Source organism: Andrographis paniculata, unplaced genomic scaffold, assembly GCF_009805555.1.
Source record: "Andrographis paniculata isolate CXL003 unplaced genomic scaffold, ASM980555v1 Contig52END, whole genome shotgun sequence".
NCBI lineage: Eukaryota > Viridiplantae > Streptophyta > Magnoliopsida > Lamiales > Acanthaceae > Andrographis > Andrographis paniculata.
The window spans coordinates 5,190,655-5,301,239 of record NW_026137587.1 but is presented as its reverse complement, the minus strand read 5'-3'; the positions used below and the strand labels follow the sequence as shown (position 1 = coordinate 5,301,239).

At 33.6% G+C, this 110,585-nt stretch overlaps 21 protein-coding genes and 1 long non-coding RNA gene across 27 annotated transcripts; 8 read left to right on the top strand and 14 right to left on the bottom strand.

Annotated features, from left to right (window-relative positions):
- Nucleotides 1–9,782: 9,782 nt before the first annotated feature.
- On the bottom strand, nucleotides 9,783–12,704 carry LOC127254329 (protein BIG GRAIN 1-like A). The gene has a single exon (XM_051279390.1). The coding sequence runs from the start codon at nucleotides 11,205–11,207 to the stop codon at nucleotides 10,011–10,013; it is 1,197 nt and encodes a 398-aa protein (XP_051135347.1). The 5' UTR covers nucleotides 11,208–12,704; the 3' UTR covers nucleotides 9,783–10,010.
- A 121-nt stretch (nucleotides 12,705–12,825) lies between these two features.
- LOC127254322 (uncharacterized) lies at nucleotides 12,826–19,468 on the bottom strand. The gene is made up of 10 exons (XM_051279379.1): nucleotides 19,056–19,468; nucleotides 18,465–18,508; nucleotides 17,915–18,179; nucleotides 17,328–17,454; nucleotides 16,488–17,080; nucleotides 15,752–16,082; nucleotides 14,906–15,173; nucleotides 14,665–14,751; nucleotides 13,774–14,250; nucleotides 12,826–13,280 (listed from the first exon to the last, which is right to left on the bottom strand). Exons 1-10 carry the CDS (start codon nucleotides 19,231–19,233, stop codon nucleotides 12,945–12,947), a joined length of 2,706 nt encoding a protein of 901 aa, XP_051135336.1. The 5' UTR covers nucleotides 19,234–19,468; the 3' UTR covers nucleotides 12,826–12,944.
- Nucleotides 19,469–20,746: 1,278 nt separating this feature from the next.
- Nucleotides 20,747–23,695, bottom strand: LOC127254993 (protein Brevis radix-like 2). The gene is made up of 5 exons (XM_051280393.1): nucleotides 23,562–23,695; nucleotides 22,995–23,359; nucleotides 21,689–21,827; nucleotides 21,209–21,606; nucleotides 20,747–21,117 (listed from the first exon to the last, which is right to left on the bottom strand). The coding sequence occupies exons 1-5, from the start codon at nucleotides 23,691–23,693 to the stop codon at nucleotides 21,039–21,041; spliced, it is 1,113 nt and encodes a 370-aa protein (XP_051136350.1). The 5' UTR covers nucleotides 23,694–23,695; the 3' UTR covers nucleotides 20,747–21,038.
- On the top strand, nucleotides 23,157–23,803 carry LOC127254994 (uncharacterized). The gene is made up of 2 exons (XR_007839536.1): nucleotides 23,157–23,273; nucleotides 23,404–23,803. It is a non-coding gene; the product is annotated as an uncharacterized LOC127254994 (long non-coding RNA).
- Nucleotides 23,804–30,678: 6,875 nt separating this feature from the next.
- On the bottom strand, nucleotides 30,679–30,993 carry LOC127254417 (putative lipid-transfer protein DIR1). Its single transcript, XM_051279509.1, has 2 exons — nucleotides 30,907–30,993; nucleotides 30,679–30,858 (listed from the first exon to the last, which is right to left on the bottom strand). Exons 1-2 carry the CDS (start codon nucleotides 30,991–30,993, stop codon nucleotides 30,679–30,681), a joined length of 267 nt encoding a protein of 88 aa, XP_051135466.1.
- Nucleotides 30,817–42,385, bottom strand: LOC127254886 (uncharacterized). Of its 3 annotated transcripts, none has more exons than XM_051280218.1 (2): nucleotides 40,635–42,385; nucleotides 30,817–30,858 (listed from the first exon to the last, which is right to left on the bottom strand). In XM_051280218.1, the coding sequence occupies exon 1, from the start codon at nucleotides 41,743–41,745 to the stop codon at nucleotides 40,636–40,638; it is 1,110 nt and encodes a 369-aa protein (XP_051136175.1). In that variant the 5' UTR covers nucleotides 41,746–42,385; the 3' UTR covers nucleotides 30,817–30,858; nucleotide 40,635. The 3 variants fall into 3 exon arrangements, with proteins under 3 accessions (XP_051136175.1, XP_051136174.1, XP_051136177.1); XM_051280217.1 differs by lacking the exon at nucleotides 30,817–30,858 and adding an exon at nucleotides 38,898–39,031; XM_051280220.1 differs by lacking the exon at nucleotides 30,817–30,858 and adding an exon at nucleotides 39,549–39,857.
- On the top strand, nucleotides 36,040–37,051 carry LOC127254416 (F-box protein At5g41720). Its single transcript, XM_051279508.1, has 2 exons — nucleotides 36,040–36,125; nucleotides 36,633–37,051. Exons 1-2 carry the CDS (start codon nucleotides 36,053–36,055, stop codon nucleotides 37,049–37,051), a joined length of 492 nt encoding a protein of 163 aa, XP_051135465.1. The 5' UTR covers nucleotides 36,040–36,052.
- On the bottom strand, nucleotides 38,852–39,166 carry LOC127254415 (putative lipid-transfer protein DIR1). The gene is made up of 2 exons (XM_051279507.1): nucleotides 39,080–39,166; nucleotides 38,852–39,031 (listed from the first exon to the last, which is right to left on the bottom strand). Exons 1-2 carry the CDS (start codon nucleotides 39,164–39,166, stop codon nucleotides 38,852–38,854), a joined length of 267 nt encoding a protein of 88 aa, XP_051135464.1.
- A 761-nt stretch (nucleotides 42,386–43,146) lies between the features above and the next one.
- On the top strand, nucleotides 43,147–44,995 carry LOC127254707 (threonine synthase, chloroplastic-like). Its single transcript, XM_051279956.1, has one exon. It carries the CDS (start codon nucleotides 43,224–43,226, stop codon nucleotides 44,790–44,792), a length of 1,569 nt encoding a protein of 522 aa, XP_051135913.1. The 5' UTR covers nucleotides 43,147–43,223; the 3' UTR covers nucleotides 44,793–44,995.
- Nucleotides 44,996–47,500: 2,505 nt separating this feature from the next.
- On the top strand, nucleotides 47,501–48,220 carry LOC127254747 (putative lipid-transfer protein DIR1). The gene has a single exon (XM_051280008.1). The coding sequence runs from the start codon at nucleotides 47,660–47,662 to the stop codon at nucleotides 47,960–47,962; it is 303 nt and encodes a 100-aa protein (XP_051135965.1). The 5' UTR covers nucleotides 47,501–47,659; the 3' UTR covers nucleotides 47,963–48,220.
- Nucleotides 48,221–53,139: 4,919 nt separating this feature from the next.
- LOC127254578 (putative lipid-transfer protein DIR1) lies at nucleotides 53,140–53,545 on the top strand. The gene has a single exon (XM_051279758.1). The coding sequence runs from the start codon at nucleotides 53,231–53,233 to the stop codon at nucleotides 53,543–53,545; it is 315 nt and encodes a 104-aa protein (XP_051135715.1). The 5' UTR covers nucleotides 53,140–53,230.
- Nucleotides 53,466–57,039, bottom strand: LOC127254577 (uncharacterized). 2 transcript variants are annotated; one of them, XR_007839462.1, is made up of 3 exons: nucleotides 55,173–57,039; nucleotides 54,967–55,058; nucleotides 53,466–53,572 (listed from the first exon to the last, which is right to left on the bottom strand). XR_007839462.1 is itself a non-coding variant. In XM_051279756.1 (1 exon), exon 1 carries the CDS (start codon nucleotides 56,957–56,959, stop codon nucleotides 55,256–55,258), a length of 1,704 nt encoding a protein of 567 aa, XP_051135713.1. In that variant the 5' UTR covers nucleotides 56,960–57,039; the 3' UTR covers nucleotides 55,114–55,255. The 2 variants fall into 2 exon arrangements, 1 of the variants encoding a protein (XP_051135713.1); XM_051279756.1 differs by lacking the exons at nucleotides 53,466–53,572; nucleotides 54,967–55,058 and having other exon boundaries at nucleotides 55,114–57,039.
- A 3,169-nt stretch (nucleotides 57,040–60,208) lies between these two features.
- Nucleotides 60,209–65,827, bottom strand: LOC127254787 (uncharacterized). 2 transcript variants are annotated; one of them, XM_051280063.1, is made up of 9 exons: nucleotides 65,486–65,827; nucleotides 64,059–64,766; nucleotides 63,517–63,956; nucleotides 61,652–63,376; nucleotides 61,457–61,571; nucleotides 61,255–61,344; nucleotides 60,843–60,908; nucleotides 60,668–60,763; nucleotides 60,209–60,544 (listed from the first exon to the last, which is right to left on the bottom strand). In XM_051280063.1, the coding sequence occupies exons 1-9, from the start codon at nucleotides 65,486–65,488 to the stop codon at nucleotides 60,419–60,421; spliced, it is 3,369 nt and encodes a 1,122-aa protein (XP_051136020.1). In that variant the 5' UTR covers nucleotides 65,489–65,827; the 3' UTR covers nucleotides 60,209–60,418. The 2 variants fall into 2 exon arrangements, with proteins under 2 accessions (XP_051136020.1, XP_051136021.1); XM_051280064.1 differs by having other exon boundaries at nucleotides 65,701–65,827.
- Nucleotides 65,828–66,461: 634 nt separating this feature from the next.
- On the top strand, nucleotides 66,462–69,115 carry LOC127253994 (uncharacterized). The gene is made up of 4 exons (XM_051278828.1): nucleotides 66,462–67,170; nucleotides 67,348–67,497; nucleotides 67,719–68,039; nucleotides 68,472–69,115. Exons 1-4 carry the CDS (start codon nucleotides 66,763–66,765, stop codon nucleotides 68,880–68,882), a joined length of 1,290 nt encoding a protein of 429 aa, XP_051134785.1. The 5' UTR covers nucleotides 66,462–66,762; the 3' UTR covers nucleotides 68,883–69,115.
- A 590-nt stretch (nucleotides 69,116–69,705) lies between these two features.
- On the bottom strand, nucleotides 69,706–74,949 carry LOC127253992 (dihydrolipoyllysine-residue acetyltransferase component 3 of pyruvate dehydrogenase complex, mitochondrial-like). The gene is made up of 19 exons (XM_051278825.1): nucleotides 74,726–74,949; nucleotides 73,993–74,083; nucleotides 73,189–73,301; nucleotides 72,992–73,077; nucleotides 72,865–72,905; nucleotides 72,607–72,662; nucleotides 72,441–72,515; nucleotides 72,268–72,360; nucleotides 71,860–72,108; nucleotides 71,700–71,772; nucleotides 71,431–71,522; nucleotides 71,226–71,311; nucleotides 71,065–71,140; nucleotides 70,882–70,949; nucleotides 70,737–70,803; nucleotides 70,562–70,657; nucleotides 70,377–70,479; nucleotides 70,181–70,276; nucleotides 69,706–70,084 (listed from the first exon to the last, which is right to left on the bottom strand). Exons 1-19 carry the CDS (start codon nucleotides 74,762–74,764, stop codon nucleotides 70,014–70,016), a joined length of 1,671 nt encoding a protein of 556 aa, XP_051134782.1. The 5' UTR covers nucleotides 74,765–74,949; the 3' UTR covers nucleotides 69,706–70,013.
- A 1,212-nt stretch (nucleotides 74,950–76,161) lies between these two features.
- Nucleotides 76,162–80,043, top strand: LOC127253995 (single myb histone 4-like). Its single transcript, XM_051278829.1, has 6 exons — nucleotides 76,162–76,434; nucleotides 78,033–78,211; nucleotides 78,438–78,522; nucleotides 78,747–78,830; nucleotides 79,193–79,760; nucleotides 79,845–80,043. Exons 1-6 carry the CDS (start codon nucleotides 76,285–76,287, stop codon nucleotides 79,874–79,876), a joined length of 1,098 nt encoding a protein of 365 aa, XP_051134786.1. The 5' UTR covers nucleotides 76,162–76,284; the 3' UTR covers nucleotides 79,877–80,043.
- A 63-nt stretch (nucleotides 80,044–80,106) lies between these two features.
- Nucleotides 80,107–82,448, bottom strand: LOC127253993 (glycylpeptide N-tetradecanoyltransferase 1). The gene is made up of 2 exons (XM_051278826.1): nucleotides 82,262–82,448; nucleotides 80,107–81,650 (listed from the first exon to the last, which is right to left on the bottom strand). Exon 2 carries the CDS (start codon nucleotides 81,632–81,634, stop codon nucleotides 80,342–80,344), a length of 1,293 nt encoding a protein of 430 aa, XP_051134783.1. The 5' UTR covers nucleotides 81,635–81,650; nucleotides 82,262–82,448; the 3' UTR covers nucleotides 80,107–80,341.
- A 204-nt stretch (nucleotides 82,449–82,652) lies between these two features.
- LOC127254746 (eukaryotic initiation factor 4A-8-like) lies at nucleotides 82,653–85,449 on the top strand. The gene is made up of 5 exons (XM_051280007.1): nucleotides 82,653–82,849; nucleotides 83,675–83,746; nucleotides 83,858–83,967; nucleotides 84,093–84,523; nucleotides 84,603–85,449. The coding sequence occupies exons 2-5, from the start codon at nucleotides 83,679–83,681 to the stop codon at nucleotides 85,236–85,238; spliced, it is 1,245 nt and encodes a 414-aa protein (XP_051135964.1). The 5' UTR covers nucleotides 82,653–82,849; nucleotides 83,675–83,678; the 3' UTR covers nucleotides 85,239–85,449.
- Nucleotides 85,450–86,120: 671 nt separating this feature from the next.
- LOC127254669 (casein kinase 1-like protein 2) lies at nucleotides 86,121–90,007 on the bottom strand. Its single transcript, XM_051279897.1, has 14 exons — nucleotides 89,689–90,007; nucleotides 89,551–89,591; nucleotides 89,050–89,119; nucleotides 88,760–88,908; nucleotides 88,576–88,671; nucleotides 88,411–88,481; nucleotides 88,197–88,258; nucleotides 88,033–88,096; nucleotides 87,851–87,935; nucleotides 87,635–87,761; nucleotides 87,472–87,551; nucleotides 87,337–87,391; nucleotides 86,923–87,047; nucleotides 86,121–86,710 (listed from the first exon to the last, which is right to left on the bottom strand). Exons 1-14 carry the CDS (start codon nucleotides 89,762–89,764, stop codon nucleotides 86,456–86,458), a joined length of 1,356 nt encoding a protein of 451 aa, XP_051135854.1. The 5' UTR covers nucleotides 89,765–90,007; the 3' UTR covers nucleotides 86,121–86,455.
- Nucleotides 90,008–90,837: 830 nt separating this feature from the next.
- Nucleotides 90,838–97,457, bottom strand: LOC127254730 (probable phospholipid-transporting ATPase 4). Of its 2 annotated transcripts, none has more exons than XM_051279983.1 (11): nucleotides 97,240–97,457; nucleotides 94,718–96,649; nucleotides 94,513–94,623; nucleotides 94,060–94,336; nucleotides 93,881–93,969; nucleotides 93,272–93,356; nucleotides 92,977–93,186; nucleotides 92,733–92,858; nucleotides 92,176–92,274; nucleotides 91,864–92,055; nucleotides 90,838–91,783 (listed from the first exon to the last, which is right to left on the bottom strand). In XM_051279983.1, the coding sequence occupies exons 2-11, from the start codon at nucleotides 96,484–96,486 to the stop codon at nucleotides 91,106–91,108; spliced, it is 3,636 nt and encodes a 1,211-aa protein (XP_051135940.1). In that variant the 5' UTR covers nucleotides 96,487–96,649; nucleotides 97,240–97,457; the 3' UTR covers nucleotides 90,838–91,105. The 2 variants fall into 2 exon arrangements, with proteins under 2 accessions (XP_051135940.1, XP_051135941.1); XM_051279984.1 differs by lacking the exon at nucleotides 97,240–97,457 and adding an exon at nucleotides 96,993–97,112.
- Nucleotides 97,458–103,371: 5,914 nt separating this feature from the next.
- On the bottom strand, nucleotides 103,372–105,563 carry LOC127253976 (coatomer subunit zeta-1-like). The gene is made up of 6 exons (XM_051278809.1): nucleotides 105,444–105,563; nucleotides 104,899–105,058; nucleotides 104,587–104,734; nucleotides 104,417–104,494; nucleotides 103,973–104,057; nucleotides 103,372–103,596 (listed from the first exon to the last, which is right to left on the bottom strand). The coding sequence occupies exons 1-6, from the start codon at nucleotides 105,462–105,464 to the stop codon at nucleotides 103,537–103,539; spliced, it is 552 nt and encodes a 183-aa protein (XP_051134766.1). The 5' UTR covers nucleotides 105,465–105,563; the 3' UTR covers nucleotides 103,372–103,536.
- Nucleotides 105,564–105,870: 307 nt separating this feature from the next.
- LOC127254877 (EPIDERMAL PATTERNING FACTOR-like protein 6) lies at nucleotides 105,871–106,576 on the bottom strand. The gene is made up of 3 exons (XM_051280207.1): nucleotides 106,357–106,576; nucleotides 106,224–106,282; nucleotides 105,871–106,134 (listed from the first exon to the last, which is right to left on the bottom strand). The coding sequence occupies exons 1-3, from the start codon at nucleotides 106,475–106,477 to the stop codon at nucleotides 105,934–105,936; spliced, it is 381 nt and encodes a 126-aa protein (XP_051136164.1). The 5' UTR covers nucleotides 106,478–106,576; the 3' UTR covers nucleotides 105,871–105,933.
- Nucleotides 106,577–110,585: the final 4,009 nt, after the last annotated feature.

Genomic DNA, 110,585 nt, shown 5'->3' with positions numbered 1-110,585 from the left:
AAGAATCTCATGCTGGAATTATTTTCCAGCTAACATTTGGAAACATTTTTTTATTGTTTACATTAATCAAATAGACATTTTTCAAACCTAAGTCAAAGCTAATATAAAAGTTATCTTTCAATTTTATTTTTTTTCTATATACTAAATTATAAATATCACATTACTATTTTATATATATATATATATACAAAAATTATATTGAGTAACTATTTAATTTAAAATCGAAGTTATTGATTTTGGGCTTTGATACGTGGCTAATTCTAATTGGCTAAAGCGATAGGTGCGAGTCGGTTATTATCAAACCCCTTTATTATTTTTTATTTACTTTTAAATCGTTCTGTAGATGCTGGACCAAACTATCTTCTTAGTATTGAGTGTGTTTTGTGTTTTATATACGGAGTAATATTTTGCATTATACTCTATTCATTATTAAATTCTATATTTAAGTATTAGGGTATATTTTAATAAAAATAGATGAAATTTGATATATTTTTTTAAATTTCTATAATAAAAAAATATAAGAGATAATATAACTTTATACTAAAAAAATATTCCTTTCGTCTTATAACTGGGTTGTGTTTGACATGAGATTTAAGAAATATTGATATTATATTGATAGTCGGTAAAAAGTATAGGTAAAAAAATTTTTTGCCCTTGTGAATATATTAGTGTAAAAAATAGTAACAAATGTGTAATAATAATAAAAAAGGTAAGAGGTAATTTTACAGTTATGTAGTTATTTATGGGAATAAGACTATTATTCTGAAACGGACAAAAATGATAAACAATATTATTGTCGAGACGGAGAAAGTAAGTAAAATAACTTTTATGACAAAAAATATTCCATATATTTGCAAAAGTGAAAAAAAATATAACCTATAAGATAACATGTTAGGTAGGTTTTTATTTAATATATATCAAATATCCCATACACGCTTTGCTATCGTGTTTATTCAATCAAATAAGATGCTGATTTAATTCAATCAATATATATTTATAAAATATATATATAATATATAACATACATTTTGAAAACAGGTAAAATATAATTTTAATAGTATGATATATTATTATTTTATTATAATATAAAATATTAATTGCTTCGAGTAACTATATGTCAACTTAATCAAATTATCAAGATGATAAATCAACCTCTAACTGCACAATTTCAAGCACATAGTAAATGACTATAAATAATTTTAAAGTCCAATGTTTTAGAGAATTTTTCATTTTACTATTCAGGTTTATAATTTTCAATCAAAGTATATTATTTAATTTTATAAAATCTTATATTAAATAATTACATAAATAAAAATTCAAGCACAAATTTCAAAATTAAACACAAGATATAGAATCTGTGTTTTTATATGATGTTTATTATTTAGACTTTATGTCTTTTTTAATTTTTTTATATAAAATATTGTATCAAATATTTATATTAGTATTTAATTTCCTATAATACTACAAGGTCTTTTTAGAAAGTTAAAAAATAAATTTGTGCAAATTCAAATTCTACTGTAAAATAAAAAAGATATTGTGGGTATATTTTATTTTTTTTTAAAAAAGAAAAGTACATACATATTTTTTAAAAATATTAATATATAATAAATATTTATTATTGGTATAATTTATGTATTTACATATAAATTTTTTAAAAAGAATTATCTTACAAACAAATACATTCATATGATCTACCTGATTAAAAAATATAATATGGGGTTTGTATCTCCACATCTAAACATTCTTGCATTCTTTTTTTCTGAAGATATTTTTCGTTTCACCACAATAATGGATACTATTTTTTATTTTTTTTGTTTCATAACAATTGACATATTTCTATTTTTAGTAAAAATTATTAAATTAAAATATATTTAACAAATATAAATCAACTTAATTAAATTACATAATATATAAAATCATAAGTGAAATAGAACTACTCAAAACCCCTTTGGTTCTATCTCATTTTATAAAATTAATTTATGTTAATTATAAATAAACAAAAATATTTTTTATTTACTAGAAAATTTTATTTTCTATATAATTTTTAAATATTTAAACATATATTTTATTTTAAAAAAATTATATATATTAAATTTACTTTTAAAATTATAATATTATTAATTATACTAAATTATATAATAATATCATAACTAATACAACGCGTCTCTAATCAAATAGTTCAATTCGATGGGATAGAGAGATTATTAGATTTGCAATTACTAATCAAATTAAAAATCAAATTTTAAAATAAAATCAAACCCTAAATAATACATCAACTGTTTGAGTTGTTTAATTTTGGTTCAAAATATATACTATTTTTTTTTTTAAATTTAAATGATATTTTGACTGCGTAATAGTCCTCTATTCCAATACTACTTATTTTTGTCTATTTTAAAACAATAATCTCATTTCCATAAATAATCAATGTAAAACTACCATTATTTTTTTTATTATTATTACAGAATTAATACACTCGTAAAAGTAAAAAAGTCTTTTACTTATATTTTTTTATCTACTATATAATAATATTAATGTTTTTTAAATCTCATCCCAAACACAACCCAAACTATAGTTTTGGACGGAGACAACCTATTTTGTTAGAGAGATTAAAACCAAACAACTCATTTCATTAAAAAAAAAAAAAATCCCATAATTTACTCATTACTTTAAACCTATTGAAGATTTATCTGATTATGGGCCACTTTTGAGCCCAACAATGCCGATCATCTCCACATATCAATGATGCTCCGATCGCATCAAAACCCTAACTTTGCTAATATGGAGATATATATATATTCCGTCGGATGATGCCGCATTTGAGCTTGGTCGCCGATCTCAATCTTCATTTTTGTAGCTGAGCTACGCACTTTATGTATGTTCAATCGAGGCAATTGATTCAATTTTCTGTGTTTTAATCTTTTGCTAATAAATTTGATCTACATATCTGTACGCATATGAATATTCGCTACGTTTTACCTTCTTGAATATATCTGATTTTTATCTGGATTGCGGGATCTCAGGCTGGTTCGACACTAATTCATTTTTAGGTTTTGATTTTCAAGTTAAAGTTCAATTTTTATTTTTTTTATTTTTATTTTCTGAATTCATTTTTTATTGTAATCCTTGAAACTAAATTCAGATTCATTGAAACTACTTGTTGGTTGAGCATTGATTTACTCTCTTTTTTCCGCATATGGATTGAAAGAGATTCTCATCAATGCTTATAGTGAAAAATTGGAGTTAGTCTGGCTCATTGAACTGTTATCATGTTTTTAGAGTTTAGAAAATTACTCCATACAAGTTGTTTGGCATCAATTTGGTTTGTTTAGTTTATTCATATTTGGCTGCATATTTGCCCTTCATCATCGATCTTGTGGTCAAATACATTGGATTGGGCATTGGATGTTCTAAGTGAAATTCTTAATTGAGGTGAAAGTGCAAATTTTTGGGGGTTTTGAGAATAACTTAACACAATCTTGCTGTTAATTGCATCTTCAATTGGCTATTGGAAAGTATTTGGATGTCACTTTAGTAATTTAGGTATCGGAAAGAACTGTGCTCTTGCTAAAGCATCTTTCTATTATTTTCGTATGTCTAATTTCTTTGGTACTCTGCTTAAAACTACATTAGCACTGCTTGCATTAATCACTCTATTTTGATGGAGTTTGGAACATCTCCTACAGAACCCGGGTACGATCTTTTCAGTTTAATTTATTCGATTCACCTATAACAATTTGTTCTTGCATGTTCATTGTTCCATTTGTATTGTATTAGTTTTTCTGATTACTGTCCCGTGACTTGTGTTGGACATTTGGGCTAACAATATAGTGTGCAGTTTCTGTAATCTACAATGTATGTAATTGCATTGTGCACATGTTTTATGTATTTACAATGTATGCAATTGCGAAGATTATGCATTTGCACATAGTGAGTTATGGCAATGGTGGATTGAGATCATGTTCGACTCGGAATTAAAACAGAAAGCAGTGGATCTATGGATCGATTGAAAACATGACTTCATCTTCACTGAAATCTTGCAACCAATTCAATTCAGGCTTTAATGGGTCGATGAGAAGGGTATTCAAGTACATTAAGTTGTGTTGTAGCTCTAGCCAGTGGATCATAGTAAATATCTTTATAGTATTTGTTTTTTGCTGATAATCCTTGAGGACAGGTACTGTAAATTAAGGGATGGATTATGGTGCTGACCACTATGTTGATTAACCTTAGTATATGTGTTTGTTACGTTTATATTAATATAAATTGTGTGTTGTTTATAAGTAGGATGTGATACTTTACTTGCAGCCTTAAATTAAATTATAAATCTATTTGAGGTTTTATTTTTATTTTGTGTGGAACAATTTTTTCATGAGTTACTCTTGTGATCTTTCTTTAAATAAAATGGCTGTTATCTTTTATTAGCTTTTATAGGAGTTAGCCTTTTTGTGTTTTTAAAGATATGTTTTACTTTCTTATTTTGTAATAATAAAATCAAATCCAACCGTTATAAATCAAACATATCCTTAATTTTTTTAGTTATTCTTGATAGTCGATTTGTAGGAAAATAATTCAATGGTCAAAAAGTGTTTGTTTTTTTTTTTTTTTCAATGTAAAATATTACTCTTGCTCTCTCTCCCAAACATTCTGCAATATTTTTTTTTTTTTTGTTTGTCTCAAACTTACTGCAACATTTTTAAATTTAGAAATAATTAATACTTTCTCCGTTCACTTACAATGTTTACATTTACTTTTGGAGCGGTGTTTAAGAAATAATAATATTTTAATTATAGTGAGTAGTTGAAAGTAGTGTAACGACACTTTACTTTTTTGTGTAAAAGTAACGATGTGATGTAAAGGAAGGGTATTCGAAGAAAAAAAAAAATAAGGATATTTAATAAAATATTTACTTTGTAATTGGACGTTACAAAATAAAAATATATAAGCATTGTAAGTGGACAGAGGGAGTAATATTTATATACATATATTAATATGTACTTCACTTTATCTTATCACATCACTCAAATAAAAAAATAAATAATTATTTCTTTCTCCAATCATATAACTTGATATCCAAATTATCTCAAATTATTATACTTGCACGGTGTTTAAGACAGAGGGAGTACTAAATCAAGTCTCTATATGTTATATTTAAGAAAAAACTAAAAAAATTAGGTTTCTTTATATGCTATTTTTTAACAAAAGAAGATATCATATTTCAAATTTTATTTAATTTTTATGTAAAATACTTGAATATATACTGAGTTTTTACACCCTTTAGGTTTGGTAACCAACACTGATTAATTAAATATAAGCATTATTCACGTGTGCTTTATTGGTATTTTAACCCACAAAAAAATTCACATTCTTGCATATCTTCTTTTAACATAAAGGAAATGAAAGAACTAAAAAATATATATAATAAAGTGGAGTTTTTCTTTTTTATTTCAAAAATAATAATAAAAAAAATGATCTTATCATCTTGGGATCGCCAAAACAAGATTTTATACCTCACTGCTTTATTTAGGTGCAACTTGTTGCACGTTGAAGTAGCAGATGAAGTTTAATTTTGCTGTGTAACGACATATTATTTTATTATATAAACTAAATAAATTTTATATATTTTAAAATATTTTATGTATGAATATTAGTTGTATAGAAGCAATATTTTTTAAAAAATATGTATAAAAATTCAAGAAGAACTCAAACTCGAGTATTACTAGCCTAGTTTTTTTTCAAATTTTAGGATTTTTTTTTTTTTTCTTTTTAGGTTTTTTATTTAAATTTGATATTAGTTTATGATATTTTAGATAAAATTGATACTATATATTTACTGAAAATGATGATATTTGTTTACTTTTAATTTAAATTTTTTATTTAAATAATATTTTATAAAAAAATTAGTTATTTTATCACAAACCATGTAAATTGAATATTATTGATTTTAATTTTTAATCAAAGTCAAACACAATTTGAAATTTAATAATAAAAATAATTAATATGAAATCCATACCAAATAAATAGCGTGTATAAATAAATCTACGCAATTTATTATCTGACAACTTATTTATTTCGAAAATTCAAAATTTTGAAGTTGGTTTTTATTTAGTTAAGAAAAATATAATAAAACAAAATAATTTATTAAAGTGAAGTAGATGGAGAGCAGATGAGCGCACGTGTGAGTGGCCGACATGCAGTGGGGCGACCTGGCAGTGGAACGCACGTGCAGGACAGGGCTGGGACAATATGGGCCAGCCCATCACGTGCTCCTCGCATGTCAGTTGGGCTTGTAGATAAGCGCTATTGGTTTCGGTTAGGGTACAAAATAACCTCATTCTGGGCCCCACCTCCCTAATCAGAGTATTTTGTATTTTTAATTTAAAAAAAAAAATCTTGAATATAGAAAAATATATTGATAATATAAAAATTAATATGATATTTTAAAGTATTAATTTTTTTTTTGACAAATAGAGTATTATATTATATATTATATATGAATATATAATTAAATATTGTATTTTTTAAAATACTTATAGGAGAAGCATGTCGAATATTTATTTTATTTATATTTAAAATCAAAATTTCAATCACAAATAAAAGTTTAACAAACCCATAAATTACGAAATAAACTCTTTTTTTTTTAATTTTTTTTTAATTCTCTTTTACTTCTTTTTCAGTAGTGGGCTATTTATATAAAAAATATTTGAAGTTTTAAGGTTTTTGGTAGTTTTGAAAATCACAAAAAGTTGAATATTTGATATGGTTTAATAAATATGAAATGAATTTATTTTGTGTATTAAATTATTTTTAATATAATATTGTAAATAAAAATACATATAAATGTTTTTTTTTTTTTTTAAAAAAAGTTATTGTCAATAAATAATAATATTATTATTATATGTATATATGTATGTATGTATGTAAATTGAGTCTTGATCACTTGTAAGAATTTGAAGTCAACATGTAGAATAAAGTAGTGAAAATATGTAAAAAAACAATAAATGAATTAGTAAAGTAAATGGATGCAATATTGAATAAATAAAAAAGGAAAACTACCAATGATGTAAAAGAAATTTAATAAAAAGTTGAAAATTTAAGCATAAGTAACACAACAAACTTTTAACTTTGGTGGCAAAAAAAAATCTCCAAATTAACATCAATTTGCACCATCAAACAATTCTTGTTTCTTCATTTTTGTTTCTATCTCTCTTTTTATATTGTACACTTTATAATCAAAAAAATATTTTTCTATCTAATATATATATATATATATATGTATATAATTAATTAATTCAAAACAACCAAAAATATCATCAAAAGCAATCCAAAATATATACATGTCAACAAACAATTCAAATAAACAAAAGGCCATTTCAAGACATTGGTGTGTTTTTTTTCTATTTTATAATTTTATTTATTTATTATTTATTTTATAATTTTAATATGCATCAAATAATTGATTCCCAAGAGACACACACACAAAGACACAAAACAAAGGTATAAATGCTGAAGAAGATTTGAAGGAGATTTTATTTGAAAGACAGAAAACAAAGTATCAATGAATTGTTGTCCCTTTTGCACCCTTTCACATAGACACCATTGTTTCAATTATTGCACAACACCAATCTCCATTTAATTTAATTTATTTTCTTTGAAAAAAGAAACAAAACAATTTATGTGAGATCAAAATGGGATTATAATTTAAAATTCTTTATAAATATAAAATTGGACATTATAAAATATTTTTGAACTATATTATTATATTGAATGAACAGTATGATCATGGCATTTCTAATTTATAGGCAGATACTACTAATAAAAAATTTAAAGTATTTTAAATATAATAATAATAAGTGATTGTAACAAGTGGTTTCTTGATACAAACATTTAATTAATTTATGATAGTTGTATCTCATAAATAGCTCATCCAAGCCTTCGGACAATTTAATTTATTGCATGTAGGGTTGGTTTTAATTTCTTTCGATATATATCTACATATATAATACTATTAAATTATTAATGTCTTGTCCTGTTATGTCTATAAATATATATATATATTTAAAGTTACAAATATGGGGTTCTGCTTTTGACTTATGTGATAATATATACAACTAATTAGTTAAAACTAGCATTTCTATATATTATTATTATATGAAGAATATGTATATAACAATCAGTACTAATCAACGAATCACTGCCAAAATCTGTTTTATAGCCTCACATATTCTATTTCCGATGCTACTTTCTATCATCAAATTCAATATTTTCAATTATTAATTATATGTGGTTTCTTCATGCTTGTTAAATTGTTTTTTTAATTCCTAGCTAAGTTTTGCATGTCTATATACAATATATATATATAATTCTTTTTATAAAGTATAATGTATATTATTTATGCATGAAATTCTAATAGAATAGTGATTTTCAATGATTTTTGAAGAAAAAAAAATGTTCGAGGAAAATAAAACTAAGTGTGAAAAATACTATAAATTTCTTCTAAGTATAGCTAAAAAGGGATCTTCGAAATATATAAAGACATGCACACATTAGAATGATTGAGAATTAAGTTTGTGACTAATTAAAGATTAGGCATACAAAAAGATTCATCGTCAGTGTATTCAATAATCAATGGTGTGCTTATTTATGATTTCAATTTAATTTTGTATTATTTATACAATAAAATAAAATAAAGCTATATTTACACAAATATTTTTGAATTTTTTTATACTATTCATCAATATATATTTATTTTTCATAAAATGTTCATTAACTTCAACGTAACATCAATATATATTTATATAGTACTATGAGTGTATTTGTTTGGAAGATTTATAAGTATTTTAACTATTTATCTCATTTTTTTTCTCTCAAAAATATCAAATCAAGTTTTGTAAGAGATGACCTGGGAATGAGGTTGGACATGTGACCATGAGGTTATGGGTTCAAACCCCCGACAATCTCAGCTCATCTGCCACACTATTGATGTATGTATATTGTTGTTTTTGTTTAAAATTTATTATTTTGAAAATAATACTACAATTAAAATAACAAAACACTTTTAAATGGAAGAAGAAGGCACAATGTGAACATACGAATGGGTTTAGCGAGCGACGGACCCACGTGTAACTTTTGATGATTAAAGTTTAGCACAAAAAAAGAATTACCAACTTTGCGTGGGGCCTAAATGTAATTTCAATATTGCAAGTCAGTCAGTCAGTCTGAGTCAGGTCTGGTCAGTCACCAGGCTCATCAGCCACACTTGAATTGCATGCGTTAGAAAATATACATATATATTTTAAATAAGATTTGAAGTGTAATAAAATAAAATAAAATAGAAATCTAATGTACTAATAATTAGTGTAGTAAATGGGGTGGGGGGTTTTAAATAATATAAACATCGTACTTTGACAGCTACTTCCATCCAAGAAAATGGTCACCATTGAAGCTTATATATATAGACATACACACATAGCCTACTTTGATGATTATAATGAATCAATCGTGCCTAGACTAGAATAGCCTTTTAGGCTTTCCTTTTTCTCGAAGCCTTCCATTCTACTACTTACTTTTATCATTAATTAACGACTTAATTATTCCCTCCTTAGTCCACACAAGTCAATCATCTACTGATTTATGCATGTGCTTCTCTACGAAGTACCTAATTAATTAACAGATATTTTACTAATTACTACTCAATAACAGACAGCTTAAATGTAATCAAACACGGGATATATATTAAGATAATACAAAAAAATAACACATGCTAATTAACTCTAGTTACCTAACTAACCATTCCAGAATATTCTGTTGAATTGTATAATTATTTGATTCACAGCACATGAAAATAAGTCATTTAAGATATTTAGACTAAAATTTGAAGATAAAATGAGCACCACAAATACTAGCTAGCTAATTTAGAACAAAATGTAAAACCCCAAGCCAATCATTTTCATAACGAAAGCATGAAATTACACATAAGTTATTGTGATATTTAATTAATTATATTTTAAGGATTAGGAGATGAAGCCATTAGCAATGGCTTGATTCGTACCAACGTGAGTCGTCTCGTAAACTGGCAATTCCTCCATTCCAACGCCTGAAAGATTATCTAACTCGAATAAATCTGAACTTGCATAGCTTGCTGCGTCATCTTCGTCCTCGGAATTGTGATTTTTTACGTCGGAATTTACCAGATGATCGATCGGAAAGTCACGGTGACACTCCGCTTGATTTTTCCGGTGGTAGTTTTGAACCAAATCTCTGACGATTTCCTCCACTCGACGATTTTTGTCCATTGCTTGAGCCGTAAAATTCTCTTTGAGAACACTTCGGATCATGTTGTCATTTAGCTCAAAACTGGATGATTGTGTTTTGTTCGGGCGGTAATCGTCGTCTACGAACACGCTTACGGGAGAAAACCTGACGGATCTCTTCGCGCCGGTGGAGGATTTTCCCCGAGATGACGGCGTTTTGCTGAGGCATGACCGCGAAAACGAGGAGGCGGATGAACAAGTGGACGATTTCATAGATGGAGAGTAGCTATCTGAGATTTTAGGTTTCTTCGAATTTCCGCCGGCGAACAGAGAGTTCAGAAGGCCGGCGAGCTTGCCGCCGGGAGATATCGGCTGCTTCACTTTCTTCAAATCAGAGTATAATTTCATCGCTCGGGATTTCGCCTTAAGTATTCCGCCTTCACGCCTCGGCTCCTGCTCTACTTCGCTGCCGGCGCCGAAACCACCTCTATCGCAGCGGTGGAACTCAAAATTTTCACCGACTTTCTTCGGACCTCCAGTCCGAACAGGCTTTGGCCTTCTCATCTGAAACGATTCAGCTTCGGAGGAAGAGAAGAAACCTCCAACGCCACTGGAATCCGACGAACTCCAGCTGAAATCATCCTGATCTTTCCGCGACATCCTCGCCGGCGACTCAGGTACAGATTTCCTCCGAACGACGACCTTCTCGCTCACCTTCTCCTCCATCCATTTCTCGAACATGCGAGCGCGCCGGAAATCCATCATTTCTTCCTCACACTTGAGCGCAACAGAATTCGAACAATAACTCTTCTCCTTCCTCATAGATTCTCTGTAAATCACCAACTCCTCTTCTCCATGATCAATGGAGCGGTAAATCGCATCAAGTAGCGTCGAAGAGAAGGAGGCACTGTTACCGGAGTGCGAAGCTCGAGGATACCGTGAAGTAACATCCACCATGTCCTTCGATAGAAGAAACTAGAAAGAAACCAAATAACGGAAAGAAAGAAAGAGAGAGGCCTTGTGTATTTCGTTCTGGCTGTGGCGCTGTGGGTGGGCAGTGGGCTGCCTTTTATACTAAAGATCACAACACTCCAGGTCCGGGACCTCAAGTCCCCGAACTCCAGTGCATATCCTCTCATTGCATTTAATAGCTACTATTAATAAAAACAATTTTCGTAAAATTTAAATTTTTGAACATACAGTCATTTCATTTTCAACTACATAAAATAAATACAATGCCTTGAAAGATGGCAGAGGGCAAAATAATAGAGAGAGCTGCATGCATGCATGCATTTATGTGTAACCCACATTTCAAATTTGTATTCACAACAATTGATTTTGCCACGTGGACTCACACGTCATCAGCCATTTTTTAATCTTAAAATCCACGTAAGAAATTAAAAATAAAGATCATGTAGTATAACTTTTGCATATAAACAAGCATGCAAAGAAAAGAATAGAGAGGAGTCATTTTCTGTGCAGAAAGCAGGAAGATCAGAACAGGACACATTTGCTAATGGACTCATATTTCCATGGATAACAAGCAAGCTCTGGGCTCTGTAAAATGGCTATCTTTTTTCATTCATTCATACTATTCTACAGTCTAATAAAGCAGACAGCAAACGAGGCACAAAGATGACTGAAGATACAAACACAACACAAAAGGGGAAGGCACCTTCAAGATAGACTTATCATTAAACATCGAAAATAACCTGTGGGGTCGTCCTCATCGTCACCATCCTCTCACAGATTACAGATACAGTGGTTGCTGCTGCTTTAGCTGAAGGTAAAGAAGAATGTGGGGATGGATGCAAAGAGGAATTTATGTGCAATTACAAGAAAAAGCGATATGGACATCTTCAGCAATCCCAAGAACATCGAATACAAAATGCAGAATGCAGAAAAACACCTATCACTTTAGCCATACCCCCAACATATTTTCATGCATCTAACAATCGAAGAGTAGCCTGTTATTACAACTAGTGTGCTTTGTCAGGTCGAACAAAAGCGACAAAATAATAACCAAATGACAGGATAAAGCATCGAGGGCAAATATGAACAAGTTCTTTACAGCACAAGTAATTCAATTAACGAGATCAATGAAAGCTACAATAGAAGAGGTTAATTTCGAAAATGAAACAAACCAGGTGGGAGTGATCCGAGGAGCAACATTTTGCAGGTTCTCTTTTGCTAAAGCATGAGAAAAGCAATGTCTACCTTTGCTATTTTCAACTAATCAGTCCCACTTGGTCTACAACGTCATCTTTTTCTTTACCCTTCACTATCCAGAAAGCCGTGCTGTCAAACGGGCTATGCTTCACAATATATATATTTATCTAAAGAACTTTATATGGATGGTGAGAGATCTTAGGGAACATCACAAGATGAAGAGCTTGACCTGTTACATTAAGAGGCAATCTCATATATATATCCATTCAAATATACGTTCCGCTACTACTTGTGCTAACATAATTGCATCTCAAAGCACACTGAGGCCGTCAGCAAGAAGCTGAGGACACCACCGCCAAGGTCAGTTTGTTAGATGAAATAAATGATAAATGACGATGACAACACATGATGCAATGTATTGATTAAAATTAAAAAGTATTTTTTTCACAAGGTAGTAACGACAAAATTAGAAATACCTATAGCTAATGCCGGATCCTCAGGTTCTGAGGCTCCTACAAACACCATTTAGAAGTTCCCTGTCCAATTAAAATGTCCCAGTTGAGTTTGCTGATAGGCTCCCACTTGTGCTCCGGGAGCTGGAGGCGCCACACCGACACCAACATTATTTCCAAGGGTGGGGCCCAGGTGGTGAGGACTTGCGATTGGAGCAGGTTGTGGGGGAGGATGGTACATGCCCGGGAACTGCATGTGAGAGGATTGAGCAGCTGCATTGAAGGAAGCATGACTGCCATGTGACGTCAAATAAGCAGGATGTGGCGTTGGTGCCGGCATGTTGTAATATGAAGCTGACTGCAGACCCGGATGTTCCCTGGGGCTCATCCAGACTTCCGATGTTTCAGCCTGTTTAACAAAAGAAAAGCCTCTTCTGTGTTAATTTCCAAGAGAATGAAATCAATTCATGTTTTGCAAACTGGTCAATTGATACAACTTCCTTAATAGTAAGAAATAAAAGAATTAGAACATCATTTACAAACGAGAGGTTTCACATCTAGAAGCTTGAAAACCCAATAAGCTTGGAAACAACTAGCATGCAGTGTGCTTACAGAGAACCCTCCAATATAGATGCAAATGAAGTAATTACTCACACAACGCTAACATGTAAGTAATTCTAGCCTTCAGACGACACCATTAGGCGCACAAACTACAGTTGGTACTTTTTCTTGGTATTAAGCTACTTCTTCTGACAAATGTGTTAGCATAAGACAAAATGCCACGATTCTCCACATAAGATTATCCACAAACATTGTGTGTCAACTATGTGGTGTTTTTGCATCATGTATAGAACTTGAGTAGGTTGTTGCACAACAAAGATGAGCTAAAAATGTATATGTACCTGAGGGTTTGGGACATAAAGAGTATCTTTATACTTGAGTCGAGATGAATCATCATGTCCCACTGCACCACCAACAACGCCAGGTGTATTGACTGCATAGCCGGTTGGAGTGGTGTAATTTGCAAACCCAGTCTGACTGCCAGCAGGCACAGGCTTGTATTGCTGGATGCCATACTTCATCCCACTTGGTGTTAGATGGGAGCTGTTTCCAGGCATCAACACGTAACTGCTACCATTGGTAGGATGAGGGTAGGCAGGGTTGTTAGAGTAACCAGGCACAGGCATTGGTGGAACATAGACAGGAGATATAAACTGGCGATATGGCATGAGATTTGTGAAATGTGAAACATGAAGTTGGGGGTACATCTGGGCCAATTGCTGCTGCTGCTGCTGTTGATGATGCTGTTGTTGTTGCTGCTGTTGTACCATTCCAACTGCTGTCGAAGTAATAACGTTTGTTGTGTGCGAATTCAGGATCTGTCAGTAGAAACAAATCACCAAGACTTTAGTAAAACCTTAAATAGAGATTATCAATCAAATCAAAAGCAGACATTTATGTTCATGCTTCATTCTATCACAGCCTTTGAGGAAAATAGTAGCAAAATGATTACATTCACCTCCCTTGAGAAATAAACTGGATAAGAAAGATCATAATGACCCTGAATCCACTCTCTCGCTATACAGCATCAAGCTTACAAATGCTTTATTGAATCATTGTAGGGACTCCAATACTTATGTGGATGGAGGTTTTGCATGTGCACAAGTATATATGTGAGCTTGCATGTGTTGGAGCATATATGTACGAGTGTGAATATTAGTTTATGAAGGAGACATGGTGTGTGAAAAAAGAGTTACCATTAGCTAATGACAATACAAAGGTTTGATTCTAACCTCTTGAGATGATGGAAGACCCGAAACCGTTTCTTCAATACTCGGGCGGAAGTATGACACTTCATAACCTACCTGATGGCCATAGTCCTGGATGCAGTAAAAGAAAAATGTAAGATATAACATGCTTGGGCAGGTTGTTTAAGCTAAGAAATATTACTAGATCTACTTTTCAAAATCCTCTAAGAACATGTGAATAAACCAGAAACCGGGTCAGTTAATGAGTGATAGAATTGGAGCTCACTGTTAAGGTAGGTATCGCAGAATGATTCTGATGTTGAAGAGATTCTGGTTTGTATGATTGGGTATTCTCTTGCACCAACCCAACATCTGCATAATTGTCAGAATTCTGCTGACTCAAAGACTGATTCTTCTCAATCGGTTTATTCTCATGTTCTGCACCTGAGGAAGGAGAATCAGATCCTGAAATTCGGACAGGGTCTTCCGCCATCTCTAACAGATTGCCCCCAGCAGGTTCATTTCCGGAAAATTCGGGGACTGAGACTGAAACACTACCAATTTACGAAAGTCTGTCACTTCTTCTAGGAGTTTAACACAACAAAAGGCTACACCACTTAACATATAAGCTCATTCCTATGTATAAATTATCCCATCCCAGTTAGAAGGCAAGTATTACTAAATCCAGTCTAGTAAGAGGAAAGACTAATAAACACTTTTTGATTAAGTATCCTAATAGGCGAGTAAGCTCTCCAAGGTATATACCTTGAAATGATGATCGAGTACCAGCAAAATATATTCTCACTTTACAAATTTGCTCTAGCAGCTGAGCCTACTTTTATAAAAATTTCAATTTTAGCAATAATAACAATAATAAGTCTACTTTGACTTTATACAGTTTGCTACAGCTAGAATCAGCATCACAAAAAAATTGAATGAACCATTGGAATTACCTTGATATTTGAAAATATTAATTTTATTAAAAAGGTATTATGTTTCACATAATAGATTGGTAAAGATTCACAATTCTCAAACCAGTGATGAAGGTGCAAGCACAATCTTCATAACACGTAAAAAGTAACATACACCATTCAGATATTTAACTAAGGAATACAGCTGCAAGTAAACAAACCTTTGAGAAGGTTCAGTAAGCAATTCTGCACCCTCATCAGTTATGCAAGTTGAATCCATGGAAGCATCTAAATTAGTACCCAGGCTGCCAAAGGTCAATCGGCATCTGTCTGTCTCAGAAACCCGGATATGTGGAGCTATAATTACATTTTGACTCTCTGATATGTTCAATTGCAATAGGTCTTCTTGCATTTGAGCTGAATCCCTGTTCAAATCTAGTGAATTCTCTGGAGGAGGAATAGTAGATTTTCCAGAAACACCAATAACCCCAGGACCTTTGGTGCTTGGTTTTAGACTTGACTTTGGCTTCCACTCCTTGTTAGGCTGAGGAGCTACAGCAGAAAGCTTCAATGAGTTCTCCATGAATAACTACAAGTGCAAATCAGAGATCATCTTGTATAAATGGAAAAAATACAATCTATTATATTTACTTTATTGTAAGAAACCAACAATGGCTACAGAGTAATGATAATGTTTGTGTTATAGAATCAAAAGCAATTAGTATTCTTTACCCAGATTGACAAATGAACTCATAGAGCCTAACAAAGATGTGGGCAACTGCACACTTCAAAGCACAGTGTTTTTCCATCATCAAAGCACATAACATACAGTAGAAAATTCAAAACACTAAATATATGTGTTTTGTAAGCAATTCAATGAGTGGAACAATTAGCAATACCACAAAACATGTTTCTGTGGATATTCTACTATATCTTGAAAGCAGATACCCATCGTACCTTTATGATGACTGGTGAATTGTGAAGTCCTAGTAATATGTTGGTTACTTGAAGGGGGCCGGCCTGCGGGTGGATCGAGTGCAACAGCCTCAGGTGACACAAATTGGCTGGATTGGTCACTTTCAGATATGGCATTGAATGGTTTTCTCAACTCCGGTGAGTGGCCAACTTGTCCTGAATGGGTATTGGGCAGAGAAGTCTTTTGAGACGATGAAAGCTTACTCGAGTTTCCAGATGACAGACGACGCGGTCCCACAACTCCAACATCCCGCCTGATTGTTCCGATGTTAGCAGCAGGTTTGGAATGAAGGGGAGGCACATGAACAGGGTCTGAGGAGGAGGAATAAACCCCTGCCACAGAAGTGCTTGAAGCATGAGTAGAATTTAATTGAGGGCTGTTTGCTTTTGTCTGCACTTGTGAAGCGGCATTTGGAGTCAGAACACGCCTCTCCCCAGGCACTTCTCTGTGATCATTACCACTAGATGTAGAATCCTTCATTTGCCTACTTTGTGAATTGGCACGACTGTTTAGAGCCTGAGATGAATTCTGACTACTGGGAGCCTTTTGATGACCAGAGGATTCGGTTGAATTACTGCAAAAGCTAAATTATAAGCAATACTCATACAGAACACACCTCATAATTTAAGAAAGATAATTTTATGCTTCCATTCTCTTTTTTTTTCCCATTCTTTTCTGTGTGTTTTTCTCGGAACAACAAAGGGTGAGAAGGTCAAAGCAACTTAATCCTTGAGAGCAAAATATATATTGCATTACCAAACCAACATTTAGGTTAGGCACTTATAGGAAAGAGAAGGAACAAGAATACATCAATTTTGTACCTCTTCATGGACCCACTGGAGATCACCCCCTCGCTTTTGGAAGTTGAGTTCTGAGCAACCTTCGAATCTGCATTAGCACCATTATTAACTCTGTTGTCTCGAACAATGCGGAACTCACGGGTAGCTCCTGCATCAAGTAAGCAGCATTCATCACTTAGCTGAGAATGCACATGGATTCTAGAAAAATAAAACAATAAGACATAAATCCAAAGAAAAATATCAATAAAAATCTACACCTTCAGAAAAGAATATCATACATTGTAACAAACATTTCCCACAGATATTCAAAAATCGAATCTAAGTTGCCAGACAGTATTTACAATTTATTTCTTGAAGTTCCGATATCAGTTCATGAGCCTAGTAATACTTAGCATTCACAAGATAGTTATGGAAATGATTTGGGGTAACAAGTGTACAATAAGATAGCTCCAATAAACAGTTTTTTTTTTTTTTTTTTCTTTTTTTGTTGGCTACAATAGATATTCCTTATATGTCATCATGATCGAAGAGGCAGCATATGGTCGGCAACCATGGAGAATTTCCTATATCATACCTGCTGGAAAATAACAAACTTCTAGGAGACTTACCAGATGCTATATTTCGACCAGATCCACCCCTTTGTGTATTACGATCAGACTGCGTAACATACTTTGGTGGTAGCGGTGCTGGCTCAGTAATTTTTCGAGGGCTGGAAAATGACAAACTTCCAGGAGACTTACCAGATGCTACATTTTGACCAGATACACCTTTTTGTGTATTATGATCAGAAAGCGTAACATACTTTGGTGGTAACAGTACCGGCGCAGAAATTTTTTGAGGTCCTGCAGCAACATGTCTCTTATGCTCTGGATTCTGAGACAACACACACATGGATAAATTTGGGGAAAATCCATACGTACATAACTTTAAACAAAGAAATAACATATTCAACTGCACAATGAGACAAAAATCTTTCATTTAAATTCCAGAAACATATGATAGAAGTTCATCTATCCATTGAAGAACATTATACTTTCAACCAAGCAAAATAAGGAAAACACCTGTTCTTACTAGAGGAGGTTCCATCGAATATAATCAAAGCTAAAAGAGAACTGTTCAAAATTCTACAACTGATTCTAATAGAAACTTGAAAAATACCTCTTTCTTCTTGTCCCTCTTTCTTTTCACCTCATGAAAAGGATCTGCATTTGATAAGTCAGCCAATAGAAAAATGAATTAAAACACTTGTACATGAAATGAAAATACTTAGTAACAGCAGAAGACCAGATTTTACTATCCAGAAGGTTAAGCAAAGAAAAACAAGAAAGCGTAAATCTAAATAAACTGTCGCTGGAAAATTCTGGAGAGTAGGGAAAAGGGCTCTAAAATTTTAGTAAAGTTTAAACCAACCAGATTTCCATGTTCATGGAGGAACCAATTACATTTATGCAATTCTACCTAAAAATCATCACAATATATGAAATTGCAATCAATAACCACCAAATTCCACTACTTCCTAAAGTCATCCCTGAACTCATCTTCAACTGTTGTTCAATACCACTTTCATATCCAAAACATCTAAACTCTCTGGAACCAAACAAGTAGACTTTGTATTACACTAACACTAATAATTAGTCAATAAGCAAAATATGTTCCGGAAACAATCTCAGAAAGAGCCTTCGAGGTTTTCACACAAACAAACAAGAGCAACGACAAACCATTAAAACCACAAAACTGGGAAAAACGAACCTTGATTGAGCAGTTTTTGAGTGGTTTCATTAGGATCCATATTGGTCTCTTTAAGCACCACATAAATATCAGCATCAGAGTGATTCCTCACAATTTCTTTAATCGATTGAATGGTCCTTCGGACGCCCGCCGATAGAATTTGTACCTCCCCACCTTCGATTCTGGAGCCGGATACCATCGCCACACGCCAATCGAATGAAGAGCAACAGAACGACGCCCAGACAACGCGAATTCTTTGTTCAGTCAACCCAACAAAGAAAATGCGTCTAAAAGAAGCGGTGAATTGAGCAGCGAGGGTTTTGGAATTGAACAGGGTTTTGCGTTCGAAGAATAAAACGGCTGACACAGAGAAAGGAAAGAGACAACGGGACAGGAGGACGAAACGGAGCGAGGGTTTTTGAATTTGGGAAATTGAAATTATGTTTATGTCCAAAAACACCATTTTTATTAAATTTTATTATTAATAATAATTTTATTTAAATTTAAAACCATGTTCGGTTTCAAATTTCTCATGGGCCTCAATTAAGGCCCAACCCGTTTTATTAATATATTAGTGTAAATTTATATGAAATAAATAATTACGTAAATAGTAGAATTTATTTTGATCTCTTTTATTTAAAAGAGGGATGGAATAAAATACTTTTTTTTTAATTAAATAATATATTTTGATCTAATCTCAACTCTACTTTTTATGTTATTATTATTAATTTCTATTAATCTGAAAATATTGTAATAATGTTCGTTCTAATAATTATTATTGACATATTTTCAAATAATAATTTTTTTTTTATTACGAGTATTTTAAATTAAAAATACAAAAGAAACTCATCCTACAAATTTTGAATTATATAATACAAATTAAGAATTTAGACTTTATATCTTTGATTATAAATAGTTATGAAAACTATGTAGTAAAATAATTTATATTAAATTATATTAAATTGAAAATATACAAAATAGCAAATAAATTGATTATTATGAACAACGATTTGCGCTCAATCTATTTAAATTTGAAATTTTGATTTGTATTGTTTAAATTGCAAATTTGACTTCGTAAATTGATTTTCTTTAGGAAAATACTGTCAAATTCAAACTTCTGTCTATCTATTTAAATTTGAAATTTTGATTTGTATTATTTGAATTCCAAATTTGACTTCATAAATTTGATTGATTTGGAACAATATAAATTCAAACTTGCGCTCAATCTATTCAAATTTAAAATTTTGATTTGTATTATTCCAATTAGAAACTAAATTTCACAAATTTGATTTTATTGGAGCAGGACAAATTTAAATTCGCACTCGATCCATTCAAATTTGAAATTTTGATTTGTATCATTCAAATTGCTAACTCTACTTCATAAATTTGATTATTCATGAGCTAACATAAATTTAATCTTGCGTTCATCTATTCAAATTTTAGAATTTAATTTTTTTTGTCAAAACTGAAAACTCAACTTCATAAATTTGATTGTTTGAGAGCAATATTAATCAAAACTCCCGCCTACCCAAATTTAAAATTTTGATTTATATTGTACAAATTGCGAACTCAACTTCATAAATTTGATTGTTCAAAGGCAACATAAGCTAAAGCTTGTGCTCAATTTTTTCAAATTTGAAATTTTGATCGGTATCATTCAACTCTAAAATTTAAACTAGACTTCACACATTTTATTGTTCGGGACCAACATAAATTCAAACTCGCCACTCGATCTATTCAAATCCGAAAATTTGATTCGTGTCGTGAAATTGCAAACTCAACTCCATAAATTTGATTGTTCGTAGCAACATAAATTCAAACACGCGCTCGATCAACTCAAATTTGTGCAAAGTATTTTCTCGAGATCTAGAATTCAACGTCTTTCTTGACTCACCGATGCTACAGAATAACAGAAAAACAACAACCCGACGAACTGTGCCTAAACGATCAAAAGAAAAGAATTCGATCCGAAACATTTCGATACACATTGCTCCGCCATCCAAATCACAAGTACTGCTGTTGAATCCGAGCTCGATTCTCCTCCCACCACATCCTCGCGTGCATTTCCTCGAATCTTTCTCGGCTGCATCGACCAATTCCAAGTTGGATGTCAATATCCGGGGTTTAATTTATTCGTATACATGATCATAATGTATTTAAATAGAGGTTTATACCTGAAACGAACTCTCCTAAGCTCCCGAGCGCCGCCTGGCAAAGTTCTAATCGTAATGTAGACTCCAGGCTCGTCTTGCTCGACCCACTCGCTCTCTAAATCGCTGGCATTGCTCGCTGAAAGCTCTCCCGAGTGGTCGAACTCCTCCCCTGCTGAAGAACTCGATCGTGCAGAAGCGTCGACGGACGATGTCTCGGTTTTGGCAGCACAGATGCTGGAGAGCTTTGGAGCTGCGTTACGACCGCCTGATTCAGGATTGGGACGAGAATGCATTTGTCGATGTTCGGGAGAATCTGTAGATGGAGAACTGATTCCCGTCGGGTGGTGGTATCGGGGCGAATGCTCTTTATCCACAGATGGCGTCGCGGGGCTATCCCCAGCAGAATCGATTTTCGAGTCCTGTGAAGTAAAAATGTAAATTAATCAATGACGAAAGTTATAGAAAAAGAAAATATGTTTAGCTTCACAGAGCAGAGGGCACCTCGTCGTTTTTGGTTCTTGGTGGATTTGGCAGCGGCGCAGCATGACTAGCAAACCTCTGGACATTGTAGAGTTCCATAACTTTGTCGTAATTCTCTGCCCACCATCGTTGCGCTTGCCACTTATTAAACATCTCTCGGCTGTAAAGACCATCCGGTTTGAAGCACACAATCAGAACATACGAAGAAATCGTATAAACCATATCTTTAAAAGAAGCAAGTACATAAGAAATGGAAAAGTGCACATCTTTATTTAATATTGAAACATAGAAATGTTACTTCTGTGCTTTTTAACCTACTGTTTTATTTCATTGCAATCGAACTTAAATCACACCATGCACAGAACGACTAACAAACTAGAAGAAATGCAGTATGATTTTAGTCCTTCAGATAGATAAATGCCAATCAGTTATCTGCAACTAAAATGAGCTATAAATGGTTTGTGATTCAACGAAGATCAATACATTGTGACAAGCAATCAACAATTCAAACCCAATTCATAACCATGCTAAGATATTTCCAGAGGAAATTTAATGAGTATCGTGAGCTGATAAAGACAATAGCAAAAAGCATGAGAGTTTGCTAGTTAAGGGCTTTCCTAATTCAATCGTTTTGCGCCATATCATTTGTCCCGATCCACTTAAACAACTAAAACTAAAACCTTACCCATCTTAAATATCTTCGATCCTGATCTAGTTTCGCGAATTCATGTGGAAAGTGACTAAAAGTTGATGTGAATATAATAACCCCATAACCAAGAAGCCATTTGTCGAAGGACCACTTTTTCGAGGGGCCACCTCCATAATTTTGGGGGGGCATGGCAACAGGGTGTGTGCTGTGCCCACATATATCCCATTAAATTCAACGCCATCGAAAATTGAAATAAATTAACATACAACAATTTTCAAACAATCAAGACAACGACCCATCAAAACCATCTTCAAACTTACACAACTTGAACAAATCACAATTTTCGAATGTACAGATAAAAGGGAGTTTGCAAGCACCAATGGTAGTAAGTGCAGAATTACTCATAACAAGACAATGTAACCACACAAAACAAAAATAAGAACCTGAACAGAGAAAGCCATTCAATTATCGAACAAAATGCAGCTACTACGCCCACATTTATTATGCGGCGCAGCCAAATATGGAACGGCACAATGTATTGTTTTTCCATATCTTCGACTAGTTTATCCCATTGCTCACAAATATCTTATCCAAAGCCATATAAGCATATACAGACACAGCAGCAATCATTCATTCTAATTATCGAACTTCGAACAAATTGTGAAAAAACGTGTTTACCTGAATTGAATCCTCTTTAGATCATTTCCACCACGAGGCGACGACACAAATGTGATCAACACTCCCGGTTCGACCTGCGCAATCCATTCTTTCGGCTCATCTTCCTCCAAGAACAACACTGACTCAATTCTACTGCTAACCGAAGCAGGCGTGGCTGAGCCACTGGAGAAAGCCTTCATATCCTTTCCCCAAAGGCGTGGGGTTGAGTTGCAGCTGCCGGCTCTTCTATACGAGCCGTAAAACCTTTCAGACGCCGAGCCGACCTCTGAGTCCTCATAGGTACGGCCGAGATCCCGGCCCGACGAGCCCGAACATGGCTTGCAGCTCTTATATGCATCTGAAGCCTTTACAGCAATGTCCTTGATCTAAAACAGATGTATGAAAAAACTTATAAATGTCTAATTGACAGATTGAAGAAAGCAAGGAGAACGAAGGAATAGCAAAAATGGCGACAATAACAGCTACAGCAATTAAGGTATAGAGCTTAATCGATGAGAAACAACAAATCCAGAATAGCAAGCGAATGAATCGAACGGAACTGAGGCAGAGGTTAGTGTTTTGTTTTACCTGAGAAGTGAGGCTTTTAGCGGATGGCTTGGTTAGAGCGGCGGAGACGGCGGCGTTGTCTTCGTCTTCCGGCTGCTCTTGGAGAGATCCGGCGGTGTTGAGTTGCTTCGAACAGGCTATGCAGGTCAACATTGCTCGCTGTAAACGGAAATGGAATCGAATCCCCTAAAAATCAGCTGTGAGGTTCAAATCCTGGCAAAGAAAAAAAAAAGGCTGAAATTCGAAGAAATTGGAGGTGGTAAGAGTCGGTACTGAAATTGGGAATCACAAGGTCGGAACGTCAATGGCGGATTCAAATCCTGCAGAGAAGGAAGGTTGTGAAGATTGGGAGCATGGCTATGGATCAAGAAAAGGAGGATGGATTGAATATTGTATTTGTTGGTTCAAAGTTACAGCTCACTCATGGTCATGGAGGAGGAGTGAGAAAGTGGGTAGCTCTAGCGCAGCTGGAGAGCCAAACAGCCAATGCAACTATGCAACTCTCTCTCTCCAGACTATACTGTGTAGCCAGCCAGCCAGCCAGCCTCCCTTGAGAATAAAAAATTGGCGATCAGAGTGAGGAAGTGTTGAGAGTGAGAGTGAAGAAGCTGTAGAGATTTGTGGGGTTCTCTGTACTGAGGAAGAAAGGTCCAACTTGTATCTATCTATCTCTATACATTGAATTTTATTTTATTTTTATTTTAAATTGAAAAATGCATAAAAATTATTTTCTATATAAATAAATAAACAGACATAAGATTTAATGTAAATATTGATAATTTCGTACATGGCATACATCCATTAAATATTTTTATGTACAATACTCCAACGGTCAAAACTAGGCTAGGGAACACAATTTTATAATCCCATTTTGTCCAAATATCTTAACAACAAGACAAATATAATAAATCTTGTTTCAATCGTAATAAGGGTATTAATATTTAAATACTATTACATTTTATAAAAAATAATATATTTAATTTAATATTTTTTATTTGTATTACTCCCTCCATCCCACACTGCTACACCGTAGACAGGAGGTGCGTAATCAGTAGATAATTAAGAATATATTAGTGAAAATAATTATTCAATAATATAAATAATTATAAATTAAGATTAAAATAACTAATTAGTTTAATTAAAATTTAAAAAAAATAAAATTAAAAAGTTTAAAATAAAATTAAAGTGTGTAATCATTTCAAAAAAGAAAAATGACATGGCATGTGGAAGAGACAGAAACAGCACCTTGGACATGTTACCTGGAAAATAGAAACCAAACACATTCTAAAGTTTGGATGAAAATTAAGTTAAGATGCATGCATTACTTTGGTGTATTTAAAATTTTTTGTAACTTAAAATGGACGTTAAAGAACAATAATAATAATAATAATAATAATAATAATAATAATAATAATAATTGCATTTGAATTAAATATTGACCTGCCACCATTAATTTAGGTGATAATTGAATTTCACTACCATAGCATGACCAAAATTAAATGTACATTCATGAAGGTGTCAGTCCCTACATGTATGACTATTTGAAAACACAAATATACACACAAGTTCTATTTGTTATTTATTTATTTATTTCACAATTTTTATAAAAATATACATTTTATATATTTTTTGTAAAATAAAATTATTTAAAATAAATATAAATCAAACATATCGCTTCTTAAGGGTTAAAAAAAGGTCGAGTTCACATGGTCCAATAATACTATAATCTGAGTAACATGTGTAATTGGATTAGTTTTCATTTTTATTCGGTATTAGTCATTATATATTTTTATTCATTGAGCAGGACTTTTTAGCCCCCAAACATTCACCTAGAGTTTTATGTAAGGATGTGTTTTTTAAATTAAAATCTATATAATCAAAATTTATCAAATTAGATCTCAATATAAAAAATTCATCAATTTTGGTTCCAATATAAAAATACTCATTAATTTTAGTCCCAATATAAACAATTTCAATCACTTTTGGTCATATTATAAACAATTTTAATCAATTTTGGTCCCACCGTTAAAAAACTAACGAAAATTGCTGACGTGGACATGACGGAGGTAACGTGGTAGTTGATCTGGAAAGTACACGGCCATGTGCAATTATATGCGGCCATATTGTTACATGGCCATGTATATTTCAGTGTATAATTATATATGGTCATGTTGTTACACGGTCATATAGAATTTTACACGCCCATGTTATTACATGACTATCGATACGACCATGTATAAATTCTACACGGCCGTGTACTGTTTTGGTCTAAAATTTTAATTTTTTGTTATATTTTTTAATATTTTTTTTTTGAATTTAGAATAGTTGATATAGTTAAAATAGAAAAAAAAAAATCAATGATAATCATAATATATTTAAAATATATCAATTTGAGTTCAAATATAGGTATTTATCGAGTATGTTCTTTTGAAAAATTTTGTCTAAAATTCTACTATTTAGCAAAATATTTTTTATAAATTTTAAAAAGATTTTCATGAATAATAAAATTTTAGACAAAACATTTCAAATGAATATATCTTATAAATTTTTATATTTGTATTGAAATTGATAAATTTTAATTATATTATAATTACTATTGATTTTGTGCATTTTAACTATATCAACTATTTTAAATTCAAAAATAATTTCTTTTAATAAAAATATAACAAAAAAATAAAATTTTAAATTAAAATAGAAATGTACATGACCGCATATAATTGTACATGACCGTGTAACAACATGGCCATGTATAATTATACACTGCAATATACACGGTCATGTAACAACATGACCGTGTACTTTCCAGCTCAACTGCCACGTCACCTTTGTCATGTCCACGTCAGCAATTGCCTTTAGTTTTATAACGGTGGGACCAAAATTGATTAAAATTGTTTATAATGGGACCAAAATTTATTGAAATTATTTATATTTGGGCTATAATTGATGAGTTTTTTATATTGAGACCAAAATTGATAAATTTTTGTTATATTGGAACCAAAATTGATTTTTTCCCTTAAAATAATTATTAAGTATAATATTTAATAAAAAGTTATAGTAATAATATACTCCATCCCTCGTCCAATTATGTGCTCATTTGGAAGACACTAGTTTTTACAAAAAAATAGAAATATTTCTTTTAAAGTAAAAAAAATAGAATGATAATAAATTTAAATGAAAATAAGAAAAAAAAGTATGAAAAATGTATTTAATAACTAAAATAAAATATTATACTTATATCATCATTTTTATAATTCAATTCGTAAAAATAAATTAGCTAGAAAATAACAAAAATTAAAATAACTAGTTAGTCTAATCCAATATATCTTTCAAGATACACTTGTATCTATCTAAAGTTTGTAAATCTTGAATTCGGATTGAGATTTCGTATATATATACCGATAGATACAATGAAAAAGATCACTACGTGAGAAATTGTGATAAAGATTTGGAGTTAAGGATTAATTGTCACGTGTGTTAATTGGACCTTTACTTAAATTCATTCAAATAATTCTAAGCATTACATAAAATAAATAAAATAATATTAAAAATCCAATTCTATATCTATTTTGAATATATTCCGAATCAAATCTTTCTAAGATTTAAATAAATAAAATATCTACAAACTTTCATATATATATATATATATATATAGCCCTCCACACTTTACAATTTCTTTCATTCATTCTATTCCCAAACTTAATTATGGTTCCATTATACTTCTTCATTCATTTCTTTCTTAGTTCTCACACCAGCAACAATGGCTCGCCAGTACATTCCGAACGACATCATTTTCGAAATCCTAACTCGAACTACATTGCAAACGTTAGATGTATGCAAGTGTGTCGCCAAGTCATGGAGTGAGGATATCATATCAAACCCGACTTTTCTTCCCAAGTATTGTGAAAGAACCAAAAATTTGTCGGGATTCTTTCTTCAAGACATTCGACGTTGGGGGTACGTCTCCATGTTCGTATCCGTCGATGGATCATCATTTGATCGTATGGCTCGCCTTCTCAATGGTATGAAGATATTGGCGTCGTGCAATCAAGGGATTTTATGTTGCGAGAAAATAATAAACTCACGATATTGTCGATATTATGTTGGGAAGCCGGCTGCGGAACAATGGCTACCGTTGCCTAATCCTAAGCTTCGACGTCGGACCGAAGGAGTTGCCATAAGGGTTTTCGAGTCTAATCCTTTATCGTTCAAGATTATTCGAATTTCAAACAAAGAGTTTTGAAGTAAGTTTTTTATTTTTGTTTTTATTTTTTACCATGTTGTTTAACTTGAAATTAGGCTTCGAATTTCAATTGTTGAAATATTTTATATATTGTTTATTAAATTTTCCAAAAATATATATAAACACAAAGTTAAATTAGTACTGGGATATTTATCAGAGATGGCGATGAAGCATGCAGGGAATATATGAATTTTGCTAGTTTAATTTTTTTTTTTTATTGCTCTTGAATGTGATTGTTTGGGAGTTTGGATTATGGATAATAAAATTTTCAATTTATATTATTGTTTAATTTAGTGTTTGTTTTGGAGTTTGGATTTTGGTTTGAGATTGAATAGTATAAATTTGAATTGGTACGTGATATAAATAAGTATTGATGTGATTTTTAATATAAAATTGGTTCTTAATATAATATAAAAAATAAAAAATAAATCTTTTATTTGATATTTTGAAAAGAAAAAAAGTACAAATAGTGCTAAAAAACACAATAATATTAAAGTGGAATTTGTTTGGTTTTGTATTTATTTTCGAATATAAAACTTATGGTATTTATACTGCTGCACAAATTTTATATTGAAATAATTTGTATTTTTTTAGTATCTTACTAATAATTAAATTTTTGTTTATTATTATTATAATATTTCTTTTTTCTTTCTTAGGTCCTCAGATTACTAAGCAACTCGTCGACTATCAAGGAAGACTTGTACCCGAGCCCGGCCGGTTTTTATAACTCAGGAACCATTTTATTACACTATTTTTCGAATATAAAACTTATGGTATTTATACTGCTGCACAAATTTTATATTGAAATAATTTGTATTTTTTTAGTATCTTACTAATAATTAAATTTTTGTTTATTATTATTATAATATTTCTTTTTTTTTTCTTAGGTCCTCAGATTACTAAGCAACTCGTCTGGGGTTTCGAACTAGTGACCTTATAGTTATTAAAGACTTACACAACCTGTCATGCCAACTTAGCTATCTACTTTAAAGTAATACTTTTTGTTTGTTATTATATTTTAACTATATAAATATTATTGATTATAAATTTATCTTTTCAAAATATATGCATATTTATTTAATATATCATCATGAATTTTTAACAAAATATTGAATAACTACGAACGATATTGAATAAAGATATTGAAGATGATTTTATTATTTTGTTATTACTTTGAATAGCTACGAACAATAATAAGAAAAATTTATAGTTGTTTTCGTTACTTATGTTGTGAAATTTGATTTTAAAAAGTCACGAAAATTATATTATGACAATATTTGTAATAATTTAAAATGTTGAAAATATTTTGGTTATTTTTTCCGCAACTTAAAATAGTTAAGAAAAAATTTCGTGACAATTTTTGTGACGAAATAGTCAAAAGACACGGAATAGAAATATGTTGGACATTTTCTTTACATAAGTCATTACTTCAAATAGTCACAGAAATTGTTTATAACTTTTTCTGCAAATATTACTTACGGAATAGTCAAAGCAAAAACTTGTGACATAAATTTGTCACAAAATTATTTTCCGAGACTTTTAATTGTCACGGATTAAAATTTGCGACAAATTTCCGCAATTATCAACATTTTTTCTAGTAGTGTGTACTACCTTCTTCACATAATAAATACCATTTCAACTTACAATATATTACACAAATGTCATTACTTTTATATTACACCATACTAATAGGGTTATTTTTGTCTTTTTTACTATAATCCAATATAATACTGATATTCAAAAATCTATGTGCAAAAAGCTAAACGCCACTTTTCTAACATGATAGGATGGAGGGAGTAATTGAATAAAGTATAATTTTGTATAGAATTAAATTTTTATTATGTAGATATAAAATAAATTTATAATCAAATTATACAAATAATAATTTGTATAATATTTTCTCCATCCCTCAGCAATCTATTCATTTTTTTCATTTTGGTCCGTCCTATAACAAAGCGTGTATTTTTTTTTAAAGTAATTGTACTATCTACCTAATATTACAAATACCTTTCTAATTTACAATATATTATACAAAATGTCATTAATTTTTTATCATACAATACCAATAAATTTAGTTTAATCTTTTTATTTTTATTTCTAAAAATTTGTATAAAAAACAAATTGATAGATAGAGATAGGAGAAAAAAAAGTATAATAATTATAATAATAATAATATTGATATGACTATTTATAATAATGGTACGATTACATTTTAAATTTAAAGAATTATTTAATATGAAATATATATATGAAATATGAGATTTTTAATAAAATATAAAAAAATACATACATATATTTACTTTGATACTTATATATGTATATATATATAAAATTATATCAATACTAATAATCATATAAAAAATCCAAACACATTACCTTACGATTACCTCCCTTATCGGACAATATCATTCTCTTCTTTGTTTGGATTTTAGATAGTTTGTTTTGTTCTTTTCCTCTTTTTTATTATTTTATATTTTTCTTCTTCTACAATTTATATATTCGTAAAAGTAAATCTGATTTTTTAAATATTCTCTATTATTAATTTTTTTTTTAAATATATCAATCAATAATATTTTAAATTTTAAATTATTTTCTAATATTATTAAGAAACTCGTTGAGTAGCTAGCTTAGCTCGCCATTCCCTAATGAATTAGGGAATAATCTGTCATGTCAATCTATTTTAACCACTATAATAGTGTGTTTAATTTGTGTTTATACTTATACTTCTTTTTGTGTGTTTATAACAAATAAAACCGTATTTTTCTTGGAGAGCATGAATAATTAAAATAAACAATAAAAGAAAATATTATTATTAAAAAAATAGAACCATAACAATTTGGCAAAACATTCTTCAATACGAATAGTTACGCCGTAAATTCAAATTATTACATCAAATAATCAGCAAGCCGGCCCGGGAAGCCGGCACTTCTGAAAGAGTTGCTTGGTGAGTTTTGGGTCAATCGGGAGCTGCGGCGGTGACGGATAGTTCAAAGACTTGCAGAAACACTTCAGATCGGTGCCCGAAAGATTCTTGCAGCACTCCGGCGATGGTGGCGGCGGATTTGGACCCTTCGCCGCCTGCAGACATTTCAGAAGTTCATTTAGATCCAGATTGCAAAGCTTTACCTGTTTTCCAGCCGGTGCCGCTGCCACCGCCGTAAGGATCACCAGAATCGCCGCCGCCGCGACCACAATCTTCAGCCGTGGATCCATTTTTAAGTATTTTATTGATTGTTGTATAGTTATATTAGAAGTTTTTTTGTCATGTGAAACTTGATTTATATTTCTATGAGTATTTATAGATGATTTTGTATGCAAAGAATGTTGATGGATTGATAAAATATTATTCATTAGATAAGATTTTTGAGGTATATATGAAATATTAATTATGTGTATCAAAACATAATATGCATGAAATATGATTGAACGAATCGAAGTAGTATTTTGGTAATTAGCATTATTAATTTGCTTTAACCTGATTTGATGATTAAATGGTGGTATTATTTTTTTTTTAAATAGTTATTTTATTTAAAAAATACTCCATAAAAACAAAAATACTTAATATTTGTTTGATTTTGGAATTTGAAATTAAACTTTTTATTTGAATTTTGATTTAAATAATATCAATTTTTATTTTACACACTTTTTAGACATCAAAAGATAAATTAAAGAATTTATAACCTCTCGATCATAAGTCTATCTGTACCGCTAGACTCTTTCAATCTTATTTTGTTAATTAAATGTGTTGTTTCATTGGGAATTACTTCTGTTAATGCATATATCATTTGGTTTATATGAATTGGTTCATACTTAAATAAAAATTTGTAGATTTATGTACTTATATTACATTGAGTTTCTTTTTTTTTTTTCTTTTTTAGTACCCTAATAAACACATGCTCCCTTTTGAGATGGAACATAATCTTAGACTTCGGAATGTCTCCCCAATTGATCTACAAAGATTTACTTATTTATATATATATATATATATAAAGTAATTTTTACACCAATGAATAAATTGGGGGTACATATAACAAATAAAAATTAAAAAAATTCCAAGGTTAACAATAAATATTTGTAATGTAATAGAAAGACATCAATAATCAATACATATTTAACACGGAAACTACTCAAACTAGGGTTACAGAAAAACACATCCAAATAAGAGAATGTTGTTTCTTACTTTATCAATAATATCCAGTCCTTGAAAATAAAAATGGCTTCTATACTTTAACATATATAAAAATGCTTCAAATTAAAAATATGAAAAAAAATATATTAATAATATAAACAAGCGACAATAACATGTGTGTGTTTATAATACACATACAGTAAATGAACATATAGCGCTAGTCTATATAATACAAACAAATACTGTGACAAGAAATATTTGTAGATGACTAAAAATTTGTATTATATTTATGATAAAAATAGGGACTATACATAGAAATTACATACACAAAATAATAACATCCTAATCTAATGGATAAAATCTAATAAATAATAAAAAAATATTTTCTCCGTCTATCAGTAAATTTTCTAATTTTCATTTTAGTTCGTTCAAATCAATTTATTTTATTTTATTTTATTTTATTTAAGAAATAACTCTCACTTAAATACCAAAATACATTTATTTTTTATTTTCCAAAGATAAAATGAACATTATATTATTTTATTACACTACATATCTATAAAATATTGATTTATCTCAATCCGCGTCCAAAAGTCAAACGAAAAATTTACTATCGGACCGAGGGAGACAGGGAGTATTAAACTTACTTTCTGTAGTTCCTAACAAGAATCAATGGATACCAATTTGAATCATGAAGGTGGGTGTAGGGATGTCAAATAGGGCGGGTTAGCCCCAACATGATTTTAATGGAACAGGTTCGGGTCTAAAGAATTTGGTTCGAGGAGGGTTGTAGTTTTTGAGTTTTAGACCCGAGCAGGTTACGGGTTTTACTAAAAATCTGCCCATCTCCGGATTGGATCCGAACCCGGATAATTTAATAATTATTATAATTTATTTATATTTTTATGCGATATAAATTATATTATGTATTTTTTTAAAAAAAATAAACATAAAATATAACTTTAATTCGAATTTGTTTATTCTACAATTCTCTTTATAATCGGGATTACTGTATTTTTTTTTAGTATTAAATTATTTTAAAAATTATATATATATATTTTTAAAAAAACAAGTTTATCGGATTGGCCCCGAACAACAGGTCCTCGGCCGGGTTGAAGCGGGGTGGGATGAGTCTTTGAGTCATAATATTTGCTAGCAGGGGGCGAAATCATTGCAATTTGTAATGACTTGAAATTAGATTTTTGTAGAATTTCGCATGTTCAATATATCTTTAGGTTTTTGTAGAATCTCGCATGTCCAATATATCTTTCGAGACACACTTGTATCTATCAAAAGTTTGTAAATTTTGAATTCAGATTGAGATTTCGTAAATATATATATACCGATAAATACAGTGAGGAAGATCACCACGTTGAAAATTGTGATAAGGATTTATAGTTAAGGTTTAATTGTCACGTGTGGTTAATTCGACGCTTCCTGGGTGGGTTTCTTTTGGGTTGGTTTGGAAAGATTTGGTTTGGATTGGAATTGAATTTGAAATTTTTGATAATTTTGGAAATTTGCTTTCTTTTGGCTTAGTAGATTTTGTTTAGGTTTGAAAATTTTTTATAGATAATGATTTGATAGGTAATTATTAATTTTATATAAATTTATAATTTAATTAAAAATAATATAATTTAAATAAAAGAGAAAAAATTAATAATGTTAATAAATTTAATAAATAGTTAAATTAAAAATTAAAAGTATTAATATATTGAATAATAATATAATTTGAATTAAATATAATTATAAAATAAAATTTATTTGAATTAGAAAATAAATATAAAAAATAATACTCCTATTATATTACTAATATTATTTTGATATACTATTAATAATTATTTAGTATTATTTTTTTGTAAATATATGATAATTTTTAATTATAATATACTCCCTCCGTTCCACCACAATTGACACTATTTTCATTTTCGTCTGTCTCGTAACAAATTGATATATTTCTATTTTTGGTAAAAATTATTAAATTTAAATATATTTAACAAATGTAAATCAACTTAATTAATTATATAACATATAATGACGTAGGATCCGTTCAAAACCTTTTTATTTCTATCTTTTTTAAAAAAATAAATATTTTTATCTATATTTGAAATTACACATTTTTGATAAAATTGATTTATGTTAATTATAAATAAACAAAAATATTTTTTTTTATTTAATTGTATTATAAAAAATTTTATTCTCTATAAAATAATATTCATATTACATATATTTTTTAATTGTTATATAATTTTTAAATATTTAAATATATATTTTGATTTTTTTAATTATATATTAAATTTATTTTTAGACTATAAATATTATTAATTATATAAAAAATAATATCATAACTAATTATTATTAATTAATTAAATATTTTTATCTTAAATACCGTGTCCCTTAATCAAATAATTTAATTTCGATTGGGGCGAAGGGAGTATTTATTTTAATTAAAAAATTTCCCCAGCACATCACAGCGCCGCCAGATTCTTCACCTCTCCCTCTCCATCTTCTTCACCCTTCCGTTCCGATTTTTCTTTTCTCCTTTTCTTTTTCTTCTTCAACTCCACCCAACTTCCTGCGCCACCGCAACGGTCTTCCTCTTCTCATCCCCTCTTCTTCTTCTTTTTCTTTTTTTTTCTTCTCTTAAATTTTTCTCAGAGAGCACGCTCCCTTCAAAATTACCCGAAAAAACTACCGGATCAAATCCAACCTTCGCCAAATCGCCGCCGCCCGGTGATTTTCGCCGCCACCTTTCAACCTTGCTACGCCGTCGGTTGTTCGAGAGAGGTTCTCCTTCAGCCTGTTCGACCGAGGGTGAGTTTGGGAGGTTGATTAGGTGATGATTGTAGTATGAGATTTACAACTCACAGGCTTTACTTTCAATTTAGAAAAAGTCATGGCTGCAGGTTCTGTCGATGTAGACTTTGGTCTCACGCCAAAATGTTGATCCACAGTGAAATCCATAGTAAATTTGGGAAACTAAGGGCCAAAGGAACTCACCACCAGAGAAGTTGCGTTCCTTGTTTAGTAGAATTTGTTTAGATATTGGGGTTTTGATAAATAATAATGTAATGGGTAATAATTAGTTTGACATAAATTTATAATTTAGTAAAAAATAATTTAAAATTAATAGAAAGAGAAAAAACTAATAATATGAATTTTTTTTTATAAATTTAATAAATAATTAAATTAAAAATTATTGATAATATAATTTAAATTAAATATAATTATAAAATAAAAATTACAAAAATTAAAATATGAATATACAAAAATTGTACTACTCTCTCCGTCTTATGTATTATGAGCCTATTATTGTAGATACTAGAATTTAGATAAAGTGTGATTAGTAAGTAATTAAGAAATGTATTAGTAAAAATAATTATCGTATAATAAAAATAATTGTGGATTAAGACTAAGATAACTAAATAATTTAATTAAGATTAAAAAAATTATAAAATTTAAAATTTAAAATGAGATTAGAGTGTATAATTATATTTCAAAAAAAAGGAATGGACAAATTATGTGGGACGGACGAAAATAGAAAATAGGGACAAATTATGTGGTACGGATGGAGTATTATATTAGTACTCCTTCCGTCCCACCGAAATTGAACCCTTTGATTAGTGATACGGTATTTAAGGTAATGATGTTTAATTAGTTAATAATAATTAATTATGATATTATTATATTATTTTTTTATAATTAATAATATTTATATTTTTAAAGTAAATTTAATATATATTATTAAAAAAATTAAAATATATATTTAAATATTTAAAAATTATATAGCAATTAAAAAATATATAGATATAATTTTTGAAAAATAAAAAGTTGTCAATTGTTACGGAACATACAAAAATAAAAATAGTGTCGATTGTAGTGGAACGAAAGGAGTATTATTCTAATATATTATTAATAAATATTTACTAATATTAGTATTATTTTTTTATAAATATATAATAATTTTTAATTATATTATTATTATTATTATAAAAATATTTATTTTATTTAAAACTTTGCCCTAACCGGTTTTCCATCTCCCTCTTCCTCACCCGTTCTGTTCTTTGATTTGTTTTTGTTTTTTTTGCACTTTTTCTTCTTCTTCGCCTCCACCCAAGTTCCTGCGCCCCCGCCCGGTGAAATATGCCGTTCAATAACAACAACTTGGCGCTGACCTTACGTCGTCCGTCGACGAGCAAGATTACCTGTGCTATCGGTAAGTTTGAGAAGAGGTTTTTGGTTAGAATTGGAATGGGGAGAGATGAACGAGAAGGGAGTAAAAGCAAGAGATAAAAGGTGAGTAAATTTTGTTTGGTAAGTGAAATGGGGAATGGAAAGAAAAGAGAGAGAACCTAGTAATATTAAGTGTCAGAGGCTGTTCTAGTAGCAATGGTTTCGGAGACTGAAGCCAAAGGAACACATACATAAAATAAATAAAATAATATTAAAAATCCAATTCCATATCTATTTTGAATATCTTCCGAATCACATCTTTGTAAGATTTAAATAAATAAAATATCTACAAACTCCCTTATATATATATAAGCCTCCATCCTTTATAATTTCTTTCATTCATTCTATTTCCAAACTTAATTAAGATCCTATTATACTTCTTCATTCCTTCTTTCTTTCTGAGGTCTCACAACAGCAACAATGGCTCGCCAGTACATTCCGAACGACATCGTTTTCGAAATTCTAACTCGTACTACATTGCGAACGTTAGATGTATGCAAGTGTGTCGCCAAGTCATGGAGCGAGGATATCATATCAGACCCGACTTTTCTTCCCAAGTATTGCGAAAGAACAAAAAATTTGTCAGGATTCTTTCTTCAAGACATTCGACGTTGGGGGTACATCTCCATGTTCGTATCCGTCGATGGATCGATATCTGATCGTATGGCTCACCTTCTCAATGGTACGAAGATATTGGCATCGTGCAATCAAGGGATTTTGTGTTGCGAGAAAATAATAAACTCACGATATTGTCGATATTATGTTGGGAAGCCGGCTACGGAACAATGGCTACCGTTGCCTAATCCTAAGCTTCGACGTCGGACCGAAGGAGTTGCCATAAGGGTTTTCGAGTCTAATCCTTTACGGTTCAAGATTATTCGAATTTCGAACAAAGGGTTTCTGAAGTAAGTTTTTTGTTTTTGTTTTTATTGTTTTTACCATGTTGTTTAACTTGAAATTAGGCTTGGAATTTGAATTGTTGATATATTTTAGATATTGTTTATCAAAATTTCCAAAAATATATATAAACACATAATTAAATTGATGTTGAGATATTTATCGGAGACGATGACGAAGCATGCAGGGGAATATATGAATTTTGCTAGTTTAATTTGTTTGTTTGTTTTTTTTTTTAAAATTGCTCTTGAATGTGAGTTTTTGGGAGTTTGGATTGTGGATAATAAAATTTTAAATTTATATTATTGTTTAATTTAATGTTTCTTTTGGACTTTGAATTTTGGTTTGAGATTGAATAGTAAAAATTTGAATTGGTATGTAATATAAATAAGTATTGATGTAATTTTTTAATATAATATAAAAAATAAAAAAATAAGTATATTTTTGAGAAAAAATAAAAATAAAAATAGTGTTAATTTATCAAAATGCTTCAAACAAACCCACCTTAAAAAAACACAATAGGGTTGTTGCAGTTTTGCTCTCTCCCGCCCTCCCTTAAATTGATTAAAGTGGAATTCGTTTGGTTTTGTATTTATTTAATTTTTTGTATTTGTTTTCGAATATAAAACTTATGGTATTTATACTGCAGCACAAATTTTATATTGAAATAATTTGTATTCTTTTAATATTTTAGTAATAATTAATTTTTTGTTGAATATATTATAATTTATTATAATATATATATATTTTTTTCAGGTCCTCAGATTATTACGAATACTATTGTGAGATATTCGATTCAAAGATATGGAGATGGCGGGAAACTCAAACCCTACTTCTACCATTTGGAGAATACATAATGTCTTGGGTGTCATCGATCTTTGTCCAAAGTTCGTTTCATTGGCTGACTACAAGTAATAACATTGTCATCTTCTATGAGCCAGATGAAAGTTTTCGTACATTTTCTTTACCCGAGCTCATGTTGAATGAGAATGATTGTAAGTACAATCACAAGCAACTCGTCGACTATCAAGGAAGACTTGGATTGAGTTGCATGATCGAAGAAAGTAAAATTGAATTATGGCTATTAGAGGCCTCGAATGAAATTGAGTTTGGATGGAAAAAGCACATGGTTGTGGATATCGGACCTATTAAGGAGAAGGCGATGTACCCGAGCCCAGCCGGTTTTTATAACTCAGGAACTATATTATTGCAAGCGTGCGATGAACTATTGATCTATAAAATTAATGACGATAGTGTTGATAATGTGAAGTTGAAAAATGCGATGAGAAGTAGCGGATACGATATTTTTCCATTTAGATCTGATTTCGAGATTGTGAATTTTCGAACATAATAGTTTGTTAAGAATTATATTCAATTTACAATTATTTTTTGGGTATATGCTTGAATTTAAATATAATTTTGATGTAAGATTTTACGAACTTTTTTTAAATTCATTTTGACAAATCGATGCTATTTATATTTGAAATACTACCTACTTTTTTTTGTCAATTGATACACATTTTTTTTACACGAAATTTAAATATTACTGTTATGGAGCAGTAATTATACAAAATAATAATTAAATATTTTTTATTTTTTTATTTTGATAACATGGAAACTCACAACCATTACCCGAAAGTGCGCATAATAAACCCAACGTTTATGAATGTGTTTAATGGAGAGCATGTATAATAAAAATAAAAATAAAAACAAAAAAAGAAATATTATTAAAAAATAGAACCATAACATTTAGGCGAAACATTCTTCAATATGAATATTTACGGCGTAAATTCAAATTATTACATCAAATAATCAGCAAGCCGGCCCGGGAAGCCGGCACTTCTGAAAGAGTTGCTTGGTGAGTTTTGGGTCAATCGGGAGCTGCGGCGGCGACGGATAGTTCAAAGACTTGCAGAAACACTTCAGATCGGTGCCGGAAAGATTCTTGCAGCACTCCGGCGATGGTGGCGGCGGATTTGGACCCTTCGCCGCCTGCAGACATTTCAGAAGTTCATTTAGATCCAGATTGCAAAGCTTTACCTGTTTTCCGGCCGGTGCCGCTGCCACCGCCGTAAGGATCACCAGAATCGCCGCCGTCGCGACCACAATCTTCAGCCGTGGATCCATTTTTAAGTATTTTCTTGATTGTTGTATAGTTATATTAGAAGTTTTTTTGTTATGTGAAACTTGATTTTATATTTCTATGAGTATTTATAGATGATTTTGTATGCAAAGACTGTTGATGGATTAAGGAAATATTATTCATGAAATAATATTTTTGAGGTATATATGAAACATTGTGTGTATCGAAACATAATATGCATGAAATATGATTGAACGAATCGGGGTAGTATTTTGGTAATTAGCATTATTGATTTGCTTTAACCTGATATGATAATTAAATGGTGGTATTAATTTTTTAAATAATTATTTTATTTAAAAAATAAAAAAAAAAATACTTAAGATTTGTTTGATTTTGGAATTTGAAATTAAATAATATTAATTTTTATTTGACACGCTCTTTAGACATAAAAAGATAAATTAAACAACTCATAACCTTATTAAATTAAATTTGTTGATTCTCCTCAATGCAATTTGTTGTTTCATTTGGGAATTATTTCTCTTAATGCATATATCATTTAGTTTATATGAGTTGGTTCATACTCAAATAAAAACTTGTAGATTTATGTAGCATATTACATTTAGTTTCTTTCTTTCTTTCTTTATATTACCCTAATAAACACATGCACCCATTTGAAATGGAATCCGAATCATAGGCTCCAAGCGGAATGTCTCCCAATTAATCTACAAAGATTTACTTGTATATACAAAGTAATTTTACACCAATGCATAAGTTGAGGGTACATATAACAAATAAAAATAAAAAAGTTCCAAGATTAACAAATATTTTTAATACCAAGACATAAGAGAATCAATACATATTTAACATGGAAACTACTCAAACTAAGGTTACAGAGAAAAACACATGTCCAAATAAGAGGATGTTGTTTCTTACTTCATCAATATTATCCAGATCTTGAATAGAAAAATGGCTTCTTCTGGTGGAAACAAAATGACATGGGCTTTCTTATTGGCCCATATAAAGGGATTTACCAAGAAAAACAGAAGAACCTAATCTAGCAAATAAAATATTCACAAAAATCTCTCCCCTAATTCCATTGGACCCATAAGAATATTCAAGCATCTTTTCAAATAGGAGCAGCAAGCAAGCTGTTCTTTGTCAACATAATAATTAAAATAATACTTATTGCACCCATCAACATCAACAACCTATATTTACCTTTCTTTAATCATTTACCTAATTTAAAAGCCTCAAAAGTCATCGGAATTGCCCCACCTATAGGTTTGGTACTCCCCCACACACCACAAAGAATTTGGGATAATTCCTAACACAACTAAAACCAGCACTTAGCACTAACTGTTAAGCAAATAGGCATGTGTTTATTTATAAGGTTTGTCTAGGCACACTTCAATCCTAAGAAAGATATAAATAAGAGTGGATATATATACAAGGGAGGCAAAGCTATATAAGCAATCTAATTAATTAAGGTGGAAGGAAAATGAACAAAGATACCTTATTCATTTGCTGGATTTTGTACAATCATGATGTCCTTTGCAGACATGCGTTTCAAGAACTCATATGTTGTGATCATTGTGGTTGCAGACATGGACATGGATGCCCATCTAGGACCCCATCCTCTGTAACAAGCTATCCACCCACCCTCCCTCACTAAATTCCTCACTGTCTGCACCAGAGTTGGCCCTTTCCTGCCATTTTCGTCGCTGTCCAAGACCTGCAACCTAGTCTTGATTGTGTCCAAAGGCATTGTCACCAAAGCTGTAAACCCTCCAGCCATGGCTGCACTCAGCCCTTGAACTGCCATCAAAGTTTTGGTATCTGGCCTCAGCCTATCATTCATAGTCATACCACTAATGTTAGTGACTCCACTTTCATGTCTTTCCTCTTCTTTTTTGTTAAGGAAATGCCCCACCCCACCCCAAGCCACCCTCTGCATCACAGAATAAGATGCCCACCAAATGGCATTAGATGGTGCATAGGTGAGGATAGATATCCCAAATCCTCTATACAACCCCCTTATCCCATCTGTGTTCAGAATCTTCCTGAATGCATCAATGCCGTCTTTATATTTACATGGCAATGCATTCAGAGCATTCTTGATTCCACCACTGCCCGCCGCCTCGCAGCCACTTCCTTGTGCCATTAGCCTCTGGCTGATTACATCCACCGGTGTCCAAACCACTTGTGCTGCCATGGCAGCACTCAATCCAGCCACAGCATTGGCCACAGCCGTCGCAGTAGGCTCGTGAAACCCCACCCTTGTGGCGGCGTATCCCACATTAGACTTGGTAACCTCAAGTGCAGTCATATACAAAGCTCTGGCTGGGATAGTGCCTGTCACTGAGGTTCCAAATCCTCTATACAATCCACGAATTCCTTCGTGTCTAATGATCAAAATTGCGGTTCTCATGCCCGAAACGTGGGATTGTGCAACCTGCTGCCGAGTTTTTAACACAACAGCAGGGTATAGCACGGCTGAAACGCCAGAAAACAAAGCTGCTCCAAGGAAGAAAAACTTTGACTTGTCAAGCATTTTCCACTCTATATCTGCAGGCAAATGAGCTTCTTCTGCTGTAGATTCTTCCTCGGCAGTTCTTAAATCCATTTTTTCCTCTTCTTCCACAACTTTATATTAGGAATATTGATCCAAAGCCCTAACCTACTCACATTTGTACACTAATTCCACCATGATGAACACATAACATCTGTTACCCAATCATTTCCTCGTATTCCATTACGAAGAAACCTGATTCTTCCACTCACCTACAATCTATACAAATCTGAAACTGCATATAATAAAACCTCACTCTATCGGAAAACGGAAAAGGAATAACAAGTGGCAGATTGCTCCCAGGGGAAAAGGAATAACAAAAACGAAAACATAACCACAATTATTGACCTTCAATACATTTATTTGGTACGTATTACAACAATAAACCAACGAATTGCATTTATTGATCTATTCCCCAGTCAATCGTAGTACGTATATCATATGCTTGCAGAACCATGATCCAGATACGCAGCAAACAACAGGCAACGAAATTTAGCATTCCTCGTAATCCCTTACCAATCGCTATCCGTTGGCGATGCGGAAAGCTGCCCGTAATTTCGGATCTCGCCGGAAAAACCTCCTCTTCTCGATATGGAATGGAAGGAGGTTTTGTATAGACACATATGCATCTCATATATACATATATATATATATACCGACAAATAATAGGAAGGTCAAGAAGTACGGACCAGCTGGTGAAATTAACATTTATGCATTCTGTAACTGTATTATAAAAATAAAAAATAAAAAACTGAAGGTATAAATATAAATTAATTAATTTATTAATCATTTTTATATTCGAATTACAGTGAAAGCTGGCGAGGTTGTTGTGTGGGCCCCCTTTTAAAATGTTTATTTCCAAATTTAGCCCGGGGATATTCATGTATGACGTGTCAAATCTTATCCGAATTACTACTCGCTAGAGTCTGACTGTTTAAATAATAATAGTTTAAAAAATAAATAAAACTAAACCAAAAAATTTAAAAAATAAAAATTGAAGGAACATTGGTGAGAACGAAATTAAGTTTTCTGGGCCCCAGGCCCAAACCGATCCAGCCCAATTTAAGGTGGCCTAGAATTGATCCATTTTTTATGACTTCCTCTTGCCCTATATGTTTCGAGTCTTGAAAAAATTAATTATATTTTCAGTCGAAAATAAAATAAAATAAAAAATTTTACTTACATTAACGAATTGTCATATTTGCAATTTCTGCCGCAGAAAAAAAATGCCATACATTGGCAACTTCTGACTTCTAATTGTTCTATTAACATAAATAATTATATCCCTAAAACAAAAATTACTTTTGCGTTTAAAATCAATAAAATATTAATATTTATTAAATTATGTTTAAAAAAAATATAGTATTGGGACAGAGATAGGATTAAAGAAGCATTTCTGGTAAATTATGTGAAAAAAACAAAAAAGTTAATACAAAAATAACTACTAATAGACACTTCACCCGTCCACCGGCACCCCTAATCGCCATTACCGCAGCCATCGAAACCCTTCACTCAACCAAACCCTAGCTGCAATGGCGGCTTCTTCCATCTTCAAATCCTCCTTCCTATCCGCCCAATCCCTCCCACAAACCGCCGCCGCCGCCTCACCGACTCGCCACCCTACCTCAATCTCCATCCGCGCCACCACAACCTCCTCGGATTCGCCCGCCCCGACCCCGCAAATCAAGCACCGCCGCCCCGCCGATGAGAACATCCGCGAAGAGGCGCGCCGTCATGCCTCGTCCCACAATTTCTCCGCCCGCTACGTCCCCTTCAACGCCGAGCCGTCCTCCACCGAATCCTACTCCCTCGACGAGATCGTGTACCGCAGCCGCTCCGGCGGCCTCCTCGACGTCGAGCACGACATGGACGCGCTGAAGAAATTCGACGGCGATTACTGGCGCGCTCTGTTCGATTCCCGCGTCGGCAAGACGACGTGGCCGTACGGCTCCGGCGTCTGGTCGAAGAAGGAGTGGGTCCTGCCGGAGATCGACAGCGACGACATCGTCAGCGCCTTCGAGGGAAATTCCAACCTCTTCTGGGCGGAGCGCTTCGGCAAGCAGTTCCTCGGCATGAACGACCTCTGGGTGAAGCACTGCGGGATTAGCCACACAGGCAGTTTCAAGGATTTAGGAATGACCGTTTTGGTCAGCCAGGTCAATCGCCTCCGCAAAATGAATCGCCCCGTCGTCGGCGTCGGCTGCGCCTCCACCGGAGATACCTCCGCCGCCCTCTCCGCTTACTGCGCAGCTGCTGGAATCCCATCCATTGTCTTCCTCCCCGCCAATCGCATCTCCATAGCTCAATTGGTTCAGCCAATTGCCAACAGTGCTTTCGTTTTAAGCATTGATACTGATTTTGACGGCTGTATGCAGCTGATTCGAGAGGTTACTGCAGAGCTGCCGATATATCTGGCGAATTCGCTGAACAGCCTGAGATTGGAGGGCCAAAAGACGGCTGCAATAGAGATACTTCAGCAGTTCGATTGGGAGGTGCCGGATTGGGTGATTGTACCCGGCGGCAATCTAGGGAACATATATGCCTTCTACAAAGGGTTCCGAATGTGTAAAGAATTGGGGCTTGTCGACAGGATTCCAAGGCTCGTCTGCGCTCAGGCTGCGAATGCGAATCCTCTGTATCTGCATTACAAGTCAGGATGGAAGGATTTCAAGCCAGTGAAGGCCGGGACGACATTTGCGTCTGCAATACAGATTGGGGATCCTGTTTCCATCGACAGGGCAGTGTATGCGCTCAAGAATTCGAATGGGATCGTTGAGGAGGCGACAGAGCAGGAATTGATGGATGCCATGGCTCAGGCTGATTCAACAGGGATGTTCATCTGCCCGCATACGGGTGTGGCGTTGTCGGCATTGTTTAAGTTGAGGAGTAACGGGACTATTAGGGCAACGGACCGCACTGTTGTTGTGAGTACTGCTCACGGGCTCAAGTTTACGCAGTCAAAGATTGATTATCACTCCCAGAATATTAAGGATATGAATTGTCGGTATGCAAACCCTCCGGTGCAAGTCAAGGCTGATTTCGGCTCGGTTATGGATGTTCTCAAGAAATATTTGCTGAGCAAGGATTCCAAAATGCTTTGAGAGGGTAATAAGCTTTAGTTTTTTGGCTATGAATTTTCACGACTTTATAAAACAATGCTGGTTAGCTTTTTCCGGGACTCTATTGTTGTGTTTTGAGTTTAATATTCATGGGTGTAGTGAGAATGGTGTATGCTTATGTACACTTTGTCTGCAATTAGACACAATTTGGTTTCAATAAAATTTATGCAGGGCTTATCACTAAATCTAGTGGTTCTCGATTATATTCTTGGTGAGGATGTGGAACATGCATGGAAAATTTAAGTGTATCGATAACATTAAATGGGTTCTTGATTTTGTGAGATTTGTCATGCTTAGTGTTCATATGCAATTGTGCAAACGAACACCGATTTCTTAGATTATCTCAGAGCTGTTCTTGTGATTGTTTTAGGCACTTAGTACTATTTTTTGGCCATTTTTGAACTTTTAGGAATTATATTTATGTCTACGGGCGCAGACGGACTCTCGTCATCGCGAGAAGTCCAACAAACGTTATCGTTTATGGAAAAGAGAACTTGTAACAAGGATTCTGTAGGTGAATCTGCGAAAGGATCGTTTTTTATGTCTGCCCCGGCAGACAGCAGCGAACTCGTGACCCGAGGTACGAATGCCGCACAGCCGTCCATCGAGACAGAGTGGGTGTCCCAAAAAACTCCTGCACGGATTTTCGTGAGTACGTAGGAATCAAAAAGAGATTTCCTGCGATGCACGTCGTGGCAAAAAATCGCGAACGACGACCTTGTCCACCGTTCACGGTCCCGTCGTCCAGCCGTACATTGTAAACGAGGATTCGCGCACGAGAGCCGATGGACCCGCGTCATCGCGAGAAGTCCAACAAGCGTTATCATTTATGGAAAAGAGAACTCGTAACAAAGATTCTATAGGTGAACCTACGAAAGGATCATTTTCGATGTCTGTCCCGGCAGACAGCAGCGAACTCGTGACCTGAATGTCGCACAATCGTCTATCGAGACAGAGTGGGCGTCCTAAAAAACTCCTGCACGGATTTTCGTGAGTATTTAGGCATAAAAAAGAGATTTCCTGCGATGCACGTCGCGGCCAAAAGTCGCGAACGAAGACCTTGTCTGCTATTCACGGTCCCATCGTCCAGCCGTATATTGCGAACGAGTGTTCGCGCACGGGCGCCGACGGACCCGCGTCATCGCGAGAAGTCCAACAAGCGTTATCGTTTATAGAAAAGAGAACTCGTAATAATGATTTTACAGGTGAACCTGTGAAAGGATCATTGTCGATGTCTGCATCGGCAGACAGCAGCGAACTCGTGACCCGACGTACGAATGCCTCACAGCCGTCCATCGAGACAGAGTGGGCGTCCCAGAAAAACCTGCACGGATTTTCGTGAGTATTTAGGCATCAAAAAAAGATTTTCTGCAATGCACGTCGCGGCCAAAAATTGCGAACGACGACCTTGTTCGCCGTTCACAGTCCCGTCGTTCAGCCGAACATTACGAACGAGGATTCACGCACGGGCGCCGACGGACCCGCGTCATCACGAAAAGTCCACCAAGCATTACTGTTTAGAGAAAAGAGAACTCGTAACAATGATTCTATAGGTGAACTTGCGAAAGAATTATTGTCGATGTCTGCCCTGGCAGACAGCAGCGAACTCGTGACCCGAGGTACGAATGCCGCACAGCCGTCCATCGAGACAGAGTGGGCGTCCCAAAAAACTCCTGCACGAATTTTCGTGAGTATTTAGGAATAAAAATGGATTTCCTGCGATGCAAGTCACGGCAAAAAATAGCGAACGACGACCTTTTCTGACTTTCACAGTCCCGTCGTCCAGCCGTATATTGCGAACGAGGATTCGCGCACGGGCGTCGACGGACCCGCGTCATTGCGAGAAGTCCCACAAGCGTTTTCGTTTAGAGAAAAGAGAACTCGCAGGTTCACCTATAGAATCTTTGTTACGAGTTCTTCTTTCTCTAAACGATAACGTTTGTTGGACTTCTCGCGATGACGTGGGTCCATCAGCGCCCGTGCGCGAATCCTCGTTCGCAATATACGGCTTAATGACGGGACCGTGAAAGGCGGACAAGGTCGTCGTTCGCGATTTTTTGCCGCGACGTGCATCGCAGGAAATCCATTTTTTATGCCAAAATACTCACGAAAATCTGTGTAGGAGTTTTTTGGAACGCCCACTCTGTCTCGATGGACGGCTGTGCGGCATTCGTACGTCGGGTCACGAGTTTGCTGTTGTCTGCCGGGACAGATATTGACAATTATCCTTTCGCAGGTTCACCTATAGAATCCTTGTTACGAGTTCTCTTTTCTATAACGCTTGTCGAACTTCTCGCGATGACGCGGGTCATTATTCAAAAACCTCAAAGTGGCCGGCATTTTTAGCCTGATACTGTTTGAAGGGACCCTATTTAGGACATTATTCAAAATCCTCGAAGTGGCCGGCATTTTTAACATTAGGCTATGAGAAGGTCTTTGATTGGAGATGTTTTTACAAGAACCTCGAACTAACGTGCATTTTGAACCTTAGGCTATCGCGAAGGTCTTTAGTTAGTGATGTTTTTTCAAGAAATTCGAACTATAGCGCATCTTGAGCTTTATAAGAGACATGTCTCAAGAACCGTGAAGTGACCGAGCATTTTTAATGTTAGGCTACCGTAAGGGTCTTCTATTAGAGTTCTTCAAGAATGCGACATTTTAACGTTTAGACACCCTAAGGGGACCTTAGTTAAGAGACGTGCTTAAGACACAAAACACATGCCTAATACATGACACTGCAGTTTGAACCCAACAAGGCAGCCCAAACCTTAAAGAAACCAAAACACCACCAGACAATTCTATAAATTCTCGAGACACACCGGCACAAATATCGCCACAAAAATTGCACCATGGAGTCGTATTATTACCGTATTCTTGCATCTGCCATAGCCGTCTTGGTCGTTCTCGGGGCAGCCGGGAAGGTCCATTCTGTGTGCAACGTGTCTCTCGAAGATCTCGAGAAGTGCCTTCCAGCAGCCCACCCGCCAAATCCGCCGCCCCCAACTCCCGACTGCTGCAACACGCTCGCCCGGGCCAACCTTCCCTGCCTCTGCGGCTACAAGAACGACCCGGTCTTGCCGGCCGTCGGTGTCGATCCGAATCTCGCCTTGCAGCTCCCTGGGAAGTGCAATCTCCCAACACCACAGTGTTAGAACATCATCGTCGACATCCTTAGCGTATGATGTTGTTACAGATTGTGTTGATGTTGTGATTTGTTTGTGTTTGTTTGTTGCATCTAAGTATGGAATAAGTTTGTGTGTCGTGAAATGGATGCTGTTTGTAAAATGGCTGTGATTGGTAATGGTGTCTGTGTAAGTGTCTATATGTGGAATAATTGTAATTAGGGATGTGTTGTTTTAGCAATAAAACCAGATTAAGGTTGTACACTTATGATGTTCTTGACATCAGAATACTGTTTTAATCTTGTTAGTATTTTTTTTTTTTAAAAAAATTATAATTGCTTTAAAATGTTTCTAACAATTATATATATAATGGTTTATATTTGTTGTCCATCACTGTTCCTCATCGGATCATCTGTAAACAACATCAACCAAAATTCAAAAACAAATACAATTCACTCTCAACATCAACATTTTAAATATAATTTCTAAAAATAAAATAAAATAAAATACAAATTATTAAAAAAATACTTAAATAAATTGTCAAAAAAGTAAATAATAAAAACATCTACTTCATCACAGCACAACTCACCTGAAATAATATATAGTTTTCTTGATAATATTAATATTTTTTATATAGGAGATAGATAAAATATTTAGATAATATTTTTGATGTCTAAAATATTGTGTATCAAAGCACGACACACATGAAATAATATACACTCCCTCAACAAAAATTAAAAACACTTGGGTTCGACAAAATATTTTATTAAAAAAAGGAGCAAAAAATCAATTTTAGTATCATTCAATACTATAATTATTAATTTTGGTTAAATTAAAATATTTTTATTAATTTTGGTCCCACCAAATGAAACTTTATTAAGGGGTTGAATACGGCCGCGTTAAATGACTCAAAATGGTGACTGGGCTCTCCAGACAACCAACACGGCTGTGTTGATAACACAGCACTGAACATGGTCGTGTTCATGTCCTTGTTCACGGCCGTGTTCTGAACACGGCTGTGTTCCTGCTCTAATATTATTTTTTTATAATCTTTTTTACAATTATTTCATAATATAAAAATTTTAATTTTTAATATTTTAAAAAATAATTACAAAAAATATTTTTGTTGAATTATTAATATATATCAAATAATTTTAACAAAAAAGTGAAAATAATACTAATAAATATAAATATGACATACAATATGACTATGTTGAAAACATGGTTGATATATGACTTAGAACATGATTGTGTTGAAAAAGGACGGTGAACATAGCCTACAACATGTTGTATTGAGAACAGGGTCATGAATATTGGCAGGAACATGGTTGCATTCAGAATACGGGCATGAACACAGCCGTGCTCAGAACATGGCCGTGAACAGGGACAAGAACATAGTCATGTTTAGTGTTGCGTCATCAACACGGCAGTGTTGGTGTCTGGGGCGTCCAGTCATAATTCTAAGTTATTCAATACATTAACACGGCCGTATTCAGTCTCAATCAACGATTATGAAACTAAAATTGATAAAATTTTATTTGAATGAAATCAAAATTGATAAAAAAAAAATAAAAAAAAATCATGATAATTACAGTATTGAATGGTACCAAAATTGTTTTTTGTTATTTTTTAATAAAATATTTATTTTTTTAAATTTTCATGTCGAACTCAAATGTTCTTAATTTTTGCCGAAGGTATATATATTGTTTCAAGTGTGTTATACACATATTATTTTAGACATAAAAAATATTATCTAAATATTTAATATATCTCCTATTATAAAATATTAATATTATCATAAAAAATATTTCACCGTCACACCAATATTATTATACATACATACTTCGCATGTAAAATCATCTATAAATACGCATAAAAATGCAACAAGCAGCCACCACCGCGACAGACGAAAATCATCTATACTGCTTGTGCTCTTACGGTGGTGGCTGCCACGGCGGCAGACGAAAATCAGTTAAAGATCTGCGGTGTAACTCCAACTCAACTTATGACATGTCTGCCGGCGGCGAAAGGTCCAAATCCGCCGCCGCCGTCGCCAGAGTGCTGCAAGACGCTCTCCGGCACCGACCTAAAGTGCTTTTGCAAGTATTTGAAAAGTCCGGTGCCACCTCAGCTCGGCGTCGACCCTAACCTCGCCAAGCAACTCCCTCAAAAGTGCAAGCTTGCCGCGCTGGTGTGCTGATTAATTTGATGTAATAATGCAAAATCGCCGTGCAACGGCATAAATATTTAATATTTTGGTTTCAAAGAATTATTCATCGAAATGTTATACGATCCTATTGCTTTTTTGTTTCTAAAATATTTATTGAGTGCCATTGGACTTATATTTTATATAGTTGAAGAATATTTTAAATTTGAGCACCAATAATATATGTTATTGGGCACAGATGCTGATTTGACCGGATCAGTATATATCATGATGGTAAACAATATTTTTTATACATATTACAATATATTTATAATACAACATATGTTATAACATATAATATTTTAAAATATAACATATATTTATATTATGTAAAAATTAATATTTTTTACCTTAATAATACATACTGATTCAGTCAAATTAACAAGCTATCCACACTCATATTTATCATTCAACTTGTTTAGCTTAATGGATAATTTTTATCAAGTATATATATATAGAAATGATAAAAATATTATCAAAACATAATTCACCATTGTATCATATACATATGTAATTAGTTGTTGGTTTGAATTAAGTTAATGTTGTGCTCTTAATATTTTCTCATTTTAGAAAGAAATTTAAAATTTCTTTTAAGATAAAACTCACTTAAAATTTTCAATTTATACGTCTCTAGTGTATGTATATATATATATATATTAACTTGAACTTGTGTAATACACAGGATTATTGAATAATTTATTTATTATATTTTTATCATTTATACTGATATGCTAATAAATATACATTAAAAATATAATTTTGAATACATTGTTTTTTTATAATGTGAAATTAACGTCGGTTACTTTCAGAGTGCATTTTCTATAAAAATTATTAAAATAATTACTTTATTACTTTTTAAATATTTTATGAGAAATATATATATTTTTATTATAAATTGTATACATTAAAAATTATAAAAATTAAAATCAAATACCTTTACGGTATTTATAAAAACTGTTTCTTTTTTTTTTTCGAAAGATATTGTCATAAATGTATTTTTTAATTTAATACATTTTATTAATTTAATTTAAAATATTGTATAAATATTTATTTATAGTATATCAAATCATTGTTTGTGGAGTTTTAAGTTAGATTTTAATATTTTAAATTTTTTTTCTCCCATAAATATCAAATTCAACACTTATATTTCATTTATTATATAATATTAAAATTTAATTTTACATTAAAATATTAAATCAACTCATACAATTTTTAATAAACATACAATATTTTTTACAAAATATTATATCAAAATACTATTTAAATCAATACTCAAACTAAAACTATACGTACAAAAATACATACTCCATACGTCAAGCTAAAGAGTTACATTTGTTTATATGTTGATCTTTAAATATTAATTATTATATAAAATAGAGTACAGATCAAGAAAGAAAAGATAAAAATACTTTTATTAGTGTCTTATAATACAAATATAATAAAATTTTGTAAAAAAAATAAAATTATACAACTATAAAGATATTTTTAATATTAAGTAGAATAACGCAAAAATGAAATGCTACCTCTGTCCCATAAGAAGAGTACATGAGTTTTTCTGCATGTTGATCTTTAAATATTAATAATTATATCAATATGTAGTCCAAATAAAGCAAATGACAAAAATACCTCTATTAGTTTCTTATAATACACAAATACAATGATATCTGAGAAGTAAATTATACAAATATAAGAATATTTTCAACGTTAAATACAATGACGTAAAAGACAAATGTTGTTCTTTTTATGGGATAGAGGTAGTATAACTCTTTGAACCAAAAAATACATTTATTTATTTGTAATTAACATAAACTAATTTTGTAAAAGACATGGAGTTTTAAATGGAGATAAAAATATTTACTATTTTAGAAGAAATGTAAAGATAAAAAAGTTTAAATGAGTAATACATATAGGTGTATTTGTTTGGGGGATTGGATTTAATTTTCACTATTCATTCCATTTTTTTCCTCAAAAATATCAAATCGAACACTTATTTTTCATTTTTAATATTATACTAAAAATCAATTTTACATTCAAAATATCGCATCAACACCTATTTATATCATATCATACAACTATTCAAATTTAAAATTTTTATTATTCAAATCTCAATCCAAAATCCAAATTCCCAAACAAACGCACGTAAATTATCCCAACTAAAACTCTATGAATTGTCACATGAGACACAAATTAAAAATGTCAACTATTGAGTGAGTGATGAAGTATTTATTTGTATTATATATAATTTTATTATTTATATACCAAAAAACATATCTATTCAATATCACTTTTAAAATATTATGCGTGGGTGGTCTCAAATCAAAATCTAACACCTTTTAGTCATCACAATTTTTAATAAAAAATATATATATATTTTTTTCAATAGTAAAATATATTATTCACTCTCTTCTATAAACAGAATACTATTTTTCAATTTTGTCCACCTAAAAAAAAGATACAATTTTTTTATTATCTACTAACATAATTACTATTTACAACTTTCAATATATTACGCAAATGTCATTATTTTTTAATCACACAATCTAATAAGGACATTTTTGTCTTTTTTACTATAAATAAATATAATACTAATATTAAAAAATATACATGCAAAAAACAAATATTACTCTTTTTGCGGGACGAAATAGTATTATATTTTTATTTTAAATTGTTCAATTACAAAATATTTATTTATTTTTAATAATTATGAATCCACTTTTTTTTTATATATAAATATACATTTTTTACAATCACATAATTACTTTTACACTTAAAAAAAATAAAAATAAAAATATATTTACTCTATTTTCATAAAAATAAATATATACTTTTAAACAAAGAAAGAAAAGTATTATTAATTTTTTTTTATAAAACATTACTATTATCTCTTTTAGGTAAATGGTCTTATCAAATCTAATCCCCATATCCTACAATTTTTATTTCTGTAAGATTCTTGGTCACAAATATAGAATAGGATAACATCATTCATAAATATTTTTCGCCTCTAAATCCTCTATATATACCCCAGAAATGCAATCAAGCTTCATATAACAATTTCATTCGATTAACAATCGAAGAACATACAGCACTTGAAAATGGAGTCACGTTTCAACATTGCAGTCGCAACGGCGTCGTTTTTAATAATTCTTGCTGCAGCAACAATTAGTGCAGACGAAAATCAGTCGGCGATCTGCAATGCGCCTGTGGCTCAGCTTCTTACATGTGCGCCGGCGGTGACAAAAGGTCCGAATCCGCCAATGCCGTCGCCGGACTGCTGCAAGGCGCTCTCCGTCGCCGATCTCAAGTGCATTTGCAAGTACTTGAACGATCCTCGTTTGCCGCCTCAGATCGACCGCGGCCTCGCCAAGCAAGTCCCCGGAAAGTGCAAGCTCACGATGCCGCCGTGCTGATTTGATGTGATAGAAATAATGTTGTCGCTGGCGGTGCCAAGCATTTATATTTAATCATAGAATTAGTCACTACTAGTCATTGAAATGTGATATGGTAATTTGTCATTTTCAATAATAAATATATTTTCTCGTAATTAAATTTATGTAACTGTGAAGCTATGGGTTCAACCTCCAGTGTCTTTTGAAATTGAAAAAAACTACGGGAGAGAAGGGCTATTGGACAGCTTGAAAGAGCCCATGCTTGCTTATAAAAAGCGGAAATGAAAGTAGATTAGTTTCGAATAAATTGATACTATGAGATAGAGCGAGAAAAATTGAATTGATTAATTCAATTTATAAAACTTTGAAACAATTATAAAATTACAAGATGAAACAATCAAGTTTTGACAACGGATTTTTCAATAAATCTTACAAGGAGCTCTTGAAACTCTGAATAGTTGTTTGAAGAATGAGTTACATTTACCTACCATTAGTACAATATTGAAATGTTGGGAGGGATGAAAGAAATAACTTATTAGTCTATGTAGCATGTGATCTTATTTTTTTTGTCTTTTTGAAAAAGAATTAAGAAATATTCATGGTAATTATTCAAACTGACGAAATTAGTAATATTATTCGTGAACGTATTGAACAATATAACAGAGAAGTCAAAATTGTAAATACAGGTACCGAACTTCAAGTGTGCAATTGGTATTGCTCTTATTCATGGTCTCGATGAAGTAATGACAGATGAATTAGTTGAATTTGAAGAAGGTACAATAGGTATTGCTCTGAATTTAAAATCAAGATTTTGTGCGTGAGATGTGACTTCTCTTGTTAGACTTAATTTGCAAGATTCGGCCGAAAGTTTACCTAAAGCCCACTTGAAGAACTGCGATTGCGAATTTCTACATTATAAAAAATTAATAATAAACACAACGGTTGTCTTCTCCTATGTCATTCAAACAATAATTGTCGGGTCGAAGTGAATGCTTCTACACAACAAAAATTCACCGAAAATCTTGCTAACGTTCAGGCGATGTTAGACAGATAACATAACATCAGATCATACTGTTGTTATTATTATCTTCTTACTCTTCACCTTTTTATGTCACCATATGTAAAGAAACACAAGCCAGTTATATATAAATAGGCTGCTGCGCCGCGGATAGATAAGCCAATGCCGTCCATATTCGAAAAAAAAAGAACAAACTCAAGTCCCACAAAGTCTATCTCTGAAGAAATGGCGATGCTAACGCATTCTTTATCACACTCGTAAGGATGCTAACGCATTCTTTATCACACTCGTAAGGATTAAGACAACAACGCGATAGTATGTTCGTGAATCCAGAAAGAAACACCAAAAATTCTTTCTTGCAACATTGTGATTTGTGAATCAAATAAGCAATGAGTTAAGAAATAGATGTCTAAAATGCACATACTGATGTGGTTTCAGTTCAGCAGCCCAGTCGTGTTCTTCAGTCGAATCGGGATCGAGGCACTCGAGCAAGGTTGATTCAGCCCATAACAGGGGCTTCGGGACACGAAGATTTGAATCAGTTGTCGAGAATTCGGGAAATTTCATGTAATTGAAGATAAACAGCCATAGATGTAAATGTATATGTATGTATGATTTTGAAATTCTTACATTATTCAAAACTTGCATTTCTATGAATGAAAGCAATCGAAATCCTTATCCAATTCCATGTTGATTTCTGTCCAGCAATGTGTTCAAATCTGTCTCGGGCCGAGAGTGGATAAGCCCGGCTCGCGTTTATTCATTGAATGGATCTTCTCCAGCTTCAATTTGGCGCGGAAACTGGTAATGAAGCTCTCGGCTTTGGTGTTGACGTCGGGGCTGGCGCAGAACAGCGGCGATGGATGGAACGGCGTCGTATTGCCGCCGAACGCGGCGGACGGCGTGAAGTCGGAATCCAGATCTTCCGTGTCGGGCGACCCGCTCCGGGAGCTGGCCGTGCTGTTCACTCTGACGTAGTCGCCTTGCACCACGAACTTCCAGGCAGGGGTTTTGAAGAACCCCGGCGGCGGCGGAGGCGGAGGCGGCGGAATGCGGTTGAGCGGAGATTCGCCGCCGCTGTTGGAGGTCTCTTCCAATTTCTCGAAGGTGCGTAATTTGATCGGTTTCTGCGGATTTTGAGTGCTCGATTGTCCGATTTGGGAATTAGGGTTTGGTTTTGGGTGAGGCGCGAGTGTGACCTTTATGGTTCTCTTCCGTTTCTGTTTCTTGGATGAGAATAGGTTTTGCAGCACCGACTGCGACGGAGACGACGACGACGACGGCGACGGCGATTGCGCCGTCGGCGGCGAGAGATGGAAGCTTAATGGAGGCGGAGCTTCGTGGAGAAGAGAATCCAAATTATCGACGCTTTTTTGCCTCTGCTTTTTCTTCTTCTTATGGTAAAGAGAATTCAGAAACTCCTTCGTTGCACTTCCCGTCGCTCCGCCTCTTTTCCTGTCGCTTTTGCTGCTCTTCTGCTGCTGCGGCGGCGGCGGCGGCGGTGACGGCGGAGGTGTTGACACCATAGTCGAACGCATCTGTTCCAAATCCTTGCTCGGTTTCCTTTTAGATCTCTCCTTTCTACCTTTTCCCTTCGGCTTCTCATCCGAAGGCTCCGCCACCGGCGCCGCTGTAGGCGGCGGCGGAATGTTTTCAGCTTCATTGGATTTCGTCACCAATGTGTCAACAATTATAGTCTTAGTCGGCGGTGGCGGTGGCGGTGGCGGTGACCGGCTCTGTATCTCAACTTCTTCCAAGCTCCGGTGGCGGCGGTGCACCCGACCCGAATCGGTGACCCGGCCCGGATCAGCATAGTAATCATCGTAAAATCTCCGCCGATAATCTCCACCGTAATCCCAAAGATCAACGGACGAGGATTCACGCAGATCAGGGTAAGAAATGCTATTTCTTCTCAAGAAAGAATTCTTCCTCTCAAAGCTATCTGAAAATCCAAACCATTCTCTCGAATTCGAAAGATTCAAACTTTGCCCACCATCTGTTCGATCAAATTCCCACTTACCACTACTCGATTTCTGCGTCTCACTTTCTTTACCACGAATCTCTTGATTCTGAAATCCATCATAGTATCCATACCTCTCCTCGTTCTTATTCCTACTAAGAAATCCAAACACAACAGCAACCAAAACAAGAACTACATTCAAAGAATCCCAACTTTTTTTAACACTGTTTGGCCTAAAGATCTGAGCACTGAATGACAGGGTCGAAGGCAGAACAAAAGCCAAGAAAGCAGCAGCCATTACCAGCAGCAGAAAAACCACCAAGCCAGAACTGAGGAAGAAGGAGGAGACACCGCGGCGGCGGCGGTGATCGGCGGTGGATTGGAGCCAGAATGGTGTCAAATCCATCTCCTCATTCTCCTCTCCTTCCATGGTACGTTCCTTTCTGCTGATCTCCATTACTTTGTGAGAAAGAAAAAGATGCAACAGAGGCTTTTAATAGAATGCTTTTGGTTTTTAAGTTTTGTGGGGCTTTGCTGTTTTTCTTATACAAATGGAATAGTAATGGCCAGTGGGGTTATCCAATATATATATATATATTGTTGTTTATTAATGTGGGATTAGTTTATTGGAAAAAGCAACTTAATTTGATGAAGGCAAACTGGCAAATAGCATGTAGCCTCACATGTTAGCCGAGTGTGTCTAAGAATGACAGCCCAATTAGCCAACGCGTTTGGCATACAACAACCTGTCATTCTAATACGTTTACTCAAGCTAATTGATAAGCACAATTCATATTAGGTTATTGCACCTGATTCCATCCGAACTCCAAAATTAAGCGAATTTGATGGGTTGGGATCAACTGATGATCCGGTCAAGTCAGCATGGCGCTGATTTGATCGGATCAGTATATGCTATATCTCAATATATCTATAATACAACATAAATTGTATTATAATTCAACATATGTTATGTTATAATTCTAACATACGCTGAGATATATATAAACATGCGTTGTCACTCCTACAACATAGCTGATCAGTTAAATCAGCACAATACTGACTTGGCCGGATCATGACAGAATTTGCCACCGTATTTGATTGAAAATATGCACATATACCACATTTTAGAAATCATAACTCGGTACATGATTTCAATATATGTTGTGTTAACGAAAATCATATGTTGTCTGTTTTGAGTTTTCTTGACATTAAAATGAAGTGGGCCATGCCTATGGTTTTCTTTTATCTATTATTGCATCATCAGGGAAATAAGTCATGTGTTGATCTCTAATCCCTTTTCAAATTTGTTACAATTTTGCTGAGGAAGGAATCCAAAGATATTCTAGAGGTGATTCTTTGAAGCTCCATGGAGCCCAACACCGCATCATATCCATACCGTTGATTTTGTGTGATCTAAATAATAAACAGTGTGGATCCTTCTGGTGTTGGGATCAAGGACCCCAAAATACTAAAATCTAGAAAGCTTATGTTAATTATACAGTATGAATTAAATCATATTGATAAGTAGCATTGCTGTTCACCTAAAAGTTAACCAATTTGGGATTAATAAAATAAATACATTGTTGTAGAAGTCAATCTACCCTCTTGTCGTGTTCTTGTAGATCAAGCTAAGCTACCATTTTTGGAAACAAAATACTTGAAAAATCTCCGAACACAAGCAAAGGAATTGCGGGTTTTGTATTCGACACAAGTCTTCTAACCATTTAGATTGATAGAATTATATATCTTACTTGTCTGCCCTTTTAAGTTTCTTTGTTTTGTTAAGACCTAAACAATATATGTACAGTGAATCTTCAGTTACATATTTGATTGGTCTTCTTGTTTGCATTTCTGTATGTGTGTATATATATAACTTATGATTGATCATTTTAAAAAAATTATTGTTATCAATCATTTGATGAGGTAAGTGGTTGCTTGACTGAAATTTAAAGTGGTGAAAAAGTTGAACTTTCTTCCATGTGAATAGAGACAGACAAAGATTTGATGAAATGAAATTGATAGTGTTATATCTGTATATCACTTTCTCTTGCAATTGGAAAGTGACAACAACCGACATGGCTTCTGTTGGCTTGTTGTGTATACATCGGGTCAGAGATTGGAATACTTTTTGGTGCTTTTTTTTATTTTTTCAGTTTTTACAATTTTTATTTTACTAGTATTTTGTTTTTAAAATAATTTAGTTATTGATGTTAATATATTTTATATAATAGTTATATGATTTTAAACATAATATTTATAGATAAACTTCAAAATTTTCAGAAAAAAATAAGGCAACCAAAAAATTCCAGTTGTAAAAACTGTGTATACACAGGTCACAGTGAGCTGTTTAATTGAACAGCCCAGTTGTAGGCAAGGAGCGTACTAAGTCACCTTTTATAAAGGAGTAAATGGTAATTCCCCATGAAATTTAAGCTTTCTTTGTGTATGGCTTTTCAATTTGAATTTGACTACTTATTAATTTTTATTATTATTTTCATTCCAGCATCATCTCAACAATATATTTGTACTTTTTTTTTCTTTATATAAAAAAATTAATTTTATATTTAAAATACTATCTCAACATTTATCTCTATAAATCAAATAATTATATAAATTTAAATTTTTTATCATGCAAAATCTTAAACTCAATTTTAAACTTGTCAACAAACGCACCTTACCTTGTATAATAGCTACAACGATGTTAGGAATGTAACAATAAGCATCAAGTCACTTCTTTTTAAGTAGAGTAGCCTTTTACGAGATTACAAAAAATATGCATTTGAATTTTTTTTCATAAATTAAAAAATAATAGTATTTTATTGATTAATAAAAATATAAAAAAAATATATTTGAATTTTTGTAGTAAGATAAAAGTAATGGTATTTTAATTTAGGTAAAATTTAAAATATTTTGATATTAATGTGTATTTAGTTCCTTGTGAGCGAGACAAATAAAAATAAAAATAACAATAATAATAATAATAATAATAATAATAATAATAATAATACTTTCACTAAATATATTTATAGCAATTTTGGATATAGAAACTTTTTTATTAAAACTCAGCAGCAAAAAATTTGTTATGGTAAAAAGGAAAATGATGCAATATTATTTTTATATATAAACTCCTAATTTCACAGTATTATTAAGAGGCTAAATCGGTGGTTTTAACTAGTATGACTTGTCTTGCCAATTTTAGCTGAGAGTGAACCAGAATGTATTCGAATGTTTTCACCCTAAAAAAAAAAAAAAAAAAAAAAAAAAAAAAAAAAAAAAACAATAACACCAATATTTCCCCCCTTATTCTTACTAATCAAGCTAAGATGTGAAAGAAAAGTGGGAAACTATAAGGTGTGTTTCTTTAACACCAAAACTTTCAAATTTTTTTTTTTCACAAAATATCTTATCATACATCATTTTAATACTAAATTCATACTAAAATTTTTCAAAACCTAAAATCTATCCATCAACTAATTGCCAGTCAGCCAAACCAGACCGACCACCGCAAGAATAGTCGAAGTCTTAGCCATACCCAAAAAAGAGACTAATCAAGAATGAAGCTTATATAACATAGTATTAATTATAAAAAGTAGCCAAACATGACATCGAATTTCTCTGTCTCGAATCTAGAAACAAACACAAGGGAATAATGGAATGTCTCCTTCCTAGCTATAAAAGATTGATTAATAAAATAATAGCATACTGATATAGAATTAGTTATCTTATCACTTTGGAAAAAGAAAATATATATATATATATGTAATTCAAACTTCAGTTTATTTTAAGTGTATATCTGCATCTGCATCTACATTACTCTAGAATGAATTAATTAAAATATACCCCTACCCTACCCTCTACCCTTCCAAAATGAATTGCCTGTCAGATTTAGTTCTCACCGAATGAATATATGAAATGCTCATGTTGCCTCCACAGGCTCCTTAGTAGCAACATTCTTGCTTTTTGGTCGTCCACTTCTCCTCACATTTTTACTCTGCAGAAGCTTCAGAGCCTTCTCCAGGGATATCTCATCAGGCTTAAGATTCTGCAATAATTATTACATCACATCCATTCACCCTAAACTTGCTAGCATATATGCATTTATCGATCGACTATCAATACACACAACAAACAAACACATAAGAATAACAATAAAAAGACAATTTACCTTGGGTACAGAAGCAAAGGTGCGCCTATGCCAAATGTTGAATCCAGTGCCTCCAATCTTTAAAACCACGGGCTGATTATCATCCGGGTGACTTCCCTGGAAGACAAAGCAGCTTATCAATAGTCTGAACAATTATTGGAAAGGATACGATACTGATAATTGGAAACATACATACCAAGGTCACTGGATACTTGAGTAATTCTAGGGCATCTTCCAATGTAATAGATTCTACATCTTTTATCTGTCACAGCAGTGAAACATATATTATTCAAGTTCATCAAGAAAGCTTATGTGAAATGCAAAAAATCCCTTCTTGTATCTTTCTAGAATACATCAAATAAAGCCTCCCATTGGGGGTAATGGTAAATTGCTCTGTTTCTACATATTATATAGTTAGTTGTATAGCTACTATATGAATTTGATCATTTGCTCTGTTTCTACATATTATATAGTTAGTTGTATGACTACTATATGAATTTGATCATTTATTTGCTAAACAATGGACATAAATATGTAATCAAAACTTCAAACTTTGTCCGCAGCCTAAACATGTTTAGAAAGAGGTTGTTACATATTTTTACACATACTCGAGAAACTGAGGCTCGTTTAGGTACATTCCCCTTTCCGTCTTCACCAAGTTGCACATAGTATCCATAAGGGCCTTTCTTTAAAAGAACCTACAAAGTCGGAAATAAAAATAATAATAATTAAATAAATAACGGAAGATAATATATGTAGACACAATAAGAAAGTTACTAATCTAGCAATTGACAGTTGGCAGAGCACAACCTTCTCATTTGTTTCTGGATTTAAACCAAGTAACTTAGGCTCCGGAATACTGTCCTTTCGCAGTTCAGGATCCGTTTCTGCATCATCCTCACTGCAGAGAGCTTTAGCAATATACCTGCAGCAGATAAACTGGAGTTTTAGAAATAAATGATTAACAAATGAGCATCCAACCTGTGACATTTTAAACTCACTCACTTGCACTTTGGGTGTTTGTCACATCCTAGGAAGTATCCAGCACCAAACCTACTAACTTTGAATACCAATGTTCCTTCGCCACAGCTCGGGCAAATTCTATTTCCGTCACAAGAAGAAAATAGGAAATTGCTAAATGTTTGCTCCAACAACTTCTCCACTTGGCGGATATGGACATCACTTACAGACTCACAGTACTTGCTAAATCTTGCCCAGTAACCTTTCAGAAAGCCTTTCCCATCGGTAATTCCAGCAGATATATTGTCTAGTTCAGTCTCCATATCAGCAGTGAAGCTATAAGCTGTAACCTCAGAGAAATAATGAGAGAGAAAGGCAGACACCATTCGACCACGAAATTCAGGATAGAGAGTCCTGCCCTTAGATGTTATGTATTTTCTATCCTTCAGCACCTTAATAGTGGTTGCATATGTCGAAGGCCTTCCAATGCCAAGTTCCTCCAGCATTTTTACAAGGGAACCCTCTGAGTACCGTGATGGAGGCTGTGTATAATGCTGTTGGGGTTCTGTTTGGGCCAAAGACAAGGATTCACCAACCACTAAACTACTCAAAACCTCAAATGCTCCATAACGATGATCCTCATCATCCTCATTATTTCTGGTTCTTTTCATTTCAAGATCATTATAAGCAGCTTGGAAACCTGGAAATTCCACCCTTGAACATGACGAACGGAAAATTATAGAATTATTATCATTCCCAATATCGCATTGTATCTGCTCAATGATGGCAGGTTCCATTTGGCATGCCATCGTGCGCGACCATATAAGTGTATATAACCTCAGGGAGTCATCATCCAGCACCCCAACAAGCATTGATGGTAGTCTTCGGATGTCAGTGGGTCTAATGGCTTCATGGGCTTCCTGAGAATTCTTTACCTTTTTAAAATACTTGCGTGGAGATTTTACAGCAAAATTCCTACCATACTTTTCCCCAACAAAGGATAGAATATCATTAGCAGCTTCATTTGACAGCTGTACTCCATCAGTTCTCATGTAAGTTATAAGTCCTGTTGCCTTGTCATCTGATAACTGGACTCCTTCATACAACTTTTGTGCCACTTTCATTGTGTATGATGCACTGAAGTTCAATTTGTTTGAGGCATCTTGTTGAAGAGTTGATGTTATGTAGGGCGTCGGTGGATTTCTTCGAATGTTGCTGGTTTTGGAGCCTACGACTTGAAACTGTGTCAGAAAAATCTGTTCTTCAATACCTTTTGCCTCCGCATTCGAGCTAATGGACAGCTGACTCAGCCTTTTGGAATCAAAATGAGTTAAATGTGATGAGAGAAGAACATTGTTATCTGCATTTGGATTTTCCTTCTGAAACTGAGCACCAATCGTCCAGTATTCCTGGGCTTTGAATTCATCAATTTCCTTTTCCCTGTCACATATAAGAGCCAGGGCAGCAGATTGGACACGTCCAGCAGACTGGCAGCCAGGCAACTTCCTCCATAATAAAGGTGAAATATTGAATCCAATCAAGTAATCAAGAGCGCGTCGTGCGAGATATGCATTCACCAAATCTGCATCAATCTCTCGTGGAGACTGGAGCGCACTTTTAATGGATGATTCAGTTATTTCATTAAAGACAACTCTTGCAACAGTGACGCCTTCATGCAAAACATCCTGTTGCTGCAACATCTCAATGATGTGCCAAGCAATTGCCTCTCCTTCACGATCAGGATCTGAGGCGAGAAGAAGATTCTTTGCTCTGGAACAGAAACAACAAATGATAACAAGCCAGTCACAAACAACATTAACATACTCAAAGAACAAAAAGTGAACTTTGTGTTTTGGATCTTCTAAATTTGTGGTTAGAAGCAGAGAGCTTTAGCAAATAAAGAACTATACCCGCTTAACGCAGCCTTTATACTCTTAAGATGAGACCAAGCAGCTGTCGGGACTTCCCAAACCATACTAAAGTCATTATCAGGCCGAACAGATCCAGATCTTGCAGCCAAATCCCTAACATGGCCATAACTAGGTAAGACCTCAAACATTTCACCAACATATCCTTGAATAACTTTAGCCTTTGTAACAGATTCCACCACCAAGACAGTTTTAGCAACAGGTGGGTATAATTGAGGCCAAGTCTTTTGATCCTGAGACTTAGCTTTGGTTATGAAGGATGAATTTTCACCTATAAGTTCCGTATCAGACTTCAGAACAGAATGGCCGTTCACATCAGATTTCCCCTTCTTGGCCGAACTCCTAACTGCCTTCTTTGCCCCATTCTTTTTTGAAATGTTTTTATCAGCTTCTTCAGTTTGAATACCTGTAGTTGAATTAAACTGTCTATGCATAGTTAGAAGACTTAAACTGTCTATGCATAGTTAATCAAAACTATGTTGCAGTAATTAAAATCCGATTAACTTAAAAGATAGATTTCTAACCTCTGTATTTGATTCTATAGAAGATTGTTTATTTTTAATATTCCTTGTCTTTCTTGCTCCTGTCACTTTCTTAGAGCTGTCTGGTGCATCTGCTGCTTCACCATGGGTTGACTGATGTTGTTTTTTCGTGCTTCTAGATTTCGGCGCAACTTTATTTGTGCTCTTTGGTTTTCTTGCCCTTTTGATAACTGTGGAATTGTCCTCATCCTTCACAGTTGAGCTAACTAATAAGGACAACTCATCTCTGTCTTCCGAACTGCTACTTGTTGCTTGTAGCTTGAATGTCTCCTGTTCATGAGGAGAACATGCCTTTGGCCATTTCTTGTGCTTATTAAATGTTTCGAATGAACAGCTTCTCCAACTACTCGCACTTTTAGCATGAACAACATAATTTAGGGAACCTATTACGGGGACCTGAAAAAATGTCTTGGTGGTACTAACAAAGTAAGTTGAACTATGTGTGTGTGTTATCCCATAACTTGGAAAATTTAAAGGCTTTCTGGAGTTAGAAAATGAATATTCAAAAGGCATCCTGACTCGTAATGTGGAGAGCGGGTGACGAGCATTTATAGAACTCCTCAGCAAACAAACCATCCTTTCTGACTTCATACTTAAAGCACATGGCATACTAACTCTTAGCGGAGACTTCTCTGCATTCACAATGGAACGCTTTAAACAGATCTGAGGGTAACTTTGCAATGCCATATTCTGCACATAAAAGGATAATTAGAAAAACTCTTCACCATATAACCAAAGAAAAATTTGAGGATCCATATGACATGGAAGAACTTTAAATGAGAGCAATGATTTCTGAATATCATGTGTAGTGAAAATGGTTTACTTCTTTGTGGGCACTCTATCAAAGCATACAAAATTTCTCCTGTTTTTTTTTTTTTTTATTAATTTTGTATAACATTTAAGAACTAAAGCACATGCAAAAGATAAAATCTGATTAAGTAAATAAATTAATTCAATCAAAGTGAGTTACTAAAATTTTCTTAAACTAGCAGAAAAAGGGAAAGCAACATATGAACAGAGCCACATGTATTGCAAAAAAACAATTGAGGTGCACCAACCAAATGACAACCAACTAAAAGCCTTTACTGGCATTTCTCATCGCAAGACAATGCAGGCTATTAGCTAATCCATTGCACAAAGAAGAACAATTTGCATCACGATTGGCCAACAAATCCATTGCACAAAGAAGAAACTCACCAAGTAACGCACAACTTACCATAATAGGATTATGAACTGCAGGAGTTTTCAATGAAAATATATCCACCCAAAACACACACACACACACACACACCAAAAAGATAAATACTTCAAAATTGGCATGAAAGAAGGTTAATTTTTCATCCCATCAGTATGCCTAAACTCGTAAATCACAATTAAGGAGACCCACAAATTCCGCTTTCGAATATTACCATCACAAGGGCATAGGAAGCAGGAGCTTTTGAAGTCCGAAAAAGCTCAGTATAATCTACCCTCAAATTTAGCCGAAATTAGGCTTTCAGCTCATAGCCATTGAAAATTAAGGGTCATTGAATCGAATACAATAGAAACGGAAGCAGCAGCAGCAGCAGCAGCAGCAGCAATTAAGTGAGATTAATCTAATCGATGCACCACACAAAAGAATTACCGCAAAGAAGAAACTGAAATGCCGGGAGGGAGTGACCGGAGAGCGCTCCACATGAACATGGAAGTATAGCGTTAAACCCTACGGAGATTTAGTGAAATATCATTTAAACCTAGACTTCCCATCCAGTTCGGACCGCCCGTTACACCACTTATTATTCTTTCTATTTTTATTATTACTAAATAAAAAATTATTTCAAAATTGTTTTCTATGTTTTAATAAAAGATTTATTTTTTTAATATTTCAATATATAAATTGAAAAATATATATGAATTTTTTATTATATAAAAACTAGTTTCTCATTGCTTTATAAATATAGATTTATTGTTTATAAAATAAATAAATATTAATATATTTTTAATAATAACTTTATATAAAAATGTGTGTTACTTTTGTGAAAAATATTTTTTTAAAAAATTCATATGTAAAAAAATATTTTTTTGAACTCACATATTATATATATTTATTATTTTTATATAATTTATATAAATATTTTTAAAATTATTTTATAACAAATTATATAAATAAAACCATAATTTCACGATCACATGTTTAATTCTTAGGCGGCGAGCCATGTGATTTTTGCATTTTTTATTACAATACAAATTGATGTTATACAATTTATCAAAATAAAAATATTAAAATATTTAATAAATTTATATTATTTTTAATTTATTACGAAACTATAAAAGAGCTCTTCAAATTGGGAAGTAGAGAGTAGTATATATTTTTTTCAATTAAAAAAAGAATAAAAAGAAAAAAAAAATTAAAGGACTGAAAGAGAAATAGTTATATCAATAAACCCTACCCTCATCAACCAACGGCCGCCGTTTTCTCTTCTTCGCCTCCGCTTCCCGTCGGCGTCTCCGCCTTCATTTTCCTATTTTTCCAGCCACGTCGTCTTCTCGCACAGGCCGAGCCTTTTCCGAGACTATCAGATATGCTGCGTTGGAAACCACGACGGTGTCCGGCTACGGATTTAGTAATATTTTGAATTCAGAGGTTTTTGGAATTAGGGTTTTTAAGTAGTAGCACTGTTTTGCGCAGAAAACAGTTTAGGGAGCCATGGGCAAATCCAGAGGAAAGAAAAGAGAAACAGTGCTATCTGAAGAAGTATCCGAAGCAAAAATAGAAGGGGGAGCAAGCGAAACATTGGATGTGAAAATCAAAGTTATTTCTGAGACTGCGGAAAACAAAACCGCTCCTGTACTTGGTTACTTTCCGTCTGGTTACGATCCGCTGAAGAATTCGACAAGGTCAAGTTCTAGTGTAAAGATTTACAGGAATGTGAAATCTCGGAATCCGAAGAACCCCAGGATGCAGGTGGCGGTTGGAGTGAAAGGGTCCAATGTGAATTTTGTCGGAACTAACTATACCGGTGAGGCTACGGTGCCACAATTATGTAATTATGCTCTTGGAGTGTTTGATAAAGAGTCACGAACTTTGAAAATGGTTCCCATTGCCGCGAATAGGGTAATTATTTCATTCTCTCTGTTTTGTTAGTTTTATTTGATGTGATAAGATAAATCCGAGTGCTAGTTCTTCAGGATTGTTAGATTGGAAGCGAAAAACAAAATTGTTTTCATGATTTGAGATGTTTGGGTTTTGCAAATTTCTTTTTTAATGTTGTGTTTGTTTGTATGACGGCAGATTTTTCGATTGGAACCGAAACTGGAAGAACAGGAGCCGTCTGAGGATGAGGGTGGGGATGAACCTAAGGAAGAAATCATGGTGGAGAGTTCTAATAATCAGTTTAAAAATTTGACTGTATTGTATTCAACAAAGAAGGATCTCAGAAGGGTACTCGCCCAACTCTATCTAGACGATAAATTATTTGCATATTTTTACTATTTGAATATGGAACAATGAAGTAGATGATGATGATGAGATGAAATGGTTAATCTTTAGCTATAACATTTAAATTCATGTGCAGATGTATTACTGGAGAAATAGTTTGTGTCAAAATCTTAAATAATTTGAGCACTCTAACGAGGCGGTGTTGTTTGAAATCATGAATTCAGGATATGAAGCGAGAAATCCTGCGACAAACAGAAGGTCCACCGGGAACTCAAGAAGAGATGGACAAGAAGTTAAAAGCAATCGAGATAAACAAGGAGGCACTTGAAGCTATTAATTCTACAGTGAATGCTGAAAATGTTCCACCTTATAATCTGGATGCTACTTCACCAGATATGGCATATCCACTCGACCAAATAATTTTGAAAGGAGATTGGGATTACCTTCTGGATGTTTTTGAGCTTGCTGAAGCTGGAACTGGAATGGATCCTAGTGCCTACCCGTCTTTTGTATGCAACCGATTTGATAAATTGCATGATGTTGAGGTGAGCATTTTAGCAATCTCTGCCTTCTAGGCATCCTAAATTTTACTTTTATGTTATTTTAAATAGTGTACTGCTTACAAGAATTATTTTTTTAGTACTGCATTTATTTTCTTTTTCTTCTATTTTATGTCATTTAGCATCTTGAATCCCTTCTGGATCTGAATTAGAAGTGAATTAAGTTAGAGTTTTAAATGAACAATTCTGTGAATGAAGCATTCGATTGATGTATTTACAATTTAACATGCAAAAATATTAACCTTTGCTATGAACCATTAATGTTAGAATTATTTTTCAAATGATAGGATCCCCTCAATTATCTTCTTCATCTGAGAGTATGCCATTGCTCAATGAAGTGAACATATTAATCAATATTTGATTTGAATAATTTGATTTATTTTCCTTGATCATTTTCTTCTCTGCTCTTGCTTGTAGGATGAGTCAAAGAGAATGCAAGTCGCCAGCATATTGTCCTACATGACTCATCTCATCAAGTTCAGGGATAAACATTCTATGGATGGTGTATCGTCTGCAAAGGGCCACAAAATGCCTAGTCTCTTGTACCAGAAGTTCGCCTCAATGTTTAACGTCACAAGCAAATCAAGAATTCCAGAAGATAAGCAAAAGCTTCTCATCAGCTACATTTTGGTGCTCACTCTGTTTATTGATGACTTCAAGACTGAGCCTTCAGATATAGCCAAGGATCTTCGGATGGATACCTTAACGGTAAGAACACATTATGAGTACTTAGGCTGCAAGTTTATGCGACATAATCAAGTCTTCATGGCAACCCTTCCAGTCCCACTACAATTTCAGACACTTAAAAGAAAGAGGAGAAGAAAGTAAGTGGCACGCCTATGATCCCTTTATCTTTCTCCATTTTTCATTTACTATCGAGCACTAATTAGATTGTGAAAACTTGCCTGTAGTAGATTGTGAAAACTTGCCTGTAGCCTTTGTGCTTTGCTATATTTTTGTTCTCAGTTTTGGAATTTTGAAACAAGATCTTATTCATGATTTTGCAATATATATACAAACGTATTGAGCCATTCTAAATTCTTGATTTGTGTTGACGCAATGTGGAACAGTTGATTTGATGAGAAATTAGGTCTCTATGATCAACATATAACATATGTGTATGGATTGAGTATTGGCAATTTTCTGTCAAATGGGCAATCAAAATTGTATATTTGAAGAATGTCGACAATCTTATTGGCTCATGTCCGATGTTCACAAACTGATCCTTGTAAGTATCCTCTGCTCCAATCTTCGTATTCCTTTTGTTGAAATCAAATAGAATAAGAAATACAATTTGCACGAATTACTTCAAAATGCTGTTCAGCTCCTGTTTATCATTACTGGTGATGCTAAATATTATTGGAAAGTGTGTGTTAAAATGTCTGCATCAGAAAATCTTTAATTTCTTATTAAGATATAGAGCCATATAGGAATACTATTTTTATGCTAAGACTTGTTTGAGGAGGAAATTATCCATAAAATGTGCATTTCTGTTGAGCATTTGGTCTTCAAATACCCAAATTTGTGATTGTTGTGTTGTGCAGATGAGAACATTAGTTGTTCTAAATAAAACAGGTTCTTAAGAATCTCTGGTATAATTATATTCCCATATTCAAGAAAACAGACACAATCCATCATATCATATTGGAGCTAGTTCAAAAGATGGATAAGAAAATTTTATTTCCAGGATATGTATCTTCAATATGGCAAAGAAAATCCTTGGCAATTCAATTCAAATCTCAACCTCAGGGAACTTGGGACATTCATTGCCTAAGCAAGGGGCACCTATTATTCAAAAACAGGAAAAAAGGACTATGTTCCCCTCTTCGACCAAGTTCCCAACAGAGCATCCGTGAAAACCATGTCAAAACAACATTTGCTTCGAACAAGCATACATAATCATCAATCTGTAAAACTACAGAAAAGAATTGGAAGGAAAATGTCAGTTTCAAAACCGGTTTAAAGCAGCATAGACTCTGGATTCTCGATGTAGCCTTTGAAGGCCTTGAGCCATTCTGCTCCGATGGCGCCTGAATAAGTCCAGTTCATTTCATTAGAGAAGTTGAATTTTTCGCCAAAACAAAAATAATTGCATATCATTAGTAGAAGCCAATCGAGCAACTTACCATCGATGACACGATGATCACAGCTTAGTGTCACAGTCATGAACGATGCAAAGTTATAAAGTTCAGGTCGGGCGCCAGCAATAACCCGTTTCTCAGCTGCTTGTTCAGATGGATATTTGAGTGAGAACGAAGCCCGATGTCTATAAACTTTAAAGAAAAAAGAAGAAAAATTGACATTGGATGGAAGATGATTTACCTGATCCAACGGCTAGAATGCCTGCCTGAGGGGGGTTGATTATGGCACAGAATTGCTTGATTCCAAACGGACCTCCTAAGTTCGACACTGTGAACGTCCCACCCTGCAGCCATAAAAGTTTCAAGATCAATATGGTGCAGTTAAGTAGTCTCAGTGAAAGCACGTCGTTGAGGGTTCTTTGGTACCTCGTAATCTTCTGGCTTCAAGCTGTTTTCTTTGGCTTTCTGAGCTAGAATCTTAACTTCATCGGAAATTGTCGCTAAACCTTTCTTGTCAGCATCCTATAAAAAACAAAAGTAGGATCAGAGAATTGCTGTTGCTGGGGTGTATGATAAGCCTATGACACAAACAACACCTTACCCTAATCACAGGAACATACAATCCATTGTCTGTTTGGACAGCGACGTTGATATTAACATTGTGAAACCTGTATCAGACATAGAAGATGCTTCAATTAGAAGCCATGTTAAGTCGACCATGACTTTGATTTGCTAAGCACACTTACTGGCGGATGTAGTCGTTTGTCCACGAACTGTTACATTGAGGAACCTTTTTAAGAGCCAATGCAGCAGCCTGCGCATTCAAACAGCATCAAATAAACCAACTGCAAGAAACTCGATATTCAACTAATGAATACGAAAAAAAAAAAAAGAGAAGCTGACATGGTGTAACCAAAAGTCGGGATTACCTTAATCACAAGATCATTGACGGAAATCCTTTTCCCGCCTGAAGATTCTTGCAATGTGTTCAGCTTGCTGCGCAGTCTGCAGAGAAGTATTAATTAATCAAGACATGTATAAAAAGTTTGGTCGAAGCAAATCAGCATTTGCATAAAGACTGGATACTCACTCCATAAGCTTGTCAACACATGTATCTACAGTAAGATAATAATGTGGGATTGTTTGCTTTGATTGCAACAATCGCGATGCTGTCACCTGCCACGGAACGGAAAATAAGCATCAGCCGCTATACTAGTTTTGATGAAAAACTCAATGCATATAACTTCCTTTACTGTCTTATAACATTTTTAGTGTAATGACAACCAGCCCCATACCTTTCTAATTTGCGAATGTGGAATGTCGGTGTAATCCAGAGAAGTAGAAATAGCAGCAGCATCAGATTTAGGAGCAGCCTTACCAGGTGAAGCTACAAATAAACAAAAGAAAAGAAAAGAAAAAGAAATTAAGGTAAGTTGCTAGAATCAAAATCAATTAACCGACTTCAGCAAAGAAGCGAATCCAAAACAACACAAAGTCACAAATTAAGAAACCTCTAAGGGGGCACAGACACTGAGCCACATGAAAAAATAAAAAGGAGAACTACCTAGATAATCTTCGATATCAGCCTTCACAATGCGCCCCCCGGGACCAGTTCCCTTGATGTTTGAAAGTGATACCTGAAATGATGTACGAAATCACATTGCATGAGCACTAGTTTGTGCACGTAAACAAATCCACCATCCGACTAGAGCATTTCATTTTACATTATTATCTTCCGCAAGTTTCCTAGCAAGAGGACTGGCAAAAATACGATCTCCACCCGCTGATGGAGCACTAGGTTTTGGTGCTTTGGCCTCAGGCACAGCAGCAGGTGCTGGTGCAGATTCTTCTTTTTGTGGAGCCCGAGCAGAGGGTTTTTCAGGTGCGGGTGAGGATGCAGCACCAGAAGCTGAAGGTGTGTAGTCCTTAAATTTTGCAATGTCCTCCTCCTCTTCAACAGTTATGGCAATTATCTACAGACAATCCGATAGTACATCAGTATGAAAGAATAAGGCAACCTATATAAATTGATTCCAAAGCCTGTTACCTATCCTGAATATATGTCCATTCACTAAAAAAAATGTATGAGACAATGCACATACGAATTCCTTTACTTCCTACAAGATACATACCTCTCCAACTTTAATCCCGCTTGATCCTTCCTCGCGCAAAATTTTTGCTAAATACCCTTCCTCCATGCACTCCATCTCCACAGTTGCTTTGTCCTTTGCATAAATAGAAATAAACTTAGAATTTACAAATCGCACTCGTTTTGAGGAAGATTAGAGAATCGAGGGAACCATACCGTTTCCACTTCACAGAGTACTTCCCCAGGAGCTACTTTGTCACCCTCTTTCTTCAGCCACTTTGCAATGTTACCCTATATCATAGAAAAGAAGAAACACTTAGTATGATATTTGTGGATGTTGAAGTGAGAAGTGATTTAGGGAGAACTTTTGGCAGATGCATGCCTCTGTCATTGTAGGCGAGAGTGAGGGCATTCCAATCTCTTGGTGTGGTGGAAGATCTGAAACACAGCAGCATGTTTGGCAGTAAGTACAATCCGTGGGCAAGTATTGAAATATGCAAATCCTAGAAAAAGGTTATCTAAGGATGATTTAACTTGTACAACTGAAGACAAATTTTAAGATCCATAAGTGTAAGCCATTCCTTCATTTTTTATAGCCTGAGTCCAACAAAAACATTAACTATTGGGATTATGTACTGACCTGAATTGGATGAAAAGCTTCTGGCCAAATACAGTGGTTGACTGAAACAGACAATTTCAGACAGGTCAGCAAGAATTGCGTTTATTATAATATAGAAAGATAAATGGGCCGCTGGAGATGCTGTAACCTGTTGTATAATGCGCCGATTGTTGGTGCATTACCCTTCCTTGCAGTCCAAAAAAAACTTCCCTGGTTCCTTCCCAGCCCGGTTATCTTCATAACATAATTCAAATCCCATGTTTCCATAATGTCCCCAAATTAACAAAAATTTTACATTCAACACCAGAAAACACAAATAGAAAATGTTCCAAGAAATTCAATCACCATGGTTCCTTCAGCTGACGAACAGCATAGATTAGAAATGCCTCCATTGAAGCTTTTTGGAATGCTGTTCTTATCCCCAGGTCCACTACCAAGAGGTCTAGGCCTTGAAATATCTAGTTAACACAGAAAACACTCAAATCAAGCTTTTTTCTAAAGAGAAGAGAGGCTAAGGCATATATAGAATATATGTGTGACATATGCAGCAGCACTACAGTGTAAGATCTTTATTGACATCCTCGATATTTGCCACAGAATTGGATGCAGCTGCACCAGTCAAGTCATGCAAGAAGCCAAAGATCTAACAAAATGTAAATATCATATATTGGTTCTTGAACTCCTCTAAAACTTAAAACCAATTATATAATTCCTTTTCACCATCTAAACAGAATTTCTTGACAGATTGGCTGCTTTATAGTTTATACACCCCTTTTAATTTTAATATGTGTAAGTTTAAATTATAAAGACTTCAAAACTATCAACTTATTATCACTTTAGATAGGTCCTGCCATTTGGAACTTGACCTACAATTGTTTACAAGTAAACTATAGCAAGTTAAATACATAAAGTGGAATAAGGGGATTTGAAACTTTATCTAGTGTTAACAGTAAGGACATGTGATTCAATTAAATACATCAATCGAAGGTGCTGTGGACTGCATACTTACCACTGCAATAATATTTTAAGGCAGGAACTAATAAAATTAAGGAGCTACAAAGACAGACAGGAAGCAAAACCTCAACTTAAGCCATGTGGTAGAAATACTGATGATATGCAATGTTGTTAAAGCAAAGCTGAGAAACTTACAGTCTATTTTATCAGTCAATGGCCTCGCATCATTTGTAAACCACCGTACAGAAAGTCCATGACTTTGTAAAGCATTACGTGCTTGTTGGAACTGTAAGCGAAAGGAATTTTTAGATAGCTACAGACAAAGTATAGTATATGTTCGATGCTACATCAAGGAATAAGGCTTCCCTTTTTCTTCTGGCAAAAGGATATTTCACAATAAAAGCGATAATGATTTAATTGGTCATGGAAGTTTAAAATCAGCATCCTTTAACCTCAAACAGAGAGAGCAAACACAGTCAACAATTGCCATTTTTCATTCCCAAAATGAAGAACTATCAAATCCTCAATCGTTCTTACAACCATGAATCCAATAAGACAGATGTTCCATAGTACCAACCCACCACTCATGAACCCCCTCATATTACAACTATCTCCTTCCAATATGGACTCCAAATTTTTACAAAACACACTCACCGAAACCATCTCCGTCAATCATCGAAACGACAACAAGGAAAGGCCAAAAGGACACAGAGATTGCGCAATAAACTGAAATCAAGTCTCCAGATTAACATTTTAACCAAAAAAAATAAAACACCGAGCTCAAGTAAGATCCGAATCAGATATCACATCGAGTTATCTACTGAATCACACACAGATTGCCCAATAAAATTGAAATCATTCAAGCGCACAAACTGACGATCTGCTTTCTTAAAATAATTATAAGGAGAGAGAGCGATGAATGGAGTACCTTCTTAGCGTGATGGAGAATTCGAGCAGCGGGCGGCATGTCGGAATCTCGAGGTCACACCAGACAAAGATCAAATCCCTTAAGATGGCCAATATATGTGTGTATACAAACGAGTGAGAAGGTTTCTTTTGTGAATTGAAATCGAGCGAAGAGAAGAGAAGAGAAGGGCACGACACAGAGAAGAAGAGATGGGCCCGAAAAGGAGGCCGCTATTTGTTGAATATAAAAAATACAAATACAAATCAAAATCAAACTCAAATAGGAAAGTCAGTGAATAGCACACAAACGTCGGGCATCGCTATTTCGCCCTCTATTTTAGCTTATACATACACCCCACTCTCGGATTTAATATTATTTTTATTTTTATTATTATATGTGCAATGATAAGTTTTTGTAATATAAATAAAAATTAAATAATATTTTTATATTAATGTATAATTATTATCTTTTAAAAAAAATAATTTGAAATAAAAGAAAATAAAAATATAAAAGTAGTACTTTAAATTAGAATTATTGAGATATATTTTATAGTTTTAATAAATAAAAAAAATCAACATTCAATATAAAATACCAATATTATCTTAGTATAATTGACACAAACATTGTGAATGTATAGCAAAAATATCTAGTTCAAACAAAAACAAAACCAGTTTTTGTGTGTCGTGATTGTAGGAATAATTGTGAGGCTTCATTCAATTACTCTCTCTCTGTTTCGGAGTTATAATCTTAGTTGTGTTACGCACGATATTTAAAGAATATTGATATTATATTGATAATAGGTAAAAAATATAGGTAAAAGATATTTTTGTCCTTATAAATATATTAGTATAAAAGATAGTGATAATTGTGTAATAACAATGAAAGAGTAATGATAGTTATATAGTAATATAATTATTTATGAAAATAAAACTATTGTTTTGGTACGAACAAAAATAGTAATAAAGACACGAAATAGAGTATTTGATAGTCCTTCCAATTTATAGTAGTTACTACGGATGTGTTTGTTTTTTTTTTTTTATAATTTTTATATTTATATTCAATTTGTTCGTTTTCAGATGAATTTATTTATTTATTTATTTTGGTATTGATAATTATATTGGTAATATAAAAAGTTAAAATTTAAATAATTGTTATATAAATATGAATTGATATGATATTTTAAATATATAATAAATTTATAGTATAATATAAAAAAATAATTATTTAATATAATATTTTTAAAAAATTATATAATAAAAATATGCAGTAAAATTCACAAAAAAAATACAACTTTAATATTTTACTTCCTACTATTATTTATCCTTATTCGAAATAGTTTATTTATTTATTTTTAAAAATATTTTATTAATTTTAAAAATATTTTCAAAAATAATAACAAAGAGCAAATATTATTGGGGAGGTACTATTAGAAAAAGGAATAAGTTTTCCAGTCTCCCTGAGCGGGAGGGAGGGAAGGAGCGTCTCCGTGATTCGTGAAGAAGATTTTATCATTCGATTTCTGGCCTTGATCGTCACCGTGGCAACGAATCCCGATCAATTCGCGGAAGAGCACAACTGTGATGGGTAATCAGAAGCAAAAGTGGACGGCGGAGGAGGAGGCAGCGCTCAGGGCGGGGGTGGAGAAGCACGGAGTCGGAAAGTGGAAGAATATTATTGTAGACGCAGAATTCGCGCCGACGCTTGTCAACCGCTCCAATGTCGACCTCAAGGTTTCTCTTCCCTTCTCCTGCATTCAATTTTCGTTTATCGGTCGTTTTTTTTCTCTTTTTTCTGGTTGCAGTTTGATCTTATATGGCGCACTGATCTTTTTGATTAGTCACTGGTGTCTGTCGATATACTGTACACAGTGGTTCTAAAATCATGAATTGGACCACATTGTGTGTGTTGTTTTTTTTTTGTCCATCATCAATGCATGTTATCGCACTATTTTACAGTTGTGGTTTTTTCAAATGTGTATGCTAATGCAGAGTGATTATTTTAGTATGTTTGAGATGTTATTGATTTGTTGTATATAGTTCCATGTGATTGATGTTGTTGGGAGGAAAGGTTGAGTGGTTGTTTTATATTTTAGTGTCTTTGGCCAGAATAATATGAATATGTCCTAGTACTATTTGATTAGAAGCCTCCTTGTTTTTACGCCTGAATTTCACATGATCATTGTTGGTTTCATAATTTTGTCAATGTCTACTTTGGGGGCTTATTTTATTGCAGAATTGTTACTGTTTTTCAAGTTACACATCCACACACATCCATTGAAGTTTGAGATTATATTATTAAGAGTATATAGAAAGTGCATGCTTGTCTTATGTGTCAGATTATTGTTCAAGCAAGGAAGCATTGTTTGTGTTAGAAGGTAGATGTATATGTGTAGTATGTATAGATTTCCATGCTCTAATACTTCTCTTGTCATTATAGCCATTTGATCTCTTCAAGCCTCTTAAAATATGTCAATTGAAAAACTTTTGTCTTTCTGCTTTGGTCCTTGGGGAAGGTTTTCTACAACTGGAAGACTAACTATAATTAAAGGAATACACACAAAAAAAAAAAAAAAAGAAGAAAAAATAAGAAGTCTTTGACTGTTGATTTATGCACATTCAACCTTCTGTGAGCGGTTTCTATAATAAGGAATAAACTAGGAAATGAGAATAACTTTGGGGCAAGTACGCTGAAAAAGAAAATATTTAAGAATGCCAGTAACATGTGTGTTTTGAAGGATTCTTGGTAGCAAAATGTTCAGATTGGGAGAAATTCCTGAAAAATGTTAAATTATGTAGAATTTTGCTCCAAATACTCATCACACAAAGACCTGTATGACCTCCTCCAGGCTCCAGTAGTGCAACTCTCTCCGCGAAACAAATAATGGTTATGCTAAACTGAATAATACATACTAGATTTTGCGTAGTGATATGTTAATATATCATGAATCTTCTTTTATATATTTGTGCAAATTGTGAACTTGATCATAATAATATCCAGCTGTTTATCATGGTGAAAACTAAACATCTTTGTAACTATCCAACCTAGAAATTGAATCTTGAAACTTTTAAGCACATGGCCATGCTGTAGACTGTAGTTATTGTGGAATATCTCCGAGCCTGCTTATCAAGGTCATCTAAGCTCCTCTTATGTTGTTATGCTATTTTTAAGTGTATGTTATAGTGAGAATGCATTTTTGGAATTTTAATGATAGGTTGTTTATCATGTTGAAAGTCTTTAAGCAAATAATTTGGCTGCTTCTCATCTAGTCCTTTCTTCTTATATATTGTGAAAATAAATTTCTTAATCACTTTATTGGGTAAATAATCAGGACAAATGGCGGAACATGGGTGCTAATCAGGGAAATGTCTCTACTACTCCCAAAGTAAATGTAACTACATCAACAGCTGAGTCACCCAAAACTGGAACCAGTTCTCCTGTTTCTAAGTCAAAGGAAAAAACAAACGGAAGCCTTCGCCGGAGCTCTCCGGATGGCCGAACCACCCCCACGTATGTTAATTCTTTCAATATATCTGGAATTTAAGCATGTCGCCTTTTAGTCTGATTTAAGCTTCAATTTTTTTCACCATTCTACATTTGCTTTGTAAGCCTTTCATAAATCATAACATCTTGTTCCAGATATGCAAGTATGTTGTGTGCGTGTATATTTATGTATTGTATTGTTAACCTCTTATTTGGTATTATACTAAAGATTCTCTTTCATTTATCGTCTCAGATACAGCTCAATGATAGCTGAAGCACTTTCAGCTCTGAATGATCCCTCTGGTTCTAGTCTCAGTGCAATTGCAGAGTTTATTGAGGTTAGATGGGTATTCTATTTCTTCTACTATCATAATATTTGTGCACATTTGAGGAAGGGGGCCTTGACATTGTTCTAGTCTATGATCATTTTATATCACAAAGGGGCTTTATGGATTACATCCATTTATCTAAATTGGCTTCTTGCAACTCAACAATCTTGCTCGTTAAATTTACACATAATCTTCATCTAAAATGTTGATCTCCAATGCCTTGTGTTTGACAGGCAAAGTATGAAGTGCATGCAAATTTCAGAAGGTTATTGAGTTCGAAGTTGGGTAGACTTGCCGGCCGAGGTAAAATTGGGAAGGTACGCTGAGTTCTACTCTCATAAACTATCCCATTTGCAATTTATGTTATGAATTTAGGCTGCTGTTTGATATTACAAACGCTGCAAATGAACTATGAACTAACAACACATAGCAATTACGCAATATGTTTTTTATGTGCTGACTGGGCAAATGAGTTTGATTCGCTTGTCAGCACTTTATAATTTATGGGACCTGAATCATTATGTTCTGATTGCCACTTGTAAATTGAAATGGCTTTATGATAAGTGGACATCGAATTTCTAACTTACATATTGAAATTTCTACACTTTGTGCATTGCTTATCCTCACTTGTGTTAGAATTGTACGTATCTAACTTATATGTTGAAATCTCCATTGCTAGTGCAATACAGAACATGGCCATCAACGTTACAAGTTGAATGATTCTGGATTAAATCCTAAACTGACAACAACTCCGGCGCAAAGGAATGTCAAAGAAAGACCATTTCAGCAGCCTAATGCATTTCAGAAGTCGGGATTCAGTCCTGAGCTGACAACCCCTGCGCAAAGGGATGCAAGACCATTTCTGCAGACTGGATTTAATCAGTTCGCCGCCCAAAGACCATTTCTGCAGACTGGATTTAATCAGTTCACCGCGCAAAGGCCATTTCTGCAGACTGGATTTAATCCTGAACTTCCGAGTCCAGCGCAGTGGGATTTCGGACATAGACCATTTCAGCAGTCTAGTGTAACCTACCGTCACCATACTACTAAAGATGTTTGTACGTCTAACCTCATCTACCCTTCCGATACTATTGAAGATGCAGCTTCAATAGCCGCGCGATGCGTCGCTGAGGCAGAAAATAAAGCGTTCGTTGCAGCCCAGGCGATGAAGGAGTCCGATAGAGTCATGCAATTGGCTGAAGATGCACTTGTGATGCAGACACTTTGTGAAGAGTTTCTTCAACAATGTAAGTCCTTGTTGCTACCTTAAGCCATATCCCGACTCCATAAATTTTCACTTCTTTTAAACGACGTATCTCGTTTTTTTCCAGGTTCTCAAGACGGATACATAAGCATTAATTAGCTGCATTCGTATGCTAACAGCTACTAATTCTTCGGTGTACATAAGATCTGTCGAGAAAGAAGTCACACCAATTTCTCCGTTCCCTTAGATGATCGATGTTTTGCAAGTTAGAAGTTTTGCACATCTCTACTGATTTCCTTTATGCTATGTTGAACCCGAAAAATACAACACCATGCTATAAGTAAAGGGGGATACGATACACTACAAGAGGTAATTTTCGAAGTATAAGATTCAAAAGACAGACAAACTACGATAAAAATTGCTCAAAAAATCTGGTACACAAATGTTCAGCCACAAATGTCAATGAGTCGCTGTCTGGTTCGAAACAAAGCGCGAATATTTTAATGACGACGGATGCAAGAATTCATAAAAGAGTAGATTTTTCCAGCTACAAACGCAGTAAACTTTGCTTGAACAAAATTCCTTGCCTGAACTGCGTTGGCATTGTCGATTCCAAGCTGCTTTCTACAAGAGCACAAGTCCAAGCTCCGATGGTCTTAAAACTTGCTTCAGTCGATAATTGTAAAGATAGTAATGAAGCTTCCCATCTCCCGGGCCGAATTTCAGCTCCTTCAAGAAGGTTTCGTTGTGCATAACATCCAGCGCATTGAAGACATCAAAATCCTTCTTCTTGGCGACGATCAAGGCGTCGTTCATCAATTGGAGTAACGGAGTCCTCGTGGAAACATTGTAATAAGAATAAGCAGCCTTCAAAATAGAGTGGTTTTGGTTACCAAGTATTGAAGACGGAAGTGTGTAGAAACTGCAGAAATCGGTGATCTCATGAGTTTCAGGACTTTCGACCAAATAGCTATCCACGACATTTTCCTTCGGAAGCAGCCAGTGCTCTACGTCGTTCTCGTCAAAGTCCGGTGCAACGACAAATTGCTTCAGGTAATTCCTCAGCAGCCGAGTAACCGCAGGAACATCATGAGGCTCCATCTTTCTGAACCCGGGGGTCGCTGTCTTGTCTGGTAACTTATACAGCTTTATTGTTCGACTCATTGTCATCCTCGCACCTAGCCTGGAGAACCCAACATCAATTAGCTTCTTAGGGTTCAATGATCTGTGCCAATATTGACAAGTCGTTATCGGTGTAGGAAGAACGACGCCAGCTGTATATGCCGCCTGCCAGATATTCTCCAAATGAACCCGTCGAGTAACCTCTTTGATCATTACTGGAGCAAGCCTTTTCGATCGAAGCTTCTTATGAACACACAGAAAGTTCACCTCCGCCATCAAGACAACAGTGTCACGGGCTCGGATTCTTGCAGGAATGCCCGTAATAAATGCAACCAATTTCTTTGATGCCTTCACCCTCACCCCAATATGCCAGCTCCGGAAATAGCCAGGTGGCCGAAGAGCCCAGCTAAGAAACTCCTTCGAGTAATTGAATCTAAACATGTTCTCGTCATCCTCCACATAATTATGGGTCAGCAAAGTGTACACTTCGCTGCATACTTCCTCAGAATCTAAATCGCAAGTAATCCACTCATAGGGAGCCGGAAGATTATAAGGATCTTGTTTGACTTCAGACACCAGCGTTGGTGGTTCAATCGGGCCCTCGGGCAGACTCGAATCTCCAAGATCCTTGAACTGCCCAACAGGTTGGGTTTCCCAAAACTTGTGCCTTTTCGAAAGGGAAAATGACTCTTGGACCTTCCTAGCTAGTGCATCAATTGACATTTCATTCTCGTTTTCTGAAGGTACGCTCTTGTCATCGTAGGTGTTTTCAGTCGGTGCATCGTTATCAGCCATTCTGTAAAGGACTTATCTGATAAAGACAGCAGCTCATATCAAATTTCTAGTAAAACCAGACACAAATTTGACCTAAATACTATGATTCAGGCAAATAACAAAAAGAATTCATTACAGATCTCTGGTAACACTTTCTCAAATTCAATTTTTAGAAAACATGACCTTATGCTTAAGATAGAATGATGCGGATGTAGCAAGAACACTACACAGAGTTAAATTTCCACATGAAAATAGCATTAGTGAATGAAAATCATCTGAATATGAGGATCATCAAGTAACATCTAACAAATGATTAATCTCTTACACTAGCTGAACAAGATCAACGTTAGAGCATAACATATCACTGTACTAAAGATTCTTAATTCCGCTAATCACTCAAGACACCTGTTTTAAGGGAGAACTGCAGATTTACTAAGCATCGTCGGATCCAAAATTAGCGAAAATCTCCTAGAATTCCTAATTATTCCCCGTACTGAAATTCAATTTCACAGAAATTACTAACCAAAACAAAACCAGACATCAGTGAACTATTAAAAATTCAATAAAAGAAAGCAGGGGGAAAAAAAACAGATCATTAGGATCCGAACCAGCAAAAAATTCCCAACAAGGAACTGCGATGGTGCTCACCTCTACCGCGATTCAAAATGCAAAACCACTGAAGATCTCCGACTTCAGCAAACTGCAATCTTCTTCCAAAACCGCAATCCGCTACGCAAATTAACTCCGATTCTATTCTTAAGACAGGAACGAAGTGATTGATTTGATGGGCGTCAGGAAAAACGGGACCAAGGAATCAATCACATTGGATTTTCAGCTGAGGCAGATGCTCCTCCATTAACCCTAACTCTCATGGGCATTTTAGACATTTCACTCAACTCCATACGAATTGGACCCTTAATCACAGATCAGCTAAATTATAAAATTTAAATGGACCCAAGGCCCATTAAAGCTTAGGCCCAAAATAGAATACAATTTATTGCCTTGCGGAACTCCTCAATTTTTCACTTTCCAAATTTAATAGGTCTTTTTTGCCCTAGCCGCAAGGGTAGTATAAAAACGAGCAATCTCATCATTGGCAGCCATTGGCATCTGCATACAGCGTGATTCCGAAACTACGCTCGCGTTCTAAACTCCGCGGCACGGATCCGAGGAGTTTTGATTGTCCGGCGCTTAATTGACCGCGTGGATATTCTGTTTGTAATCAGGATTTGAGAGGTTTGAATGATTTCTCACTGGTTTCGCCGTTTTTGTTTTAAAAAATTAGTTTATGTCCGTGTCGATTTTTGGATAATCTCTGAATGCATTGTGGTTGTTATTGTTTTCGCTTTGCGGTGTGTTAATGTTCTGGAGATTTGGATTTCTGTTTATAAGTTGATTTGCTTTGATCTTTGAACTATGCGCCGTTTTTATTTCTGTGAAATACGTAGAATGCTTCGATGCCCGTTGTGCCTGCGAGTTTTTATTTATTTATTGTTTTTCTTGAGTGGATATGATTGTGAGGCCGAGGTAGAGTTGAGGAAATGGACACTCTGTGTGCTGCAATGATTCTTCCTTTATTGCATTTGTTTGTTTGTCGATTTATTCTGTTTCTGTTGTAGAAATCTTTGTTTTGATAACAATAGGTTCTCTTGTGTTGCTTTGTGTGAGATATAGACTCTTGAGAGTTCGCCAGGCATGATAGATTTGGGGAATGTGAGTTGGGGCCTAAATTGTACTTATTTAGTACTTGATGATAGCCTACTGACTCTTATACTGTCATTCCCCGACATGGGAACAGAAGTTTAATGCTTGTACTCCATATTAAATGGCTTGCGAGTTTGGCTCTTCTGTGACATTTAATCTTCAAAAAGGAATGGCTTTGTGGCTATTCTCTCCCATCAGTAGTAATTTGAACTATGTTTTCAGATAGTATTCTTTAATTTGCCTTTTTTCCTTACTTTCACTATTTGCCTTAGTGCTTTATTCTATACCTTTCAATCATAAGTTATTACATGACCTATATTCTAACATGTAGTTGCTAATTTGCCAATAACACTGCAGAATTATGGCTACTGTAACACCTGAAGGAGCACAATTCGATGCACGCCAGTATGATGCTAAGATGTCCGAACTGTGAGTTCTTAATTCTAATGCTAATGGTATACTCTATTCCGTTTGTTCTAGTATTTGATTGTTGAAATTTGCAAGTTGAGGCATTATTTGTTGTTTGGTTTTCTGCTTCAGGCTCCAATCTGATGATGGGCAAGACTTCTTTACTTCCTATGATGAAGTTTTTGATACCTTTGATATTATGGGTCTTCAGGAGAACCTCCTCAGAGGCATTTATGCATATGGTATGCTTGCAGATAAACTGTTTCTTACTGATCGCTTTCTCAAGCCTCAGCATTTTCACTGAGCAGTAATTTTTCTTCGTCAATTTTTGCACGTTCATGATTTTTTTTCCTTGTGTTCCATACAGGTTTTGAAAAGCCTTCAGCCATCCAGCAGAGGGGAATCGTTCCATTCTGCAAGGGAATTGATGTGATTCAGCAAGCTCAGTCTGGAACCGGAAAAACTGCAACCTTTTGCTCTGGAATTCTGCAGCAGCTTGATTATGGCTTAACACAGTGCCAGGCCTTAGTCTTGGCACCCACCAGGGAACTTGCCCAACAGATCGAGAAGGTTATGCGAGCTCTCGGTGACTACCTAGGTGTTAAGGTCCATGCATGTGTTGGTGGAACCAGTGTTCGTGAGGATCAGAGGATCCTTGCTGCTGGTGTCCACGTCGTTGTTGGAACCCCCGGGCGTGTCTTCGATATGCTTCGGAGGCAGTCACTCCGCGCTGACTACATCAAGATGTTTGTATTGGATGAGGCTGATGAAATGCTCTCCCGTGGCTTTAAGGATCAGGTATTCATAATGATTTACCATTCTATGATCGTCACCATCATCTCAATTATTTCCTAATCATGTGATGTTTTGCTGTTAGATATATGATATTTTCCAACTGCTGCCGCCTAAGATTCAAGTCGGAGTTTTTTCTGCTACCATGCCACCTGAAGCTCTTGAGATCACCCGGAAGTTCATGAACAAACCGGTGAGAATTCTGGTGAAGAGAGACGAGCTTACTCTTGAGGGTATAAAGCAGTTCTACGTCAATGTCGATAAGGAAGAGTGGAAGCTGGAGACACTCTGCGATCTGTACGAAACCCTTGCCATCACTCAGAGTGTCATCTTTGTGAACACCAGACGTAAGGTCGACTGGCTTACCGACAAAATGCGATCCCGGGACCACACTGTCTCGGCCACCCACGGGGATATGGATCAGAATACTCGTGACATCATTATGCGCGAGTTTCGCTCCGGTTCTTCTCGTGTTCTGATCACGACTGATCTCTTGGCTCGTGGTATTGATGTGCAGCAGGTCTCTCTTGTCATAAACTACGACCTCCCAACGCAGCCGGAAAACTATCTCCATAGAATTGGAAGAAGTGGAAGGTTCGGAAGAAAGGGAGTCGCCATAAACTTCGCGACGCTCGACGACGAGAAAATGCTGCATGACATTCAGAAGTTCTACAATGTCACCATTGAAGAGCTTCCATCAAATGTTGCTGACCTTATCTGAGGTATGTTTTTTAGGCTTTTTGTTTCGGCTGCAGAGTAGATGAGGAGGTGGGGGCGTTTGGAAGTTTGTTATTTGATAGTTAACTAGTGTTTTTACCTTTATTTTTAATATTGGTTTTTTTTTGGGATCTATCTTAATTAAATTGCAAAGAGATGAATTATTTTTGTTACACCACACTTTCATCGTCATCATCTTAGTGGCCTTAGAGAGAGAGATGCGATTTTTGTTTGTAGGTATGCATGCTAGTCTTTGGATTGTTTTTGCCCCAAATTTGTGGTTTAAATTTAGATCTGAGTTTAAATTATTTGGAACTATATTCATTGAGTCTTATTCTCTATTGGAACTCAATCAATATAGCTATACAACGAATAGTGCTTCTCCATGAAAATCCCATTAAATATTTATTTTCTATTAAAATATCTCATCGAAAAAATCTAAATATAGATCGAAAGATCTAGTTACCACTGTAATTTCTTACCATTCTTTTAATATATAATTTCTGATTATTTTTCTTTGAAAGATATCATTTTTCATAATGACAAAAGCACCAAATAAGTATCGCCCTAGAAACAGATTCAAAACACAATTACAACCTTTATATAAAAAATCTAGGGATACAAAACGTAATTGCACAATACCTACTAAATTAATTAATTAACCAACGTTTTTTTTATTACATTTTAGGGTTTTATTATTATTATTATTTTATTTTTTTCAAATATTTACCATGCATTTTAAAATTCCCAATAAAAGCATAGGTATTTTCTATTCAAGATAATTACTATTTCACTTGACAATAACAAAAAGTTAAAAAACACACACCTACCTAAGGATATTGAATTTAAAGCATTTCAAAAATAAAGAAATTCCAATACCATCTGATTCTCTAAAAAGAAGAAGGGATATAGATTTAAGAGACCAACAAGAGCAACATTGCATGGAAGACTCCAACTGTGTCTGTGTATATAAAATGACTCACTCACTCACACACTATACCCAACATAAATAAATAATACTAAAACACTTTCAGATAAATAGGGAAGATGAGATGACTCACTTGGGATCACATGACATCGCATCACATCTGATCAGCTCCTTCCAAATAAATATATAAATAGTACTGCGTCATGGCACGCGATTCATCTGCGCGCAACTCAACAGATTCTTCGAGTGCCAAAAGCTAGCTGTTTGATATTCACGATTTGGCTCTAGTCCAGTCATTCGTGGCTAAAATGTAGTCTCTCCATGCCCTTGAGCGTGGATTCGAAGTTCTTTATTCTCGTAAAAGATGTGCGGTTGGGATCTGATGATAGGACAGGAGAATTTCTCTGTGGGAGGACGGAGCTTTTGCCGAGTCTTCTTGGGCTGGGATCTGCTGCCCGGGTGCGAGAGGGATCAATATCATTGCATGAAACCTCTGCTTCACGGCGCCTTGAGGAGCCAGTCGGCCTGAAGAAGCTGGAACTAGACAACTACAATTATACCAGCAGGATCGAAGAACATTAGAGCTTTGTCAAAGATAAGCCAAAACCAAGAAAGTCCAATCATGGAGCTACTACAAATGTATAACACTAAAAAGGAAAAGCATTTTATTCAGTTTCTTTGAATAATCATAATTAATGGAAGGTTGGGGAGCAGAAAGGAACAAAACTTGGCCTTTGTATTAGGGGAGCATAGGACTTACTTCTCTAGAGACAGAGGATTCGTTTGCAACAGCACCTTTCTGTCTCGAAAAGCTTCCAGAATTCAAGAAATTTCTGCTTCGACTTGCACTTGCAGACCTAACAGGGGCTTTACTTTCCTCGCCACCTGCAGAATGGTAGCAGAAGGTTATCGACCCTTACAACATCAAGAAAATAGTGCAATTCTAACTTCCTAACTCGTTGCTACTCTATAATTGTTGTAAAATGGATGGGGAAGCAATGGGTGTTTCTACCCAACTAAAAAATTTGACACAGTTCTGGGCTAATATTATTAAAAATACCGACACACCTCCTCATATCTGATGAAAAAACAAAAACAAAAAACGAATAACACAAAACAAAGATGCCGAATTGCAATAGGATATATGGGAATCCATTAAAACCCCATAAACTACCTGGTTGTCTTTCAATAGTTGCACTTGGAATTCCTGACGTTCCTGCAGCAGTTCCCTGCCCAAGCCCATTCATAAGATCTCCATATGCCAGCAGCACCGAAAACATAAATAAACCTAAACTTGGAAGCAACTCACAAGAGTAGATAGAGGATTGGCCAGCTGTGATTGCTGATACTTTAATATAGTCCAGTCATACACATAATCAACTTGAAAACCTGACATAGGGACGTGAAGCAAGAATTAACAGAAAATAAAGAATATGTTATTAATACATAAAGCAGGAAGTAGTCTCCAAGACCTTCGTTAATGAAAAGATCACGGAATATTTTCTTCAAATATGCATAGTCTGGTTTGTCATCAAATCTCAGTGAACGACAGTAATGGAAGTACGATGCGAACTCAGCTGGATAGCCTCGGCATAAAGACTAAAATGGATGGGAGGGGGGTTCCAAGTCAGTTTTGCATTGTGAATATTTAATGATGATCTATCAGAAAGAAAAAGATTATCAATTACCTCAATAGTAGTCGCCGCTTTTTTCTCACTAATTTTCTCATATTTCTGTTTCTTGGTTCCAGCTTTCAGCCCCTGCCATGGGAGGCTATAGAATGGAAGTTATTATAAGTGCAGATATCATAAGAAGTCAAGAAAACTGATGGAGCATTAATAAATAGTAAAGGAAAATTCATGGGACATACCTTCCTCTTAGGAAGTACATGAGAACATATCCAAGTGACTCTAGATCATCCCTTCGACTTTGCTCTGTGCATTTATAATTGCATAGGTAATCATAGGAAAATTAAAATCAATACCTCGGTAAAAATAATATATATAAATTTAAAAATGTTTCTCATGTACATACCAATGCCAAGATGAGTATTAATGCTTGCATATCTGGCTGTTCCAGTCAAATTTTTATTTTCCCTGCATTTAAATTTGAATTTGAGCTTTCTGATCTATGTATAATCAAAGGAAGACGGATGAAGCAACCATAAAACTTATGTTAATGGATTACAAGTTATGCTTTACTTATATTCATATTACAATAAAATAGAAAAAAGCAAAGAAAAGCTTACCGGTATGGAATATGGCGATGATTTGTAGAGTCCCTATATTTCTTGGCCAGTCCAAAATCAATGGCATAAACCTTGTTGCAATTGGAGAAACAAGATACAATAGATCACATCAGCCAAAGGATGAAATAAACAGGTGATGTTTAAGGAAAATGTAATAACAGAAACCTGATTTGCACGTCTCGACAAACCCATGAGGAAGTTGTCAGGCTTGATATCTCGGTGCAGGAAAGATTTAGAGTGAATATATTCAATTCGACTAATCTGAAAATTATTATGGGGAGACCACAAGTAGAATCAGATTTTCCAGATATTGTTAAAAGACCAAACATGAACAAGAAGAATAACATACCATCTGATCAGCAAGCATGAGAACAGTCTTTAAAGACAACCTCCTACTACAAAAGGTAAACAAGTCTTCGAGACTAGGTCCCAGTAAATCCATCACAAGAACATTGTAATCTCCTTCCACTCCATACCATCTAACATTTGGAATTCCAGCTACCAGAGTTATAAAACAAACAGTTAGTGAGCACTTTGCACAAAGACAAAAAAAGCAAACAATGCCAATCATATAAGCCACCAATTTTATTTTATTTTTTATTTTTGAAAGAAAAAAAGAAAAAAGAAAGACATAATTACTTCCTCCTTGAAGTAGCTTATACAGCTTTGATTCATAAAGTAGCTGGGGATGCTTTGTCTTGACATTTTCCTGAGCATGAGTAATCGAAATGAGTCATATATATTACATCATCCAGGCAAAAACATCAAAAAAATTCACAAGGAAGCCAAATTAAAAGTTACACATTTGATGCCTACTGTCAGTGCACTAATAACATCAATCACGGGGATAACTTCAACCAGTTTCAACAGCTAACACAATTATTCCCTTTCAATTGTTCCATTTTTTTACAAAGATCATCATGTTAACCAAAAACTATCTGGCTACAAATCTGCATTTGATCTTTTTCCTACCATGTATAACTGAATTTCCCTGTTGCCTTTCATACAACTCCAATTAAAGCTCAGGCTATATTTCTTCTCCAATTAAAACTCAGACACAATGAGCCACTGATGACAAAACCTTCAACCCAAAATAAAGCATCAAAAGCAAAATGCAACACAAATCTTCAAATTACTCACAAGCTTAATAGCAACTTGTTCACTGGTCTGAATATTAGTCCCTGCCACACAACAAACCATCAGATAAACCCAAAATTGACAAATTCATACCCAAAAACCGCAAAATTCGAAAAAAAATACCAAAAATACCGCACAAACCTAAATAGATCTCCCCAAAAGAGCCGCTTCCGATTTTCCGTCCAAGCCGAAACTTGTTACCGACACGCGGCTCCATCCAAATCCTGCAATTACCTCCCAAATCCCTTCCGAATTCCAACCCCCCTCACGTATGCCGCAAAATCAAGCCAACATACACTGAAAGTGAAGCCGAATTCTACAAAGTTAAACGAGATAGCGGTCCAGAAACTCTGCAAGCGATTGATAATGGGGCAGAGAAGTCATCGGGAGTCCTTCCGTCGACCCAACCAATAAAATTCGCAGTCTTTCACAGGCTATTTTGATTTGCTCAAACCTAGATAACAACAACAATAATATTTTATGTATATTTTTTTTTATAGTCCGTACCGCTGCGCCCAATACGACGCCGTATAATCGTCGTCAAGCTGTCATTGTCCAGCCCACTGCCTTTATGGGCCAGGTTGGCCTAATTAATTATTGGGCCCCCATCCTCAATTTAAATCTGTTAGCACCATTATGGGCCGATATTGGGTCTTTATATTTTCTGTGATGTATTACTTTTACTATTATTTAAAATATTATTTATAGTACTCCTTTTCTTCTAAACATCGTCCAAGTTTAAAATAATTTAGATATTAAGTAATATAATTGGAGAGGAAAATGATTATTTATTTTTTTTATTTGAGTGATGGGATAGATAAAGTGGAGTTAATATTAATATATGTATATAAATATTACTCCTAATTATTTCTAAATTTGAAAATATTGCACTGAGTTTAGGACAAAAAAATAGAAATGTTGCAGGGTGGTTGAGACGAAGGGAGTATATAATTAGAATTTTAAAGACTAAAATAAGAAAAATTATGTATAATTAAAAAAAAAAAAAAAAACTTATAAATGATTTGGAATAGAGTAATATATAATATAAATTAATTTACACATATTAAACAATTAAAATAAACTAATTTTATAAAAACATAGGGTGTGTTTACTTGTAAGGTGTTTTTTGTTTTGGTTTTGATTCTGTGTGATATTTTAAAAATAAAATTAGACTTAAAAAAAACACATTCATAATAATTTAGAATAGACATAAACATATTTATTTATTAAAAATAAATAAAAATATTTAAAAGTGAAAATTGTTTAATACATGCAAAAGCAAACACCGTCAAAATAGGACTGCAAAATAGATAAGCGTAAAAGTAATACAAATTGAATTGCAATACTTACTTTACACACAGGCAGGAGTGGCTAACTTTACAAGAGCCTCAAAAATGGCTCCAAACACAACAACCATACAAATCTCAATCCAATCCATATTCCTTCAAACCTCTCCGATCCAAAACTATCCCCCAAAAAATCACAGTGGCAAACAAGAAGAAGTTTAAAAAAAAAATTAAAAAAAAGAACAAGTACATGCACCATTACAAATGCTATACTACGTCTGCAATTGCAGCCCAGAAGAATGGTTGCTAATGCTGGAATACTTCTTATTCAGCCTGCCCTTCAGCAGCCTGATCTTAGCATCGACTCTCGCCGAGAATCCGATCTTCGTCTTCTCGCGGGCCTTCGACTTCTCCCGGTGCCACATGTGCCCGTCTTCGATGTGCTTCTTATAGTACTTGATCTCCTGAATTATGTGGTGATCCAGCGGATTGAACGTCCTTTGGAACGATATGTGTGCCAGGTACGGGAGGTTGCACACGATCGTTACCAGGAGTGTCGCCGACCAGTAGAGAGGAGCTGGGGCCAGGATTTCCCGGAGGACCCGGAAGGCGTTGACCTGCAAGGCGTACGAGGATTCGCCGTAGACGAACAGGAATAGGTACCAGGTTAGGACACTGCCCCAGACGAGGAAGTGTTGGATCCATGTGAAGTGGCTCATCGTTAGAGCTATCTGGCAGTTCACGGCCCATATCACGCAGGTCATCATCGTCGTCCCGACAGCAGTCATGTCTGCAGTCTGCCCGCCGGCGCGGAATGCTTGGTCGTAGAAGATGATGATGTTTAGGAAGAAGATGATGAGGGATGTGTAGAGGCCGTTTCCCATCCATCCGAATATCCGTTGCCAATCGAAGAAGAGATTTTTCGGGCCTTGCTGGTATAATGCTGGAAACTGCATTGCATAGAGTTTGTATCAGTACGACTGCATGAGAAATCGGGAATCGAGCGTATGGATTTTCCAGTAGGAACTACCTGGAGGCATACTTCGGAGTCGACATCCTGTTCAAACACTCCGAGTGAAATGACGGGCAATGAAGTGAGGACGACGTTAAATAGCAGCATGTACCAGTCGTCGTACACGGACTGTCCGGAGAAGCTAGCAAAAGCCTCGAAGTAGAAGATTGTGAGGCCGAAAGCGATGTTCTTGTAGAAGAAGTAACATATCTGTGGATAAAATGATTGGAAAACAAGTTAGATCGAAAACAACAAACATCACTGACAGCACAAGGAGCCGGAGAAATAAGCACGGCAGATAATGTACTGAGCAAAACTCATGAAGATTACCATCTGAGCAATCCTTTTGTAGCACCAGTGTCCGTGTACAACCAAAAGCCTCTCCAGAAATCGAAACTGTGCAATTGCAAAGTCACTTGCCATCACAGCCTGCAAGCAATGAAAAAAAATCAGAAATATTTATTGGATTTTGCATCTTCAGCTATCTCATATGGACGATAATTTAGCAATCACAGATGCTAAATGCCCAGGAACAGCATTCGCCTCGGTAAGGATAATACAAGTTGGTAATTTTAATGGATTAGAATTTTAGCATTATGTTTATACATAAATGTGTTTAATAGAACAATAAGAAGAGATGCTGCATCAGTAAAGCAATAAAGGCATCGAAATGGAAGAATCATATGAAGGAGCCAAACTTCAAAGATATATACAACTATCAACTGATACCAAGAGCATATGCTAGAAAGTCGGGCATAGAGAAAGATATATGAGGTTGATTTCGAGCACATGAAAAACTTTCAATAACAGCCAGATGGGGTTGATTCGAAAATGGTTTCATTTATTCTCAAGATACACAATAGAATAGAGACAAATTTGTCACCAACCTGCATTCCCTCACATCCACTGATGCCAATGCCAATGTCTGCTTCTTGAATCATACCAACATCATTTGCGCCATCACCTATTGCTAATGTGATTTTCCCGGTTCCCTCTTTCACTAACCTCGTTACCTATTTTCCCCAAGAGCATGTGTAAGTTGAGGGAATGAGAACTTAATTCCAAAATTACGTTATAGAATATAGATAACATACGGAATTATGAACTTCTTAAGTACATAAATAACCTTACCAGAGCTTTCTGCTTTGGCGAGACTCGACAGCATATTACAGAAGCACAATCAACGGCTAAATTCAAAAATTGGTGCTTCATATCATCCTCAAGTGCATAAGTGAGAGTTTTCCCATCAATAATCAATGCGAATGCAGCATGAGGATCCTTTTCCAATTTAACCATCTGGCTTGCATTGGTAATTTGCATAGAGATATCTTCTTTTGCAGCCTTTTAAGTAACAAATGGAATGATGGAGGTTCCCATTAATGACTTGCCAAATAGTGTTAACATTTACTTTGGTACTGAAAATTACCTGTTTAGATTCGTGCCCGGCTGTTTCAACATTTGTTGTAATACAAATTTGCTTCATGCCCTGCCGAAGTAAACTACATGCAAACCTACATAATGATGACAACCTTTCAGTCATACAAATTTAGAATGCATTGGTCATCAAACTATAAATAGTCAGCATTGGTAAACTGATTTTTTTCGGTGTAACTGGAGTAAGTCGCATAAGTGGTGAAAGATGCCTATATAGCACCCGTATGGCTCGCCGGATGACACATGTCCGTCCCCGTCAGCGACATCTAGTGGACACATAGATTTTTTTTAATTTAAATTTATTTATTTTATCTTTTTTGAAAAAATTAAAACTTTTCAAAAAAAATTGAAAATAATTTTTTTTAAAAATATATAAAAAATAATAAAAATCTACTTGTCAGGCCGGGCTGACCCGGCGGACACATATCCTTCGGCGAGCCACATAGGTGCCATGTAGAAATCTCCGGCGCCGGAAGACTAGAATTGCAAAAAAATATTACTTAACAGAAGTTTGCGACAATATTCAGTTAGGAACTAAAATATCAGTTTAACCATAGTCAGGAATATGTATAAAATAACTGAATATTGTTGAGAAGTATACCCTATATTAATTGCAGTCTCCATCTTATCGCCTGTCAGAACCCAGATTTTCAGACCTGCTTGTGCCAGTTTGTCGATGCACTGTGGCACCTACAAAGAAGAACTGGTATAAAAGGAAATGCATAACGCACACACTCACACAGAGATGTATTAAAATAATTGATAAATTGTATAACATACTCCTTTCTGTAATTTGTCCTCTACAGCAGTTGCACCAACAAGTATCAAGTCCCTTTCCATCACATCACAAATCCGCTCAAGATTTGCTTCCCGATCACTACCAAACATGGTTTTTGCTTTGTTGAACTCCTCATTCCAACCATTATAATCTGCCTCATCAAGTTTCTTATATGCAAGAACAAGTGTTCGTAATCCAGCATCCCCATAATCGTTCAAATGCTTTGTGGTAGCTTCCTCATACATTCTTCCATTCCTCGATAATCTTTCAAAGACAATGCTGCAAGAAAAAATATATGTATATATATATAGTTACTACAGTTGACAAACAAAACTCAGTTGGTTCAAAGACTTTTCCTATTTTCTGGTATTTTCTCCTTTCATGGGGAGGAGATGGTGACCAGAAACACTAGATTTAAGTCAAGTCACCACCAAGTATGTACTATGAAAACATACCTGTCGGCACCTTTGCAAAACAGAAGAATTTGACCCTCCTCATCCCTAACAATTACAGACATTCTCTTCCTTTTGCTAGTAAAATCCAACAGATTCAGGACTTTGTACTCCCTGATAACACAAATAAATATTTGCATATTAAAAGTTAAAACAGTGTATTCATAATAAACTAATTTGCATAAGAACTACTACTCTGTTGCCTCACCTTTCAACAGGCTGTTGAAATGAAGGATATCGCTCACGGACACATACACTTGATTGAGTTCTTTTACAGAATTCAAAACCAAATTCTCTGGCAGCAACAACAAATGCTCCTTCATCTGGGGATTCTGCTTCATAGGTAAAGGTTCCAGTCTCCTGATTTTCCTCTGGAATTGCAGTGTGACAAACACCTAGTATTCTGAAAAATAACAAGATGGCATCTAGATTGGGCTCCTTCAACCAATTTCCATTCATGAGACGGCTATCCTCAAAGCTAAACCCCTTTACTGGAGGAGGTTTATGAATTTCTTCAGCTTTTGATGTAACAACAGACTCCAATTGAATTTCTTCTTCTACAAATTCTCCATTTTCCTCTGTTGAGTTGGCCATCTTTTTGGCAGCAGCAAGTTCTACATCGCTAGCACGAGTGCCATATGCTGTACCAGCAATGGAGCATTTAAGAAAGTCCATTTGGTTGCAAGTCAATGTACCAGTTTTATCAGATAGGATTGTATCAACCTGCCCTAATTCCTCATTTAAGTTCGATGTCCGAGCCTGAGCTGGAGTTCCAGTCTCTTCGTCATACATATGAATATCACTGTTTATGAATTGAGCCTGGAGGACCTTTACCACCTCAATTGATACATAGAGAGATATAGGGATCAAATATCCATACAATATAAGGGCAGTAATCAAATGGTAAAAACCGGACTCTAGGGGTCTGCCAGGATCATAGAGACGTTTGGGGTCTGGTACTCGTAAATACCACCATTTTGGCAAATCATATTTAGTCTTCACAATGAATCCTATACTGCTGATGAGTGAGATGAACACCAGAAGACTGAAAAGGATATATATTATTTTGTCCATTTGTTTCTCAATCTTACTCCTTTTGGAAGGCGACTCCGTAGAATTTTGCATGACTTTGCTATCATGGCCAGTGAATATCACCACCCCATAAATAAATGCAGTGTTTCGAAGCTTCGAATCACGAAGAAGGATCTGACCAGGTTCAAGAGAATAGACCTGGCGATCATATTCCAGTTTACCAATAAAGGTATAAAGATTTGGGTTGGGATCCTCACACTTGATTGTAGCACTAAAGTCCTTGAAAGCTGAATCCTCGTCCAATGGTAATGTTACCTCCAAGGCTCGTTTTACCTTCAGATTTGTCTCGCCATCTAAGTTCATAGTCTCAACATAACATATTCCATCTTCGTAACACGAAGACAAAAGAAGTAAATCTGCAGGGAAGAATTGATCCTTTTCTACTTTCACTACATCTCCGACGCGAAGCTTCATCCATGGTTTGTAACCAAATACACCATCCTTTTTATGCACCATAGCTTTTCTTAAGTTAACCTTCATATCCTGTATAAATCTTCGCCAATCTTCAAGAGCTTCTTTAGCCATACTCAATCCAACCACAAAAGCCAACGGAGCTATCATACTGAGAGGGCCAAAGGGTGTGATAGGAGTCAGTGACAAGGCTGCAGCCAGAAGAAAGTACAAGTTGGCGACTCGTCTGAATTGCTCAAATATGGCCTTTGGGAAGAACGTAATTATATTGTACTTAGTGGTAGTAGTATAATTCGAGCGGTACTTGAGAGGTTTATGGTCATGTTTCTCTGGCTGGTTGCAGTAAACAATCCGAGAGAAACCTGGCTGTAGGATATCAATTGATCCATCTTCCTCAGTAGGATGTGACCAATGGCAACCAAATGTGTGCAGATAACCCCTCCGGATCCTCGCCCTTATTCTTCCCCCAGGCATTTGTGAATATTTCAAAGCTCAATGACACCTTTATAAGTGATTCATGCGCAAGCCCACGTCGTCGTAAGTGAAAGAATTCATTATATGATCACTGTGCTGCATGATAACTAGAAATGCCAATCTTAAAAGAATCTGAATTTTAAGTGAGGCTGCAGCGGACCACCTGAAAATATGGACAAAATTTCACACTCAATTTGTTGTAAGGGACCATTGAACAGCAAGCTTTCTCACAGATAAAAACCTAAATTATTTTCCAGGATTCATGCATCTAACGCATCCAAGCCTGCTTTAAAATTAAAAAGCCGTAATTGAAGTAGTGATCATCACTAGCATACAAAAAATATGCAAAATTCAAGATTAACCACGAAAAAAAGGAAATATTCAGTTTGAAAACGAGAAGAACAGAGCAAAAGAACTCATCGCTTTCTTCACCATCCCCTTCAAACAAACAGCAAATAACAGCTTTGATTATACTAGAAAAAAAAAATAAAATTCATTCAACATACTCTGCCAAAAATTGTATCAAAGCTAATGCCAGCTAACGAAGCTCCTTCTACAACTCGCTCTCTCGCTCTCTCTCTCTCTCTCTCTAATCGAAAAATCACAGGATCACAATCACAAACAGCATTTACGTATTTCCTAACCAATCCAACAAAATGAACAAATCCGGCATTGATAAGATCACCATCACACGCAAACGCGTATTCAAAATTAAAATCAAATTTCAAATTTCCCCCTTTTTACTTTTTTTACCTCAGCAAAGAAAACGGAAATGCAGAGCTCGCCGCTTCCAATCTCAGCTAAGCTGCAGCAATGTCGGTTGCCAAAAACTTCAACGACGAAGTCAAAACGCCGATCGACCGGCGAAGACAGACGCCGAAACAGCCTTAGTCAGATAGAGATGCGAAATCCCGCATTGACGCCGCTTTCTCTCTCCTCTCTCTTTCTCTCTCTAATCTTCCGAAGCCTTCATTCTCTCATTCTTGTTATTATTCCGAAATAAATATTTATTATTTATTCCTAACAATTTAAATAAAAATATTTTTATTAGTTATTATTAATATAAAAATAATTAATTATAACATAAAGCCCATAAAGTGATAATGTAATACCTAAAAAAAAAACAAAAAAATTGCAATTTTAGAATCAAATTTAAAAAAAATTAATACTCGACACGTTACATTTGATGATCTAATTTACTTCAGCACCAAGTCAGTATTTATTTATTTTTTTCATATTAAATTTATTACTTCTACCATCATTTAAAAAAAATATATATATAAATATATATATGCCTATTTTATGTACGAATTTAAAAATATATATATTTAAAAATAGAAAAATTTTAAAATAAAGAAAAAAATGGTTAGTAAAAAAAATATTAAATGACAATAAAGAAATACTATTTTTAATATGTATTTTGGCCGGCTATGTATTTTACTAAAGTCAAATTTGTAGTATATATTTAAAAATGAACATAATTTTCAGGAAAAATAAAATAATTTTTTAGATTTTGATATTTAATGGAGTATCTTTTTTAAATTTTTATTTTTTTATTTTTTTATTTTTTCAAATTAGGCGTAAAGAAGTGTTTTAAAATTATGGTAACATTATTATCATTAAATTCAGAAGACTGTTTCATACATAGTGGGAATTATTTTTAAGTCAATTTTATTGTCGTGTGGGGCACTACACGACATCAATCAGTTTTATTTTCTTAAAAATAATTATACACATCTCTAAAGAAATTAATCACATTTTTAAAGGCAATTTTGTTTGATTGTGCTTTCTACATTCTATTTTAATCATTTTTCAAAATATTACATAATATATAGTATGTATTCTTTAAAAAATATTACACCAATTATTTATTTATAAAAAAAATAAAAAGATAAACTAAAAAATTAGAGTATTTAGACAAATTGTATTTGATTGATTCTAAATATATTCAAAAATAATAATTATATTCGGTCTGTCCACATAGCATTTTATTATAAACATATAAATATATTCAAAATATAAATTTTTATTTATAAACAGTACAATTCTCTACTTGTATTTATGGTGGGCACCTAGATTTAGGTGCAAATGAAAGATCTTTTTTATTATTATTATTATTATTATTATTATTATTATTATTATTTAATATTAAAAAAAATAAAATAAAAGATATCTATTGACTAATATCGCAAGCATTTGTTTTTATGTTGAAGTTTTCTTTTCTCTTTTTATTTTTTAATATATTAATTTTAAAATTTTCATAGTAGGACTGTAGGAGGTGTTTTGCTTTGTGTGTATGTGCGTGCTTTTTCTAGAAAAAGAATAAATAAATAAATAATCTTATAGGTTTTGTTTTTTTGGTGTGTGATATCAATCAATTTTTTATACAAGTTTCGATTGGTAAAAAATATTAATAATTGGTTCGGAGTTCTAAAAAAATTAAGATTGGTAAAAAGTTTATATTTTATATTTCCTTTGTCATAATTCAAAGTTTTATTATTATTATTATTTTTGTTTTTTATATTTAAAATATTATATTTTTATTAGATAAATATTAAAATTCTTACATACAAAAGGGACCGAGGAAATATAAAGTTTTACGGGAGAATTGATGCCACATTTAATATATATATATATTTCTCATGTCCTATAAAAAAATGTTTTATTTTTTATTTATGTTAATCCCAAAATAATTGTATCTTTTTTTAATTTAGTAACTATAATATCTATTAAACATAATAAATATATTTACAATTTACAATTTATTATACAAATGTTATTACTTTTAATATACACAATATTGATAGGAATATTTATATTTTTCACTACAAATTAATATAATATTAATATTAAAAATATACGTTTAAAAACAAAACGGTACTCTTTTTATGAAACGAATAAATTATATAATTTCAAACAAAGTTGCAACATTATTCATTTAATTTATATTTTATAAAAATATCATACCCCATTTGTCCATTTTAAAAGTATATATTTATTTTTTTAGGTAGAATTTAAAAAAAAAATAATATTTTAAATGTAAAGAATTTTTAAAAGTAATATAAAAACAAATTTATTTTTACTTTTTAATATAAAAATAAAGATATGATAATAAAATATGATTATTTATATAAAAATTTCACAGTTACTAAAAAAACTAATGATCAGTTTATAATTCAATAATCCAAAATAAATATAAATATTCTTTGTGAGTGAATAAAAATAATAAAAATACTTATTGTTGAGTGAAAAAACCAATGTATAGGGTTTCTTGAAAATTAGCTTATAAATTGGACTAATGTATAGTTTTGATAACGATAGTAGGATCTTAAATGGTCTGGATAATGATAGTAGGGTCTGGATCATGAGAAATTATAAATTAAGTGGGCGGTGGATACAGAGGTCGGACAAGATGAAGTCGGACAAAGAATGATGAGATGGCCGAGACGGAGGTCGGACAAGATGAAATCGGGTATAGAAGGATGAGACGACCAATACGGAGGTCGAACGAAGAAGGATAAGACGGCAGATATGGAGGTCGGGCAAGAGGAAACTTGGCAGTAGGTGTGCAGGTCGGACAAAAGGCGGTTCTGAGATGGTTGAGAGAAGTTTCAACCGGCGAGCGAATATAAAGGCACGATCTGGTTATGGCGGTTGACATGGGTTTTAAATAGGTTTTTTCACGACCTAAAGAAAACCATCTTCAATGGACATCAAATTCAGTGAAATTTGTTTTGAGATCACCATTTTACATTTACAGTATGTAGTATTTATTTTTTCTATTTTATTTACGTATCGTACGGTGTTTAGGGATTCTTAAATCTCAGACATTTTATTTTATCAAATTCGAAGATAATTTCTATTTTCGAATTTTACTTTTTATTATTAAAAATCTGTATCAACAATTATATTATCTAATAAAATATTATATTAAAAATTTTATTATTTCCTATCGTTAAAAAAAAAATAAACAAAAAACAAAAAATCATATCTAAAATGGAATATAAATCATTTTAGTTTGAAACAAATAATGAAATGAAAGATGTTATGAAGTGGAATCGATTTTATTAGTAATAGTTAGATAGCACGAAGAGCATTTATGGTGAACACGTAGTATTAGGTACAACCGAAATTTTATTTGTCAAATTATGCATCATTACATACTCAATTTAGGCAAAATGTGTCCATTTAGGATTGTAGTTTTTCTCAATCTTTCTATTTTCTTTCTATATTTAAATATATATTTTTAAAATTTTAAGTTTGAAGTTTTGAAAAAAAATAAAAAATAAAAAAAATTAAATAGTAAAATCTTGTATATTTGATATACTCAATTTTGTAACATTAAATAAAGCAGTGTATTTATTTTGTATTACTGGATAAGTGTGGTTTTTTATATCAATAATAAAAAATTATAATATTTTGTATTAAATTATTTATTTTTTGGAAGTAAATATAATATATATTAACATACTTAATATAATATTTTTATTTAATAAAAATAATTATAAATAAATAAATAGTAACAATTTTTCTAAAGCACTCTACATACCAATAGATTCTATTTAGATATATTTTGAAGGATATTAGAAAATTGTCACCATAATTTCAGAAAAATGAAATAAAACGTCCCTAATTATTTGATAATGATTCGAAGGCAATAAATAAAAATTGCTTGGAAAATAATCCAAACGTGTGACACAACCACTATAGTGAAAAAGCGATGCACTTTTCTATCCATTAGGTGCAATTAATTAATATTTATTTTAATGCTGCGCTGGAATTATCATTAAATTGCATAGGCACACCATGTGATTTCATTTTTAATTTAAGATGATGTTTCCCCATTTCTTACTATTATATAAAACGTATGGGTTGATATATTATTGCGTCTATTTTCATTATTTTATTTTTCGAAAATTCATATTTAGTTTTTATTTTCATAATTTTCCCACAATACAGATTCAGTTTTTATTAGGCGGTCCTGGCCTGCGGGTCCCACTATCCTATGTAGTATGTACTTGTCCTATGCACTTAGATTCAAATAGGAATGTCCGAATATATATATATATATATATATATGGACGATATGTTTAATTATAATTTTTTTAAAAAAAAAAATTATTATTTATTTTATACTAGTATTCTTAATAAAGTTGAATCGGGTTCAAACAACATATACTAAAATTTGCTCCACTAGTTTAAGAACTTTTATAACTCATCAATCTAATTATAACATATGTAATCTACTTTTTAATTTAAAATATAATTTATTTATTTTTGATAACAAAAATAAATAAATAGTATTTTGAATTAAAAATAGATGACCAATGTTCTGATTTAATTGGTAGGGCATAAAGGCCGAAAAAAGAAGTGGAGTTGAAGATCCCTTCCCACGTGTGGATATATAATTATAAAAAATTAAGAAATAAGGGTGTATTTGTGTTCACAACAATTAGATGTGCTAAATGGTAAGAGAAAATAATTTAAAGCAAAAATTTGCAAAGAACACAAAGCCATTGAGTTTGCATGCTAAAATATTAAAAGAAAATTAATAAAAAACAGAGCCAAGAAGGGCAAACATATATGATGTGTTCTTTTCTTTATCAATAAAAAATTTTGTAACCAAAAATCTTAATAAAATTACACTTTTATCACATAAAATATTTGATAATAATAACTCATTCTATAAACATCTCAAGCCTTTTAATAAGGCATGCATATGTTAATATGGAATAAACGAAGATGGGTGTTAATCCATATTGTATATGCTGATTCGATCAAATCATCAGCATCATACTGATTTGACAGGATTAACACATCTACAACACTTTTAACACTTTTACTATTCTTTTTAAAAAATACATTTTATTATTTTTAATAACTAACAAAAAAATAAAAAAATAAAAAAATTCACTATTTGGGATACTCTCCCCCTAGAACATATCTAAACATATCCAGAGAGAGAGAGAGAGATATGCATAGGAACTAAGAAAGAGCAATTCCACTTTGCATAAAGCGTAGGATAGTTAGAAAGTAGTAAAGCAGGTTAGATGAACTTTATTGTGAACTACATAAATTTCAAATTACAATAAAGGTCCGAGTAGATTAACATGCACGTCTCAAAAAGAAGAAAACCAGCCTATGAACGTTTACTTGCATTTTTAAAAAAAAAAAAAAAAAACTCTTTTGACATTCTTTATTTAAGATATATATATATTATAACGTAAAATATCTATTTACCACACATCAAATAATAACTTTTTACTATTTTTCAAAAATTTCAAAACTCAAAATGAAGGCCACAACCAAATGATACAAAGAAGGGCACCGATCACGCGATGCCTCAATCAAATCAACATGGTACTGATTTGATCGGGTCAACATATCATATACAAACATACAACATATATTTTTGCATAACACAACATATGCTGTGTTATAAAATATCATATGTTGAATTATAACATACCATATGCTATATCATAAATATTCTATGATAATATGTGTTAGAAATTTTGGGGGAAAATAATGAAATTGTTTTATTGATCATCAAAATAAGGAGCTAAGTAATCTAATCATTTATGAATAAGATCAAATCTAAATATAAATCTACTAAATCTAAAACCGAATATCTATAATATTTCAACAATATCTAATATACGCTGATCATATCAGCACCGTGCTAATTTAATTGGATCGGTACCGGATCCGCAGCCTACAAAGAATGACTCATTCATACCTGTCTCAGTAACTTTAAGCTTTTCGAATTCAACACTCAGGCATGCTCTGTTGATGGAAAAACAGATCAGCCACCTATTAATCTGTCTTGATGAGCAAAAATCCGATACAAAAGAAACACATGGTTTGATATAATCAGTCAAGCTATAAGAGAAGCAGCATGTAATGTTTTCACTAAACTATAACCAGCAAAAGAAGATAATTTGTTATCACGTCATGGGTAGCTCACACGAAACATGGGAACAAATAGGGGTAAAGTACAAGTACATAGCGCCGACATGTCAAAAGAATGGAATACGAGATGATACAAGTTTATCTCAGAAGTGATCTTGTTAAGTGCTCCCGTGCTGTCGCCAGCGCTTGAGATATTGTCTGCCAAATGATAAGAATTCAAATTAGTAGAAGCGGCCTAAACATTCATGTGGAGGTTAATGTCAAAACTTTAGGGCATGTTTGATTAATAATGATAATATTTAGGGTTGTTTTACATAATTATTGCATATAATTATCACCACAAGATAAACTACCGTCAGTTTAAAGTGTAATTAATTCTCGAGTAGCTATTAAGACGACAAAATGAACTTTTAGCAGATGTGCTGTGGCTTAAGATAATTTTAATCCCATCAAACTGAGAAGGATTGATCATCATTAACTTTTATTATCGTACATTTAATTTATTTTCAGCTTATCATAATGTAAAATAATTAAGTTATTAGCACAAAGTAAACAAGCTCTGAATGTATTCAACCTGCTCGGACAACGGAGCACCATCATCCATGCTGTGAGTTGCCACTTTGCCAGCAATGATGCTGCCATCGGTTTCAAGCACGATCCTGGGAAATGAAATAAAAAAATAGCAATGAATTCAAATGATTGATTGATGAATTATAAAATTTGGAGAATGTAGAAGTGAAGAGTAAACAGGCAAAATATTAACTTGAAACAACAGAAAGTGAATGTAATTAACATAATTTATGGCGATAAAAAAAGGATAAAATTTTGTAAACAAGAAGTCACACTTAATGAAATAATTTCCTCTACCGAGTGAATCAGATTTCTTTCTGGAGGCGAGTTTCCAAATATATTGCAATAAAAAGATTAGTCGGCTAAAGTGAGAGGTATTAAATCTTCAGAAGTACGGTTATCGATCATCAATGCAATAGAAGACTAACGGATCAGTTTTATAACCTACCCTCCATCAACAATCTCATCTAGACACAAAAGAATAAGATCCAAGTTTTCGAGTGCCTCCCTCAGGTCCACATTGTTCCTAAAACAAACAACAGAAAAACATTAGATACGATCACAGACAACAGATTCTAGGAGTCAAAACTAGTGTGAAATTCCAAAAAATTATTGAACCTTAGGAGAAGGGTTACAGCATCAAAAAACCCCTGCAACACAGTTGCTAGGATGATCTCATTTTCATCATCACCACCAGTGACAAAAAAGTGCAGATCTTGGACGAACTTATACACAACGATATTGTTCTCCACCATGGTTATCTCAGCTGCATACCACGGCATTAAAACATTCAACAGTCTCCAATCGATTATTCAGTCAAATATGGAAACCACAGGCTACTGAAAACAAATGAATTCAAGACACGATTCCAAAATGGCATATTATCTATCTCACATCCAAACCACAAACAGATCAAAAGCCTAAATGTACCTTCGGTCCGAGCATTAGTCTTTTGAGTTTTGGTGAAAATGGATTTCTCAAAAGCTAGTTTGGCACTGTTAGTTGGCCAGTCATCCGAATAGTACTTAACTGCAACTCGTTTCCCCTCCGAATCCAGCAAAAGTATGTTCTTCAAAGTTGGGCAAGCCTCCTACATTAACAATGCCCAATCAATTTCCACAAAACAGTCACCATAATTCCTGTTACACATCTAAAATGCACAAACTGTACAGAACCGGAGATTAAATCGGTCCAATGACCAATACTAGGGTTAGGAAAATGGGAAGAGGACCAATGAAAATCGACATGCTCTCTTCTTCAGAAAATCAAAGGCTAATTCTGCGAAAAAATCATTTCTCTTTCACGGATTAAATAAATCCACATTTTTAACCAGGATCCAAGCAGCTATGATCAGATCTCTTTACGATTCGCACAAATCAAACAGCAGATCTTGAAAACTTCTAATAAAGCAATTTTCAGCTCAGAAACATCAAAATAACTCAAACAAACTTTGCAGGCAAATGAAGAAAACGTACACGACTGAGAAATGTTGCCATCGCCAATCTGCAATTAAAGCTTTTCGGGAGGAAGAATTCCGCGACGGTGAAATACGGGAGAAAAAATCTAGCCAGGGAATGTCTCGGTTGCCGATCGGAGCAGCGATTTATTTTTATCATTTTATTTTATTGTATTAGTCTTTTATTCTGGGCCCAAAAGAAAATCTCTAAGCCCAATAAAAGCCCATTATAAAAAAATTGATTTTTTTTAAAAAAAAAATTAATTTTCTATATCATAATCCCAGTGCCCACACTGCATAACTTGTCCAAATGTAGTTGAAATTAATCACCCTTCTTAAAAATATTATAAAAAGAAAGCTTTTTTAGACAAGAACTTCATTCACTCTTCTTCCCAATGCATTCAAGAAAAAAAAAAATGCTACAAAGGAAAAACTAAAAAGGAGCAACATTCCCAAACTACATTACATATATGATACACAATATATATATATATATCAAATGGGTTTTTTTAAGGGGTGAAGAATGTATGGCCACACTTGCATTTCCAGCCCTCAGGCTCATAGTTAGTGTACTGAACTCCAACATGGCTGTTTGTTGTAGGCACTTGAATAGCTTCACATGGCTTGCATCCATAGCACTTGTCCTTACACTTTGGTGGCTTTGATCCAGCTATCTTCTCCAGTACTTTGTATTCTTCCTCATCCATCTCCTTTTACAACAATATGAATCAATGAGGTGCAAGAAAATCCAACACAGTGAGAATGTATTCAATTTGTTGTAATTAGGGTTTTTAAGTACCTTTTTTGAGGTGGGCTTGGAGTGGGAGGTGAACACTGAGTGGGTTCTTGCAAGTTTGCCTGCAACTCCAAGAATTCAAACTTTTTAAAGGGAGGTTATGAAAATGGCTAAAAAATGAGCGGAGAAAACTGACCTTGATTGTTGGCAGAAACCCCATAGTTTGGAGATGCAAAATGCCTGCTTGAAACCCTTAAAACCAACAAACAAAGAATGGACAGAATCATGACAAGAAAACAATAGATTCTTGCCATCATTGGAGGACAACTTCAAATGATAGTTTTTTTTTAGTATTATTATTACTACTATTATTACTAGAGCAGCAGCAGTCACTATTTGTTGTCAAAAAAGAGAGAAACTTCAGGCACTTGAAATAAGGAATGAGTTGAAAAGCTGGAGAATATAAAAAGAATGGGTGGGTGGGGTGGGGTGGGCCATGGGTGAGGTCAGATCCGAAAGTCTTATCCTAATCACATAATTAAATTCTCTTCCCATTTCCCAAAAATAGGCAGAAATGCAGACTGCCTTTGCATACAAGATTCAAGATTGGATTCTAAATTCTGACCACTGGTTTTCCTAGTTTGACAAACTTCCCTTGGCCAAGATTCAAGAACCCTTTTGGCCTTTTTCAGCCTGAATTACTTCAGTCATCACTACAAGCAAAGCCAAGCTAAGATCTATTACACAGTTGAAATTTATTTTATTTTATTTATATTCTGGGAAGCCTAGACTGCAGTGCCTTCTCTATTCCCTTTCAGAAACTATTTTTATTCCATTGGTAGATCAGATGGAAGAAGAAAATAAAATCAATAAATAAAAATTAAATTAGCTTTACAGGGGAAAAATAAAGGCTGCAGAGCAAAACCCTAATCTCAGCCAAACAAATTACACAATGCAATGAAAAATTTGGGGTAATAAGTTAGTTAAACAGAACCCAAAAACAATAGAAAACTTTCATGGATTGGGAGATTACTTCTTCTTCGTTTTAGTTTTTATTTTATCAAGAACTTGTCACCTGTTGAGTTTTAGATTGTTCAATCCATTTTCTGGCAAGGAAATAAGTCAACATTTTTTCCCCCGTAAAAATAAAAATGAAAGAGCAGATAAGTAAAGTTATTGGGAGTCTCAATTCTCCTGTTTGAATTTGTCATTTGTGATTACTTCTCAAATTCAATATATATACATATTATTTACTTAATTATTTTGTAAATTTACAGTTGTGATTGTGTTTTTTTTTTTTTTTGATTGTTTCTTGGTCTTGGGAATCTTCAGTTTGTATATATATATATATATATATCTAAAATTTACTATTTAGATTTTATATTCTCCTAATATATGTATATTTCCAAATCAAACCTAAAGAAACACACATGCTTAATTAAGATGAGTTTATTCATTACACATATTTTGAATACCATTATTTCTTTTAAAATAAGAAATCAATATTATATTAAAAATTATTACTTCATTCGTCCTATTGAAAGGTTACCATTTTCTATTTTTGTCCGTTTTAAAATAAGGTTATCATTTCCTAATTTAGTAATTGTACTACCTACTTCACATAATAAATACCCTTTCAACTTACAATATATTATACAAATATCATTAGTTTTATATTACACCATAATAATAGGGGTATTTTTATTTTTTTTTTTATTACAATTCAATATAATACTAATATTTAAAAATCTCCAGTGACCACCCTTGTTGCAGGTCAAAGGGAGTATTATAGATGAAAGTGTCGAAGGGAGTATTATAGATGAAAGTGTTACTTGTGTGCTAATTTTCTTGCAGTGCAAAAGCAGCAGCAGTTATGATAGAAGAATGAGTGGCCAATAATCAAACAATCCCTTTTTGTCACATATATATATATATATATATATACTACTACAAAATTCATCCTGAAAATCCCAACCTCAATATAATTGGGTATTGAAGCAAAAGCTGATGCCTCAATTCAAATCAATGCCAATTTGCCAATGCCCACCATCTTTTAAACTTTCAAGGAAATACAAAAAAAGAAAAACCCTAAAAAAGTTCAGAAAGGTCAAATTAGGGTTTGGGGATTAGTGAAGGGGGTAGGTAACTGAATCAAATTTGGAATGTGTGTGCATTTTTGACATTAGATTTACCCCAAAAAGGGTCCCTCAATTTGGGGTTTTCATGTAAGAAAATAGCTTGTCTGTACGTCTGTCATGGATCAGGATCTGGATGTGGATTGAGTAGAATAGTCATCATGCAATGCAATAGAAATGAAATGCAGTACAGTTCAGTGGATTTGGATTTTGGGAAGAAGAAGGAAGACACACAGTGATTGGTCTGTGATCCTTGCTGCGTCACTGCTGCCAGATTTGATCACTCACTGGTGATGCTATTGCTTGGCTTCCTGTCATACATGGTACATTTGACTCACTGTTTTTTTCTTTCTTCATGATAATCTAATCTAAATAATACTACTATTACTATCTAATATACTTTCTCCATCCCAAAATTATAGTGTCGGTTGATTTGACACTAAATTTAAAAAATATTTATATTATATTAATAGCGGATAAAAAGTACGGGGTAAGAGACTTTTTTTTTCTTTTGTTCTTGTGAGTATATTAGTATAAAAAGTAATGGCAATTGTGTAATAATAATGAAAAAGTAAAAATAGTTTACACTGATATGGTTATTTATAGAAATGAAACTATTGTTTTGGAACACAAAAATAGTAACTACGAACGGACGGAAGAAGTAATATTTTTTCCTTTTCCAGTCCTAACTTAAAAGTATTTTTTTTTAAATTATGTTTTATTTTTTAAAAAAATAATTATATATTAATATCAAAATATTTTTTATTTTTATTTAAATTAAAAAGATATTCTGGAGAGAGTATTATTATTATTTTTTAAAATTTATATTCCTATCATATTTTATGTTATTTTATTTTTGAAAAAATATACTTTAATTGTATTTTAAATTATAATATACGATTTTCTAAAATTTAATTAGACTAGTTAATTGTCTTAATTTAAAATTATATATTTGTATTATATTGTAACTACTAATTTTTTTTTAATTATTTACTAATTATACGCAAAAGTTATATTGAATATTGTGTTACATTAGTAAATAGGCGAAGGGCCATCCACCTATCACCAAATGATTTCAAATTGGAAGTCCGAATCCCTTCTTAACTAAGTCCAAAAAATAAAATAAAAAAAAAACAAGATAAAAAAAAAATCCTAAATTTCATTATCTATAATCTTGGGTGGCAAATCAAGTTCCACATTAAAATATTTATAAAAAAAAATGATAAAAGAATATTAGAATAAGTATAATAAATAATGACAAATTAGTTATATTATTTGTTTAAATAAAATAGTAAAATTGTAGGAGAATAAAATATTTACTATAAATAAAATTTTTTATACTATATTTTTTAACCCTGTAAAAAATAAACTATTTATTTATTTATTTTTAATATTTATACTACCAATAAAATGTTAGAAAAATCCTAAACATCAAATATATTATAAAATAACATTATCTTTATTTAACTGTATTGCAAAACAATTTTTTTCTCTTATAAGACATTCAAAAAAAAATAAATTTACATTGATATGGAACACATAAAAGGAATAAATTTTTGTAGTAATTTTATTCCAACTTTAAATTTTATTTTTTATACCGCAAATATACATTCAAAAAAATAAATATTTACATTGATAAGGAACACATAAAATGAACAAATTTTTGTAGTAATTTTATTCCAACTTTAAATTTTACTTTTTATACCGCAAATAATATTTTCTTTATGTATTTTATGTTCATATTATTTTATGCATGTTAAATCTAAAAATATAGTATCATTCATATTTTATTGTTAATAAAAATATTTAATTTATTAATTAACAAATATTACAAATAAAACATTTCAGAATAAACAATAAGGGTGTGCTTGTTCGGCGGATTGAATTTTTTTATTGGGATTTAAATTGTAAAAAATTTAAATTTTGAATCGTCTTATGTTGTGATATAAATAAGTTTTAATGTAATATTTTAAATGTAAAATTTATTCTTAATATAATATAAAAATAAAAAATAAATATTAATTTTTTTATTTTTTATTATTTTTTTTTTTATGAATAGTAACAATCTAAAAATTTTTTGATAAAAGAACACACCCAAAATGTATTTGTTAGGGGGTTTTGGAATTGGGCTTGAGGTTTTAAGTAAAAAATTATGAATTAGAAGAGTAATTTTATGTGATATAAAAATATTATGCATAAAATATTCAATGTAAAAAAATAATTTTTGTGTAATATAGAAATATATGTTTACTTTAATATTTTTTGGAATTTTTTTTATAAATAATAAAAA

Bases quoted from the DNA above. Each gene is read 5' to 3' on its own strand.
- LOC127254417 (XM_051279509.1), bottom strand. From the start codon at position 30,993: ATGGATCCACGGCTGAAGATTGTGGTCGCGGCGGCGGCGATTCTGGTG. The intron at 30,859-30,906 runs GTAAAGCTTTGC...AAATGTCTGCAG, and splicing joins CGGCACCGGCTGGAAAACAG to GCGGCGAAGGGTCCAAATCC.
- LOC127254416 (XM_051279508.1), top strand. From the start codon at position 36,053: ATGCCGTTCAATAACAACAACTTGGCGCTGACCTTACGTCGTCCGTCG. The intron at 36,126-36,632 runs GTAAGTTTGAGA...TGCGAACGTTAG, and splicing joins CAAGATTACCTGTGCTATCG to ATGTATGCAAGTGTGTCGCC.
- LOC127254329 (XM_051279390.1), bottom strand. From the start codon at position 11,207: ATGGTGGATGTTACTTCACGGTATCCTCGAGCTTCGCACTCCGGTAAC.
- LOC127254877 (XM_051280207.1), bottom strand. From the start codon at position 106,477: ATGATGGCAAGAATCTATTGTTTTCTTGTCATGATTCTGTCCATTCTT. The intron at 106,283-106,356 runs GTCAGTTTTCTC...TTGGAGTTGCAG, and splicing joins GGTTTCTGCCAACAATCAAG to GCAAACTTGCAAGAACCCAC. The intron at 106,135-106,223 runs GTACTTAAAAAC...TTGTTGTAAAAG, and splicing joins CCAAGCCCACCTCAAAAAAG to GAGATGGATGAGGAAGAATA.
- LOC127254730 (XM_051279983.1), bottom strand. From the start codon at position 96,486: ATGCCTGGGGGAAGAATAAGGGCGAGGATCCGGAGGGGTTATCTGCAC. The intron at 94,624-94,717 runs GTGAGGCAACAG...TTGTGTTATCAG, and splicing joins TTTCAACAGCCTGTTGAAAG to GGAGTACAAAGTCCTGAATC. The intron at 93,187-93,271 runs GTAATTTTCAGT...GTTACTTAAAAG, and splicing joins CCGGGCACGAATCTAAACAG to GCTGCAAAAGAAGATATCTC.
- LOC127254787 (XM_051280063.1), bottom strand. The intron at 63,377-63,516 runs GTATAGTTCTTT...TTTCTGTTCCAG, and splicing joins ATAAAGGCTGCGTTAAGCGG to AGCAAAGAATCTTCTTCTCG. The intron at 60,909-61,254 runs GTATGTGTAAAA...CTGCTGTGACAG, and splicing joins AACGAGCCTCAGTTTCTCGA to ATAAAAGATGTAGAATCTAT.
- LOC127253993 (XM_051278826.1), bottom strand. From the start codon at position 81,634: ATGGCTGATAACGATGCACCGACTGAAAACACCTACGATGACAAGAGC.
- LOC127254669 (XM_051279897.1), bottom strand. From the start codon at position 89,764: ATGGAGCCGCGTGTCGGTAACAAGTTTCGGCTTGGACGGAAAATCGGA. The intron at 88,482-88,575 runs GTTTCTGTTATT...AATTGCAACAAG, and splicing joins TGTCGAGACGTGCAAATCAG to GTTTATGCCATTGATTTTGG. The intron at 88,097-88,196 runs GTATGTACATGA...ATAAATGCACAG, and splicing joins TAATACTCATCTTGGCATTG to AGCAAAGTCGAAGGGATGAT.
- LOC127254577 (XM_051279756.1), bottom strand. From the start codon at position 56,959: ATGGAGATCAGCAGAAAGGAACGTACCATGGAAGGAGAGGAGAATGAG.
- LOC127253995 (XM_051278829.1), top strand. From the start codon at position 76,285: ATGGGTAATCAGAAGCAAAAGTGGACGGCGGAGGAGGAGGCAGCGCTC. The intron at 78,212-78,437 runs GTATGTTAATTC...TTATCGTCTCAG, and splicing joins GATGGCCGAACCACCCCCAC to ATACAGCTCAATGATAGCTG. The intron at 78,523-78,746 runs GTTAGATGGGTA...TGTGTTTGACAG, and splicing joins CAATTGCAGAGTTTATTGAG to GCAAAGTATGAAGTGCATGC.
- LOC127254415 (XM_051279507.1), bottom strand. From the start codon at position 39,166: ATGGATCCACGGCTGAAGATTGTGGTCGCGACGGCGGCGATTCTGGTG. The intron at 39,032-39,079 runs GTAAAGCTTTGC...AAATGTCTGCAG, and splicing joins CGGCACCGGCCGGAAAACAG to GCGGCGAAGGGTCCAAATCC.
- LOC127253994 (XM_051278828.1), top strand. From the start codon at position 66,763: ATGGGCAAATCCAGAGGAAAGAAAAGAGAAACAGTGCTATCTGAAGAA. The intron at 67,171-67,347 runs GTAATTATTTCA...GTATGACGGCAG, and splicing joins TTCCCATTGCCGCGAATAGG to ATTTTTCGATTGGAACCGAA. The intron at 67,498-67,718 runs GTACTCGCCCAA...TCATGAATTCAG, and splicing joins CAAAGAAGGATCTCAGAAGG to GATATGAAGCGAGAAATCCT.
- LOC127254993 (XM_051280393.1), bottom strand. From the start codon at position 23,693: ATGTTGACCTGCATAGCCTGTTCGAAGCAACTCAACACCGCCGGATCT. The intron at 21,607-21,688 runs GTGCCCTCTGCT...TTTACTTCACAG, and splicing joins CAAGAACCAAAAACGACGAG to GACTCGAAAATCGATTCTGC. The intron at 21,118-21,208 runs GTATAAACCTCT...TGGTCGATGCAG, and splicing joins CTTAGGAGAGTTCGTTTCAG to CCGAGAAAGATTCGAGGAAA.
- LOC127253976 (XM_051278809.1), bottom strand. From the start codon at position 105,464: ATGGCAACATTTCTCAGTCGT. The intron at 105,059-105,443 runs GTACGTTTTCTT...TTGTTAATGTAG, and splicing joins TGGCAACATTTCTCAGTCGT to GAGGCTTGCCCAACTTTGAA. The intron at 103,597-103,972 runs GTTGAATACATT...ATCATTTGGCAG, and splicing joins GTGCTCCGTTGTCCGAGCAG to ACAATATCTCAAGCGCTGGC.
- LOC127254886 (XM_051280218.1), bottom strand. From the start codon at position 41,745: ATGGATTTAAGAACTGCCGAGGAAGAATCTACAGCAGAAGAAGCTCAT.
- LOC127254578 (XM_051279758.1), top strand. From the start codon at position 53,231: ATGGAGTCACGTTTCAACATTGCAGTCGCAACGGCGTCGTTTTTAATA.
- LOC127254322 (XM_051279379.1), bottom strand. From the start codon at position 19,233: ATGGTATCCGGCTCCAGAATCGAAGGTGGGGAGGTACAAATTCTATCG. The intron at 18,180-18,464 runs GTATTTTTCAAG...GTGTTGTCTCAG, and splicing joins AGAGGGACAAGAAGAAAGAG to AATCCAGAGCATAAGAGACA. The intron at 13,281-13,773 runs GTACATATACAT...TTTGTTAAACAG, and splicing joins TTTATGTCCCAAACCCTCAG to GCTGAAACATCGGAAGTCTG.
- LOC127253992 (XM_051278825.1), bottom strand. From the start codon at position 74,764: ATGCCGCCCGCTGCTCGAATTCTCCATCACGCTAAGAAG. The intron at 73,078-73,188 runs GTGATTGAATTT...TATGTTATGAAG, and splicing joins CGTCAGCTGAAGGAACCATG to ATAACCGGGCTGGGAAGGAA. The intron at 70,480-70,561 runs GTACCAAAGAAC...TTATGGCTGCAG, and splicing joins TGAAGCCAGAAGATTACGAG to GGTGGGACGTTCACAGTGTC.
- LOC127254746 (XM_051280007.1), top strand. From the start codon at position 83,679: ATGGCTACTGTAACACCTGAAGGAGCACAATTCGATGCACGCCAGTAT. The intron at 83,968-84,092 runs GTATGCTTGCAG...TGTTCCATACAG, and splicing joins CAGAGGCATTTATGCATATG to GTTTTGAAAAGCCTTCAGCC. The intron at 84,524-84,602 runs GTATTCATAATG...TTTTGCTGTTAG, and splicing joins CCCGTGGCTTTAAGGATCAG to ATATATGATATTTTCCAACT.
- LOC127254707 (XM_051279956.1), top strand. From the start codon at position 43,224: ATGGCGGCTTCTTCCATCTTCAAATCCTCCTTCCTATCCGCCCAATCC.
- LOC127254747 (XM_051280008.1), top strand. From the start codon at position 47,660: ATGGAGTCGTATTATTACCGTATTCTTGCATCTGCCATAGCCGTCTTG.